We start from the raw sequence: 144179 nt of genomic DNA on the forward strand, positions 1-144179 counted from the left end.
GTTTTTCATAACGGTGATGATGCAACGATCTCCAATCTCGATACAGACACTGAGTACGTGTTTTCCATCAAAGTAAATACGATTCAAGGTCCGGGAAAATCAAGCAAACCTCTTATTTGTAGAACTTCAGAAAGTTGTAAGATATTTAAACTATATGTCTTTTGATTTATTTATTTTTTGCTTTAGCAATCACATTTATTTTTATAATGTATCATACATTATATATTTTTATTCTTTAATTTAACTTAAATTTTAAAAATCTATTAACTTTTTTTAAGATATTTTTACCTCATTTCTAATCAAAATAATTTTTTTTTTTCAACATATTTTTATCATTATAATTGTGAGTGTTTTAGTTTTGTACAACTTATATTTTTTAGTTTCATATTCTTAAAAAAAAAATATATTTTTGAGTATATCAATATATAAAAATCAAATTTCAGCCTAGCGGTTTATGAGTTATAATTATTTAAAGTTTTGATAAGCAAAATGGAATGTTACAAAAATACCTCGCAAAATGTACGATTACTACTATGGTACCAAATCTTTAATTACTTATAATTCATAGACTGCTCGTCTGAGTTTTAATTTCTATACATGGAAAATATATTCAGCTTAAAACTATGAAATTGAAAATATATGTTGTCATTTAAAAATGTAAAACTCTCAACAAATTATAATGATAAAGATGTAATTAAAAAAAAAAAAAAAATGATTGTTTTATTTTAATTGGAAATTATTTAAAATAAAATAATTTTAAAAAAGTAAATAAATTTTAAAAATGTTGAATATTATTCAAAAAAATAATTACTCCGTATAACAAATTGTATTAAGTTCTAGATCAAAATCTATCAAGTGTCGTAATTAAGTAATTTATGTTATCTTTTAAACAAAATTTGTCGTTAATTTATGACAAATAATTGTTAAGAGATATTTAATTTGAATAATTATTCACTTCTTTTTTATATCCAGACAATAAAATTTTTGGAATATTTATTAAATTTACAAATTCTTAGCTCCAAGTATTTCTAGATTTTATTTTGCAATATAAAAAAAAAAAAACAATAATTCGTTTTTTGAACACCATTTACCGAATGCACATGATATAAATAAAAAAAAAAAAATTAAATACAAGAATTTTGACCTTTTCTAAATGTATTTATATTTCATTATATAAATGAATAGTGTTTCTAAACAATTAATTATTTAAAATTATTTCGATTTTGTTGTTTAATTCTAGTACCAGAAGCACCAGCTGGCTTAAAATCTATGCTTTTATCACCAAACATGGCTCTTATATCTTGGATACCACCAAAACAACCAAATGGAAAGATTCAACATTACACACTTTACGAACGGGAGGTAATACTATGATTTTCTTTGTAATGATTATGGCTAGAATATTTATGATCTACTATTACTAATATCATTACTAATAAGTAATAAGTAATAACTCATGATTAAAAATAACATTAAAATATTACATTTTGATAATATCAATATTTTAGTATATATTTTAATATTCTATTAATTAGGTTTTTAAAACTATTTTTTTTTTTAAATCTTAAGTATAAATAACATGAAATACAATAGTGTAATATTCATAAAATCTTTTCTTTTATAACTAAAAATCTTAAAAAGAAAAAAATTAGCAAAATAAAATACCAAACTTTTTGTACCTTATTCTAAAAAACAAATGAATTTATGATTTGATCTATAACGTGTATAAAAAAATCTGTAAAATTCATTAAAATTATAACCCTTCTTATAAAACTGTTTAAGTTTTTAAATTTTTTATTAAAAAAATATTTGGATATTCTACTACCTATTGAAAATAAAGCGTGTAATTCAGGATGTCTAACCTAACGCGTTTTCAGTACAAAAATTTACATTCCTCGTCCAACAGTTATATTTAGATAATTAATTTGTATTTGAAAAATTAATGTTTTTTGCAATTCATATTGTACTTTTATTTAAAAAATTGTATTTTTATAATTTGTAACTAACTCTCATACATCATAAGTAAAGACCAGATTTAATTGCATTAAAAACACTCAAAAATTGCATAATAAAATTGTATAATTGCACCAAAAATCCCATAAAAATTGCAAAATAAATTGCACTATAAAATGCAAAATATATTTATATATTCATTAATTAATATTACATTAATTATATTTAATATTAATATTACATTTTTGAATTAAAATTGATGATTAGATACATTTCTAAATTATTTTCATTAAAATTAAATCTTTTATTACTTAAAATATGTTTGTACAACGAGAAACTACGTTCTACGTCAACACTTGTTATTGGTACATATTTAAACAATTTAATAAAGTAGGCGTTATATCTAAATTAACATTTGCTTTACCTGAAATGACTATATAGTAACACTTTAAAGTTTTATACCCTTCATTTTTTTCAATTACATACATACATTTTTCCTTAATTTTTTCCCCTTTTGGACCAGGAATATTTGTTAAAATATCTTTAATTTTTCTAAAAATATCCATACTTTTCAGTATATATTATAAAATTAGTTAAGAAATATTAATTTGTATATTTGATTACGAGAAATATACAAAATTTCAAAAAATTTCAAAAACATTAAAAATTGCAATAAATTGCAACATAAAATTAAACAGAAAGACAGTAACTAATACAAATCGTGCACATATTTGATCAGATTTGATTTATCTTAACTACAAAAAAAGTTGCAATATCAATTAAATCCGGTCTTTAATCATAAGTTATTTTATAATTTAAAATTGATTAAATAATCAGTAACCAATTCTACCTACTTAAAATTTTCTTTTTTTTTAAATAAAAAAATTTTAAGTTTTCTGTAAGCCATGATCTAGTCTTTTGTATCGTTATTTGTATCGTTATATTTTAACTTTGTTTTTCCACGTATGATATATTGTAGGTACGTCGTGTTAAGAGAACTAGAAATTTCTTTAATTTTAGATCGTTTAGTGCTTCAACTCTTTTTTATTACATTACATAATACATTGCTTTAATAGTAGGTATATATATATATATATTATATATAATATACATTCATTTTTTTTTCGTAAAACAACCTATTATATTAATAGTAAATAATAATTAAAATAATCTATCTGTGTTAGTTTTCTCAAACCTTTTATAACCTAACATAATATTTTTTTATTTTTAATATCTGTTATGCATTATACATTACAACATTTTTAATGTAGAGAAATATTATTTTTGCATCAGAAAATATTTTAATCACTATTGTATCATAACGGTTGAGCGTATTTTAACAGTTGGTGACGATGTATTTGACTGTAATTTTGGTATTGCATGTTAGGTATAATAAACATATTTATTATTTACTATGTAAAATTTCTATGAGACTAATGTGAGTAAATTAGGTTATATACTCAATAAGCAATAACTTCTTTTTTTATTTATTGCTATTTTAGCCATTAATTTCCTTAAAATAATTTTTGTAAAATCTTACTAACACTACATACTTTAATTCAGTATTTGTATAAATGTATATGTATAAAATGTATTAACTATATAAAAGATACTGTTTTATTGTTTTTTTTTTTTTTTTTTTGTTTATTGGTTTTTGATATGATATATTTATACTCATAACTCAATGCTCCGTGGTCTTTATGAAGCGTATAAAAATCTTTATTAGATTTATAAAATAAAATGATCCATCAATACTTCGAATATTATACATAATATATTAAAATTTACTGTCAATTTGAATCAAATATCGATGATAGTTTAAAATTTGCGTATTACAAAAAGAGTGGGAACAATTGTTTTATACGCACATGTACACTGGAAAAATGTCTAATAGGACTATTAGGGTATACCAATATGTTTACGTGTTATAAACCGAATTTAGAAAATAAACGGGATGCAAGGTGCCGTAAAGTCACAGTCATTTGAACCACACATCCGACAGATCCAATTGTCCATGTTCAGACACTCAAGCAACTATTTGTGGTGGATAACCGCAACCAACAGCGTAGGTGAGAGTGACAAGTCGCGGACGACTTCTCTGTCGACGGTGAAATCTGGCGGTAACTATATTTAATTAAACTACATTATTTTAAATTTTAATCACATTAGTGATGTCTTTTTTTTTTATTGAAGACTATGTGCATATACATGTCGAGTATTGCAACCAGAAGGTTTGGCGTACCGCAGTACATAGGTACTTGCAAAAGTCCATAAATAAAACCACACCATTTTGTCTCAATAATTATTTCGCGTTATTATATGGAGGCAATTTTATTACTATTACCTAAATATAAAAATTGTTTGGTACAAAACAATGAAGCGTGAAGTAAAGGCATTAACTTATTTATTATTATTAAACTATATACTAGAGAAATATTAATAACATAGTTAAATTTAAACTACAATAAAACTATAATTATAAGCAAACCGTAGTATTAGAAAAACAGCATTCGCTTACACACACTCAAATTAAGTTTTTATTTTTTTTTTTAATTAATAAATTCTTAAAATATCGTAATCATAAAAATGTACTTATTATTTTTTTCTTTAATTATTCTCACTATTAAATGTATGTGATAATTAATGGTATATTTCCTCATTACACTATGAAATTATTAATACCAACTCATGTTTACTGTTATTTAAAAATCAAGATTTTACATTTTATACCATTGTTGTGGTATTAAATAAATGATATAAAATAAAAGTTAAAATCCCGGAAATAGTGTGATGATTTAAATTATTAAATAATATTAAAAATAAACATAATGGTGTGAATTCTTCATAAATTATATAAAGACGTAGAATTTCCGGCGCTATCAACGACAATTGTAATCAAATTAATATAATGGCTAATTTTGAGATATTATTTTTCAATTCTTTAGTTTATACGTATAGAGGAAACTAAATTTAATATTTTTGAGTATTAAAGAATATTTAAAGCTAAATGTATAATTTTCAGGAATGCCCGCAGCCATTGGAAACTTCCACGGTAAGATACAAACAAAATGGCACACCAACATTGATCTACCTTGTATTACGTCTGGTATTCCAACTCCAAACGTAAAATGGACATTCAATAGTCAACCAATTGACTTATTACATTCTCAAAGATTAGTCTATGATAACTTCACTATGCATTTGGAATCTGTGACTAGTATGGATTCCGGAAACTATACGTGTACGGCGTGGAATGTGTATGGGTCAGAAAATGTTACCACTTCGCTACTAGTAGTCGGCAAGTTGAATATTGTTAAAATAAAAATTTTCATTAGACACTAAGTTTATAGATCCTCACAAAGCTCTTAAATATATTAATTATAATCAAATATAAAAACTGTCAACACCATATTCGTCACAATTAACTCGATGATTTAGTACAAAAATAAAATAACATTATGCGATTACTTACTTAGGATTTGTGTTATGATGAATTTACAGAGCCACCAAAACCACCAATTCTTGGAATAGTCAACGTATCTTGGACAAATGTCTCCGTAAATTGGACGAAAGCGCCGAACACTTATGCGGTGCAGCAGTATTTACTTTCGTACAAATACATTAATGTAAGTTTTTATATTTAAATAATATGTGAAAATAAATTAATTTATTTACAATTTAATATGTACATAAAAAAATTTAAATTGATCGTATTTAATTAAAAAAATTTCAGGAACCTGAAAACATGTACACGGAAATATCATTGCCTGCACATTCAAATGTATTCACATTATCAAATATTAAATGTGGAACAACGGTTGCATTCAGTATTTCAGCAAGTAACCGTGTGGGTCATGGAATGCAAAGCAGGCCATTCAACGTTAAGACATTACAAGGAAAAACGCCAATTGCACCCACTCAAAACGAAGTACTTGTAGAAATTTGATTTAATTAACTTAAAAATAACAATCAATGCTAAATTTATTTAGTTTTAGTATTGTTAATATTAAGTAATATTGCAGTTTAAAACTGTTTACAATGTTATATTTACTTATTTAAGGCTATCGAACAGATGGTATCTGGATTTTTAATTCATTTGCAAAAATGGAACGCCAAGTATTGTCCAATTACACATTTTTCCGTTTACAAAAGATTAACTACTGAAAAAGAATGGACAACAGGTAATAATAATTACTAAAATCAAGTTTCTGTATCTCATATAAAGCAAATGACTGTTTTTTTTTTTTAGTTAACGAAAACATTACACCTAATGGAATTTACTCGGTTGAAACGTTAAGTCCTTCGACTAACTATAATATTCTGATAAAATGCTATAACTCTGCTGGTATGACATCAACAATATACACTGCTTCGACTTTAACTAATTATGGAGGTTCGTAATAATTAAATACCTAAAGAATAAATTAAACGCATCATCTATAATCAATAAAATTGTTTGTTTTAAGTTTTAACTGAATAATTTAAAAAACTAATAATAATAATAATAATAAATAATAGTATCTATTTATTAACTTTTTTCCAGGAAATTATGATAAAGAAGCGCTATCGGTGAATGACAAGATAATGCTGACTATTTACAATATAGCTGTCATGTGGCCACTCGCAGTCGCTTTATTATTGCTCTTTGTCATCAGTGCATCTTTGATAATATGTTATAAATATAGTAAGGGAAAAATATAAAATATGATATATAATTAATAAGACAGTTTACAAATCTTAAGATTTGATATAATATTAATTCTATAAAAATAAATAAAAATATTAATACACAGAATACTAAAAGTATTCAAACATAAATACATACATAATATATTCTTAAATCGTAATTTTGTACGTTTGTTTACATGTTAAATTAAAAAAAAATCTCTAAAAAGAGAGTTTTTGAGAATTTTTTTGTTTATGTTTTGTCAAATACATGTAGTGTTAATCAAGAAAAAAATAGATTTTCCAAAATTTCCAAGTATATCCCAATAAAGATACGATGAAATATTTCTCAATAATTTTCATTGTAAGTTATGACACTGTAATCTCAAAAAATAAAATTAATTTATGGAAAGAGAATATGAAAAAAAAAAACGTGTTAATAACCAAACTATTATATGCTTTAGAAATTCAACATATTTTTAATTGTTAAATTAATAATAATAATAATAATAATAATAATAAAAGAACTAAATTCCAGACATATTTATTTATTAAATTGACGTGACTTAAATAATCTTGCTTTAGTATTATATTTTATGTACCAAATAAAGTAATTTAAAAACAAGATTAAATTAACTATAAATGCTTCGTTTTAAGGGCATATGTATAAAAAGAACCAACGTCATTTGGAAGCAAATAATATGATTTTAAAGAATAATAGTTGTTCAAAATCCGAAATGCATTCGGATGCATATGAAACGTGCACACCATTCAAGTCAAAGAGTACCATACTAACTAATGACGATTCAAGTAAAACTTTTCAACATTATTTTGAATAATAAATTTTACTTTTTAAATATTTAATACGTCCTTATTGTTTTAACTTTGAGAAGAAAAATTATATAAATTATTAACAAGCACACGATATGTGTTATTTTTTAGACTACAATGAAATATCACCATATGCAACATTTCAAATTTCTCCTTCTAAATCTCCAAAAAGGAATAAACAATACTTCTGTACTAACTGCGGTGAAAATTTGGAAATATGCAATTGTAATAGAATGGTAATTTATTAGATTATTTTTTAAACACAATAATATTATAAAATATTAAATAATCAATATAATTTTTTTTTAGTATTGTTCTCAAGCGGACTACACAAACTTTTTAAGACGTCCCATACCAAAACGAGTTCCATCTTATTCAGACAACAATAATGACGACATAAAAAGTCAAAGTAGTTCTATTCATGAGTTTTGTAAGTCAATAAATATAGTTAAATATAATTTAACAATTATACAAATTTAAATAGTGTTATCTACAATATATATATATACTTCTAACTATGTTAAAAAAACTAGTTCTAAAATTGGATATTGAATAAAAAAAAATAAACTGAATATTTATTTTCAATCTTAATTATATTGAGCCATAAATAAATTTACTACATTTTCATCTTATTTTTCTTTATCAACGCCATTCACATCTGGTTGTTAGGGGTTAAGTCACCATTGTCCTACTGCTCAATAGATCTGTATACTTCACCTCTTATTTAAATGCATCTTCTATATACTAGCATTCTGTGTTCTACCTTTCTATCCTTCTCTTTTGTTTTACTTTTAATTTCATAGTCACTCTCATTGCCACTTTCACTAAGTAAGTCAACCGTTCTTAGATTCCATATTTTTTTCACTGCACTGTTTGCTTCTTTATTTAAATAATCTATAAATTCAAACCTCTCATCTATCTTTTTTCTTTTCACCATTTTTTAAAATGAGTCTTTTACTTTTAATACAAATCTACGTATTAAAATATCCATATAACTGTATATAAAATATAACACTATTCGTCTATTTAATATAAAAAACGAATCTATTTATATATACATAGGAAATACGAGTAAATTATGATGATTATTAATTATAAGATACATTTCGAAAATTTAATTTTAAATTAATTTCCTTTAACTAAGTTTAAATGTATTTTAATTTACAGATGGTATTGAGAGAAATTCAAAAACATGTGAGCCAATGAAAAAACCTAAGCGGAGATTGTTACCTTTACCAGAGTAAGTCATGGTTTTATACATAACTAACTAATTATAAGATTCGTGATATTTATAATATAAATCTTACTATATATATAAAAAAAAAAAAAAAAACTTTAAACAAGGATATTCAAATAAATGTTCCAAAACCAAGTAATGAAAAAAAAATAAATAATTTGCAATACACTACTTTTTGCTTCTATTATTTTTTTTTTTTTTGTTTTTGTTTTTTTTATTTAATTAACTATTTGACATTTTTTTAGTTCTAGACGCGGATCAAATCAGAGTTCCAGAGAATGTAGAAGCACAAATTTACACGAAACCACATTTATGATGCCTATACAGCATCATGGAACATATCCCCACAACGATACAGATGAAGAAGATAATGGAACTATGAGCTCAGGCCGTGGTTCCAGACCAGTTCCATATAGAGTATGCTATTAAGTTAAATCATAAAACATAATAATATAAGTTTTGTTGTATTTTTTAATTACAATTATTACTATTAATTTATAATATTATTATTATTAAAATTATATAATTATTACCATTAATCATTATTATTATTATAATGTTTAACTAAATTATATTTAATCATCAAAAAAGAAATGATTTATATCTATGTTAGATTCAAGTTTTAATTGATGTCATATTAAAATAATTATCAGTGTTATCACAATAATATAATATTCCTTTTTATGTTTAAATTATTATGTTTTAATAATTATTATTATCCTTCAATCATATATTATCATAAATATCCTTTAAAAAAGTGCTCACTGTAAAATTAATTTTTATCACTACTCCCAAAAAGACATTTTTAAAAACTATTTTAAAAGTATTTTATTAAATAATATATTAATTTTCTTATCACAGTGTTTCCTGAAATAATTTTAATAAATTAATTTGAAAAGCGGGAAGACATAGAGAAGATATAAACATTATTTTATTCAGCGTCATTTTAAATAAAAGGAAAAAACCAATTATATTCTAAACTCTTCAAAAGTTTCTAAGTATATCATTTTAACACCAATTAATAATATAAACCAATCGTATAAGTATTCGTTATTATAGTAATTAATTATAACGCGAGTAAATAATAGATTATTTTGAATATTAATGCTTTTGTTGAAGTTGTAAGATGAAAAACTGGATAAATGGAGAGACAGATCATTTTGTATAAACAAAATGCACAGTAATACATTTTATAAACTTATCATTGGTCTAACTAAATTATACTGTAATCCAATATATCACATACTCGTAAATAATCAAAAGGTTATGGTTAAAAATACATTTGTTTTTAAAAACTTGAATGATGAATGTTGATTTATTGAAGTATTAACCAATTATCTGTATTTTATGTTTCAATCGACATTTACAAATGTAACTTCACGTGTTAATGTAATAAAAATTAAAATAAAACATTATTGAATTCACTAGGAAAGGTTTTGAAAGAATTTTCAAGTGACCATCAATAATAAAATAAATTTACCTTGAAGAAAACAATTGTTTTCATAAGTATTTTATTTTAAATATTGTACATATTTTAAGCTTAATGCATTTATAAGTTATAACTCCAGATTCATGGTACCTATTTATGTTATTTATTATTTTTTTTTTTTCATTAGTTTTTGTATTTTATTATTTTTTTTTTTTTTTTTGAAGCTTTTATTATTATTTTTAATAGTGATCCAATTATTTGAACATTTTGATCGTATACACATTAAATTTTTCACTAAAATATAATTGCATTTATTCCACAACTATAAGTTCTTATAATTTAACAACTTTCTAAGGCCACAACACAAATCGTAACGGTGGTCCTGATATTAACTCGTTAAACAACGCTAGTGCTTCAACGAAGCTATATTATTATACTCTAAAGACATTTTTCTTTTTCTTTTGAAATCACAAAAGGAACACCAGTAAAATATATAACGATTGCGGCAACAATAGCGAAGATGTCTTCGGCAGAACAGCAGTAAATGGAAACGCACACGAGAGCCGAATAATAATAAAGGCGGCGGCATCGGTATAGACATCGTTACCTCGAACAGCGGAATAGTGAGCGTGTCAGTGTTTCCACACTTGTGGTATGGTAGGTGAGCGTAAAGCGTGGTTGCCGATTGACGGTCGAAAATTTGTTGGAAATTCGACCTATAATAATTCTTTTGAGTAGTTTGATTGGGCAATGGAACGTTATTTCTGTAGTAAAAACATAAGGTAGTTTGGTAATAATTTGTTTGACAATGTCTTTTCAGCTCACGAAATAAATGAAAAATATGATCAACATGCATCATGGATCGAATTCTTTAGTATATTATTTTTTTTTTTTAATATGGAAACATAGGTACTTGATTTATTAAATTTTATTAATTATTTCTTTTCTTTTTTGAAAATAATACATGCATAAAAAAAATCAACAGATACATCTAAAAATAATATATTTTATTATACGAAAACAAGAACAACAGATAGATAAATAATAAAAAAAGAATAACCGCACAACGGGGAAAATAGAACTTAACGAATGGTATGACAGTCGATGTAAAGCCAAAATACTGTGACTATATTGCCATAAATCGTGACAATTAATTTACTGATCGATGCTATGCCGGAATGCTCAGACCGGAATTGCATTATTGATAAATATTAACACCGCTTGCTAAATTAACCAGGGAAAATCGCCTTTCTTAGTCGAGTAATTCAGCCGTGGGTCGGTTTTACTCCGGTGTCGGAAAGGCGATTACTGATATTATTTTGGCGTCGCGGTTCCCTTTTATATACTCGCGATCGGGTCAAAAGTATACCGTTGCTTGATGAACAGAGCAAAACCGAGTAGTTCGATGAACAAATTTTCAACAATACGAACATAGAATAAGATAAGATAGGTAATAATATTATATTAATATTAATGATATAACAATGAACGAATTATGTGCGAACGCAGAGGAGGGCAGAAGGATGGTAATTATTGTCATCACACACGCTCGCGGGTGCGATAATTCCAAGTGGCGACAACGCTCGTTATCCAAATTCCCACGTCTTTGCTCGCTGACAACACATGTCGTTATTGTTTTTGGGTTAGTTTTGTATGTATTGAATTCGGATTAGTGTGTGTAGCGTGATGTGTGAAGTTAATTTAAAATGTATAGTAATTATCCAAAATGACACGAATGGGTATATTTATATACCTATTATGGCTGTAGGGAATCATAATATAATGGTGTGTACCGTTTACTGTTATCACCGATACTGAAAACGATAGAAGATAAAAATGCAATAAAGAATTATCGTAAACTCGTTAACACACACGTATATAGCTTAGCTATACATATAGTTACAACTTACATCCATAGATATATCTAAATGTATACATTTTTTTTTATTTTTTAGGAATAACTTATGAAAATAAATTATTGTGTTAAATATTGTCAGTTATTATTATCTAACGATAAATTGTTATCGACCTTTAAAAAAAACAATTTCAAATTTCAAATGTCTATACATAGATTGCATAGCTTAAAGAGCGATAAAATATTTTAAAATTTTATCATTGTATGCAAAAATTAATTATAAATATATAATAAAATAAATTACTTAATAGCAATATCATGAAATAAACTTAGTGGTATTTATAGGATGACCAACCACTTTAGCTCAGAATTATTTTTATATGTAGGTACACTGATATTATGAGTATATCATTAAATTTAAAGTTTACCTGCTTACCTTACATTTACATTTGTATTTAATCATTGAAAATTATTAATTTAAAAATAAATTTATACGATAAAATACTATAAAAAAATAAAAATAAAATGTTTATCTATCGTATATCAAACATGATATTAGGTAAACATAGTCTTAATATCCAATGAATATTTGTGAAAATTGTTAACTTAATATTATTTGAAAAATATTTACTTATAAAATATTAGTTTCAAACATTAAGTAAATAAAGTCTTTTGGTTTATTTGATATTTACCTAATATTTGTTAAATATTAAAAAAAGTATCCTAAATCAATAAAAATGTTTAATAAATAAACTTATTTTTATTTTATGTTTGAAAATGTATATTCTTCAATATTAATTAACTTATAGCTTGTTAAAAATTGGGTAAAAAAAATGAATAGCGGGTGTATTTTATACATATAATTTAAAACATAGACAAAAAATATAATATTTAGAATAATATAAATTAGTTTTTTAAGGATATTTAAATTAAATGTATATGTTATATATATGTTCTAATTTTGATTATGAATTAAGGAAACAATTAATTTTATATTTTTGTTTAAATCAAAATAAAATCCTATTTTTATTTCTAAAAATTTTAATATCATATTTCATTATGCATATCTAATAATTTCTTCATACGCTTAATTATAATTTTTCTGAAAAATTGATGTGTGCTGGTATAATATTGTATTATTAGTGGACTATAAGATGTTCACACAACTATTCTTGCAATAAGCAATAATAGTAACACTCAGAAAATTCTCACGTTACTATTTGTATGTAATAATCATGAAACACTTAGTATCTTTACAAATTTATTATAGAAACATTTTTATTTTTATGTTTATAATTATTAAATATTATTTTTAACATACGAAATTAAGAGTTAAATTGCAGTCAATACCTAAGTATTGAATAGATTATAAGCACAGGTAAGTTGGTTGATTATAATTAATCTTAAAATGATGGTTAATATAATTTGAGTATCATAAAGTGTTGTAACCAGATTTTATAAAAGTAAATTTAGGATGGTAAATTTAAGAAATACGGAATTAGTTCCGGGGTAACTGTTTAAACTGGTTTTCATGCGTACATATATGAAGAAATATTACCAAGATTTTATAATATGACCATTAAATTCTTCATCAAACTTGTGGAAAAAATTATAATTTACTTTACAGTAAATTCATAAATTGGCGAATCGTTTTTTTTCTTTATATATATTAATTATTGTAACATGTATTTAATGTAAAACATATTTAATATATTATAGAAACACATTTTTAGTTAAGAAAATAAAAGCTAATTGGTGAATATTTTAAATAATGTAAGCTTATTACAACCAGGCCCGTATTTAAGGGAGGGCTCGGAGGGGCAGTTGTCTCTGGTGGTAATATTAAAATTAAGTTTAGGGGTGGCAAAATAATGAAATGGTCAAAAATATAAAATTTATTTTTAACTCATTTCACAGAAACAATTGTGTAAAATATTTATTTTTTTTTTTTTTTGAGGGGGACGGTAAATTTTATCTTGTCCCAGTTGGCAATTTTGGTAAGTATGGGCCTAATTACAACTATCGCCAAAAATGAGTATTAAACCAAAATCATTTAACCCAAATAAGGGCCAAAACAACTATTTCACTTGTATCTAAAAAAAGAACGTCATGCTATACACAAAAAAAACTGATAACACACATCGCCACGAATATTATGTAATATAGTATACGATAACAAAAGTAATCTAAAAAAGTAAAATTAATTTCACGTATATTAACTAAAGATAAATTCTACAACATCCCTATATTCGATTAGGTCTATAGACTGCGTAATAAATTACCCGATAACATTGATGATACGTAGTATAATAGATTGCCCACTGACCGGTGTATTATAGGTGTAGACGGTGTAGTATTTATAACCAATGCCACCATCAATCAAGATTAACAAACCGTCAATTGAAATTGGTAGACTTAAAACAACCAGATGATCGGTGGCGGAAGAATTTGCGCTAGTTGATATCATCCGACATTTCATACAATCGAGAAAAAAAGCGATTTTCTCACATGAAACCTTACCGAGACAAAAATAATATCAATATAATGCATTTTAAATAAACAATAATTAATTTAAATAGTTAATTACAATTAAAGATGTATTGTACGTCAGATGTTCAATAAATTAAAAAACTTTTAATCATCGTATGCGTGTTTTAACGACTACATGGAGCAATAACAGATATAACTTCTGTACATTTATAATATAAAATACACAATAACCTCATTAATTGTATCGCAGTATCGTTAATCAGTTTCAATTATTAGTCTAATGACCGTTTCCAAAATTAATGAACCCCTTGTACCATGTATGCAAATAATATACAACTTTATAAATAATAAGTGTGCCCAAATTGTACAGCTTAATAACCTTGGCAGTTGAGACAATTGTACCTTTTAAAATAATTATAATGATATTAATTTACCAAAATTCACTTTGCGTCGCCTAAATGATGCCTGCCTCGATATCAAGACGTACTACAATGTACACTGTTAAAGTAATGTACATAACATTAGCGCGCTCTATTGAATTTGTTTGGCAACGGCATTCTTTAACTAGAATATTATATGTTACAATACAATAGAGTAGATAGCGTGCAATATACCGCTTGTAAATGTTATTATTCATAATTCCTATGCAATTTGTATATACATTTAATAGATAATAACTAATAACTAATAATATTATAACTGTTATTTAAACTTTAAGAAAAAAAAAATTTATTTCGTACCAATGTATCAAATAGTATTATTTAAAATATTTATATGGATTTTTTTTTTTTCAATGTAGAGCGCATGATTTTTAATTTTTATACATTTAATATTATATTACATAAATTATTCATTTTAGTTAGTGTAAAATCAAAAAAGAAGACAAGTTTATACCATTCTACTGTTCATTATACGTTGAATGAGTCATTTTTATAGATATATTAATCTTTAATTTAATTTCATATCATAATATACGAATAATGTAAACAAACGAGATGAATAGTTCTTCCTGCGGATATATATATATATATATATATTCTTTTTTACTAATAGATTTGGAATATTTATTTTTTTAATTAAGGTTCCAAAATGTATAAAAATCTTTGTATTAAATTAACGAATTTAAAGTATTAACGGATATTTTTTTATGAATTTCCTACAACGTAATTTGTAATTTTCGAGATATTGATGAATTTTGTCATAATTCGAAATTTATATAGTTATAAAAAATATAAAATCTTAAAATGTTCAATATTTTTTGATTGAGAAATGAGCAACTTAAAATAAGCCTTTTATTACATGTTCAAGCAGTTTCATCATATACATTTTTTATTGCCATTTATAAAAAAAAAAGTTAAAACTTTAATTTTAATTTGCTATAAAACACTTTCAAATCTAAGTATTTTGAAGTGTTTATTGTATTATTTTTATAAATTATAAATGATATAAATACTTACTAATAATTTTCAATTTTTACGGTTATTTGATTTTAAGTTATAACAAAATAAATTAATAATTTCTTTTCAAAAACTGGTTTAATTTAAAAATTTCCGTTTTTCTACTTATTATTTTTTCTTGTTTTCCTGTTTATTAAAAAAAAAAAAAGTTTTGGAAATTCAATACTTAAGATATAAATACTTGAGAACTAACCTAAAATTTAAAAATAGAAGTATTTTTACAACATCAAAAAATGATGATACTATGACAGTCAGAAAAAAAACAAACCATTATAAAACTTTCCGCTCATAATCTAAAATTATATCATTACCAAATTTTATTGATTTTTTTTAAAGTAAATATTTCGTTCTTAAAAATATGGTGCTTTTTTTTTTTTTTTTGTACGGATTTAATTTTGACTTTTTAGAATTTAAATTATACAGTAATATTATTTTGAGAGAATTTATTAAATTCTTATTTGTGTTAAACTTTAAATCATAAAGAGTTACTTTATAACTCGTAACTAACTATGTGTAATTATAATTCTGATATTTAAATACAAAGTTACTTATATTTTATTTTCACTATTTATTCAATAAAAGTATAGTATCAATTTCAAAAATTATTTCTGGGTCTTTTTTTTTATAAAAAATACAATGTACTTTCAACATTAACGACACTAACACTTTTAGATTTTGAAATAACGGTAATTTTATTCTAAAAACTATATAAATGATGAACGATTAAAAAACTATACAAAAATAATTGCCATTATCATATTAATATTATAATATTTAGTAATAAAAAAACGTTATTTTTCTATTCAAACATTACTCTCATTTACAATTCACAATACTTGGAAATTAATAATACACAGTTACAAATATTATTTTAAATATTAAAAATAATTGTATATAACTATTTTATACGTTACAAAAATAGAGTAATAATTTTAGGATATAATTAATAGGAGGCCATATGCATGATACATATTATTATTAAGTAATTCAATATAGAAAATTGTCATTAAATTTTAAAAAACTATTAACATTTTATATATTAGTATTTTAAAAGTGTTTATTTCAGTATCAACAATGTCTGTTGAGCAATAACAAATTTATATAAAAATACAATTTAGTGCGATAACAAGCGATCACAATTTCGGAAACGGTACTCACAAGTCACAGTAGCTTTACAAATGATCCTAATATTTAGAGAAAAAATTTATCTGTTTTTTAGCGTTTTATTTGTTTAGTATCTTTACACACTGATTAGTTTATGTAATAAGTAAATGAAAAAAAAAAAACGGTTCAACTATTTTCCGTGAGTAAACAAACACGTATAAGAGAATTTTGGATGAAATAACATAAGAACTAAAATAAAGTACATTTACTATAAGTACGTGATACATACGTGATTTATGAAAAATTAAAAATATTGGAGATAAATATTAGTGGCTTAGTATGGAACATGAAAAAAACACTAATAATAATCGATTCATTATAAGAAAAGCTTTATTTTTTATTACGATGACATATAATTAATAATTATATAATTTTATTATACGCATAACAATCCTACACCAAAATGAGCAAGGCACTACAAAAGATTAGAAACCAGATTACTGTTTTAAATACGGTTATTTATATGAAATTATATATTTATTGTAATAAACATTAGACTAAATATGTTATACGAATCACTATTATGCTTCGTTATTCATCTAGTGAATAATAAAAAAAAAAAAAGAATTCCTAACATACGTTCTTGTAAATACTCACTAAATATTCCTGTTCGCATTTATAATATTATGATCGCTATAATTACAGCCCGGAATTCAATAACCTAAAAATATGTAAAAAATAAGAAAAAATGCATAAAATTACATAGAAATATGGTAACTTATAATTGTTATACATAACGTTCTCCTTTCGCTGATTGATACTTAGAGTAGATATCTCTTAATTTTATTGTTTGTTTTATTTTTTTTGTTTTTTTTTATTTTTTTTTTTATTGTTTGTTTTATTTTTTTCGTCAATAATATAATTTCATACTTAAGTTTTTGTGACCATCAATTATTTACTGAGGATCTGAGGTTATGATAATGTTTATTCTAGTGAAGACTTATCTTATGTAAGACCTTATCCATAAAAAATCAACAAACAATATATAGATAATACCCCAATAATAAACCGTACTTCACGTAAATTCAATAATTAAATAATATTGATATAATTAATTCAAAATTCTGTTACTCATTAAAAAATATTATAAACGCAAAATATACACCTGTTTTTAATAAATAATAATTTTTACTACCATGTTAATACTTAATTATGTCCAATTTATTTATATGTTTTTTTTATTTTTTAACTACTTAAAAAAGTAGTTTATTGTACTATTCTATTTCATGTACTGTGCATGAACCTTACATGGGTGACTAAACAAATAAACAAACAATAGTGTTTCTTTATAAAATGCATACTCTTATTCAATGAAAATAAAAATTAAGAAAATCGCTTTGATATACCTATTGTAGATTTTGATTTAACAAGGGTAATACTATATCAAGTGTTAAATTTAAATTCAATAATAAATCATAATAAATATGTAAAATAATTTTAAGCCAAGACTGTTTTGTATAGTCATTATTTGTATAGATATTTTAAATTTGTATTTATCATTATAAATAAGTTACTTAATTTTATATTTATCGTGGAATGTATTGAACCAAATTTTTCTAAAAATATCATAATATTATATTATATCATATATTATTTTCAGTAGTTTATAAATCAATACAACGTATCATAAAATGTTATGAATAGGTGGTATAAATAGCTTAAAATTATTTAAATATTTTGAAAAATGCATTGTGTAGCGAAAACAATAAAATGATAATTTAAATTTAATAATAGTGGAATATTTAATCGAGTTATAAAAAAAATGTAAGATAGCTTACATAATTTTGACGACCAATAAAAAAAAAAAATTACTTAAAACAATTATATAACTGTAAATTATTTTAGAAAAAAATTATGAAAATCCTTGTTTAAAAGCATTTACTCAAGAATAACAGCTTTATCATTTATTAACTGTAAAAAGAAATGACAAATGTTTAAAAATTGCTCTAAATCATCTTATATATTTTGAAAAGTATATAATTTTTATAATTGTTAATTAATAACTTCAATTCTACAGTTATTTACTTAGAATTACCTACAGTAAAAAATCAAAAAAGTCAAAAAATAATATAGTTTAAAATACCCCTTTTTTCATTTTCTCCAATATTTGACAGAGAACTAATATTTTTTAATTTTGATCCCTCTTTATACAAAACAAATTCAATTTTCTATCAAAAATAGCTCTCAAGATGAAAAATAAAATGTTTTTATTGTTCCAAAAATGATGACAGAAATAAAAAAAAAGAGATGATTAAAGTAAAACCCGCAATATTGTAGAACCAATGTATTCATTGCTCTACTCAGAATTTAAAATATAATTCTTAGGGTATTGATAATATTATGTACATTTAAACTCAGATAATGTAGCATGAAAAATTCTACACACGATGAATTTATTGTATTAAACTAAAATGTATTATGTGTCAGCAGGAGGGACGTTATAATAATATAAAAGAAGTTGACGAGGTTAATAGTTCTTCCTGCAGATATTTTTTTTTTCTTACGAGTAATTTACTGTAATTTTTCAAGGTGAAAAATCGATTAGTTATATAAAACGGTGGGCCGAATATTGTATTAGTTGCAGTCGGTTTGCAAAAGCGATGAGATAAATGGTGAATATTAATAATTATATTAGAAAAAAAACTAGAAAATTAAATTAAATTTTATAAATGATGAATAATTTAAATTTTCATACTCGATGTAAAAATTGAATATTTATACTATTATAACTACCTGTATTTTGTGATACACATAAACATAATTTATTCTTTGAAAGTTATTAAAGTAATCTCCTCTAGTCCCACAAATAATAATAAAAATAATAAAAAACTACTTGTTACTGAAATACTTTTTTTCCAAATAATTTAAGAATTGTGGTAAAAACACTCTGAACCTCTACCAGTGTATAGTATTATGCATTAATACTGTATAATATAAATAATATATTTAAATATATTTTAACTTGATAGTTATTTTGTGTAGAAATTGCTTTTTGCGAATAACAATCATATTCTTCCACTTGATGTAAAAATATTTGTTTGTATACCAACAATATCACTGTTGAGTCATTACGAAATGATAATAACAATGTGCTGTATAAATAAAAGAAACTGATAATCAATACGAGCAATAAATAAACACCATTTAAGATATTGAACACAAGAAAAAATAAAACGTCATGATTTTGTGTAAACATTATAGTTACTAAACAATTTGAAGGAATGTTGATCATGATTTTTCTATTTTACTTTTACATACAATCATAAATATAGTAGGTAGCTACATACAGATTTTAATCTAAAGATTCAATTCTCATGAAACATTGTATTATTTTTTAAGTTTGCAAGACATCATAAAATATATTTTTTAACAGAATGTAACACTCATCAAATTTTAAATAGATAAGTAGTAACATTTTATACTTTCATTCTAATTTTTAGCTTTTATTTGCTAGTGAAATGCATGATGTATCAAACAAATTTTAAAATTTTAATAATAATTCTATTAGAATTATGAAATCATATTTGTTCCTACTGTGACAAAAAAAAAAAAAAAATTGTAATTAAAATAAATATAAAATAAATATAATTAGAATAAGAATAATTTCCACGGCCATAGTTAGAATGACTGTTGAATAGTTTATTATTAATTTATTACTATTGTCTAATAATTTTGAGTTTCTATTTATTTATTAGTTATTTTTTTTTTTCATAACTCTTAAGTTTTAGGTACTCACTCACACGCAAATATACACTCTCATAGTTAATCAATATAGTCCCGGAAAATCCAACCACTGCTGTTCGATCTGAGCTATTACATCACTACATAGTACATATCCAGTTGTTCTTGTACAACTTTAATTCTTTGATCATAGTAGGGTGCACTAAGTGTTTAGTATCCGGGCGCGCGCGTATTATTGCTAAATGCTCCCGGCCCATACAGTTTTAAGGTAGAATAATGTCTTCAAAGAAATCTGATAAAATAAAATAAAAATATAATATGTATATATATATATATATATACCATCTAATACTCATGATTCGTGTCGAGATTTACAAAGAATATGCCTAAGAATAAAATGTTTTATTTCTTATGTTTTATTTTTTATTTTGTTTTCTAAAGAATTACTGTTAGGTACGTGTAATAATATATTATGTTTCCGATATAAGAAAAGTAAGATTGACTCCATGTATCTCTCAACTAAAGTTCTAAGAAAACTTAAAAGCAATATGTGAAAAAAAACATATAGGTAAAAATATAATTAAGCCTAAAAAGATCGGGATTAAATATGATTAAAATAATGCGATTTAAAGGATATCGTGCACAATATAATTGCACTGATAGACAGTTTTATTGATTACTGAAGAAAAAATATGGCTATAGTATACCTATACATGTTGCGGTAAAATTACATCGGTAAAGCCATGATTTTTACAACAGCTCTTAGACAAAGTTTTAATGACGAGCTTAAACTGATTGACTTTGGCAAATGCTAGGATATATACAAAATTGTACGGTCTGATACTGAATGATTATTATGGTTCGTGGTTTCATTATCTATACAGAAGTCATTAGGTACACTGCAAATAACAATGGTAAAGTATAAATATTATTGGATTTTCAGGATTTTTGTAACTCAACCTTCAAGTAATATAATATTATGGATTTATACAGTTCTTTCGTTCCATCACTGCTGAATTTATTTTATTTAAAACACATCAGATAAGAAATACATTCGTGTTTAATGCAATGATAAAAAACATTCAATATATTTTTTATTTTATTAAACTTCTATAATGTATTTAATATAAAAATTTAGAGTAACAACATAACTAGTTTTATGTTTTTTTTTTTCAACAAAACAGGACAAAGTCAATTGTGTAAAATATTTTGCATTGATGAATTTTTAGCAAAGTGAACAGTAAACTTTGATAAAATTGTATACATAATCAAGAATGACAGCCGTCTATATACTAATGGAAATAAACCTTAAAGTATTGTATCTAAATAACTAGTGGTGGAGTAAAACTTTTATTTCAATTAACAATAATATAACATATGAAATGAAAACTTTCGGAAACTTTAAATATAGAAACAATTATATTTATGTTAATTTTACGGTTAATTCAAGCACCTTTTATTAGTATTGTACAAAAAAAAAATACACATACTTAATATATTTAAAGTTATTTAATTTAAATTTAAAAATCTCAAATTGTATCTTCTTTCTTTATTTTATTGGTAAATACTTATGTGTTTATAATTTTTCAAATTGTGTATAGTTTTGTTTTCTCTCCATTCGTCTATGATAACTTTCCATAGGTAACGTGGTTGTTTTATTATTAATTATGGTTTTTGGTTAACTGCTTTTAGACTTGTAGACTTGATTATTTAATCAATGCATATGTATCAATCCTCTATTCAGTGTCAAGATGTACTACGATACTTTGAAATTGTATTAATTTTTAAACTATACATTATTAAGAAATAACTATCAAATGAGAAAACATTGTATTTTTTTTTCTTTTTGAGTTTTGTTGTTATTTTATAATTCCGTGAACATTTTTTTTGCAATTTCGCACAATTTCTTAATATTTTTAATTTAATTTAATTTAAATACAATAATTCCAAGTAATACAATTAATCAGTAAATGTTAAATAAATCGATAGTTATTTAATAGTGATATAAAAACATATTAAATTAGCATATTCATTAAAAATATATGCCATCTATTTGTTTTAAAAAAATGTTTTTTTTTTTTTTTTATGTTTAGTTGACATTTAATAATAATTTTAAGAATATCAATTTTTGGTACAATATTATATAATATTATATCGTGATAATAATCTACAATAATTTATATTAATTATAAATACTTTAAGAAGTATTAATCGTAAATACATTTCATATAAGATCAGAAACTTAGTATTATGATTCATTATTTATTAGATATAATAATAACTTAATTTTCATTTTTAATCATAACTATTAATACTATTCATTTGTTAGTATGTTTCAAAATATACAATCGAGTTTATTTACAAATTTAATGTTTGAAATAAATACATTTAAGTATGTACAAAGACAGTTATACAGAACACTGAGAATAAAGTATTGAAAACATATATCATCTTACGCATATCGAGGCAACAAAGTTTTAAATTATTTTTAATAAATTCGGAAATAATGATAAATCATTGTAGTTTAAAAATATTCTTAGAGGAACTTAGTTTTTATAGTATTCATGAAGTTTTCCAATTTTTAAGTGCTCGTAAAAAAATTTTAAAATAGGTTTTTTAAATTACCAACATACTCGTATAGTAATAGTACAATATCATTAACTGCAAATTAACATTTCAAGTATTCAAAACTAAAATTTTGCAAATTGAACTAAAAAAATGTTAAATTAAATACGTCATGATTCATGAATCCATTTATTCAAACTTTAAAGAGGTAATTATATAAATAAAAAAATTAATGTATAATTTTACTATAAGGAACTTCTTAAAACTTGGTAACGAATACTATCACAATAGTTTTCAAAAGCTAGTACATTTAATATACCTACCATAATAAATATTTGAAAATGAACTTCAAAATAAACTAGAATTTATTTTATTAAGCTTTTACAAATGAATACATATTAATAAAATAAAATAGTTTTTAAAATAAATTATTCAAGTTTAAATACTTTAAAAAAATAGTAATAGTATAATATTATTTTACTTAAGACTCGTAAAAATATATATCTCATGAATATAATATAATTATTGACTATAAATTATAAAATCAGATGTAATTTTAATTATTAAGTGTATTCGCTTAATTTTAATTTACGAATAAGTACAAATTTAAAAAAAAAAATCCAACACTCAACACTTTGTATCTTTTATTTTGTCAAAAATTTAAATATTATTAACTTGATACATATTTCATGTGTAGACTTTTAAATTCGGTGTATTACGTAACATTAAAAATAAAGTTGTAAAATAAAAAAAATATTTAATAATAATAATAGATATACAAAATATCACTATGTATGCATATTACCACTTTTATTTGTGTTTTTTTTCTCCGCAACTTTAGTCATGTCTCAAGTGATATTATTATTTACTATATACTCGTATACATTGAATGTAATATTTTTCAAGACGAATAAAAATAGCCTGATCTAACTCTTTTGATGTTTGTTAAATTCAAATAGAAATGAAAGTGGATGTAAAATATACATTTATTATTATTTAACCTGCTCGTAAAAGTTTAAAGATGTCACAACTATAGGTGATTTTTATGGTATTATTATTGAAGCACGGTCAGACGTACGAGTCTAGAGATTGTGACTTGTCTCATTCTAAATATCGTCTTGGTGAAGCCAGTTATATATTGTTAGTTTAAATTCAAACCAATATTTTCATAAATAAACGAGTATGAATGAAATTGGATTTATAGAAAATATATTCATATCGATTATATTAAACATAATATATAATAGGTTTCCTATGCATTTATACATGAGATGCGTTTTAAAAATATTTAGTGCTTGTAAAATACATTTAAAGTAAAGATTTTTGATGATAAACATTTGAATTTACTTAGTTCAGTAAATATTATCAAATGACTTCAAATATTAAATTTATTATTTTTCAATCTAAAACTACAAACTATTTTCAAATAAATCTAAAATAAAATATCATAACTTTCAACATTGCAAGTATTTACATTAAAGTGTAAAAACTGCGTTGAATATTAACTATAATGTGATATTAAATGTTAATTGAAATGGTTTCATATACTAAAACTTATACATCTAAAAATAGCTTAGATTCATTTTTTTTTGTCATTTTTTTACCAAAATCACCACGAATTAATCCAAGGATGAAATAAATATCAACACAATATATTTGACTCAATTTACATTATCTTTATTCTACATAAGAATTATTACTTAAATAATGAATAAACTTAAAATCAATTGTACAATTATATGATGTAGGTAGGTAGATGAATTTATTTAACAAAATAAACTCACACATATATATATTTATAATATGCATATACACAAGCATGTAAAGGACTTAATATAATAGGTACATCATAATAATATGTTTTACTTATTTTTAAGTGTTTAAATGAAAACAAAAACTTAACGAAACTCAATAGCAAGAAAATTCTAATAAAGAATACATACATATTGAAGTCTTAATGTAGTAAATTAATAAACAACAAAATATAATAGCTAATTTATTGTTGTATGAATAATTTAATGAAAAGCTATTTAGAATTAAAAAAAAAAAAACACGGTTCAGTCAACCAATATTTTCGGTGCGCTTATAATAGTTATATAGACTTAACAGACTAGTTAAAATAAAACAATTTTAAATCTTTTCGAGATCACAATAAGTAATAATTTATTGTAGAAGAGCATAAAATAAAAGTTGCAACCAACGCTTCAAGATTTACATAAATATTTTGACGTAATTCCTGCATGAGTCTATAATGAATAATCTCGTAATTTTTCGGTGGAACACACTACTATTTCAAGAAATCGATTTTTGGTATATATGGGAGTATACGCGTATTATATATGTATTTTTTTTTAAATCTTACATTTATATGTAAATAATTAACGCGCACGTTGTTTAAGTTTATAATAATATTTAATCTAATAATGTTTATTCGTGACTAGAGTATACATACCAATATATAATGTTATATACATATTAAATGAATCATATTATTTTATATGATTATATTATATAAATAATTATAATATTATTAATACAGATGATGAAGTTTTGACATTCAATCGAACAAAGCTCGACAGAGAATTATACTTACATAATATCGTATTATGAATGATGTCGGAAAATTGGGATGTTTTTTTATTATTACCAGTTAATTTTTAATTATAGATAATTTCTTACTACATACTTAATAATAGACCTTCTAATCATCTTAATTGCACATTTTCTATGCAGTTTGAGGTGATAATAATTGGATTCATAAATTATATAAGAATTATGCTATTTTTTTTCATATTTTATGTTTAAAATATTTGAATTTTCAACTTTTTAACAACTTTAACAACACGAATTATTTACATTCACAACTGACGATTAAACCTAACATTAAATGTTATTGGGCTCATAAATAGCATATTAATAAATTAATAAAACAATAGCCGAATGATGATTAATTGACAAAAACACAGAATTTAATTTGAAAGAAGTTTAAGTATGTGGAAAGCTAATAACTATAATAATATGTCGGTATACTGAGTACCACTATCTATTCCATCAAGGATCCACCCACAAACTAACTTTATCATAAAAAGTTTCAGGCGAATAGAATTATGTACATTTTTTAGGTAGCTCATTATTTTGTTATTAAATTAAAAAGAAGGTTGAGGTAAAAATGCATATTGCTATCTGTTCACCCCATCATAAACGACGTATGAATAATATGCAGCTCCAAGGTTTCTTTAGAACATGACGTAATAGGAAAATGACATGAATAGAGGAACCCGATTGGAATAATTGTGTTTCGTGGACTTGGTTTCTGATGAATTTCAGAATCGAACGAATCACACGCAATGCATATGACCGGAAATTCATAGTATATTAGTGGTGTGGCGAACGGGGTAGAGCAGAAACGATAGACTCAGACTAAGTGTCCTTCCGTTTCATCCGGTTTGTGTGCGAAAGTGGTGAGAACATTTTGCGACGAAAACACCGTGACATCGGGTGGCGGAGGCGGTGGGGGCGGTGGTGAGTAATAATTAAGTTTGCTGACCATTGGCGGTATCATCGAAGGTGGCGGTCGATTTTGCAAAATCGGTGGTAATGGCACGGCCCGAGCTGTCGGTATGCCCGGCGCGACATGGTGAGATTGCTGTAGTTGATGCTGCTGATGATGAAGATGATGATGATGCTTCTGCTGTTGATGCTGTTGTGGATGCTGTTGATGCGGTTGGTGATGGTGGAGGTGATGGAGGTGATGATGATGGTGTAGGTTGGAAGTCCGATTCTCTGCAACACACACGATGAGCCAATATTGTTTCGGTCAATTTTTTTGTTCGTTTGTTTTTTATTTCTTTTTTTCGCAGATTTGTGTCGTTAGCTGACACGTCGTGTGCTTATATTATCACAATAAATAGATTTTACGATGATAGGTTAATTGAAACGTGTCTTTATAACACGTGTACTAAACAATTATAACGATAATACAATATTGTTAATTTTATGTTATTATCATTATCATCATAATTGTTATTATTATTGCTGCGATGTGTTGTGTTATATGCGTAAACCGAAACCATATAATTAGTTCAAGCGTGTAGTATGTATATATTTATATTTTTTGATATATATATATATATTTTTTTTATATAATATATATATATATACATATTATTATAATAATGCAAAACTCCGTCCATGCGAAGACAATTTAAGGACTGTTTTGCAGGCCTTAAAATATATTATGTGGCGGTTAGCGGAAGGTTAAACATTTTCTCAAATTACCAATATTTCTTATGTCGTTTGTATTTTCGTGAATATTGTAATGTTGTATTGATTGGTCAGAGTTCATACTTAAACCACCGCTGTATTGAACGTGCTGCTGTAGGGGATGATCACAATCGTTGATGAAAGGATAATCAATCTGTTCGATTAAATACGATTGTTCGGCAGACTTTTGCTGTTGATCGTCCTGTAAACAATATTCTGTTTATTCAAACTTCCGTTACAGCCATAAAATCCATATTTAAATAATTGTAATTTTTATTTTTTATCCACCCTCTCCTACTACGTTATAAGTTTGTTATAAATATCAAATACATTCATCGTTTTTTTTTTTTTTTTTAATGTATTAATGTAGTATCATGCCCTCCTCATAAACTTGATATATTTAAAACAATGATTGTACTTACATTATAATCTGGAGAAACATTTGAATATGTTTCCGATTTGGCTGAAATTGAGCTTAAATTTTCTTCATATCCACCGTTATAGGTATTCGGTGCGTACATTTCTATCGTTGGCGTTTTACTACTTGAATCGTTGTTTTCTGTAAAGAAACGGAAATTTCTTAACATGAATACCATTAAATAAGTAATTTATAAATTAACAATTATCGCAGGATTCTAACCCGTTTAAAAATGTACAGTAAAAAAGACAAATTAAAACTGTTTATCACTACAGTTATTCATTAAAGCACACCATTTTCGAAATCCCTCCCAATAAATAATTTTGTAAATAATATAATACTAATTAAACATACCATTGTTTATTTGTTTGTTAACGTTACGACGCCTGTGTATGCAATACGATACAACGCATATGCTGATGAGTATTAAAATACCACCAAAAACTCCCAAGAAAGTGAACACGATTCGCATTCCTTGATCATCGGTCGGCTTCTCTTGATTCGAATCGGACTTTGATTTCACATTTTCTTCTGTAAAACATAATATCAACAGTTTTCAAATCAAAACGATTTCAATAATATGAACGACTATGCGTCTTATCGTAATATAATCCCGTTATAATATATATATATATATTAAATACTATCGATGTGAAATCCAACAAAATATTATAATAATATTATCGTATATATTTTATTTAGTGTACAAAAATCACAAAAACGTTATAGGATGTAACGTTTTGGAGAACAAATATTCATGGTTGGTCCACATGGATATCTTAATTTTATATTATAATATAAACATAAATAATTGCACCTAAGTTTCTAACTTAAATCTAAAATACATTTAATAATGTTATTTATCACTTTACTTACTTGTGGTTACTTTAAGGCTCTGGGCCATGTAAGAACTCTCCCCATACATGTTATGGGCCATGATGCTGAATAAATATGACGTTAATGGTTCGAGTCCGATGACCGTGTGATGGGTTTCGTTTCCGAGGTCCTCGAAGTGAAAAATTTTGCTGTCGAATGCCCGGTACCGAAGACGATATGTAACCGGTTCGCCTAAACAAACGAAAATTTAGCTCACGAAAATTATTATTTATTATTGTATTAGAGAAAACAAATAACTGGTATGTCAAATAACATGATGTTTCATGTTCTGATAAGGGTAAATTACTCGATTAATATTGTAATTGGTTACAAATTACGAGTTACACTATAATTGTGTATCTAGTTACGAGATATTAGATACATTAGAAATGTATAACTGGTTATGAATTACAGTTAAAGTTACAACTTATTATTTATTTATGTTTATTTTTTCAATACATTAACACTATTGTGATGAACAACGACACTGTTAATTAATATTTATTTTTTTTTTTTTTCGGAGGATTTCATAAGAAAAATATATTACTTATATTAGTTATGATTGAAATTTCTATAAGTATCAAATTAAAATATATTTTAAAATATTTTACGAAAATTCAATAATTGAAGTGTATTTAGAATATAACATCACAAGCAAAATTATACAAATATTAAACAATGAACTGTATACTCGTATATCAATACATTTACACGGAGTATGAATAAAATACTTACATACGGGCAGTTAACTTATTACTAGTCTTATATATTATTGAATACAATTAAACATTAGTGATTTATTATAATTATTATTTCATAGCATTATTATTTATTGTAAATATATGTAATACTTCTGATATAAGTGAAAAATGCAAATAAAAAAAGATAAGAAGATTCATCATATGAAATAACACGTGTAATCGAATTTTTGTAATGACATTTTTTTTTTTTTTTTTTATTATTAACTACTAATTCCAAATGGTTGTTAATTACGTATATTATATACATTATATATATTTCAATTATTGTCAATAATCTCCGCAAAATTGATATTTATATCGTCTAACTATTATCTTTTTAAATGTAACTTTAACTTGTGTTGTTATTCAAAATTACAATAAAATGTTTTATTAGTTCATTTTAAAGTTACTAGAATATTACATAATTAATTACAAGTTAAAAGTTAAGTTCTAAAAATTTAAATTAATTAAGTTATTTTTAATCATACAACTGATAACTAGTCAACCCTGACTCATAAATATTTTAATGCTATGCCTGCAAAAAATTTGATTCTCCGAGGAGAGTTTATTTTCTAGATAAAATTCATAAAAAAAGAAAAAAGTGCAAAATTATAGTGAAATCGACTTCATATGATATATTCATCTTATAGAATATTTTTAGTATAGGTATTTAAATACTTTAATTTGTTGGTAATGATTACTTCTTAAATACAATAACATTATATTAAAAACTTTTATTATTATATTTTTTTTCTTTTTAAATTTTTAAGTCCTAATATTTGTAACCCGTAATATTAATGAGTTAATAATTAATATAATACTACTTATTATGCCTACTATTATAAGTAAATAATATTATCACTCCGTATAAACTTAGTGACTGAATGAAATCTTGTTAGTATCGTGGGGGAGGGGTACTTATGATGAAAAAAAACTCTTTTTATACGGATGCATACTTTGAAACAATTAATATGTTTATAAAATTTAACGATAATTAAATAAAGTAATAAACGTTTAAAAAAAATAATAAAATAAGATTCATATGGTTTACGATAAAAATAAAATTTAAGAATTTTTGTAAATATTTTAAATGCTTCTTGTTCTGTGTGGTATTTGAATACTATTGGAAAACTTGTTTTTCACGGAATTTTTAATCAAACGCTTCGTAAAAGTATCTCTTACAGCGCTGTGTGTACTGTTATAATATTTTCGCTGTAATTTTAGCCTAAAACCCTCGTACACCAAGTGCACTTATTGGCTGTCGTCGCGTCGTGTAGGCACAATTACTATACGTGGCACGGGTTGCGGTAAACGAGTGTTCGCGAGAACGAAAACATAACAAGGAACCGCGTAAAATAAAAATAAAAATATAAAACGATAATTCGAAACTTTCGGTTTGTATAATATTAACACTTGTTACCTACTACGGATGTTTGGACGGAAAAAAATACCGAAACACCCAGTGCAACGCATTGATTAAAATACAGCGGACGTGCGTGTGCGCCGCCGTCGCGGTCGTACACGGTAATATTATTATTGTAAGTAAGTTATAAGAACAGCGGTCTTACCTCCGTCGAATCCAGGGGTCCACGTCAGCATGGCTTTGTTGTGCGTGACGTTCGCCAATCGGAAGTTATACGGCGGGTCGGGGTGCGAGAAGACGGTCAACCGGTTAACCGAAGTCGTCCGCCCGAGTTTGTTGGACGCGGTGCACACGTAATCGCCGTAATTGTACTGGTCCACTTGTAGTATCGTCAGAGTCGACTCGTAAAACGTTTCGTTCAGCTGAAACGCAGTACGATATATTATTAGTATTATTATTATTATTATTATTATTATTATTATTATTATTAGTGTATACAACTCGTGCGTTGTTTATAATACGACGTGACCGTCGACGATTATTTTAGAGTCGTGTTTTTTTTTTTTTTTTATTCTTCCTGCCTTGTAAATTGTACGGACGTGCTCGATATCACCCCCCCCCGAAGCGCCGTCGCAACGATGTCATAGATTAAACGAGTAGTCTACAGTAGTACGTATGATATCAATTATAATATTATATAATGGTAATGTACCCGTTGACTTGACACGGCGTACCAAAACATGAGTAATACCTATACCTACTACAACGTACGCCTATAAACGATGATGTAATTCGGTTTCGATTCGATTGGAGAATATCTAATGATCGCGCAGGCAAAATCAAAGACAGATACATTTTTAATTAATTTTCGTGTTATTTTTATTACTTTCATTATTATTCAAAGAACCAGTAGTGTTCCAAGAAAAATTGTTCGAGTAGGTATATTCATAGAAAACGTCATTATATAAAATAAAAGAATCACGTAGGTCAAAGATAAATTAAAAAACGACAGAAGTAACAATAAACACTGCTAATTCATTTTTAATATATAATTATAGTTTGAGGTTTAATTTTGAAAAAAATATTAAAATTTTTAACATATACCTCCAAGACATTTTTTATTTTACCATATAAAAATATTGACTTTTCGGTCTAATAATATGTACACAATTTTTTATATATAAATATATTTTCTAAAAAATAAAGCAATTATATTTACTTGTTTCTGTTCCACAATGTATTTATCAGGTATGTTTGTTATGTTCAACCCATCACGTTCCCAAGAAAATCTAATCATTGGAGCGCCTACCGCTCGGCAATGAAGTTTAGCTGACATACCAGCATTGCTAGCAGTTTTTGATTCATTTTCCATTGTTAGTATTTCAGGTTTATCTGTAGCACACACGATTTCAATCAATTGGTAAAAAAAAAAAAAAAATAAAATAATAATTTTAATCGTATTATATGGTTACACATTTTGTTTTCTTAGTTTATCATTATTGTTGAATTATTTTTATGACATTTGTAAAATAATAATATAATTTTACAGAGTTAAGTAGGTATTGATTTAGAAGTATTAAATAAGCATTACTTACGTTCCACAATCAACATTACAGAATGTGATGATTCGTTCCCTATACCGTTGTTAACGACGCAATAGAATATTCCAGTATCGAATTGTGTTGCATTTAAAATAGTTAAATATGAAGTAGTATTTTTAAGTAATATTGATGTGCGATCGTCAAAGAAAAAATTTGGACGCGTCCAGCTTATATGATCCGGACCTAACGGAAATCCTTCTATTCGACACCAAAGTTGTGCATCGTCACCCTCGCTTACGATGACGTTATTAGAAGTATTAGTAATAGTTGCTCGATCTAAAAAAACAAAAAAAAAAAAAATGAATATAAATCAAATTTTAAAAAAAATATTAAAACATATAAACAATTATTTGTGTCTAAACTCTAAATAATAAATAAAAAATAAAAAAAATTGTCTACAAAATCAATTATCTTTAATAAACTTGAAAAATGTATTTGAATTATGTTGTAACATAATATTATAATAATGATTATATATGATATTATTGTAAACATGATTATTTTAGCATAAAATAAAAATAATTTAAACCATATTTTATTAAAAGATTAAGAACTTAGATAGCTTTAAAATATGAACCGCATTGATCGGTATATGTATGGATATATTTTTTTTTTCAAATACTCAAAAACGGATTTAAAATGTTTATAATAATAATCACCACAGATGCTTACGTTTTACTGATATTATAAACCAAAAAGTTGAAAACCCTTCAGTATTGCTCGCTTCGCAACTATAATTTCCAGCGTCTTCACGTTTAACACCGGTAATATTTATACTGGAATCTTGTACACGCCGGTTGTATACTGAATAAAACGGTTTGTTATTTTTGAACCACTTATACGTGATTTGTGAAGGCTGTCCTTTTGCCTGCAGCGTGATGAATATGTTATCTCCTTCTGTATACGTAATTAAATCGGGATACGAATCAAAAGTTGGTTTGTCTGAAAAATAATTATTAAAATATTTTTATTGCCATTCCTTTGTAGAATATATTTATTTTTGTATAATTATTTAAACATTTATAAAATTTAATAATATTTCTATTGGTTAACATTAATATCATAAATGAGTATATCGAGTATGCTGATGGAAATAACCGAAGGAAATTTGCTATTAATATTATTATTTTTTCCATTTGTTTATTTTTTATTTTATTTTTTTTTTTTTTTTTGACCGATGTTAAATAGCAAATAAAATGTAATAAAATATTTAATCTATGTAGGTTATAAAAAATCTATCAAGAGTAATGTTGTTATTTTTTTTTAGTAAAAAATGGTATTCATCGTCCAATATTTATTTGGTAAAATTAGTATATTACTACATACAGTAGGCATATTATCATATGACATCAAAAGTATTTAAAAAATTCGATTTATATAAATGCTCAATGCAGATCTAATAAAAATATAGGTCAAACTTTTAACAGTAAAAAAAGGTTTCACACTCGTACATCGCCATAGTACGTAAATTAAAAATAATAAAAAGAGAAAATCAAGTAATTGAAGGTAGTAAGCTAACAATATTATTGAAGCCGGTAAATAAATTATGAAAATAAAGAGAGCAGAAAATCTAAGGGGTTTAAAAACAAATTACAGTAAATTGAATAATATACAAATATAAATTTCCGAAAATGCTTAGAGAGAAAAAAAATGTTTTAAATAAGTAGAGAGGAAAATATTTTTAAAAACTCGGAAGCCTAGTACGGATGTACTATATACGTATTATTGTTACGCGAATAATATAAATTTAACAATTGTGCATATAATATGACTATATAACATTTTCACCTTTGCCATTTTCTTGTGAGTTATATTAATAATAGAAACTACTTTTTCATTCGAAATAAATAATAGTAACCACAATTTAGATTTTGAATGAAAATGATACATTTCATCGTGATTGAGGTCGACGTGAGTCGTTCCTTAAATCCTGATACAAATAATAATAAAGTATATTATTGTAGATAAGTAAATTTGTCCACCACAGCGCATATATATAAAATCCTCCGTAAGTCACGTAGTAATCGGGTGGGTTGTTTTTTTTTTTTTTATTTTCGGTTACTAATAAAACCGTTTGGGCATCCGAATTGGCTCCCATAGACAGGGTACGATTCATGATTGATAAAAGTGACATGGAATTGGTCCCTCGAATAAGTGATGTAAGTAGCGCGCTTAGGATTCGTATACTAACATATTATGTATATATCTTTAAATCAATTTCTAAAGGAAGATTTAAGTTTAAAACCAATTTACTGTTATCTATCATATTGTATATATAAATATACATATATATTATTTATAAAAAGTAAATTATCAATAAATTTAAAACAATCGTTACTTAAATCAAATCGTTTGTTGAGATAAATGTAATTAAATATACCAATATAATATTATATTATTATGCAATCTATACGCTACAGTATGTTGATTTAATATAAAAATTTAAAAAACTAACATTAAGCTACTGATAATAGCAGAAAAAAAATAGAATAAAATAGAATAGGTACTAAATTTCTTTATCAGTGTATTCGGCAATTGTGCGACACACATTTTATCAGATCATATTAATAGTATTGTTACCATCATTCATGATTCGATCATGGATTATTTCGAATAAAACTAGAGTAGAAAGTAAATTTGGTGCAGTGGTCTGTAAACCTCAGTATCAAATATTGTGACATGCGATATTATGGCAACAAGAGAGTTTTTAGACTTTCGTTTGTAGGAAAAGATTAAAATAGTTAAGTTTGAGTATAACATTATATATAACTTCTGTTAAATTGTAAAATGTCAATAATATTATATAAACTGTTTATAAATTAAAATAAAATGAAAAAGAGCTCAATTTACTGTAAAATAGATTTCGAGAGCACTTCATTATTGAAAAGGATACCGTTAATTGTTATTTATGTGTTTGATTTAAATTAAATAACAAATTATTAAACAGGAAATACGACTCTGAGTGGAGATAGTGGTTCAGCGTATATGTTAAAATTAATTTTTTTTTAAATATTTCTTATTATATTATTGTTGTTATACACGTATAAGTCAATGCCAATGTAAAATATAGCAGTGGTAAATACTTAATGTATTTGTTGTATACATTATTTTTAATTATTGGTCTAAATATTTTGAAATTTTCATTGTGTATAGAAAATAATGATATATGTAATTGCAAAAAGTGAAAAAGCCCTAATAATTTCTAAAATACTTCAAATTACTAACGAAAATACGTTAGAGGATAGATTGCTATTTTTCTGTTAAATATCTAATCTCGATCAATTGCGTAATTCATTTTGAGCGCTAATTAAAAATGAATTAGTGAACACTAAACCTTTAATTTTTTTTTTTTTTTATCCTAGCAAGAATAACTTATGAAGAATCTTGTATTATATTTTCAGGTCTTGAGTATAAACATTTTATACTACACAATTGTTTGTACATTTTCATAACTTTAATGAATTTCTTAAAAATATGAACTTTAAAAATTTTAAACCACCCAAAAAGTTGAGGACTAAAGTATTTTTACTACTCCTAAAAAATTAATGTTAGAGACACAAAATAAATGTAAAACTTAAACAAACACATTCCACTCAAATTCTCAGAATATTAAAGATGGGTTGAACCTTGAAATCTACCCACTTACGATCAAAACTCAAAGGTTAGGTGATTATCAGAAATTGATGCTACTTTATCCAAGATGAAAGTAGTTTTTAGTATTTATTTTATTTTACGTCATTAAAGTGTATAACAACGAAATCAGACCCAGATAAAGTTAACTAATATCTCAAGTTTATTTCTTCAAGCTTATCTATATATACGAAATTCATGGTTAAACGATTCGTAAAATATTATAAATAATATTTAAAAGTAGTGTTTCTGATATCATGTATCTGCCAATCATAACTTAGTTAAGAATATATTTCAATTTTATCTATGTGTTATAAATTGAACATTTTCTTTAATATGTTATAATATAACACCATTGATTATAAACTATTTCACGTATTTTTATCATGCGGCATAGATGAATACTAAACTTATAGTTTTACCTATTTATTAAATTATATACATCAAAATTCAAAAAGTAAGATTTATGCTAAAGAAAACACTAATTCCTCTTTAGAAAAAAACAAACACAAAATATTTAAAAAAATCTTAAAAGGAAAATGTACAATACCTTCAACCAAATACAAGTTATCGAATATTATAATACCTGCAATATTATACTGAATCTATAATGAATATATTTTTAAAAAATAAAAACAATTTAGCGATGACGGAAAAAAAAACTGTAAGTTAATGGGGTACGTAAGTTTCGTGATTATTATAAATTTAAATATTTTTGAAAACCAATTATTTTTATTTTAAACATAAAAAAATCTACCGTACCCAACAAACATTATGTCTTGATCTGAATCTTGTCGTATAACATTATCTCTGGAGTCATATTTTACACTATATATGGTAGACTTGACAATAATAATTGAGAGTTCGTCGATTTAAATGTCATATCTACTTATTATAATAGAAGCGCAGTACTCTAGCTTTATCATGTCAACGTTCTAGTTATTGTCAATTTACACATTTTTATCGATATTAATGATAATTAACTACGAATGAGAGAGATTTTATAGATAACCAGAAAACGGATTCTTTAAACAACTTAAAAAATATGGTATGTAAATGATTATAGGCTAAAGACAAACATTTTCACATTCTGACGTATTTTTAATTTATAGCCTTTTGTTTTAATAATATACACATAGTATAATATTGTATTTGATTAAAAGTATTTAATATAATATATTTATATGTATACTGAACTTCAAATAGCAAAACGTAAAATAAGTTTAATTTCATTCCATTCAAATTTTAAGTACACAACTCACATATAACACTCGGTGCATGTGTCGCTGAGTAAAATACATGTAGATATCTACCTATTTATCAAATTTACTACAACGGAAAAAAATAACCTCCAACGGTGAATAAAATTATCATCTTTATAAATGTTGATACCACACAAAATTTAAATGGCATCACCATAATGTTATTACACTTATAACTACTTACGATATACGTTGAGAGTGACTTCTTTGTTTAAGCTCTTGGATATTAGCGTGTTGGAAGCTTCGCACATGTACACTCTGCCGTCCATTTCAGACGTCACATTAATGGTCAACTGTATGGTGGACAGCTTTCCACCGTGTAGCCCAGGCTTGGTGAAACTGTATACATCCTCGGTAACCTGCATATCCTGGTGCCACCATTTCATCTTCACCGCCGGATTGCTGGAGGTTGCTTCACACGTGAGTGTAGCCTGTACGCCCGGTTTCAGATGCATCGGTTCGTGCTTGATGTTCAAGTGATCGGGTAAAACTATGAAATAAATACACATGATCATACTATGTACGCACCATAATAATAATAATACGTAGATGTTATTTTTTTTTGGAAAACGTATTTTTTTAAGTGTTTTCAATAAAAAATAAAACTATTTTAGTCTAATTAAACGCCTAATCAAATGCAAATTAATAAATACAATCAAATAAATCCGTTCCACAGCTCATTATGCCTATTAAGATTAAAAATTTTAGTTAAAAAATGTTAGTAAAATAATAATTACATTTTAAGTCTACTATGAACTTACACTAAACAATTCAAACTACACGTAATGTTGATTTAATAAAATAAACAATTTAAAAAAAATCTAAATCTTAAAATATGTATAAAGATAATAATTCATATTAATTCATATAAAAAGTAAGGTGGTTAAGTTGCAAATATATCTTATGAAATGTTAAAAATGTTAAAATTTTTAAAACATTTTTAAAATGTTTTATTTTTAAAAAAACAAAAAATAAACAAATAAATATCTCTATATTATAAATTACGTGTTTATTATATTATTTTTGTAAAACAATTAATTTCCAAAAAATAATATTTGAATAGTTTTCAAATAAATGTATCTATGTAAGTTAAATCATTAGTATTTAAACACATTTTCTAAACACTTTCTTAAATTACGAGTACCTATAGGGTATTAAAACTGTTTTTTGAACAGTACTAATGATCAAAGTGTCAAAGAAATATATTTCTATTTTTTTTTTTTTACACTTTAAAAGTATTGACTTAACTACAATATTAATTTTTTGAAACGTAACGCTGAAATATAATCATACCGACTATAACCAATAACATTGTAAGTATATATATTTATATAATATTTAAGAGTTAATAACATAATAAATAATCACGTGTTGAGTTGACCTGTGGAACGAACCTTACAAACAAACCAACCCGTTAAATTGTAATTGGCATTAATATAAATCGTAATAATAATAATAATAATATATAAACGCAATACACGACCATCCCACCATTATAACGAAATGTCTGTTGGCCGCAACTGGAAGGTATATATCTACTACAATAATGCTATAGCTTAGGATGTTTACGTCAATGTAATGCAAGTGAATGTTATAGCTAATACTATAAGTAACAAAACGCCATTTAAATATTGAGTTTTTATTGGTTTTTAAACGTCTGGTCGCGTACGCATTATCCAAAACGTAAACTTCTCCGTCGCTATAATTTGTTATTTACGTGTAGCATTAACCGTCGCGTCGATAATAACCAACAATAATTATTATCAAACCATAACGGTGTATAATATTTTTTACAGCGGTTGTAATATTATAACCGTAGCAGTTCAAAATTTTTCGAAGACTGTATTACATTATTATTATTATTATTATTTTAATATCGACGACGAAGATTTCGACAAGTCGGCAAGGTGTGCGAGTGGGCGCCTCCGCGGATAGAGCAGTGGCTATAAACAGATATATACCCCCACGTGCTGATCTGCGCCGTACACATAAGTGGCCAAGAGTGGGCGCTTTCCGCTTTCGCGCGTTAATATTATTATACGATTTCAATAATCTATACGATATATTATTATTATTATTATGTCGTTTCGCGTGATCAGACGAGTGCAACTCCTCGAATATTATTCAATAATATATAGACCAAACAGTAGGCGCACTCGATCGGCGACGCGTATAATACGTGCGTGTTGGTGTGTGAACACGCCGTAAGTACACGCAAACAGCGGTGTGTTGTTCGTTCGAGAGCCGCACACCGGACGCGACTCATCGAAATTGGGTGTGCGCACACTTAGGTAATCGTCTGGATGACATATTGAAATAATTATGTAAAGACGCCGTCCGCCGCGAAACGGGATACGGTCCTATAACTGCCTACTAATGTACGAATAATAAAAAAAAAAAAACTGCAGCGGTTCACTATATACCTACTATTAGATTGAATCGGTTGGCGATTTGTTTTTCTCGCGTAGTATGGCGACGACTATACTACGATATTATTATTATTATTATATTATAACCCAACGTTTTTCTGCTTTTGTTATTTAAATTTGATTTCGTAAGTGGGTGGTACCGCGAACGTCGAGTTTTATACATTCAAAGCGGGGCGGAATAAGCTATATAGAGTGCCACTACCTACGCCGTAAACGAGTATTTTTCTCGGCAGACGTACGTTTAGGGACAATATTTTAAAAACGGTTTCTAAAATATTTGTTTTTCCTTAGTTCGATTTTTTGACAGCGAGGCGTACAGATTACCACTAACTCCGAAACGTTTAGTATCTTATGAACGAATTGACTTCAGTCTGAGTTAAAAATTAAAATCACAATCACTCTTCGAATCTTATTAGTAGAACATCACGATTAATTAGCGTACACAGAGTTATTGTATGCCGAGTATTCGGAAACTTTAAATTAATGCATGAAAAGCATTGAAGTATTTTTTCGCGTTATGATTTTATTAAATATTTTTCAATCAACTTACCAACGAACGATATATTTTTTTTTCAATCAGTATTAATATATAGTATAAAATCGAGTACATATTTTAGTTTTTTTTTTTTTTTTAATTATTATTGAGTTTTGTTTTCGTAATAATATGTTATAATATAGTTTATCTTACATAGAACTTTAAGTTTATGCGTTTTCATCAAAGGAACCGTTAAAGCTGGATGATTCACTTCACATTTATAAGTAGCATCATTATCCGTATAATTGACCACGAATGCCAATTCAGCTGAAATCGAATTTTCCCCATTTGTTTTAATTATTGAATCTACCTAAAGAATCAAAAACAATAAAATTTAATATTTTGTTAGTATATACCTCCTATAATATCCTAAATAAACAATATTACACATCTATAATATTATACCTGCATCTATATTATTACATACTCGTATTATCCATCATTTTTACGTTTTTGTGCCTCGTTAAATATTTTATACAACGTTATAAATTATAATTAATTAAATTCATTTTCAATTATTGTACATTATTGTATGATACATTTTCTGAATGTTATAAAATAATTAACAAGTATTTTCAATTTTTACTTATATATTTTATTATTTATATTAAGTTGAAAAGTGCTTGCTTATTCTATATTACTAGTTATCAACTGTAAATTTGCATACATTACAATGGTTTAAGTTATTTAACGTTTAAATAAAATACGTAAATGATAAAACATATGTAAAAATTACGATAGAATCAAGAATATTTTGTTATTTTTGTATGAATTTGATCTTAGAATTTTTTTTATCTTTTTTAGATTGTATCTAGTATTATTTCTTGATATAACATTTTGTGATTTCATAATATTATATAATATGTTTGGATGTTTCAATATAAAATACTTAGTAATTGATAGCATTCAGTTATAGTATTTGTTGTATGAGGTGGTTTTAAATAATTTATTCAATTAATTGATGAAATAGGTTTTCATTCGACTCGCAGTATTTATGTTATACCTTTTATCACATATTTTTTTTCTTTAGAATCATTTACAATAGTATTTGTTATTAATGGTATGAATACAATTTCACAGTTATAGGTATTTGATTCTCCGAATGTAATATTATAATATATACAGAGTACAGTCACACTCACACAAAATAATGTATGAATAATACTTGAATGATATATACTACAAATTACAATTCAAAAATTATTAACGGTTATGACGGTAACTAATTTAAATTAATTTAGTATCACACTGTACCTTTTTATCGTTTTTAAACCAAGTGATCGAACCCAGTGGATGGCCGCCAGTAGACACACAAGATATTCTGTGTACATTTCCCGAAGGAATTGGATTACCGGACGACTGGTCGATTATGATCGGTGCTCCAGGCGGGTCTAAACGTTAGAAAATATAACAGTTTATAATTATAATTTTTAAAATTTAATAAGACTTTCGTTAAAATTATTAACTCGTATTAATGAAAAATACTCTGCCGAATTTTTTTATTTGGTGTAAACTTATAAAAGTAACTTTTCTTTTTAATCATTGAAAAATTTAACAGTAATTTTATCTAATCAATCTTTTAATACAAAATATAATATATCACAGGATTTTTTTTCATAGTTATTTCGTTCAGATATCAAAAATGACTCACTACAAAATGTTTAAACGATATGGTTGTCATTAAGTCATTCAGAAATATGATACAATTCGTAAAAAGAAAATAAATAATATTTTATTAAATATTATTCTACCTAATATTTGTCTACTGTCAATAAGAAAATCGACACTTACATAAACTATGAATTCGTTGAAAAACTATGTGTTTGAGATTTTTTACTCGTCTTCAATATAGGTACTAATTACAGTATAGGTACTCCGTTAAGTTTAATTCACATCACCTGGATATACGATATTTGTACACAGATTTTTGACGGATGAAATTAATAGGTCAACGGATATTTAATATCTAGGAATACTGCTCTAGACCATTTGAGCGTGTAATTTAATATACGTGTGACTTCACAACACAATCTTTAGTTATATGACATATTTGTACATACATATCCGTTTGTTTTAACGTTTTCTTGACATCTGGCCGCGCTATTATACGTTAGATTACTCGTATTATTAACAAATGTGTTTTCGTTTCGTTTTCACTAACACATGCCATAAAATAATGATGATATTATAAAAGTGCAGTCAAACCACCAGTACACTAATAACTTCGGCAAAATAAGACACGTAAACGAATCGTATTTCTAAACACTGTACAATACACCATTGTGATAAAAAAAAAAAAACTGTACTCACGTAGTATGCTGATTTTATGGGTGTCGATAACTCTTTCGGACATGCTGTTACTGATGGACTGGCACGTGGCCACCACGGAACGCTGTCCGGTTGGTATGACAAACGATACGTTGGATTTTGTTATCCAGCTGGACTGCGGAGCTGGCACCTTTACGGAAGTACTGTTTTCTTCCACATCACCAGCCACCGTCCATTTTATCATTGACGCTGGATTGCTACGCCCGGTTTCGCAGTTTAACGTTATAAATTCTCCTTGTTTCGCTTCACTTGGTCCTTTAATACGAACATGAGTTGGACCAACTACACATACGTCATAAAAAAAAATTTAAGTTAATTTATTAGGTTGTGTTAAGATTTCAATATTGATTAAATTAATTGACTAATTACTATTATAATTATAACTTTTGATATAATTATGTTTACACACTATACACACAATGCCAGACATCAGTTATTCATTACTCGTAGAACGTAAATGTATTAACAATATCCTTATTATAATAATAATCTAATTTTTTATTAAAATATATATTATCAACAGCTGTTCACCCAAAACTATCTATATCATGTATATATTTTTTTAAATAAATTGTATTTAAAAAAAAATCTAAATTTGATTTTAAAACTGTTTAATGCTTGGTAATTCAAACTTGACTATACAGAGGTATATGTATATATATGTAGAGTTAAAATATCAATCTTACGTAAAAATAATAAAGAATTCAAATTTGTTTAATGTTTTTTTTTTTTTTTTTTATATCATAGTACAAGAGGTCAATGGTTTTTTATAATAGTACGTAACCTTTGTGAAAAATAACACCTGTTCATGCGCGTGGATCCAGTGAGTTGAAGACTTGTACCTACACAAGCGTGAGCTTTAAAACTTAAGTAATAGAACATCATTGATACAAAGGAACTATTAAAATCACAAAATCACTTCTTAACAATTTATCGAAATTCTTAAAAACTTAAAACTATAATCAATACTTTTAAAAATATTCGTTTTCTTAAAACTCGATACATTTAATTTAACAGTATGTACATAAAAATATATTATTATCATATTTTTTAAAAATTCATAATAATAATTAGGTAACCTAAATTATATCATATAAATAAATGGCTTCTAAATATCTAAATAATATTTGTTTAGTTATTTTTACTATTTATTGAAAATAAATATATTTCGCTTATATAAACAATCATATAATAATATAACATAATATTAGTTGTATAATTATAGACATTGAAAAAATTAGAATCCATTTAAACATTTTAACTAAAACTTTTTAGTCAAAAATACATTTTTATTTTATTTTTTTTACTTTATAAATTATTATAGAATCATTTGGACATTGTGTTTATTATAAATAGTAAAAATATTATAAAATACAATGCAGAAAAGTATTTAATTTTTATTCAAAACTATAGTTTATTATATTTGATAGAAGTGCCTAAAACAGAATAGAAAATTACAAAATTTGTGAGTTAAGTAATTATAGTGTATTTGGTAGTACATTGATTTTCGGCAAAAACAAAACAAAACAGCTTCGTGATCTTACACGTTATACTTCTACAAAAAAACCGTAGACAGCATACTAATATTAATACTTTAGATATATATTCTGAAACAAGAATACATACTTTTGCTAAGAATAATGTTAATAAACTAATAATAAATTAATTACTTCTATTGAGTTGGTAATCGAGTAAGATTTATGAATAACAATATCAAGAAAATGTAAAGTTAAAAACAAACATCTTAATAATTAATAATTTTACTATAGTATGATGCGTCTTTCAAAATAATACAAACCAAAAATAAAATTGTAAGTCTTAATCGCGTAAAATCAATACTTATTGAACTTGAGGAAACAAATTTATGAAAATAAATATAAATGAACGTATTTATGCTTCAATAACATATTTTTATTGGTACAATTTAAATGTATTTTATTACGTCAATAGAGATATTTTCATTAAAAATAACATTTTAATAGCTACAAAAAATATGTTAACTGATTTTGATAATTCTATACTAAGTAAATAAACAAATAATAATAAACGAATCTTAATTAACAAGAAAATAATACGCTGCGGCAGAATTGTTGCCGATACACATAGTACATATTATAATTACTACTGGAATTTTATGTCACGCTTAAAAACATTAAAATATGCGTTAAAAAAAAACTGATTTATTTTACAATATGTGTTAAAATAATCGTTTAAAGCATTATTATCTTTATAATCCATGTTTATTTAAAAAATAAGCTATATAAAATATATTGAGTTAACTAAATATTTTAATTATTTCTTTTAAAAATGCATGATTAACAAGAAAACATAAATCAAATTCATGATTCTTTACAACATTCTGTAGTGAAACGGTATAAAGTAAACGTTATACTTATATATTTAGTTATTATATTTAATCTGAACACTGGTCAATCATAAGTTTTTATTTGCATCCATATTAAATATCTATGGTATACGTCAAAGGTGTATTGTTGAATTTTGCTGGTCGATAAATAATATATGGATATAAATATTGGTTAGGTCTTACGTGGAAGTTTAAATTCTCGTAATTTCTACGGATAATATTTAAGAGTTATACACTAGAATTTACTAGTACACCAAACGACATTTATATACACAAACACAAAAGTAAACATTTATTTTTTCAGTGACAAATTTATCTATGTTTAGTAATTAAAAAGTAAAAAATAAATATATACAATGTATGAACATTTTTTAAGTATTTAGTAATGTAATAATTATTTTATTTTTTTTTAATCGGTATGTGACTATTTAGACTAAAATATCTTTATTTTGGTTTATTTATATAAATACTTAAAAATCTCTATGCGTATTTAATAGAGCCGAAAAAATTTGACAAATATAATACACTATTTGTTTGATTATTTTTCAGAAACGCTGATAACAGCAATAATATTAATAACTAGTAATACGTCCAAAGATAATAAGTTATTTTTTTAAAATATCACTACTAAAAAAAAATTGGGATTCATCGATTTTTCACAACCCACCCCCCTATCACCCTTTAATATTAATTCTATTTCGTGTTGCACAACAATGAATTTATTTACATAATTTGAGATAAAATGAACATGCATGTATAGAGTGTACCTTCACGCATTCATTTCAACCAAAACAAATGTTAATTACACTGGAAATGAAAAAAAATAACACTTACATGACACTGAGAGTACAACGTCAGCATATTGAGGAAGTGGGCTAATTGAGTTTTTTGCTTCACAGCGAAATCTTGCGTTGTTGTCCGAGACATTAGCTGTGAATGAGTACGTGCTCTCCGACCATTTTTCCGTTGTACTGAAATTTATGTTAGACGTGATTATTATTCAAGAAAACTACACACATAAAATAATATACACTGTTAATAGAAATACTTTTGTCAAAAATATAATATTATTTTTAAGACTGGACGATTGAAAATAAATTCATTTTATTTGAATATAAATAATAATAATATTATGACTAAAATATACCTACATGATAATTTATCTAAAATATGTAGGTAACTAAATATAATGAGAAAAGAACCATTGATAAAATTCGCTTTGTTTTGTTTTGCAGTGAATGTAATAAGAAACGCATTCAATTTCGTTCTATCGTTAGATTTTGGATGTAATCAATCAAACTAGGTACTAAATAAATATAATTTTAGATAGGTAATTGCGTAATTTAAATGTGTACCTGTAAAGGTTTTGAATTAATTGGTCGTTCTTGAACCACGCCAGTTTTGTTGGTGGATTTCCATTTTTTGATACACAACGTAGCATTACATATGTTCCTTTTTCCAAAATATCGCCTTCATTGTATCCTTCAATGTGAGGAATTCCCGGTGGATCTAAGTAAATTACATTACACATATTTTATGTTTTTATATTTTGCTGCTAAATTATATTAATATATTTTCGTGAATAAGTATAAAATACTTGACGCTTTACAACTAGTTATAGAGTTATATTCATTATTATAATATATTGTTTAATAATAATAAATAAGAAAATATGTTTAAATGATCAAACTATATTTATCAAGTTATTTATAAACTTTAGCCTTTTATTCAGTTCAACTGTTACTACAGTAACCCTTAAATTTTAAGAACGCTAAAAGTTCATTCAAGTAAACAATTTATAAGTTATAACAACGTTATCGTTATATACATCCCTCACGATATTTATTTAATGCAAATATATTATAGTTTGGACGGTCACAAGTCCTTTATTGACTGTTCTTGTTTTTTATTACTAAAATCGTTTAGTATTTGTGTATGTAAAGTTTGTTTGCGATGAATTTATGTTCAGTATAATGCAGTTTAATTATTATTATTAATGCTTAATATTTTACCTTTTAGTTATGTTACCTTTTCATAGAGTTTTAAATATTTATGCTTCATATTTTCTTTGGAAAATTAAAAATGATTATTTATAGATTAATAAATTGTATTCCGTATGTTTACACAATATTATATTAAACGTTATAACTTGTAACATTGATTTAGGTAAAATAGCATCCCTTGTTTGTAAATCCTATTGTTTTACGTTTTTATGTCATAATAAACGTGAATTTAAATTCATGATAATATATTAATACGTAAAATGTCTATTTTTCAAATTAAAAATAGTCTCACACGTTCATCATACATGTAATGCTTTTGTTAAAGCGCATTTTAATTACATACATATTTTTGGTGTTTATCCAAGAAATATATTTTACAACTTTTATTTAGATAAAACAATGAGTAAGGTCTAAAACTCAAAAAGTTAGAACTTATAATATTTGTAAGTTTTATTTTTTTATTTTATTAAAGTTATAAGACTTAATTATTTATAAATATGATTTATAATATATTAAAATACAGTTATTTTATTTTTGGGTATTACTTGATTTTAAGGAGTCTTAAACGTAATAATGTGCTGAAAAAAAGTATTTTTGTAATATATACACATTATACAAATTTCTCATAGTAAAATAAATGTAAACTATTAAACTGTTTATGTATATTTAATAATACAATTGTTACCAGATTTAAAAATATATACAAACACGATTATTTTTATAGATATTTTAATTTAAAATTTAGATAAAATTACATTTTTCCATTGGTGAAGTATAATGTTAATTATTTTGATATTATTCAAAAACATTATTCAAGGAGATTTAAAATATTTACGTACCCATATTATGAATTTTTATATATCTATTCGCCATGACATTTTAAAAATATTTTCGATTTATATTATGAATGCCTATTCATACTGTTTTACGGAAAGTTAGTATTAACTTAGAAATTAGTATAGTATAAATATCTATTATTATAATTATAAAATGCAATGTTTCTAAAACAATTAAATTAACCAATTATAACACCTATAGTAAAATAAATTAGATACTTAATAGCAATATTAATAAAAGAATATTATGAAATATATTTAGTGATGTAGGCTGACAGATTGTCTCCAGTCAAAATCGTTTTTCGTATGCAATGATATATAATTGAATTCAAATTTAATACACCCATTAGAATGACCCACACGACACCTACTAGAACAGAAGAGTGATACCTACTTGTCCACTTTTATTTTTACTTTCATTAATTAATCAAACTATGTTCATTGCATTGAACTAATTTGTTTGTCTTCAGATTCGATATAGTACGATAGGTATGAAATGAAAAAAATAAAACTGAAAAATGTACTTCAGTTGATGGGACCTAGTCTATGAATGGCGAAATTGAAAATAAAGTAAGAATAATAATTAGGAAAACAATAATTAAATGTACAATAATGGTATATTTTAGTGACATTTAAAAAAATAACTCGAAACTATTATGTACAGCACGACTATTCATTATAAAAACTGTGTTTGATTTCTTTTGTCAATTACTATTGGGAATAACGATTTTATACTGTATTATGTATTTATAGTCCAATGGTGATTTATATATAATGATAATTATTTTTCATCGTTAGAATCTTATCACGGAATCCTTCGTATTAACTTGAATAGGATAAATTAATATACTTCACATTTCATATTGCTATTAAGGGTATTATAATAATAATTTAATAAGGTTTAAATAAACATCGTCTTTGCAGATTTAGTCTAAATTCCAAACTGATCGTCTCGTAAAATTAAGCATTTTCACTGCTACATTTTAAAATCAAATTTATAAATATACAAATACGGCATGCAAATAATGGAATACACAATATAGAATGTAAATTATTTCATAGATACTGCTGGATAATATTTATATCATCGATAGGTAAGTATGGTACACATCGTTAAATATTACGAGGTATTGATAATATTTAAATATTATTGTGTGCAAACTTAATACTATAAAATATGATACTTTTTTGAAACATATTAAACCGACGATCACTGTTTATAAAATAATAAAGTTCTGGAAACTCACATAAAACCCTTATCTGAACAGTGGTTGAAAGTGGATCCGATAGAGCTTTGTGATGAGCTTCACATTTGTATTTCACACGGTCGTCGTTTGACTTAGCGGTTACTTTTATTCGGCTTCGGACGGTGTACAGTTTTAATTTTGTTTCGTTCGCGGTTTCTTCACTTATGTTGTCAGATCGTTGTTCTAGAAAATTATAATGAAAAAAATATGGTACCTTTAATGTATGATTGAGTAGACATTTTTAATGATTCATTGTCCTTATTATCGTTTTTTACAACATTTTTTTTGATTTGCATTAAGCAAATCATTGACATTGAATATGATTCACGTTTGTTAAAAATATACATAACTAATATTATAGGTACTCACCGGGATTGATTTCTTCATCGCTACGAAACCATACTATTCTCGAAGCTGGTTTAGAGTTTCGTGCTATACACTCAATAGTAACCTCTTGATTTTCTTGTACTTCTAATTTTGAGTCTTCGGATTTATTTATGATTTCAACAGACGAAGGCGGGGCTATTCAAAAAATTCAAATTGTATGTTAAACATTAATATCGAAGTAAAAACTAAGTTGTTTATTTCAGCCTTATGTTTATCAACAAATATTATTATAGAAAAAAAGAGCAGACAATTTATACTGATCAATCCTCCAATTAATTGTCTGGACAAATAATAACGATAAGCAATAATAATAAGCTTATTATACAATTGCTTAAATGTTTTTTGACAGTAAAAACATGTTTAACATATTTATTTATTACTGCAAGCGAGGTTCGTCATTTATGATTTATTATAATTCATATGTTAGCCCTAAACTTCCTTTTTTATGGTATAACAAACATCTGGCTTAATCCCCACTGGGATTTTAAACATAAAATGACATAATTAGACTAAAGGATAACAAACTAAAATACTTTTGCTCTCTAATATAATTATTATTATATTTGTTTAAAAAAATAATAATTATTATATTTAGTAAAAATGATAAATTTAAATATTACTATAATTTATTGTAAAACACGGTATTTATGTAGTGAATATTTAAGTGTAATTACTAAAAAATTATACTGCGCACCATAGCGTGAATAAATAAAAAACAAAATATTTAATTAACTGAGCATTATTTTTCTTAGGTTTCAATATATGAATTACAAGGTAAACGGTAGTATTATATTATTAATTTAAACACGTCATTTGATTATAAAAAAGTATGTAAACGTATACCGGAAATTAATACTTGGACGTTAACATTTTTGGGTCTTACGAAGGGTTTCGTTGTTTCAATTAAAACTTTTAAGGGTTTTGTAAATTATATATGCGTAGTTACTCATACTTATATGAGCAAAATTTTAAAAATAACTTGTCACAAACAAAATATCAATTTATATTAATAATTTTACTCATAGAAAAAATAACAGATACGTATAAACAATTAAAATTAAGATCGTGTATAAAAATGTGAATAATTGATAAAATACAAAAAATAAAACAATGGTTTCATAAAGTCGCTGTAAAGATACTTTAATAATGATGTGTAATTTAATAAGACTAAATTAACAAATATGCAATAAATATTTTAGAAAATGAATTACTATTTTTCGAATTAAAGTTAATATATTAATAAGAATATTTAAATAGAATTCCATAAATATCTATAGTTTCATAATAAACTTATTAACTATGAAAGCGTCTAAAAACAATTAATTGTTTTTTTTTCTTTTTACTATTAAATGTTTGACTAGGTTAACATGATAATGTTGTAATAAATAAAATTATTAACTTTGAAAATTATTCAATGAATTTAAAAATTAGAAACCAAATAATCTTATATTATAAAAAATATCACATTTTATACATAAACGTTTCATATTATGTGTACTGACCATTCATTTTAATACTTATGAAATCCCCGTAGTTTAAAATTTAAAATAAATATGTATCTATTTATTTAATAGCTAATATACAACGATAAAATAAAATTTAAGCAGAAATAAACAAATATAATTAAAAAAAATGATTACAGTTACTTTGTTAATTAATTGAAAATTTCATTAAACCTACGTGGGAAAATATGGAAAATATATTTATTTATCATAATATTATGATTAATTAATATTTGTATTAGTTTACTTTTTCATGAAGAAAAAAAAAATTTAGATATTGACTGTGTCTCATTTTACCTACTTAGGGTATTAATTAAACATATAATATGTATGTAATTTCCAGTTTACTTATATGTGTCATTATAGCCATACAAAAATATATCCTATGGTCTTTAAACTGATAAAATGTGTAGTGTAAATAATAAAACACGTTATAATGATGGAGTATAACTCCAAATCATCAACTATGACGTGTGGGTGTGAAATATTTTAAAAAGCGCATTATTTACTCAAATTCAAGTATCCAGAAAATAGCTTTGTTACGCCGGCGTGAGCGACTGGATAAAAATCGGGTTATTAGTAATGCCTGGTATAAAAAGAAGGTGTACTCAGTAAACCTTAGAAAAAAAAAAACAAATCGACTCGTTAAACAGCCCACATGATTGTATATACATACTGCATAAGCACCAAACAATTATGTATAGTAACGTATGCACCTAATATAATATTTTTTTTCTCGAAAATCTCGCAGAAGTTATTTAGTACGTTTTAATCGTACGCCTACCATCATCAGTAATCAGTCAATTGAAACGTTATTTAAGCGCGATGACTATCATTTATTATTATTATTATTATTATTATGGATATACTATATAAGCACTATTGGTCAGCAAAAATAAATTAGTTTTTCCCAAAAATGAAAAAAAAAAATTAAAATACGTTGTGAACTCTCTACAATAATTATTCACTTTTGACATACTTCTTGAATATAATTAAACAAAAGAAGTAGGTATATAAATATGTCATCAGACCGAAAACTTTTTCAACAAAAAGAAAGACGTCGTAAGTATCACAACATTATATTACGTTATATTGGAGCTAATAAGTGTATTTTCACCCGTCGGAATATATATTTTAATAAACAATCGTTGTGGCTTGTAGGAAAACAAACATAAATATGGTAGGGTAACGGTTATGTTAATTTAGAAGATTCTATACAACTCTATTAATGTAAATACTGGTTAAAAATATTGGGTCCTGATGAGTGCGTTTAAGCACTGGAAGAATAATATTATAATGATTACGATCGAAATCTGTGATTCTATTCAGTGATTTTTTGAAGCTACGGACTTAATTAATTTTATTCCGTCGCTACTGTAACCACATATTTAAATTTTATCGATTTTTGTTCGTACGAAACGACAAACACAATAATTATGTATACGGGGTTTGTGACGATAAGCTAAACTGATGTATGCATTTATAACATAAACTATATAAATATATATATATATATATAACCTAACCTTTATATATATTTATAAAACTGTGAATATATGTATTCACATCGTTTATGATTTGACAACGTATAGACAATAATGTGATTAAAAATTCAAATTCGACGGATTCAGTTTAGCAGTAGTCTCTAATAAATGTTACACACAATTTTCATTGGAAATGATACGAGAGTATATATTTTGAAACTTAAAACGGCCGTGATGCGATGATGATACTCACTCAGAACGGACAACGTGGCCGATGATCTAATTGGTTTGCTCCCCGCCGCCGGCCCAGGGCTCACTTGACACTGGTACAGTGCATCATCCGTTATTGTCACATTTCTGACAAGTAAATTGTACACCCCATTTCCGGCATCGATCACCATAGAGTGCCTCGGATGTCCCGGTATTTCGGCTGCATAACCTGTAATTGAGACATATTATTATTATAAGCGTTTTTATTACCGTGGCGATTTTTTCATACACATTTTCTCCTTCTATAACGATTTCTGGTTTACCCTACACTCACTGCCAAGCGATTCACCGCGATTAAAAAAGGTCAACAATCTGTCCGAAATAATAACATTTGCATAACGCGATTAACCTACCCAGAGCTAATCCATCTTTAGTCCACTGGACATCACCAGTAATGTCGTTGATTTCGCAAACCAACGTCACATTCGAACCTTCTCGAGCGTTAACATTTTTTGGAACCACCCTGAACTCTTGCTGTTTGAATGTTGTCACTATAAAATCGAAAAAAATAAACATGAAATTAATAACACGACATTATTGGATTCTTAATATTATCACTGTTATATAATTCGTTATGACTAGTTTATTGTGCGCAATACAATGCAATCGACAGTTCGACCAACAATAGATATAATATTTTAAAAATATATTATTTATAATCACACACAATGGATCGACTTATATTTCTAGTATACTAGTATAATAGTGTCCACTGTAGTCTTAACTATAACAAATTATTCATCATTTAAAAAAGCAAAACAAGCATATAAACAATTTTTGTTTACGTCCCACCGGCGTTGCTATAATATATTATTATACTTAGTAAGAAACAATGATAATTGTTAAAAAAAATATCCTTTTAACGGATGAAAGTGATAAATAATTCCGTTACGTTTATCAGATGAGTATGATTGCTTGTGTAAGTATATATGGAATTGTTCAATCCATATTCCAAACATTTTTTTTTATGTTTGATGAATAATAATATATACATGGGGTGACATTCGCTACGGTCACATGATAATATGAACGAACAATAATAATATATACTCATACCATACAAACACCCAAAAATATAATGTAATTATAAGTGTTTTTAAAAAACTTGTAAAAAGGTAATCTTAAAGCTGTTTATTGATATAATTCTAATTTAGGACATCTTATTAGACATCGCTTGTGATTTTGAACGTAATTTAAATTAATCATTTTATTTTTGAAATAATTATGTTATCTCTCGTTCATTTTGAAAATCAATAAAGCACATTTTACATGAAACCTATATAACACAATTAGCTTTATCTAACCTTTAATACTTTGATATACAAATTTCGTTTTAAATAATATTCAATTGAAATAAAACATACGGTTATAATGAAATATATGAAATCTTTAATATTACATCTGTTTTATACTAGCATAAATTTAATATTTATAGATAATACATTTATATTGTAGAATATAGACAAATACACTTTATGGCTAATTCTATATTATTTAAAAATAATTAAAGTGTTCAATATTAGGATAAAAATACGTACCAGAAATGTTTCATTGAATAATAATAGTAATAATTATATATTTTTTTAAATAAAAAATATAATTTAAACTTAATATTAAAACAAATAAATTATAATAATATAATATAAGATTGTTGGTAGGTGTATGACTTTTATTTCATTTATTTCCAATTCTATGATTAAAAATGATTTAGTTTGGATAAATTAAATTATTATTTTTTATTTCTGTTTTATCTTTTAATTACGGCTATTTTGAACACAAATGTTAATAACAAAAAAAAAATCCACATTCATTATATTTTCACACGCTTAAGATATAGCGCGTTATAGTTGCTACGTAAAAAACCTGCTTAACAACGAATACATAATTTCAAATATAGTGTATTATATAAAAACCTGATTATGAATATCAATATGATAATAATATAATATATCGATGAATGGCATTATAAAATCTATAGTTGATTGACAAATTTTTAAATTGTAAAATATAAAACCATAGGTACGTACAAATGTAGGTATCGTTGTGTCTTAAAATAACGTTCATACAATATGTTTATATTTTTATTACCACTGTTGAACATGTTTAATTAATAAAATATGGATAATATTTCTATTTCAATATTGTGGTTTTGTGTTGTAACCATGCTGCAGTTATGGTGTCTTATCGATGGTTTAAATCTAATGTGATGATAGCGCATGGTTCATCTGTTTTCTTTCGGTTTAGCCTACGCTTGTAAATGATCGATAAATAATTACTGTCTCGCGTGTGCAATTTTTTTTTTTCCCATTAAATAATTGAATCAAAAGAAAAATAACTGACAATATTTTATTTATAAATATAAAAACCGTAAGTGATGGTTTTCAATTTTTTTTCTCAAAAATAGTAATTTTTTATGAAGTGTAAAGATTAAACAATTAAAAACTGCATAATTTATGCAATATCCGGTGGCGTAGCCGGGATTATTGGGACTGTAATATTTATACTAAGAATGGGTGTATGTATTCTACTCCTGTAGAATTAAAAGTAAAACTATTATTTTCAAAACAAATCGTGAGAAACTTGATAATTGTGTATTATTTAGAAGGCAAAAACAATAATTGTATCCGGTTTTAATGGAAAATCTAGATTTAAAAATTAAGAGTATGATTTAAAATTAAAATAAAAAAAATTATATATAAATGATGCTTATGTTGTGTGCGGATGTAGCATACGAATTATATTTAAATAGCCTTAGGTATTTATTCAGTAGTGTAAAGATGATAACGATTTGCCGTCTTTGTAATTAATAAATTTAAATACAAGTCTCGATCAAAATTACATAGTAAACAGGTAATCGTTAAAATACTTGCCTTGCTCACTTTTTTTGAACATAACTGCTAGATACTAAATATTCGTAGTTATTATATTATATTAAATGCAAATGTCTAATAAAATAAAAATGTAATCAATATAATTTCAAAGAAACTTAAAATAGCAAGATTTATTTTAAAGTTAGATACTAATTTTGTTAGTTTTTTTCATTAATTACGTAGTTGAAAAATTTTTTTATTTAATTTGAAATATTTAAAAGTTTACTTATATTGAATATACTATATATATATTTTTTTAAATGTAATTTTTATATTTTTAATCAATTATTAAAATTAAAAAAAAAAAATGACGTGGCAAGTGAAATTCATTAATTTTCCGCGACCACTGCTCAGCTCATCAGAATTTAAGGTGTTTATAAATAAGAAATTGTTGAATCAATATTCAATATTTAGTTTTTAGAATACACAAAAAAATATATTTGAACTACTTAATATATTTTCAACATTTAAATCAAATTAATTGATGAAAAAATAAATACTTGGCAATTTTAATTTCCAGAACCATATAATCTTAGTACCATATCATGGTGTAATTATTTAATGCAAACATTTAGAAAATATTAAAACTGATGAATAACATAGATATTTAAAATATCTAACATATATCTATGCATATTATTGCTGTATATTTTTGCATATTAAATCTAAAACTAATATGGTATTTTAACATTTTCAATTAAAAAATATTATTTTTTTTCAATAATAAAAAATGGTAATTGTCTATTATAATATATCATATTATTTTGTGATATTATGTATCATATGTCGAAAATGGTGCTTAGCAGTAAAAATAACACATTTCAAAAAAAAAAAAAAAAATATATGTATATCATTTTATAAATAAAATGTTTGTTTTAAAATAAAATTTCACAAAAATGAAATAAAACTAAAAATTATAAAATTTTTAAATTTTATTTGCATCAGGAAGTAATTAGGTATATTATTAATTTAAAAATTATTTGTAATGATTTATACAAAATAAGTTAATACCGTATCATATTTAATGCTTTATTATTCATTTATAAAATAACACCATAATATAACCAAGTTAAATTTATGAATTAATATTATTATTTTTCAAACAAATTAATTATTAATTTTTATTTTGAAATCAATAAAGGATGAATTGACTATAAAATGTATGTTGTACTTTAACAAAATAATTTTCTATTATACTTCTTATACTTAATTGTATTAATCAAAATGTAAATTATTTGTAGGTATAATGCATACGTATATTTGATTATATCATATTTAATCTGTAGAATCTTGTAAATAACGATGCGAAAAAAAATTCATGTAATTATTATGTTTAATATACCATAATAAATTTTAAGCTCGCTATTTTTGTCTATGTTTTACACAGTTTAAACATTAATAGAAGAAACAGTTCTATATGAATGAAAATATTCATATAAATGGAAAATATATTTTCGTACGTTAATAATACACATTTTAAGAAAATTAAAAGTATTTTAGTACGATAATATTAATTATTTTTTCACATTTTAAAATGTATCGACTCTCGCCATGCTAAGTGAAAATATAAACTGATCTCATACGTATACAAAATGTATATTTTTAAATATTAAAATAAAGACCGGTCTATTAATTACTTAAGCAGCTCAAAAAAAACCATCATAAATGTACATATGGTAAGCAGCTGGAACCGTCTCTAACCGAGAGTGTACCTCGTCAAGATGTGTGCGATACGAAACCACACGGTATTATTATCATCAAGTATCTACGTGGGAGAGGGGTGTTTAAAAAAAACAACACAATATTTTGTTGACGTTTAACAGAGGTATTATGCGAAAATCGTATGGCCCAAATGTACTATTTGTATGTACACATCGTATAATATATGGCTAATAATACATTGGACCAATTTGGAGTGCGTTTTAAGTAGGGGTCGTGTTTTTTTTTTCATTCTCAGTCTAAGATTGAATGTCAAAAGGGCGTTATATTAATATAAAGTACAGTGTGTGTGTTGAAAGAGTGTGAAACCACACGCATCGATGAGTGAAATGAAAACACCAATATATATTTTCGCAATGTAAATTGCGTCTACACACGGATTGGGCTAAGATGATATTGTTATTAAATTATTATTTCCAAAGACGATTTCCGGTGATTAAAATGCACAAGAATAAACAGGAAAAAATGGTGCATTAAATTTTTTATAATAATATTTTTGATTAGTTAAACAAGAAGTTTGGACCAAATCACCCTCAAAAGAACACCTGACGAAGTGACTCTTACACCCGTTCCAGGTGTTTTTCTCTATTACTAATGTTCAGACAGTAGGTACATTGTGCAAGGTGTTTTTTGACCATCTGTTATTACTTTTTAAAATATTAAAATAATATAGTAGTACTATATATTACAATATAATGTTTAACAACTAAAATTTATATGTATTCTATACATGGTTAATTTTATTACATACTATTTTTATACTTTGATCATTATACGATCAGCGTACATCCCAGTATAAAAATATAATGTCTGTAATTAGAGAAAAATTCCACTCTTATAAATTATTTTGCAATTCAGTTAAATGGTTCCCGTAATATATTGTTCAAAGCTTCAGTTCAACACATTCCGATTGTTACGAATTACTTTTTGGCTGCTTTAATGAAACACAGCTAATGTGAAGGAAATAACAAAACCATTAATATGTTTTAAATATAAATATTAAGAATATTAACACCAAATTAAATACTTACAAATATACTATTTAATTATATAACTATAAATTAATACCTATTTATCTAAAATAATTTATATAGTATGATTTGTTAATAACGATTCATAAAATAGATTTTTTTATGTATAATCTAAATGATTATTTGTAAAAAGTTAACGTTACTTAAACTAACTTTTTTTTATCACTTATAATATATAACACATTATTCATAAAGTGTCACTTGGAATTTAATAATCCTATTTTAGAATAGAGTAAGTACAACAAATATAATGTGTATATTATTATGTGTATGAACACGACCTTTTTATATGCATTGCTATTTTTAATTAATTATTTTTCCTAAATCCTAACACCTCTCATTCAGCATTGTTAACACTAAAGTTTCATGGATTACTTTTATATCTACGTTGCCATAAAATTAAAAATAGAAAGATATATAATAATGGTATGGATTAAAAAACAATTTAGAACGCGTAAAAGAAAAAAGAAAAAAATCTAAATATTTGTGTTTAGATTATATTATTTTCACATGCATATTACAAAACGATATTGTAATTCTTGCAACAAACATAATGTGTAAATATTAAAAATAAAAAATACGTTTGTTCATGGTAAAACATACGACTGCACATTATCATCTATTTTCATAATAGTAACCTCTTTTTTCAGTAATATTGTAGAAAATAAACGCATTTAAAAAGTTTTTTGTTAATAACTAATAATAATAATTTAAGCATTGGTTAAAAGTTTTTAAAAGTATTGTACGGTCTTGAGATTCAACAATTATTTTACGATTGTGTCTATTGTTATAAAGCACACGTGTACCAGAAACTGATTACGTGTTTTTTATTGTTATTTCTTGAACATTAAAACTCGGCGGCTCTATTGAAGTTTTGTATTTACGCTAAGTATCGATTTTACTATACACTTGGATTTTTATATATACATATAATATGTTGTTTAGGGAAATAATAGCGACATAATGCTAAACAACTCAATCAATAATTTAATAATTATTTTTTTTTCTGACTTGGTTTAAAATAAATGTAATTGTCATCTAGAAATTATTAAATTTATATAAAAAAAAAAAAAAAAAAAATGTCATTACTTAATTAAATTGTCGGTATAAGTGCCACGCGTGGGGTTTTCTTCGCGCGGAAATTTGTGGCGTGTCCACAGCATTTAAAATACGATAATTGATAACCTATTTACAGTTATTATGAGAGTTTATGACAGTAGACATGGACAACGTGTAATATAATATATTGTATTTAGATAACCAAGACAGATGAACGCCCTTCTGCGTAATATCCATGTGGCGGCGGGTGTTGTGCGTTAAAATATTATATCGCCCGGCGTGGGTTGTTATCGTTTGGAGGGAAGTAAAAACAAAAATATGATTCATTTTTCGTACATTTCAAACACATTATTGTTGTTACATTACGTTTGTATTTTTTTCCCACTTATGAGAATAATGTTTTGATGCGTGTATTTCATTTATATAAGTTGTTTGACCTCTATCAGGCGTGGGCACCACATCTTGCGCACCTCTCTCATTCACATCGCGCGCGCGGTTTCGTTACAATATTATATAGCAGGTCCAAGGAACACATAACATGTAAGATTATTCTGGAAAAGTAAAGGTCCTCGTGTAGAGGCGTATACAAACGCGCGCGCGAGCGCGCACACACACACACATGAACGCTCGCGCAGTTACGCACACGCATACACACATACACACACGCACACAGCAAACAAGTCTTATGGCAAGACGCCAGGTTGACTCTATTGACGAGACCTAATAGTAGTCGTCCGAATTACGACCATACGACCATCAATCGGTTAATAACAACGACGACGATCGCTCCGAAAGCAGCGGGATAGGCGCGGAAGGCGATGATGACGATGAAGGGGGCAGACGAAGAAAAAGAAGAAGAAGTAGTAGTAGTACTAGTAGTACTAGTAGTAGTAGTAATAGTAGTAGTAGTAGTAGTAGAGTAGGAGGGGGAGGAGGAGGAAAAAACCGGAAGTTGGGCCGCAGGTTGCAGGTGCCGAGGCGACAGGTGCCCCGCCGCCACCGCGCGCCGGACCCACTCGAGGATACAGAGCGTTGGGCAATTATTATTACTATACAACCACTACCACGCCGGCGACTATTATATGGCTACTATATACACTACTACAACGGCGACCACTATTCTAGACGTAAAATATATTTAATGATGGCGTGCAACAGTCCAGTTTTTTTCGTTCCTTCTATTCTTTCGGATCACACGGACACGGCACATCCCTTTTACAACGGAGTGTGTATTATATTATATCCACTACGCACCACCCGTTTCGTAAGTCATAACATTCACGATGGTTTGATATATATTCTTTCTCTCTCTCCTTTTTTTCCTTTTTTTTTTTTTTTTTTTTTTTTTTTTTTTAATTCAACAGCCCAAAGACCCCTTTTCACCTATTATAGGTGTATCGTCGTATATAGTGTATTAGATTCATGATACGAAAAGAAAAACTTTAAACGAACGCCGCGAACGGTTGCTATCCCGTAACACATTTGTGTGTGTGTGTGTGTGTGTTCTCCCTTAGAAACTTTTATAATATAATCACAAATGCATTATTTATATAAAAACATATATTTATGGTATGTATATAATAATATAAGCAAACCGCTATCTCAATGGTATATCGTTAAACGTTCGAATTAATTTATTAAACACGTTTTTATTTTATATATATATATTATATATATATACACCAATGGCGCAGTTGCTAAAATATAATACATCGATGATACTATTTGTGTTTATTTTACCGTGTTTAAGTGTTTGAAACTTAATACTATTTAATGAAACTAATTTCTTTCAGACGTTTAATTTTTTTTAGAATCATCACAGTTAGTAATATTGATGGTCTATTAATATAAATAATATAAAATAATTATTATTATTATTGTAAACATAATATAACATCATATTTTTTCATCACGGAGAAGTAATAAAACTTAATTTCACACAAAGATTAAAAAAGAAAAACGTTATAATAAACTAGTTATAAGCAGGTAAGCTCTTACAGTCTTACAGCTCCATAAGTTTGATTTAATGACCACAATATTTTTTTATCGTGTTAAATATTTATAAATTTCAAACTGTATTTTATAGAAATAAAAATAAGTGTAACATTATAATATAATATTTGTTTTTGTGACTTGATACAATTACAATTTTAGTCGATTGGGTAAATGGAGGTAATTCATGAAGTCGAAATCAGTTAACAAAAAAAAAAAAAAAAAAGAGAAAAAATGATTATGGGGCAGGTTAGGAACAACACAATCGATGTTCTGGTCTGTTGGAGATGGTCGTGTTTATATTCCAACTGTTGCATTGGAAAAAATATCTTTCAGACTTTCTTCGACTATATTATAATAAACTATTATACGTTTAACATTTTAGAGTTTAAAATTATTAGGTGAGACGGAATTGTATTTTTACGCTTCAAATCGAACCGTGGTCATTTGTGTAGTAGATGAGCAATCCCCGAATTACGTGTAATTATGGATTTTATAGATATGTGTTTGTATCTTGATAATAATATACAAACGATTTAATCATCTATACACGTTATTTTTCTTACAAATTAATATACATTATCAGTGTGAAATATTTTTAAGATACGTATATTTTAATTAGGCATTATTTGTTTAAAATATGTTGGTTGACATTAGCCAAAATTTCAATAATAAAATGGTAAATAATTAAACTATTTTATAAGTTTAAATTCAATAGCATATTAAATAATTTTCTTTTACGAGTATGTATTATTGTATAGATCAGTCAATGACTAAGTTGACAATGCAGTATTAATATAAAATGAAGAATTAATTTTCCACTAAAACAAAAATTATTTTGATTTGCGAATAATAATATTTTATTCAAAACTAAATGAATTAATATAATTTAAACATACAATTATGATATTGCAGTTAGTATGTTTTCATTAATTGCATTTACCTAAACATTAATTAATTTCAAGAATTCTATTTGAATATTATAATGTATTTTAATGTTAACATTATGGTTCTAAATAGTTTTTCTTGGTTATAATGTTTCAATTAAAATTATATAAATGTGTCTAACTGCAAGTGTATTAATGCGTAAACATATATACAGACAAACCGCCGTCGTCCACCGACGTTAATTTGTATTAATATATTTATATATTAATATATTATATGTTTTTTCTTATGAATGGTCTGATAAGTTTTATGTATTTTATTAGTACTGGTTGGAAAAAAAACCATGTTCCCACGGATGCCAGTTTGGACTATACAGAGTGACCGTAAACAAGATCATTAAGCGTTCGGCAGTATTATATTTTTATTTTATTTTTTATGTTTTATTATATTTTTTTTCGTCAACAAATTTTAACTACCATTAGCAAAAATCAATTAACAAAAATTCATTAACTATGTTTAATTATATTCTGTGACAAAAGTGTACAATCCGCTGTCTTGGCACTGTGTCAACACAGTTTTTTGTTTTGGTTATTTCATTGCCAAAAAATCTATAGAAAAAATACAATGAAATTAACAAGAAATATTTATAATACATTATAAAATCATATTACTGAAATGGCCACTTGATTTAATTAAATTAAATCGTATGACAATTCGGAAAATGTTAAATAACTGTTTGAGGCTAATACTAATTCAAAAAACATGTTATGTATTGTGTGTAATACATGTTATAAAGTTAAAATTTTCTATATATATATATATAAAAGAAAAAAAATGTAATAAATAATCGAAAATTTATGCGATAATGTTATGTATAATATGAAAATAGTACGTATAGATACTAGATAGTATCGGTTACATCTACTGGTGTGATTCTAAATTGCCAGTTGTAATATGGTTCTAACAAGAATTTCAAGACAATTAAGATCGTAATAGGTTCACATAAACGGGTCGTGGAATTTGACATTTCATGCTGCGGTGTCCAGTGTCTATATAATAATCACGAAATTGTGGTAAATTTACCTTTGTCTAGAAAAAAAAAGTTAGTTTCACTCGATTTATCCATCAGCTACTATAATAGTAATAATCGTAGACAATATAATATACGATCGCAAACGGCGGCGACGATGACGATGGCGTCCTGTTTCTGGCAGTGGGTTTTATTTAAAACGGTCATAATACAGGTACCTTCCAGCATAGTGTACCTGATCCCAATCAAATTTTATTATTAATTTTGTATTGTCACGGCTGGAGGCTTCGAGCGTACATCCTCCGTGGGTAATCGTTGGTCACGTCCGTGATTAAAGAAGACGAAGAAAAAAATCTTACGTGGAAAAAAATCACTGCGATGACCACCCATTATCAACACATTCGGCTGCTAAATCAACATTTTTGCAAATAACGCGTAGAATTATTTCAAAGAGCGTACATCTTTGTCGTCGTTGACATTACCCGTGACGAAAAACATCGATTTGAGCCCTGAGACTGAACACTTCACTTTCTACAAACAATATTAGTAGTAGCTTATATTATGTACTCTATATATTCGACTACAGCTCTTATTTTATATTATTGTTGCTATAAATATCGAAAAACAGTGAACGAGGGGATTAACTTTCGTAATGAGACCATGGAACAATTAGCTTTACGTAGGTGACCTTATATTGTTTGTTTTACAAAACGAAGGCGCAGATGGAATCTATAAAACACATTGGTGTTTCATACTAAGAGAAAATATTTTCACACGCTTGTAAGAAGCATCGAACGGTTCGAACGATAAACGTTTAGTAATTAATATTGTATACCTAATTATATAATAATAATTATTAAGTTGATTTTCAAGACTCTGATATTATTTCGCTATTACCGAAACAATCGATTGCAGTTAAGGTGATGTGCAAAATTATTCGTAACTCAATGACCAACCATGGCGTCAAAGAAATTTAATAAAATTAATTGTATTTAAATAACAACTATAGCATTAAAAAATAAAGTACTAAAACTAATAAATATTACAAATGTTCAAATGTTTGTATACGATGTCTATTAACGGATTATGTAAATTTATGTGCACAGTTAAATAAGAATTACAGTTGACGAATAAAACTGTTAGGAACTTTCAAACATATTTTAACAACTTACGCTTATGTATACAATATACATATTAACGTGTTTATAACTCTATATCTACAAACTGGCGAATTTAAAAATTATTTATAGTAGAAAAATTCTAGTTTTAGTGATTGAAATCGTATTGACTTTTAAACTTTTTCATATAATTGTTATATAATAATTTTCTTAGCATTTTTTTTTTTTTTTTTTTTTTTTTTTTTTAAATATCAAAAAAGCGTATATTAAAGTCACTCAATATACTAATTTTATCATAAATAAACTATGAATTATTACTTATTACGATATAAATATTAGGTCAACTATCGTGGTTAAATATGCAAGTTACAATTTTTCAATGCGTTATAAACTTCACCGCATTAACAATTCGTTAAATAAACCAAAAGATTGGAAAGTTACAACAGATTTAGCTGATATTTTTAGTAAAAATACCTATGCGTAATGCATGTAGAAAAAAAAATAGACAACAGTAAGTTGTGTGGTTGCATTTAAAATAGTAAACAAAGTACATATTATAAAGCTTATTGTTAAACTTACATTATATATTTTACATTATTCTAATGACCTAAGTGGACAAAATCACTAATAAGATATCAATAAATAAGAATAATTATTTGAAATATTTTTTAATATTATGTTTAAATTAAATCAAAATCATTTTGTCATAATATCAATATACAATTTTTAAATAATCTTATTTAATTGATATTATGATAAAATATTGTAAGACAAATTAATAACAACTTGAATAGTTATAAATATTTTATGTAAGCTAATTTTATTTTTTCTTATAATTTCGTTATTTTTTTTATAAAAATGTGTCATAATTTTATAACATTTTAGTAAAAAGTCACATTATTATCAGAATAGTAATACAAATTCAACATTCTACATTTTCAGATGCAACAGATCTAATTATTTATAATAAATGAATTATTCAAATATTTGTGTCCACGGTTTCACTCCTCTCAGTCATGTAGATCGTGTAATCTGTACCTACTTAGCGGACATTCATAATACAAATTCATTGTGGTTTATGTTAATTGTGACAGTATAAACTCTCAAGTGCATTAAATTTCATTGTTTAATGGATTCTGATTCACTAAAAATGGATTGATAATCGATGGAAAAAGTTGAGTGTCGATTAAAAATATTTACGAGATTATTAAACTCAAGAGGGTAAAAATTAAATTGAAAAATAACGTTTTTCAAAGTGTACAGCGAAATATGTTAAATTTAGTGTTAGCACAAGTTGAGATTCATCAAAGACTGCATAAATTACAACCGTTTTAGTGCTATTGTTTCGTGTTTTTTTTTTCACTTGGTTTTTAATGTCTTTGGTAACGTTTGTACAGCGGTTCCCTAAGTTTTGTAACCGTCAATGATAGTTTTAGGTACACAGTTATATATTATATGAGCAGTACACGTATGTATATAATATACAAAACATAGTGATGGTGGGGTAGGGGTTTTGTCTTATTGGCCACCGAGTTTCGTTGATGTATTAGCCAACATCTATGTGTTAGGTATTATTACAGAGGCCCAGACAGGATACACAGAATGGTGCGAAACCGGAAAAGCCGCGTCTTTGTGGAATAAAGGACTATTTAAGCGTGTGGGAAACTCAATGCACCGTAACACAGAAGGCCAGGTCTCATCTACAATCTACAATTATTATTATTATTATTGTTATTACTATTCCCTTTGGCTCCACAGTCCAATTAATGTGGTATAATTATTTTGAAAATAAGACTACAATATATCTAATAAAAATATAATAAATTAGACTGACAACACTGTTTAGAATTTTGAATTGAATTTTTTTTTTTTCTGGATCTATATAGTGACTGTTGATATTGATACATTTAACTATATACAAACATATTTTATAAAATTTATTCATTAAAAATAGTAATAGAATAATTGATTTAAATAAATAGTTCTATTAACATTTTATAATAGAACAAAATAATATTAACATGGTTGATGTAAAAATAAAACCATATAAAATAACTTACAATAGGCATAAATATAGTAAAATAAATAAATAAAAATAACCAAAATAAAACAAGACATAAAAATTTTATACTAAAAAGGTAAATACATTAAAACCAATTGAAAATATTGAATATTCGCGGCAGGGAATCTATTTTTAACTACCTAGATAATGCTTAGATCACAATACTTAGGTGTTAATGTATACATTATTATTGTATGAAAATAGAATATTTTGTTTTAGTCCTATCAGTAAGTATTTTTTAAATGGTTTATAAACGACTTTGTACATTTATAAGTACCTATATTATGAATTATAAAAAAGAGTTGAACTAAATTATTATTTTCAAAATCTAAATAATATACATTTTTTTTAAACTAAGATAAATTAATTTAAAAAAAAATAATTTGATGTATTAATCGTAAATACTTTTTAATCCGAAACTATATTAAAAATATTTTCAATTATTTAAAGGCATTTTGCCAATTTTATCAAATCGTATTCAATTATGTCATTTTTATTTTTTTTTTTTTAACAATAATCAAGCTTTAGATGTAAAAAAAAAAAAAAAAAAAATAAGCAATATTTAAAATTAATTATATTTTTCAATTTATTCAGTTATTTCTATTTTTTGTTATTATTATTTATATAATAAACTAGTTTTATAAAATATAAGTTCAAAGAAATGATACATACAACAGATATTAAAAAGAAAAAGCATAATGAGTTTAAACCATCCACTCCCGCCAGACAAAGACATTATATATTTTTTTATTAAATAAAGCTTACCACCTACATTATATTTTTCTTTTTTGGAAGTATTAGGAAATATATTAACATATGAGATCAATTATTAAAATAGGATTATTTACTAAGCATGTTGAACATTTACTATTAAAGAATATATCTTATTATTTTTGAAAATAAATAAATAAAATTGTTTCATGAAATTAAAATTAAATGTTAAAACTTATTTTACTAAACCTTTTAATATAATATTGTATTATAATATTCAATGATAAAAATCATTTGTTCATTTATTATCATACTTTTTAATCAAATATTTAATTCCAAAATAAGTTAAACAATTTAAGTTAATTTAATATAGACCTTTACTGATTAAAAAAAAAACCCAATATAAGAAATAAAATGCCCATACTATTTTACGCGTTAATTGTATTTATTGATGTAAAACCATGACAAATATTTGTTCAAATGTTTTATATAAATATGCAAGTTAAAAAATATTCATATAATATAGAAGTTAATATTTACCAATCAACCATTGGAACTCAAAAATGTCAGTGTAACTAAATAAATGTCTCAAATTCACGCAAACAATACTTATTTAGATTAAACTTATTTTAACTTGGCTAGATTTTTACATAGAGTTGGTAAAACTACTAACATTTACGGGAAATATATAATTAGTGGTCAACAAAGCGTTGTCATTTAAGAAAAAAAAATATATTGCGTATTCTAAATTCTAAAACATAATTCAGAGAGCATGAGCATTTTTATTACTAAGTCGAATAATAAACTGAACATTATATATATATAGGTAAATGAAATTAAAATTCATATTTTACAAGAAATATATTGAGTGTCTTTAATTAGAATATTTTCATCATGTCAAATTGTATTATTTTAATTAAGCGGTGCCTTTTATTATATTTTTCGTTAACATATTTTATTAACATAATAATTACAAAACAACCGTTACAGAAAAAATGTCCAATTACAATACTGGTGTCAATAATGAATCAGGTAATAGAAAGGGTGACAAGAACAGATTCCAACATTTCGAACAGTATTTCTCAAAATAGTGGTCACAACCACATTTTGGGTTACGAGTGATTTTGAAGGAATAGCTGATAGAAATAATTAAAGTGTTTTGTTTTAACATTAAATCGCATATCGTTTCTAGGCAAATAACAGCACAAAGCACATATTATTATGATTATCAAAATACCTACTGTACGCACCGTTACACTATGCCTTAGTGATTCATTAAAACTATTATAGAAATCGACAATGTAAGGCAGTATTTGTATAGTACAATTATTACATTTTGTTTGTATAACATTTTTGCGCTTACTGAATTACCAAAATATCAATACTACTTAAAATATTAAAAAATTCAAATTAATAAAAGTAGATTTATGTTAAACATCTAAAACATAGGAGAAACTTTTCATTTATCAATTTCATTATTTTATTATTCACTAAAATAAATTATAACTATATATTATAGATACTTAACTTCAAAAACATATTGTTCTTAATTCTTAGCGTTTCTTATATAGTATTAAATTTTATAAACAATTTAAAGAAATGTTATTTTAGAACTGCAGAGAAACTATTGTTCCAATCGGAGACAATATTTCTTTTACAATGATACTATTTTTCCTGTAAACACTTTTTAGTACTATAGAATAGGTATTGTGAAAGTTTCATTTAAGTTTTCTATCGAAATTTTGATACATATTATATAGTGTTTATAGTGTTTCACTATTGTAAATTTTTCAACATCTACATATCGTATTTTTCACATAAACTTATGAGTTATGAATTAAAAAAAAAAACTAAAATTGCTGATAAATGTCTATATTTAAATTTATGAACTTTTAATAAATACAAAATTGAAAAATCAGTTTTCTAATATAATTGTTGTTACATTAAAATGCTTGCAATAATATTTTATTTATTATAATTTAAAATTTCAAAACCACAGTTTATACTAAAAAATATCAGATATTTTATACAACATCAGTTTTTAAATCCATTATTAAATAATCTATATATCTTAATTTGCTCTATTTTTATTTTTTATACATCACTAAAATTAAGATTTAAAAAAAAAACATATTTATATTTTTAATACAAAAGTAATTCATCAAATTATTATAAATTAGATAAAATATAACTTTAGAAGTAGGTAGTAACTTAATTAAATTCAAAAAATATCATTTATTCTCGATTTTTATTCAATAAATCTATTATCGATCAGAATATTTTAGTATTATGTTTTCAATAATTAAAAAACGAACACCTTCAATAGATATTATTATATTATCTTTAAATCTTGTATAAGTGAATCATTGGACTATGCGAACTAATGAGGAAAATTCGTATAAATGATTTAAATGATATTGATAAGATGAATCGATGAATACAAACGGTAAAATTCTTTAAAATTATTTAGGTATGACAAAACATCGTTTTATCATAAACATTGTAGAAAAATGAATTTACTATGTGTTGGCATCAATCTACGTTAATAATTATTCATCATACTATTACGTAGAATTATTTTATAATAATATAATAAATTTAAATGACATAATATTTAATAAATATAGACTATTTTAGAACATGTTACGAATAATGTATCTTAGTATTAGGTATACATTGATTAGCTTAATACTGTCATAGTAATATATTGTAATGTTATACTTTATTATTTATTCTTTATTCATCATTAATAATCATGATTGTTTTGTAAATTAGTTGAAATTATTTTAAATCTTACAAAAAAAAGTCGCTAATTTTTTGATACTATTGCATAATTTTAGATTAGTTTAGGAAAATGACTTGATTAAAACGAGTCTGTAAAAACCTTAATGTGTCGCTTGTTTATATGCTATTATAAGAATTGACATGATTTACTACAACCGTTGGGCATAATATTTATTTCGTTTATAATATCAATGTTATATCAGGATTTGTTTGTAATTGCAATTACCAATTTGTATGAAATATAGCGTTATTTCTTTTTTCATTCCTACGTGGTTTGGCTGATGCTTTTCTCATACAGATGATCTCGTTGGTAGCTAATTTTTTTTTATCTCCTCCGTGCGAACGCTGTTCAAAAAAGACTAATATGAATAAATTACGATGTATGTTATAATTAGTATTATCAAAACCGGTTGTAGTAGTAGCCCAAGTGATCTGATTTTGTTTGAAACCCATTCTCCTCCTTTCAGTTCACTTTTTTTATTTTATACAACAAATATGATCCTATCGGTGTGTACGTCCTAACTTTGAATTTAGAATGAGTGTTGGTTACTAACACGTTATTAAGTTAACAAAACATTAAAGATTTCAACTTCCAGCAACAGACTAGAATAAAAACAAAAAAATATATATTGTACATAATATATTTGAGTATTTTTAATGTTTGTTTAAACAAGTTTACTAGTAGTAAATATAGTTTTGTTTTTGTTTAATTTACATAAGACTGAGTTCTGGTATCGAATCAAACAAATTTAAATATTTCTTATTGTTTTTTAAGCTGTTTATAGTGTAAAAAAATAAAGTTTTTTTAATTAATAAATACGTTTAAGTATTTATCGTTTTTTATTTGAATTGAATACAGCTTATAAATACGTATATCTATAAACATATAACAACTGTGTATCATATTGAAAGCATATTATAACGAAATTTCAAACCAAAATAATTAAGTAGGTATTATAATATTCAATAGTATTTTATTTATACCGGCAATTATACAATTAAAGACACATTTTATAACAATATGATCTTTCGAGTTCAGTAAATTTGTATACTTAATGTTAAAACTTTTTTCGCTTGAATTTCTAATACCTAACTTGCTACAAATTATAATACTTTTATTTCAGTTTGAAAATAGAATCAAATTAAATTTATTTATATAAATATAAATTATACTATTTACTTTTTTAAAATATTGTTAAGCCCAGTATAAAAATGTCAAAATGAATAAAAGTACCTACTAAAATTTAAAATTATTAAACTGAAAGTTATTATTTTTACTAAGACTTAATACGACTTTTGGATACGACATCCAGACCAAAATATAATCTTCTCGGACTCGACCCAACCTGTTATTTATATACATATAATCAGGAATAATATTGTTATTAAATCATTAAGAATACATAATAGACATAAATTAGAATACATTAATTTTCAAATAAATTAATGTGTGTTCAATATTATAAAATTTACCCTAAGTTAATGCAATAATATGTTTATTAAAGTATATTTATACAACACTTTTTCATTAGTTTCAAATTCAAAATAGTAATAAAAATATTTGTTTGATAAAAAAATAAAAATTCTTTTCAAACTTTTTAAACTTTTTAAACATGATGTTATGTCATTATACACGAATAATTGTGTCATGTTAATGTTTCTTTGACTATAAAATAAAACATGCACCTCGAGTTTTTAGATGTTTTTAAAATATAATATGTACTTATAAAGACTGCATTTTAATAATAAATTTAACTTGTATAACATATTTTGATGAGGATTTGACATGTCGTCGATAATTCTATACAGGTTTATAACGTCATTGTTACCATCGTTCGTTTATTTTTGTCGTCGTGCTTTACTATATTATATTATTATTATTCACTTTGTCGATTCACGTTGCCGGTAAACATTACCAATACACATACTATGTATTTAGGCGTACAGTATATTATATTCACTTACCTCGCCGTATAGTTGCTACACATTATATAATAATAGTATATCTAAACATTAATTAACGTCTTCGTTCGGCTAGTCTTAATATATATCAATCTCTACATACATGCATTTTAACATCTACCAATTATTCGTGTGATATTTCTGCGGTGCTTACCTCTCAAACACGAGAACAGCAACAACAGTAATCCGATTTGTAGCAACGATCGGAGTGGATTTCGTCGATTCCTCCTGCTGCCGCAGGTACGATGGCTGCAACGGTGCATGGCAGCCTGTAGGTGTCGATCAGTGGTGGTCTGATGTCTTCGCCGGGTCGTACGACATGGAAATGTGTTCGGGACAGTGGGGAGAGGGTGGATTAAAAAAAAAAAAAAAAAAAATGATGGGGAGAAGGCGAAAAAATCCGAATTTAAGGATTGAAAATCCTACGAGATCGGCGAGTGGTAGATCTAGGACTACGTTATAAAATAATACTAAAGCACTGCCGTCGACAGAAGCGTGTGGGTAAGTCGTTACGACGACGACGACGATGGGATAAGACGCGCGCGCGAAGAACCGACCGTGACCGAACGACTGACGATACTGAATGGCAGCGCGCGAAGACGAGACGCCTCGTGTGTGTTGCGTGCGTACCACCGCGGCCGGTCGGTCGCCTCGTCGTTTGGTCTGCGACGGCTGCTGCTGCTGCGGTGGTACCAAGAAACAAGAAACACGCGTGACAGCAGCAGAACAACGCGTACATGTTAATACTTACACTAGCGCACAAGTTAACACATATGCTTATTTTATATATAATGTATTGACGTGTTCATATATACATATATTTTACACCGATACAATTACAGAATCGTGTGTCTGTGTGTAAACCAAATCAGCAGGGTGGTTATAGTAAGTATTAGTAGTAATAGGAGTAGGAGTAGTAGTAGTAATTGTAGTAATAGTAGTATTAGTAGAAGTAATGGTAGTGAGAGCAGCCGCCACCGCTAGGACCGGTGCCCCCCGGAGTTTATGTACACCACATCTGCTCCTTTGGGACTAGTCCGGAGACGGATGAAAAAAAAAAAATTTAAAAAAAGAAACGATTATCACCATATTATAACCCGCTGCGTGCTAATCGCTGTTTCGGAGCAGTGTATCGTTATAATATCGATATGAAAAAATAATTAAAAATTAATAAATAATAACAACAACAATATTATTATATAGGCGTTATACATGTAATAACGACTGCATAATATGAAATTATAGACACACACACACACACACACACACACACACACATCATTTCAAACGTGTCGTATGAGAATGAAGAGGGCATTTCTTTTTTTTTTTTTGATGTTCGTGATTTTACCACAAGTACGAGATGGAAAAAATATTACAATATAGGTACAATATTAAACTGCACATGTAGATACGGTGAATAATATGCGAAGCAAAACAATTGACAAAAGAAACTGCAGGGCATTATTCTCGGTGATAGATAATTCGCTTCTGCGTCGAAAACGCCCAATTGGTGTTGTACATAATATTTTCCATTACCATTATTATTATTATTAATACAACGTTTTTTCTCTTCTTTTCTTATGAACTTCAAAGGGCGATTTAAGTCAACTACACGCGATTCGTTTTGTAAACTGCAACGAGATCACGTGTTGTTCCATGGTCACCAATTTAAAAATAATATTATTATTAATTATACATTTGCGATGAGATTTGGTATTCGAGTTTTTCAATACATTAAACGTGGCTATCCTATACATATACGCAATAATAAAATGAGCAAATTATGTCCTACACACCCACAAGCACACGCGCACGCGAGTTATCGTATATTTTAAATCCATATTATATACGCGTTAAACGGAAAAGTATTTACATTTTATATGTTCAACCAATGGAAAATCCCTATAAAGTTCATCTGTCTACTTTTTTTCATATACTTTTTAATGTATCTAAAACGGTTTGGCATAAATAAATATAAATTAAAAAGTAACGTTAATAATAAACAAAGATTAGTTTTTTTTCTCAAGAACTTACTGTTCAACTCTTTTAATTAGGTATATGTATTATATAAAGGATCGAGAAGTATAAAATTATACTCAATTATTCAAATCAGTTTAAATACCATTTATGTTGTAATATATCTATAGTAGCAAGTGCTAACAAAAATAAGTAAACCAATTTTTTATGTGATAAAACTATTATTGATATGCATGTATTTAGATTTAAAATTAATCGTTTTGTAATAAATTATAAATACATATTATATACTTATTATTTGAGTCTAAACGGAAGTGAGGAAGTTATTTGTTTTATAATATTATTAAATGTGATGTCTCATTAAATACTACCTTGTTGGTAATATGTTAAAATTTAAAAAAAAAATGAATAAATTAGCCTCAGTAAGTAATAATTTAACTTAAATAATGTGAAATTATTATTTATCGTACTAATAAAACTATAAAACAAAGTTTATATTTTTAGACTTTAAATTAAAGTTGACAATTTACATATTTTATAACATTTTCATTGAATAAGTAAGTTGTTACAAAAAAAAAATTAAAATTTAGAAATTGTTTAATTTCTTATTGTATTATTTATTATCAAAAAAAAAAAAATTATAAAGTATTTTTTTTAAGAAATAAACACCTACTGTAAACAATGATCTACAATAATAGTCGTGTTTAACTTTTTTTTCTTATTATCGATCAATTTTAAAATGCTTATTTTGTAAGTTTAGTTTAAATTTATTTTATATTTTCACCTTTGAAAGATTGAATTTTATACGACCAATATTATAAAGCAATTAAAATTATAATTATTATGTTTTTGATTTAACTTTATTAACATGAAACAGCTACATAGTAGACTTTATAACAATGCTGATGTATAATTTTGGTTAAAATGAATCTACTTGTTTTAAAATATACGTATATTTTCCATTTAAGACGTTTACTGTTGAAATTTATTTTTTGTAAAATTGTAATATTTCTTTGTTAAATTTAATTTTTATTAATATTTATATTTATTGGCCCGTGGACTTATTTTTATCGTTAAACTAACATGATTTTTGTTTAGCTACCTACATGTTTTCTTTATAAAAACACGTAATTTTGTATGATATTATTATAAAGTATATATTTATACATATTATATTGTTTGAATATGTAATACGTACAAATGTAAAATGTATTTATCTTGCAAACACACATAATTTGACACACAATAATTTTAACTGAGAATATTTTTTGTCTGAGAATACTATTTCGGGTAATAAAAATGTCTTGAAAGTTGAGATCAGACGTTACAAAAATAACTATACAGTAAAATAAACATATCGATTAAATTTAAACTTTTTAAACTTATTCAAACTGAATTATTTTAAATTTATTTTATGATATTATATATTTACATTATTATTCTTATTAAAACAATGAGTTTATAAAACGTGAATAGTATTTTTATTTTATATTGCCCCAATAGAATATATTAGTTTTATACTGTATTTGCTTTAAAAAATCAGGAAAAAGGTTCTTTAAGAAAATTAAATTGTTAAAATTATTTTAAAACCTTTGAAATTTCTAAATACTCTTTCAAAAAAATAATACTTTGCGCATAACCTAAATATTTCCATTATAATAGTTTGACAAGTTTTATTATTCAACATTAAATATCATACTTTTATGAGAATTAATTAATACTGCATTTATTTTTTATAAATACTCTTTTACCTTAATGTTAATTTCATACTGAGATTATTTATTTTATTTATTTATTTAAAATTTAATTGTTAAAAAAATAATATATTGATAGCTTTCAGTATAGGCTTTCAAAATATCATGTTACAAAAATTATGGGGGATGATAATTATATTAAGTTTTTATATGATTCCAATAATTATTATAATATGAACATTGTTTAAACATTTTGGTGTAACCAGTGGATGATTATGGATAAGGTAAAAGCCCCCCTCTAAGAACATAATTGCTAGTTGCGCTACTCGATGACCTCTTATTATTCGCGTAAACAATCTGGATGACTACACATACGTAATGCTCGAAGTTAAAAATCTAATTTAAATCTAAAACACTAAGTATAATATTTATTCAACTGCCAACTGTAAAATGTAATTTATAAAATATATAAAGATGTGACATATATTAAATATTGTTTTACTCAAATATGTGTTTATTTGACATGTCCCTTGAATTCTAGAAAATAATAATACGTTTAAATAAATTGTGTATATATTAGCCGATACAGTATTTTAATAATATTATTGAAATTATATTTAGTTACCTATACCAATATTTATAACTCATGATAATATGAATCTTTCACGATATAAAATATACATATAATTGCATTATGATTCGATACGTTTATTTTGAAATACCTTTTAATTTGAATATGATATTTACAATTTCTTTCCATCTACTTTAGTTTTATTATTAACATTCAACACATTCTATTAATCTAGTACAGCTTTGAATTCAGTATTAAATATAATTAAAAAAACACAATAAATCAAAATAAATAGGAGAACCCTATATTGAAATACCCTCCAGGCAAAGTATTAAGATGACGTCCAGCAAAGACCAGATTGTTATGATAATGATTTCTATACGGTCGATAAACCGAATCCATTTAATTTTGAGATTTTGCTTTTAGTTTCGAATCGATGAACACGGACGAATACTTGAGTTCTTTGTTTTCTGATATTTTCCGCATGATTTCTTATACCTAGAATCAACCACGGATAATAAAATGCAAAAATTTGGTTGTATTTCTAAATAATATTTTAATAGATCATTATTAGAGTTAAACGTTAAATTAATTACCGTTTTCATTTAAACACTGAGTAATTTAACTATTTTAAACAATGATTAAAACATAAAATATATTTGAACACTAATTGTATCTTAGAAATAACAAATTATAAATTTAAACATAATGCCATGGAGTTCGAATTATGTAGTTGATTTAATTTTAATTATATTTTTTTTTTTATTTACATTTTTTTCAGTAATCAGAAGTGAAATAAATTTAACTATTTTGAATCTAATAAATACAAATATATCTTATTAATTTATAATGTTTTCGGTTTTTTTTTTTCATTCAGTATGATTTACCTATGCGAATAACACAACTTGGTTATATCATAAGTAATATTGAGATCTATGAATTTATTGCATATAAATGCATAAACATCATTAAAAATATAGCATAGGTATTTTATTTTATTTAGGCATTAAAAATATGATTATAGAATATATTATTGGTAGATTCGTGTATAAACCAACGATTACATAAATGGACCGCGTTCATCGTAAATTATAATTTTCTCGTAGGAACATGGTAGTGTAGGCGACCGTAATGAAGTTTTAAAATAACCTTCAGGTGAAAATCCTGCTTAAGTGGAAACAATCAATTCAATAGAGTACACAATACAGTAGTTTAACTAAAATCCAAAATTAAGAATAATAAATTATGAACAAACCTGTCGTAAAGTAATAAAGTAAAATGTTTGAAAATAGTAAAAGTACCTAGCCCTAAATAAAGTGTAAAATGTATTAATCATTGCTGGTAATGAAAATAAAATACTAAAGTATTATCATTAACAATAGATATTGTATAAACATATTGAGTTAATGTAGTATATTTATATTATATGATTAAAGTTATATAGTTATTTTTATATTTTTATTTATTGTTCGTACTTCCTTTTAAATTTAAACCAGATTTTTATATGTGAAATAATCATGGTAAACAATTCGTTTTATAATGAGATTGTTGAAAATTGCAAACATTATATGTGGTTAAAACAAATACACAAATACATGTATTTTTTTTTTTTTTTAAATTGAAATAATTTTAAACAATGTTTGCAACCACATTGTTTATTTAGTTAATAATTGTTAATACTCTACAAGTATTATTAAATAATTCAAAATAAATCTATGTAATGGATTTTATAATGAAAAAAACTATTTTAATAAATAATAATTATTATAATGTTTTAATAAAGATAAATTATAAACATGTATCGTGCGTGTAGTACCATATTATTTTTTAATACTGGCAGTGAGGGTACAATGCATTTGGAAGTGACGTCTTGACATTTACAACTAAGATAATATAATAAGGGTGCGTAACATTCAATAAAAGTCTTGATATTGGAAAGAAATTTAATATTTTCAATTAAATCTGTGCTAGAACTTGTATAAAAATCACATAATCAACAAAATTTGTATTTTAAACTTCAAAGTATAACATTTAACGATACATTTTCCAAACCTCAAAATAAACCCACTCAGGAACATGCTATGTAATACTATGTAGGTACTCACATTATAATATAGTTTAAAATATGAAAACTACTCGCTCACATTAAATAAAAATAATAATACATATTCAACAGTGTATGAGTTTTGGAGTTATATTTTTGATAAAATACATTTTTCTTGTTTTTATTTATAACAAGTCACAATAAAATACATAAAAACTTAATTGTAAAATATAATATAAAATGCGTAATATAATTGTACAAAGCGATAATAAGAAAACAATACTAATTTGAAAATAATGTATTATTAAAATATTAAGGAAATAATAATTAAAGTGTTCTAAAACTTATGCATATAGCATAATATAATTCTGTTGGGAGCTAGAATATTATTACACAATATTATAACATAATTAATTTTTAAATCTGATTCTATAATATTTTTAATTGTAGCCGTTATTGTATGGAGTGTACTATGTTCACACAAACAATATAATTTAAGAAAATCTACCCAGTCAGTTCATATCACTCGTATTTCCTAAATCACGAAGCGTGGTAGTGAAAAACTACTACTATTGCTATATTTTAAGCTTGGACTATTATTACGCTCTAACGATAATTTTTGATGAGTATACCAATAATCAGATAGTTGTAACTATTTTGTCGTACAAATAATTCTTCTATTCTATTCTGCTTTGAATGATTTTCTAGTAAAATTCTTGTGCATTAAAAAATTAGCTTTCAAAAATATTCTATTACAAATCTTTGATCTTTTTAAGATTATGTACTATATGACACTTTTTATGCCATTCTTAAATATCTCTAAAAATGTTTTAAATATTTTTAAAATGTCACAATAATGTTCTGAAATAAACTGAAAAAACATTCAGAATAATCTTTCTGATTTGATAATTATAATCATATTAATATACAAACAACTTTTATACATTCACCTCTTTCCATATAGCCAACTCAAAATAGTGTTCTGCATTGTATGATAAAAAATAAAAAGTCGTTTTACATATTTTTTACTAATAGAATTAGGTATCTTAATTTGCGTATACAAATTAATAATTAAAAGCAATTACTACAAATATACTTTTAGTTATGTATAGTGTAATATTATAGTAAGTATAGAAACTCAGTGGTTGAGTTCGCTGAATAAACATATGAATGGAAATAAATTATTAATTTGTATATGGAATTGAAATATAAACTGAAATATGTTTTCGTTGTATGAATTTCATAATTTTAAATGATATCTATATTCTCGTGAGTCATACAATCAAATTATTTTGTAAACATTTCCATTGAGGCCGTGTTAAGGGAGTGAAATTAGTTTGGAGACTCGATGTTAGCCGGAACAGGAAATGAACGTATTTTTACAAGTATTGTCACAATAAAGTAGTTATTACTATGTATATTGTACACTTCATACTATAACTACATATAACACTAAGCGGCAATTGACTTAGTAGATAATAATAGACAACAAACATCACTTTTTACTTTTTTAATAGTATTTATCATAAAATATATTTATAATAGTTTAACTAATTTATTATTATTGTTAATTCACAAACATCAGCCAGAAAAATAAATTGAAAATGTATTATCTATAGTCAAATTTTAATTACTGTGAATAACAACTTAGTTCTTAGCGTATTATGTAATATCTGAAACTTAAAAATTATTTAACTCCACTTGAATGATCTAAATTGTAAAATTAATACTGTTAAGTAACAATAAATTACTAATAACAAAACTTTAAAGTTTGCTTATTGTGAAATGAATTTTACAACATTAGATAAGTAAAATTAATAAAACAAAATTTTAAAATGTAGTTTAGAATTTTTAGCACCTGAAATATTATAATAAATCAAAATACCAAACTTATTGCACAATTTTTTTTTAACTTTTAATTGGGCCTCTTGCACACACATGGTTGACCGGTAACAAGTAGTATTCCTAAGTATACAAGAAACTTTTGCACAGTAGTATAAACGGCTGTAGTTATGAGATTTTTGAAGTAATACTATTTAATCCAATTATCACATAGTGTCTGGAAATAAAAAAATAAAAGTAATTTCACTTGAAATCTTCACAACGTTCAATGTAATTAATTTCATGCTTTCTCAAAGTTTAATGGTTGGAAAATTAAATAAGTCGAGCTTATATTTAATGTCTTCTCTGTAATTAAACATTATAAGTGGCATTGGACATTGTACAAGGTTTTTAAAAAAAACTTATTATTCAAATAATAATAGTAAATGCTACGTATTTTTAAATGTAGTTGGTATAACTGGTCAGAAAATACATTTTCTTCTCAGGTCCTTTTTCACACGGAAATTAGCTGTAAAGTTGTACTGATATAATCAAAATCATTGTAATGTCAAAATATAAAATATTTATATATGTAATGAATACGTATATATAATATAATATATATATATATATATAATATTGTACTAGACCGTTAAAAATAAATCATTGTAACTAGATGATGTTATATAGTTATTTCATGGTTTATTAATTTTATATTTCAAGAAAATAAATCTTACTTTACAATGAAACGTATGTTAACATAGTATTGTTTTTTATAAAATAAATTACCTTTTAATACATAAAATGTCAGTGTTTTATTCAATTATGTACATTAAAAGCTTAATTATATTAGTATTGATAGATACATTATATCCTCACACATTTTTATAAAAGACCCTATGACGCATTATTATAAATACAATGACTAATATTGTGATATTTTTCAAAGCGAAAACCCTAAATATTAAACTTCCATATTATGTATTTTATTTTAAAGAAGGGAAAACTTATTTTTGAAACTTGTGGGTTTTCGTGATATGTCTATAATTTCTTCATGTAATATGATATCGTATACCAGGGTAGTTTCTTAAGCCTATTCATTTCTTAGTATCCCTTTATGTATTGTTTGTCTATTTGTTTTTTTTCTGAGATTTGTATAAAAATTATTATATATGATAATAAAAATATGGTTATATGATATTATCTTTTCAGATAAGTAATTTTAATGTACCTACTCAATTTTATTTTCTATTTAAAAAAATTAAATTTGTATCAACTATTACATACTCGTAATATGATATACAAAAAAAATTATGTTATTTGAAACTTTATAACTTGACATTATCGGTAAGTAATCAGTAATCACTAATAAAAGATTTTTTTGCAAATTTTATTAAACACACAGTTTAAAAAAAAAAAAAAAATGATTTGTTTATTTTCGAGGAATTATTTTATAATTCAAATTGAAAACATAATTATTTACATATGAAATTATCTAAACTATAATAATATAATAGGTAATTGTCATTAAAATACATTTAAATAAATTTTGAATTAAAAATTTATTATACTCCAATATACTATCAGTAAAATAACAAACTAAAAATAGAGTAAAATTTTTTATAAAATTCATATTGGATCGACCAATAAATGTTTCTGTAAATAACTACTTCAATTTTTGGTATTGTATTTTCTAACTAAAATAAAATACAATTATTACAAACTGAATAAATTCCTATACTAACATAGTGTAGATACCTCAACAAATTGTATAACACATTTAAATTTATTTTGAAAAATATTGATATAGAATAAAACTCAATTCTAAAATATAGTATTTTGTACGTCTTCGATATCTTATAATATATTACACTTTGTATATTTAATTCATGAATACGAGCGTAAAACTTCGTTTTCATACATTCTACCAAATTATTGAGTTACTTTAATGCTGTAATAATGCTCTTTTACGACCTAAAGCACAATTTCTCTTGTTAATATTATATAATAACAATATATGTGAAGTGTTTTACAATTATAATTTATCTAATATATTATTATGTTGTTTAAAACATAAAATTAAAAAGTTATTATATTTTCTTGATTTAATTAAATTTTCATAAAATATAATTGTCACCTATGAAAATTAATTATATTATATTCTAATATACCTAGGTTCGAATTAATTTATTATATACTTCGCATTAATTTAGGTAATACATTTTTAAACAAGTATTAAACAATTTTAAATAATAAATGTAAATAATTTTTGAACAATTATTTTTTTCTGAAAAACTGTATGATTTACAACAAAATCATACTTTTTAAATATTATTTTATATGTAGTAAACAAAAACTAATACCAACTATTGATGTTTTTGTTAATGATCATTTTTTTTCGTTTTATATTTTCATTATTAAAGTATTAATATTCAGATTATCAAATAATACATAAACAATATAACATTAATTTTTTATTATTTGGTACAGACAATTTCTAATAAGAAAATCTAATTAATTTCTAACATTGCGAAATAAATAAAAAATAAAACAATAACAGGGAATCGGTATAATAATGTGTAGTAGCTAATAGATTCCTTGAGTAGGTCATTAAAATAGACGTTAATTTTCTATGAAAAAAAAATAATTCAGCGCGATGAAAATGGGTGTATCATCACATATTTCTAAGAATAGTTTATATTTAATACTATATGTTTATTTCTATTTCAATTTATTTTTGTTAAGTTGAACTAATTGTTGTTAAAAATACCACATACTTAACATATTATACAAGAGGTCAGCAATAGGTGGCCTGTAGAGGGAAAATAACTGGACCGCAAAAAGTTTTTTCTTTGATTGCTGCTTTGCCGCAATATTTGATCTATTTTATGATGTATTTATAGATTTCAATAGTGTTAATCGCTTATCACTATTTACAATAATAGTTACTATAACACGATAAGTATTTACTAATATTTAAGTTTTTACTAACCCTGGAAATTTTTTTTCAAATTTTCTGGATCACCATAGAATTTTATTGCCAACCCTTGTATATACATTAATATTAACGTATCATAAAATGGTATAAAATTGTTTATGGCATTAATATCATGAAACGAATTAGCACATTTTGAGAATATTTTTGTGAATACAAAGTTACAATATAAGTAATAAACTAATAAGTAACAAGTTTCTATAATAAACTTTTTGTTTAACTTTTAACTAGAACAAAATAACTTTAATCTTTTGACAAAAAATATAATTTTTATTCTTTGTTTAAAAATGTCATGAAAATTATTACTCTTAAAAAAATAAACTATTTTTTTTTTTAGTATTGTATTGATATTATACTTGTTTATAATTTTTAAAATAATAATTTCCAAGTAATTTTGTATTTGATTATCAATATTTTTGATCGAAAAAAAATTGTAAACATTTTAATTTTAGGTCTTACTTTGAACTATACATTCCAAAACAAATTGTTTTAAAATAATTTATATTATAATAATTGATATATTTTTAATTTAATTATAGAATTTTAAATATCCATCTTATATTATAAATTTGTTTTGAACATCTATAATATAAACATATTATATTTGTATATAATATATATTTATATAAACCGGGGACTCAAAAAAAAAACTTTTTTTAATAGTTGGCTAGGAGGAAATACATTTTTGAAACGTTTGCTTTTAACGATGAAATTCATAAAAATGAGTTATGACATTTCTAACATGAATAATGCGAAATCAGAGCTAACTGGTTAATGAATCGAAATTATAAGTCATACAAAACTCTTAATTTATTACTAAATTTACATTCAGTACATACTTACATATTTGAGCCATAAGTAGCATCTTTAAATACTAATAACTCGGATAATTTACATCCTAAAATTAAACAAATCAGCATCAAATATTATGTAAATAATTCCAAACAGCTTGACAACCACTTAAATCCTTTATTAAATATCCTCTCCTTGAAACAAACCGACCTTGAAAGAAACTCATGCGAGAACTTATATCTCTTAAAATAGGAACTCATTTTAGGGATACCACAAATGTGTGCCTTTAATTCTCCTTTATAATTATTATTGTCAATATTGAAACTTTTTACATTGTTTAAAAAAAAATGTCAAAAAAAGTTATACTTGTATAATATAGCAGTGAGTTTTTGCTTATAAATGTTCTAATATTAATGAATTAATTATGATTCTTTTAAAATTAATTAAATTATCGTGCTTAATATGTGTAATTTTATAAGTGAAAATTTAAACACATACTATGGACAAACATTGATGTATTTAAAATAATAGTTAAAATGTGAGATGGGATTTCACTGGTGGTCTTAAAAATGAAAATGTATATTTTATTATTGCTTCAGTATTATTATTAAATTTCGTGTATAAGCACCATCGAAGCAGATGATGGTAAAATTTAGCCTATCATAAAAATCATTGTGTTCTATCAATCATATTTCACTACTAACTACTCACATAAATAAAATAATTCGTACGATAAAATTGGACCTGATAATAATAATTCCGGCTATAACTATAGGCAATTCTAACCGCTAGTGTTTGTTTGTTAGTATCCTAATAGGTCAGATACGAGATTAATCGTTTTCATATTATTTCGTTAATATATTTATCTTCATTTTTATAATTACTTATTGATTTTTTCTCCAATTAAAACAAAAATAAAAAAAAATAAAAAAAATATTTAAAATGTGGGTTTTAATTTTCCCGTGATGTGGTTATATTATCCACATAACTACTATACGACATACCTACATCAATGAAATTCGAATAAACTAATACATTATTCGTCACGTATTTTTATGCAGTAAGAATTATAATACGGAGCGCGGTTAATCCTATGTCATACATGAGATATTATGAGTATGGATAAACATACTCGCAATGACTATTATTCTGTTTAAATTGATGTTTGTTGTATTTTACTTGTAATCTAAAATATCGAATTTAATCCCTTATTTGACATATGATCGATGTATTTATCACTATATAATAAATACCATATGCATACATACAATCTACACAGATAAAACATTATAATATAACTTATAACTTGTTTGGTTTGGTTTGAAGAATACAAGTATAGTGTTTTTCAATGGATTAAATTACTTGTAGTTTTTATATTATTCGTTTAACCTAAAAATTACCTAAACACAATTAGAAGAGTACGCTAAATTTATTATTTCAAAACAATATTTACTTAATAGTTGCACAAGGTAGATAAGTACATTGGAAAAGACTCATGTTATCATGTTCGGCAAACATTTATCTAATATAAAAGTCTATATATGCATTATAAATTATCTGAGTGTTAATGTAAATATAAGGGAACCCCTTTTTTTATCATTATAAATTATTATGAATTCAACGTGTAATTATAGTATGAAAATGTGGATATTAGTTTTTCAATAATTTGTGCTCATTGTTCTAACATATTTATGAGTTCATAAAAATTACGTTAATTATTTTTAAATATATATGCATATATAAAAGTGTATACTATGTATCTCTATAGTTACACGATAATTTATTTTTGAGATTATAATAATTTGCTCAAACTGAACACCTACATTACTAATATATGCCGATTAAATTGCATTGTTAATAAATATTAGTTATTTACAATAACTTTTTTTTATGACACTTGATGTATGCATAATATTCTTCAAATAATCTAAGCAAGTACAAAATACGTAACTATTATTGGAGATTAAATTTTGTATTAAATGCGCTTCAGAGAGTCAACCATAAGTTTACTTTATTTAACAGCTCAATATATATATTCTTAAAAAATCATAAGCACTTACAAATTATTGTAAATTAATAAAATTTTTATTATATTAATATAAAATGTAAGTCATAACAATTGTATTAAATAGGTTTAAAAAAAAAAAAAAAACATAGGAGAAATACATTTAAGTTTTTATTATTTAATTATAATGTAATTAAATTTTAAATTGATATTCTTATACTTCATTGCAGTATGATTAAATACTATGTAATCATATTATAAATATTTCACACAGTCAAAACAAATAATCATCAATCAAATAATTTGATTTAATACAATAATTTGTGTTGAAAGTAGCTATAGTATTATAAATACATTTGAATAAAATAATAAATACATTTAAATATTATTATTTTTGGTCAATATCCCAATAAAAAATAATTAAAATCTACATTTATATCGTACGTAGTATTAAATAACAAAAAACACAATTCTAGGCTACTGAATTTCATAACATATTGCGGATTATTTCTTCTTTTTGTAGCCAAATCCATTTGTCACTAAAATAGATAAAAAGACCACTTAAGTTGTTAAGATTAAATAATTAATTATTTTTATTACGTCATACCTTTATAGTTTTCTTCGTAATAACACAGTAAATTCCATAATTCTATGCCTTGGTCGGTTTCTATCTCCATGAGACCACCGTATTTAGTTGGTAAGCATTTGGCATCCAGATGTGCTAATAATGATGTATGATCATAACCATGAAAAAGCATCTGAAACATTTTACAACAATTATGGAATACAATTTTCCGAAACTTGTATTTAAAACCATGGTTTAAAAAATCATTTATTGTTATTCATATATTATGCCAGGAATTAAATATTTCCTACAATTTAAAGACAATGTATGCTCTACCTAGAATCCTGCGGATAATGTAAATTTAATTAAATAGTTATAAAAAAACGAATAAACATATTATATTGAACATTGGAAAGCACGATAAAAATAATAATACTGTTAGAATTATAAAATTTAGGTGAATTTCTATCTGTGTAAAACTTTGTGTAAGCGTAAGTCACATAAGTGTATAGTTACAAAATTTCTAAATGACTTTAAACATATTAATAGTAGTTTGTGTAAAAAAAAATCTTAAAAAATGTCTTAGTGTTTCATTCGATTCAAGTTTACAGGTTATTTTCATCGCTTAATTTATTAGTGATAATAGCTGTATACAAAATGCAGTACCTATTAGGTTTTCTTAAAATAATATGTTAATTTTTTTTTATACAATTTATATTATATATTGAGATTAAATACGAATCTGTTTTATGAAATTTTATTTATTTATCTAATTTATCAGCTTTGCCACATTTTAGTGTTATTGAATACAATGTAAACTTTTATTCAATTTCGTTACTAATATCAGACATTTTTTACGATACCTGATTTATAATTTTACTCATAACATATATAAAATTTAATGATATTTTATATATAATACAGTTAAATAACTAAATATCTGAATAAAATAAGTACAAAAAGTATACATATACAGTAAACATTATTATGTTCTAAATAAGGTACATTTGGTCCTTCTTAAATTTAATATCATAAATACATTTTTTTTTTTTTTTTATCAAATTCGAGATACCTTAAGAGGAAATTAATATGGTACACTTTGAATATTAATTAAGCTTAAAAAAATTATAATAATAAGGTTAAAATACGTAAATTAGTTAAACAAAAACGTTTCCAGTATATTTGAATATAGCCATATGAAAATGCAGGTTTATCAATGAAAAAGTCTATGTAATGATATTATGCTAATTTTAATTAAACCTCGTTAATCGGTTCTGAGTTTCTAACGAAATCGATGAACTATTTTTATTATTTATCATACAAGACCAACTAAGTAAAAAAGTTCTACTTTTCTGATAAGAGTTTATAAATATTAAAATATTAGGTAGTAAATATTCCATTCATTTTGGTTTAAATTTATTGTTGATAAAACAATCACTTTGTATAGATTCATAACTTTTTATGGACATATTTTTTTTTTTTATATATATATACCAAATATTTATTAAAAAATAAATTTAAATAGTGGTAATAAAGGAGAGACAATAATAATATTGTTTGTATTTATTTAACTACTTAATTAAAATTAAATAATAATGGTTAATAGATTTTCGTCATTTATAAACTCGTTTGTATATTTCAAAAAGATGCAATTTTTATAAATTAATCTAAAGATGTTTTACCTGAAATAGAAATTATGAATAAAAAAAAGGGGGGAAATACATTTATGATCGTGGTAATGTACAATAGGTGTAAATTATTATAAATTTAATCTTATTTTTTTTTTTTTAATTCCATTAATATTACTTTTAATTTTATTTTCAAGTTTTTCAAGAAAAATTTTTTATCAGAATTTATAATATATATATATATATATATAAATATTTCAAAAAAAAAAAGTCAAAAAACTATAAAAGTATTATTTATATTATTATTATTATTATTATTATTTTGAAAAATAATAGTTTTTTTTTTTTTTTTTTTTTTGATTTTGATCTTTCAAAAGTACCAAGTAATTTTACTTCACACCAGGTATTGAAGTTAAAAATAAAAGATTTTTTTCTATTATAAAGTGTATGCACATACAAAAATAAAAATATAAATGCTCTGTATTATATTTAAAATAAATTAAACCAATTAAAGTGAATAATATTATAAAGTTCCATATAAAAATATTATAAGAAAAATAATAGGTAGGTTTATGGTTTGGATAAAATATACTTTTATGTGTAAACATAGAATAGAAATAAATATTTTATTTTTTCAAAGTCTTTTATTCGTTTATTCAATAGAAATATTACACAATTAAATTTGACTTTTGTGTTGATATATTGTACTCAAAATACATACTTACTATACTTACGCAAGTAGTTCATTAAGCTGATAACTGTAGTGAGAGAAGCTGAAACTCCATTAGGTATTTTATAACAACACAAGGAGGCTCCCAGGACCTTACTAGTACTTAAATATTATTTCAAAAATATATGTATCGTTTGTTATTTATTAATTGTGTAATATTTATTAACCTTTAAAATACTTACTGACATATTACATATCATCTAATTATAAGTGGTTTATTATTTTTTTCAAAACTAGAGTATTTAATTTTATATTTTGCGCATTTTTTGTATCTGTATTTTTATTTTACATAAAAGACTATTCACTTACAAAACGCAACGGTTCTTTCTAAAATACTATAACAAATAACTTCTTTGTATATAACATTCTCTGGCTACTTTGCACAACGCTTATAGCATTTGTGTGCAGTGAGATGAAGACAAAGCTAGTATTTTTTGTATCACCTTATTGATACTTTCCAACTATAAAACACCATTCTTATTTCGAATAAAAAGTAACTTAGTTGAACTCAAAAAAATATACTTCTTTCTAGCTCAAGTCCAATATACATTATACAATATCAAAATTCCAATAGAAAAAGTTTCTAGTGTACTTCTTAATAACTCCAAAAATATTCCACCAACTCCCAAAAAATATTGAATTATATTTTTAATATGCACATTAATTGTATTACAACTCAATAAATTCAATACTTGGATTATCTTATTATTCTATACTAGATATAAAAATTTAATACCGTCAATCGCTTTCTTTTACCAAAACAATGCATTAGTCTATTTATCACCATATGAGCATATTAGTCTAATTTCAATCTTGTCATTAATGTTTGAAAAAATCCTAATATAAAGGTACTAAGTATCGTAACAAAAAAAAAAAAAAAAATAAAGTCTTTACGGATTTAAAATATAGTTTTCAAATTAAAAATTCTACACGATCTATCAAATTCAACATACAGTTAACAAAATATCTTTTGAAGAACAATAATACTGTATTAACATCTTCTTAGATGTTTCCCAAATGTTTAACCGTATTTTATACGCTAGCCTCTTGTTTAAATTGAAACTCATTCTACCACTTATCAATAAATCTTATCCTTAAATCTTATTTGGAAGATCGTTCTTATAAGTTTATTATGACTCATTCACTTCTTTACCGAAAACAATTAATACAGTTACCCCTCCTTTTTTGTTTAATGTCTTCAATATAACCTACTCGCTCTACCTATTACTTTTATTTGTAAATGATTAAGCTATAACAGATAATTATAATTATGATATTTGCATTGCTTCCTTGCACATTCATTAATATCTTATCTTATTTGAAAAATATTAAACGGAGTTAGATTCAGTTTGAACACAGACTTCAAAATACCATCTATCAAAAACAACATCAAGAACTTACGAGTAAGCTTCTACAGTTATTTACACTAAGCAAGCGGTAGAACACTTCGGGTTGATCGTCCGTCCTAACAAACACAGACTCTAAAGTTAACTTCCCAACCATATTTTAAATCAGCTCATTTAACTTAATCTATAATTTTAAATATAATTTAAATTTTATTGAATTATAAAATATGTAACATAACTGTATTATTATTGTAGGTACTCTGTTAAATTTAAAACCTAGTAATCGTAGGTAGATACTATATAATATAACCAATGTAATCTGATGTTGTGAAATGTTAAAAAATCGCAAATATCTATTCTTAAGTTTAGAATCTTTAGGTAATTTAATATTAGGAATACTGTAAAGAAATATAAAAAAAACATAAACATAAAAAATTAAATGGTGATATTTAAATATTAAAAAGTTGTTTTACTAATTTTGAAATTCCTCTAATAGGTGGATTTTTCATTTAGTAAATCATTTCATTTATTTTTCATAAACATTATGTCATCATCACATTTGTTTGTTGTTCAATAATTAATTATAAACAGATTGAGAAATAAAAATTAAACAAAAAAAAAAAAAAAAAATTAATAGGCATAAACACGCATAGCCTTAATAAAGAAGTATAAATGTTTTTTTTATTATTACGGGTTGGTTTTTAAACTTTTTATCCAGTTTTTTTTTAATTTATAGACAATGTCATGGAGCAAGTTAAGTTATAGACTTTCTTTTTAATATTTTTATAAATAATAAAGATAAAATTAATTAATTATAAATCGACCACATTTCCTAGCAAAATCTAGAAATTGAATTAACAAACTCGGTAGCTGTTTGTGTAATATTTGCACCAAACAAATAAATTATCATATTTATTCATGGAAGTTATATTTTTATTTTTAAAAAAAATATTACTAGTCGTGTATTTTTTTTATACTTATTATTGGTTTATTTTTATCATATAATTATTTTTTCATTGTTATATTTTTTTATTACATGAACTTATTTAAAAAAAATCTGCTAAAAATATTTGTTTATTAGCTTTTTTATCATGATAAATTAATTAATGACTTTTATTAGACTATGAATTAAAATAAATATAAGAGAGACACATCAATGTAGCACAATATTTTATATTTATTCATTTTTTCCCTTGTGAAGTTAAAGTATATAGCTAGTATTATTATTATGTGTGTATATAATTTAAATACCTATATTATTATGCCTTTTTAATTTATAGAACGATTAGTCGATAATTATTGTTGATCATTTATTGTAATGTTATATTTTATTACAGTTTTGACTTAATTTGTGTTATTGATGTGTTTATTGAGAATTTTTAATTTGATTATTTTTTTAAGTGCTTTATAAACAAACATTTTAAAATGCATCAAACTACAGGTCTCTACATGTGTTTATAAACTATTAATAACCGTTGTTTATAACTATATATAAGTACCTACTGTTTAATTTTATATTCAATAACTGGAAAGAAATTTTTATAGAAAATGGCATTTAGATAAGCGTACCTAGCAATTTTAATGCATTTCGAGTGCATCTTCATTAAAGTCGAGTTTAACAAAAAATTATACTACTGGTGTTCATTTTATACAATAGTAATCCGATTATTTTTTTAACGCTATACATGTTAAAAAATTCAAATTAATAAATTTAACTCGTTATATTATATTATAAATTATTAAAATTTAGTAGTTACGTCTTGCATGGCTACATATTATGATTAAAATTATGTAGAAATATGGTATAAGTAATTTTTTTTTTTTTTTTTAATATAATATTTTTTGGACAAATTAATTATTTAGATAAATGTACGAGTACTTTGTTCATTAAATGTACAAATATAAATTATATACCGAAATGTTTTAATTTTTTAATAATTTGGATAAGTTATTTATACATTTTATTTTTACCGACAAATTATTTAAAATTGTTTATACATACTCGATTTCTCAATTTCTCTTGTATAAATGGTTTGAATACAGCAAACACCATGTTGAATATATACGGTTGATTTACAATGTGAACTTCTTTCAGTCTTGCTGGCATTGCATACTGAAACACAATATTTTAATAAATTAGTTAATTATATAATATAAAAATATATAAAGTGAAAATAAATATTATTTGTATCACTTAAATTAGATAATAATTATTAGTATATGCTTACTAATAATATTAATGAAATTTCTATTAACTCTCTTAAAACCTGTACATTAAATATTGTAAAGAAAAAAATTTTACAAAGCGTTGATTATAACATATTATATATATATATGTTTTACCAATTAAACACCTTAAAGTTAATTTTTAATTTTATGTTATTTGTTTTTTTTTTCTCAGATTATTTATTATTATTATTTTTTTTTTTTTTTTGTAAATACCTACAAATTAAAAAAATTTAATTTTTTTTTTGATCTTTGAAACCAATTTGTTAGTATAATATAAGAAATAAAAAAATCACTTTAAAAATTGTTAAATAAAAATTATTGATATTGACCTTTATATTAATTTATTTTAGTATGGGTCAATAATTGAATGATAAAAATATAGGATTGATACAAACAACTAATTATTATATTATATTTTTTTTTTTTACTTTTCTTAGTATTTTTAAAAATAAATGTAATAATTAACAATTTAGTTTATATTAGTTTTTAAATTATTATTATTATTATTATTTTACTAAGTAATGTGTGTCGCTTATATATGTATGAATAGAAATTATTTATATAATATATAATGTTATAATGTGTTAATATGGATATAACTATGAAATTTTTTTTTTTTTGAATAATTTGAGATATTATTTACAACTTTGTAGAATACTATATAATATTTAAACTATATTTTTAGATAAATTAAAATAATTTTTTTCAAATTTAATTATGTTTATGTTATTTATTTATTTTTGTTTTATACTACCTTCGAATGAATGCATAAAATATTTGAATTAAGAAAAACAAATTATATTGTTATTTTTTTTTAAGACTTTAATCGAGAAATTATAAAATATATTATTACGAATAACAATAATCTAGAATAAAATGTTATTGCTTGAATATTATAATCTTGTCTAGGATTCTTGTAGATAATATAATACAGTTTATCATTCTAACAAAATAATGATTTTAAAAATGTATTATTATTTATTTAACTGAAGCCGTATAACTACTTATAATTCAAAGTAATTGTACCGTTATATGTGTTTATTTTTATATTTAGTTTTAGCATATTAACAATATTATATTATATTATACGAATTATTTTCTTCAGAATGACTTAAGAATGAATAAATAATGTTATAGTAGTGAGAAAACTTGTCCAAATTATTTTCATGCATTGTTTGTATAATGAAATGGGACCATTAAATTTTATAGTCTTATTAGATTCAATTACAAAATAAAAGAACCAAAACAAACTAAACAGTTTTATTCTTAATTGCTTAATTATTTAACCTAAAAGAATCGGATATTTTTATGCTTCTGGTTATGATGATAAGTATAAATGTATCGTGTTGGAAATTTAACATATTTTACAAATACTATTATTTTTGATCATTGCATTGTGTTATGTAAAAACCACTTTAGTATTGCAAACATTTTAATTGAACGATTTTTGTAGTAATTAATTAATCAAATTCTTCAATATGAATAACACAGTTTACATAGGTATTTACCTCTTATAGTATTATGTAGTTTTAGCACTAAGTTATAATGAATGGCATGTTAAGATAAGTTTTTGAGACTTTATCTTAATAAGTTTTCGGAAAAGTGGACAAAAAAATAAATATCATTGACTTACCACGGTAAAATATTCCTTAAAATAAAAATGTGTTTTTATTATTAATGTGTATTTAAAAAAAATAACAGGCACCAATAAATATTTGTTAAAACATTAAAGTTAGTTATAAGTTGATAATCCATATGATTATTGCATATGCTATTTAAATAAAAAGGTTTTTGTATATAAAAACTCATAAAATTTTTTATATTATGTTTAACATCAAATTGAACGTGTTTATTTTTTACACATTTATAAAAAAAACAAAACTAAAATATATGAGAAATGTATGGTTTTAAACTAAAAAAATTTCAGTACCAAAACTAATATTTTGTGAATTATAATCAACATATCGCTATAAAACGGATCAAATTATTTTTAAATTAATTGGTTACGTATAATTACAATCACAAGCGCTCAATTGTGCAATGCAATGAGAATAAAACACTCGTTCTCACCTGTATCCAGTCCAAAACCATTTTAGCGAAATTTGGTGTGAATTGCCACACGTGGTTAATAGTTAGACCAGCAAAATCTACCAACAGCACAGTGCCTGACACTTGAGTTCTAGGCTCGAGGATAGCCGCTTCCATCACCAGCTCAATGCCCCGAAAGATCTCTGTCAGTGAGCAATTTTTAATTTTCCATCTCTCTATAGAAATGCATACAATCAATCCAAAATAAATAAATTTCAGAACACAAGACTCTGTGTTAAATTAAATTACATAACATAATATGGGTAAAAAATAGAATAAGTATAAATTTAGTAAATCGTAATTTATTCATTGCTATGAAAAAGACAAAAATAAAATAAAATTTACACTAAGCAGCGCTAACCTTATTTTTTTGTACTTTATATTTTATACGAGTTTCCTGTATAAATGAATACCAAAATTTGTTATGTCAACACAATTTTAACAAAAAAAGAAACATTGATTACTACACAAGCTTTATAAACGTTCCAATAGCAAATCAGTGTGTAATGTTATGTTAATATGTAATATATTATTATTCATGTTCGCATCAACGTACACAAATTATATTTAAGTATCTACTTCTAATTAACTTTCGTATTAATAGTTAAAAAATTATAAGGTTGGATTTAACTAATTATTGTTTACAGATACATCCAATAAGTTAATTTGATACTCCAAAATGTATTTTAACTATTTTTTTTATATTAAATTAAAAATATGAATACGACTTATTCGTAAAATAAAATTGGCGCGAGTAACTGGACCAATAAAAACTAGTACATAAACTGAAACCCCAATTTAGACATGCATTTATTGTTTTTAATTTTTGGTTTAAAATACTGAAATATCCAGCTTTGTGAACTATCTATTCTGAATCATGGCCTCTAGGGATATATTACTATGTCACTTTACAATACGTATTTATTTGTATTTATACGTTTTAATTGATGTTTGTTGGTCATTGTTGAATAACTTTACTTCCCAATGAGATTAATAATATGTTTTTAAAACAAATATAATAATTATTTAGACGTACGTCCACATTCTGTGATTAATATTCGTCTTCCATGTTGATCACGTGATGGTAAGACTGTAAGAATATTTTGCTCAAAGACGTTTTTTTCTAAGCTTGGAAGCAAGTCATTGCAATACTTTGGATTTTTCTGTCGTAATTTGTACAAAAATTTCACCTAAAAAATAATTTACGGTTTAAATTTTAGTAAAATTATAAATTTACAAATAAAAATATTATAAAATAATGTAATGAAATTATGCTAATAATTTACTTGAGTGTATTATATATGAGTACCTATATAAAGTAATTTTAACCTTAATTTAAAAAAAATTAATATTACTATAACTAAAAGCGATAGTAAATAAATATAAAGTTAAATGAATCATATAATAATTTGTTAAATGTCCTTCAAATTCAACAAATCCAAATTTAAAAAATTCAAAATTGTGAATTCATCTTTGTTGTACATAATTGAAGAGCTCGGAATTATTCAACTTTTTAAAATAGCTCATGGCTGATAAAACACGATTTATTTTTAGGATTAATCAGTACTAAAATTATTAAGAATATCATTTTTAATTATCAAAATCATGATAAATAATAATGTGAACTTAAAATGCAGTTAACTTTTTTTTTATCTTTAGATATAATTAATTCAAAGTTATAGACCTTATAGATATATCTGGTTTTTACACCCAATATATTGTTTTTCAAAGATATACTAATATAAATCAAATTAAATTTACCAACAATTATAAATTTTGATTTAAATACTTACAAATTGTAACAAAACAATATCTCAAGTTTTAAAATGAGTTATCATAAATTCATAGTTGTCAGGTTATCATGACAAGAATAAAAATAAGATAAATTAAATTCTATAATAAAATATATTTATATTTATCGGATTTAACTGATTATTGCCTAAATATTTGTTTACCCAAATTTATGTAGTTTTATACTAATTCATAAAAAGTGAATTTTCGAAAAAACTAGATTCATCTGGTTGTTTTTCCAAGTTCTTCAATTCCAAGATAAACTCACTCAGTTAGTTTTTAAAACCATGTCTTATAATTTTAAAAATATGCTTAATAAAACTCATTTTAGGAAACACAAATTAATAAATTCAAACAAAAAAATTTAAATCTATTAGTTAATTATGTTTGGTCCTGTATATACTAATATAATGCATAGTAATATTTGTGTATACAATGTTGGTAGGTACATAGAAATCAAATATACTAACTCTTTTAAATGCACTCTCTGGATAGAATTTACAAACTCTCAAGAAAGCCAACAAATACAGTTCTGTAGATTCGTCAGTAGGGAGGTAAAGTTTTTTCTCTTCTGAAACATAAAAACAAAAACAAAAAAATGATTACAGACGTATTACCTAGTATCAGAAATGTATCAAAAATGTCTGAACTAAAATTACTTATAGGTTGTAGAACAGATGTTAAAGCTCTGAAGATTTAAAGCTGAAATAAATGTATAACATCCATCATAACATTATATTATATGGTGTATGATTTCATTAATAACTGCAATAACTATTAAGTACGTTACATAATATTATGTACATGTAAAACAATCCAATATCAACGACAATATTATTATATAATATAATTATATATACTCATAAGGCTGTCTAGATATTTTATTACGACCTATGCAATACACACGGCACAAACATTTGCCATGCGATCGTAACACGATTTATTTGTTTACATTTGTAATTCATTGTATTTATTTACTCATTCATTGTACTGTAACGAATCAGCTCTCTGTATTAGTGTGTAAGATTCCTCTATTCATAACCGGGAAAAAAGTAAAGCTTACAAGTTACAATACACACACGTATTGCGGTGATTTCCCATATTTTATGTGAGCATTTTTATGAAGAGAGCACATTATACGACCAAAAGAATTGTAAAATATATTGTTGTTAAAAATATACGTGCCCTATAGTGGTGTATTGTATTCAATTGTGAACTTAATTTATTTTTAATAATAATAATTTAATACGTATTATACATTGGTACACGTTTTTAAAAATGGTTATAAGAAATAAAATTTTAGGTATTTCAGACAAAAAAAAAAAAAAATCATTTTATATGAGCATAAAAAGCCATGAAAAAATAGCGGTAGAAAAATGTTTACTTAAAAATATTTATGTACATAGGTACAAATATTTACTAAAAATGGACCAGTTAAATGTAATTTAAAATTAAATAAATACTTTAGAAAATTAATAATAGGAGTATACTATAAACTATCAAATATTTTAAAATATATTTTAGTTGCTCGTTTTACCAGCATAATGCAATTAAAAAAAAAGTTATTTGTTTCACTATTTAAAACGTTCGTTTATGCGCTGATGTTTTTTGTATTGAAATCATAAAAAAAGTATGCCAATTAATAAGCTAGTATATTTCATTTAGTAAAACATTACGAATCATAATGACCTAAATTACAAGTTTTTGATTAAATTTGTTTCAATAGTATTTTCCTGTGTTCAATCATTAAAGTTACAGATAATTACCATAAATAAATGGACAATGGTCAAATAATTTTACAAACTTCAATTATTTAAATTTTCGAATATATATATATATTTTTTTTTTAGAACAATAAATCATTTCTATTTATTTCTATCTTATGTTAATTGAAAACTTATAGCTATAAAGTTTCATCCCAAATCGTATTACATAAAATAACATAGAAAAATAAAAAAATAAAATACTTATTTATTATAAACAATTTTTTGTAGATAACATTATTTACTAATTACTATTAATATTAGTAATTCAATACATTACTGATTTCAATTATTGTAATACAGTGTTTATTTGCTACATTATTACGTAACATTTTAAAATGTTGTATTAAAGTATTTTTCAACCAAAATGTACACACCACAAGCTCTTTAAGTCATTAATGAATGTTTATTTTATTGCAATGTCATAAATATCGATAAAATAATATCAACCGTAAAATTGTATTTAAATTCTTGGGTATAACAAGCAATTTATTAATTTATACGTAAATCTACAAAAATAACTGATTTATGTTAAATAAAATGCACGAAAATATTTAATAAATATTAAATATAAATTCAATAAATACACCGACCAAAAATAGGAACTACTTATTCATGTTATCAGAAAACTGAATTTGTTACTACAAATATCTGTATTTTATTTTTATTTTTTTTTTTAATAATATCATTCCCATTCAATTGTGACGACGATAGATTTCCCATTTTATAAACATCTAAAATATAGACTTGCGCGTTCTTTAAAATAACCTCCTCGAAGTCGTTTAATAGGCTATAAAGGAAATATATTTTTCAGATGTATGGCGTACCGAACTGGTAATAAAATCAGCTGTGCAATTTTAGTGCAACATTATGTCAGAACTCACGAATGTTCATTAAAAGTTAACGACATGTTGTTAAACGACCGAACCATCAAAAAATAGTTTTGGCACCATCGAAAACTATTTCATGGAATATGTACGTGTAAAAATCTGATGATAAATTCAATTTACGAGTTAATAATCAGTATAACAGTGTCTCGAAAGAAGATACTTTTAAAACATACTCGCTTTATGTGTATGAAAATAGAGATATTTGGAACAATATAAAATTTAACATTTCCTATGTATGCAACTTATGTACGGTGTTGCGTGTTTATCATATTAAATTTGTATATAATTTATTTATAATATATATAGAAATATTAGCATAAATAAATAGATATTTTATTGATTTTTAAATTGTAACACATGGTCTATTAAGTAAAATCGATAAAAATAACTGCTTTAATATAGAATAAATTACAACAAGTTAAAACAAGAATTTAGTCTCAAAGTCTATAAAATGTATTTATAAATTGTACACTGATTGCAAAGACGAGTTAAGATAATATAATTTAGTTAATTAAAATCATTTTTTTTTTTTTAAATAATAATAATAATTATTATTATTATTAATGAATATTGTAATACGTAATCAATTCACTTTTCTATTGTTGAAACTTATAATTTTAGCAAAAGCTATTTTTAAACATGAATTTTAGTGAAGTTAACTACTGATTAAAATATATATTATTTAAATATTTAGATATTAAACATTTCTAAAATAATAAGAGTATTTAAAGTACTTCCTGAAAGTATAAAAAAACATTATTGTAAAACACCAATACCTATCAATATTCAATATATACCTAATATATTTTATAATCATAAATGAAATAACTTGTGTTTCTTCTTAAGGTAAATTATATTGGTTAAAATTAATTTGGAAAGATTATATTGATGTCATTAAGCAAAAAACTTCTTATTTTATACTGGCAACATTGACAATTTCTGATTTTCTCACCCATGAATAACTCAAATTTATAGTTTATAAGTCATGAACCAACATATTCATGGAATTATACTTTAGGCGTATTACTTCCGAGACAGATTCTTCTGCAGCGCTCCCCTTCCGTGTTGTATTTTTCTTCTATAGTTTTGGTCTGAATAAAGACGTGGGGATACCGATACACTTGTTGTCAAACACACGTAGTAACAATACTTATTATAGAGCGTAGAATTTTAATATTTCATATTTTATTTTTTACAGTGTGACAAGGGATTAAATACTTTTGACATATTTGACGGCATTCATCGCCAGACCACGACTTCGTGTTCCAAAACCATAAAGTAATTTCTCTATATGTACTTTTATATATTTCATACATACATGCAATGTATATTATTATGTTTACACATAATAGTTTATTATATGATACTAAAATTAAAACGGTTACTAAAAAAAAATAAACTTTTTCTGCCAATATACAACTACTGTTAGATTACGTTTTGTAACTGCGGCACAAGTGGGTCGACCGATAACCTGCAGATTGCTTCGGTAACGACACCGTAACCTAATTAACGTTTGCTAGAGAGAAATATACTTTTGTTGATATAATACGTACATTATCAGTAAACCGGTCAATAAACTCCATAGTCGTCATTATATTATATTTGTTTGATCTTCGAATTTGGATTGATTGGCAAACTTGTTTTTCTTATTTTATTTTATTGTAATTGGTAGTAATTTAATTGAAAAATAGATATCATTAGCGTTATACACATCGTTTGACTTTTACAAATTGTAAATCTCAACTTCTGTACAAAGAGATTTAAGTATAGGGTTTCAATGGATTTAAAGCAGGCAACCAAACCGATTCCTAAATACATTTGCTAACGTTTACTATTATATTGTTTATTCCTAATACTACTAGATTTTTTAATGATACTCCCCCATACTAGTTATGCTAAGTCCACAGTGAATGTTCTGTAATATATTCCAAGTTAAAATAGATTTATAGTGTTTAACTTTTATTTTCATTTTTTTGATTTACTAAACTAAAATTGAATTGTATTCACAAATAAAGAAGATTAATCTCTCAAGCGATTTGGGTTTAAATTGTTGTGTGCTTTAAAATTGACTGAGGATGGATACGTTATCCTTGTTTTATATTATGAATAGATGTTTGTGTTTTTATTAGGAAAAATATAATATTGACTATACAGTATGTTTGTATAGTAACATTAATAATTATAAATTTACAAAAATAGCAATAACTATTTTTAGAAAACCTTATTATTTGCATTATACAATTTTTATATATCTTTTTATGATAGTAGATAATACAAAGATATAGTTTTTCTGATATGACATATCCATCAACAAAATTGGGCATCAGTAAATCACTATACGATCTATATTCAAATCAAAATATACAAATTCGAAACGACTATTCAAATATATTATATTTGAAAAGTAAAACAGTATTTTATAGTATAGCGATATAAATAATAAATGTAATAAAAAAAAAAAAATAAAAAAATTATTAAGAAAGTTATTTGGATTTTATTTGAGTGTTTAAGTAAACATATTTTTATTTAATCTGAAAAAATAGATATTAAATACTTACTTAATATTTTAAAAAAAAAATCTTAATACAGTTTTATACGAAAATAACATTGGCGTAATTATATAGGGTAGACACTTAGTTCCTTAAGAAACTTTTCAAACCTTTTTTTAAAAAAAATGAACTAAATAACGTAATTATACAAGTTATATAAATTCTAAAATACACTTGCCACAGTTTAACCTTCCCGTAAAAGGTTTTTGACTTATTTAATGTTACTTGATTTAATAGAACTCGAAGGGCGTATCTTGTCGTGACACACTTCTTCTAAAACAATTACTGAAGCTTAAATACTCATTATGTTTTATATCACATTTTACACCAGAAAATAACATTATACCACTATGAAATGTTAAATATATTAATATTACATTAAATAATACGGAAGAACAATGAAATCACGTATTATTTATTGATAAATATAATAATATACTTAAAATATCGTGACAAAAACATTTTTACTCCGTGTTATAAATAGATATTCATATAAAAAGAAGGATTGCTGCAATTATTAAAATTACTATAATATTAATTTTATCACTTTAAGTTTTACAATTTATGACATATTTCACTATACTTTTAAGTAAGTTATAATTTTAAAATTTAGGGAATAAAAATATTAACGAATCGATATAGGTACGTAATTAACTTTAGATAGGTACATTAATTAAAACATACATAAACACACATATAAATATATATATATATATATATATCAATATGTGCATACATTAATCATAAAAATATTAATTTATATTATTATATAAACAAGTATAATTTTGTTTTAAGAATATAGATTATGATGCGTTAATAGTGATATTAGTGTATTTTAAACTTTATACATAGGTAAAGAATAAATAGAGTATACAATTAAGTCATGATATTAGGAACATAATAATTAGAAATAAAAGACAATTTTCCGATAATGTGCTTAATGTAAACGAAAATAAGTATTTACGATCAAAGATAACATTTTATACGGAAAATATTTAATTACACGAAGTCTGATTAAATGTGCAAATGGCTATAGTGACATAGGTATTGAATTAGTGAACTTATAGGTGTTATTTTGAGGTAAAAATAATATCTATTAATATAAATAACAATGTAATACACTTAATAAAATATTTTATTATATTTCGCATAATTTGTTTTAAATAAAATAAAAGAATGATATGATACTAAGAAAGTAAAATAAGTCTGGTAAATATTCTGGTAAATATTTAAAATGTCTTATTGTTTACAAGTGAGGGATCAATATGCCAAAGTTTAATTATTTAAAGTTTCAAAGCTAATTATATCCACGTAGAAAATGCCATTGAATTTGATTCAAGATTTAATATTAAATAACTTTCTTTTAACGTGATTAAAATTAATTTGCAATGTGTATAGAGGGCACTATTGGTACTAAAATAATGTCGTATTAAACTCGAAATATTATAATCGTTTGTATTTTTGTTGATAATTATTTTTAATACACATAGTATGCGCAAAATTAAACACATTTTTTTTTTTTTATTGAAAACATTAAATGATTAACTAAGTACTAAGTAGTATAAAGAACAAACCGTACAATACTATTTTGTATTTGTGTTCATTAGCTGTCACAAAAAATATCAAGTATCTAATATACAACATTGCACATTAACCTCACATTAATGATTGGCATTACCTATTTGTATTTGAATATTTAACTATTTATTAGTTTATAATTTTAAAGAATTTCAATTGCAAAAAAATAAATTCGGTAAATAAATTCTTCTGATAAACTTTTAAACCACACTTTATGGACTGACGTTATGAAATATACTTGGCAATTATCCATATTATTCTATTCTCTATAAAAAAAAAAAAAAAAAACAAAACAAAACAATACTTATATCTATATCAGCGATTTTTACTGGAACTATAACCATAATAAACTTTATGTCAAGATATAAAAAAATATTCAGTGTAAATGCTCTATATACACACTTTCTAAACTTTTAATAGTATTTAATTTAGTTACTCACATAATTCAACTTTACATTTAATTGAAGATATCATTTAGTTCAGAGTCTACTTATTTTAATGCCAAAATAAATTATAAATTTACAATTATAACACATTTTCTGAGGAATTTATTTAAAAAATATCAAAAATACAACTTTTGTTTTCAAGCAAAATTTTAAAATTAACATTTCACATTATAATTTTAATGTTTACTATATATTGTAATGTAGATATAAAAATGATGATACAATATTTACATTTAAAATGAAATTTAATTTTAGGTACATGAAATATCAACTAAACATGTACGTAAAACAACTAATTAAAGAATTTCATTTAAGATTGTAAATAATTTAAATTTAAGTACCTATAATAAACAATTATGATTTAATGAATATTTTTTTTAGTATAATTAAATTTTCAACGTCTTATTTATAATTATTGGTTATCGTGGCTTAATGATATAAACATGTTTGATTATAGGTATTTCAAGTTATGAAGATACTTCATTGGAATATTAAATAGTTACTTGGCATTGATCTTAACCTTACATCATTCTCACAAAGTATTTTAGATACCATAAACTTTGTAAATCATGTTCCAACCTGATATTAAACAGAGCATTGAACTTATGGCCACTAGTCTGATATAAATTAAAATATAAATTTCTCATTTATTGCCTATTATGATATAGATTTCAAACAATTTTTAATAAATCAGAAAAACCTATGTTTTGTTTTTAATATTTATAAAATTACTTAACAGTTTATAAAATATACTTAAGCGTCAGGCATGGTTTACCTAATTTTATATACTCGTATATATATATATATATATATATATATATATATATATTATACTATCGAGATGGGATGGTTCAGTAGTGATATAGTATACAATAAAAACTTACGTAACTCCGTGAAGTTAGTGCATTGCTCATTAATTTCATAAGATAAATAATCACAAATCGAGTATTATTAATCTACTAATGTTGTGACTAGTCTAGTGCACGTGAAAACTGAGAAGTGTGAGTGCTTCTAAATAATTATTTATATAATTTCGATAAAATATAAATGGACATAATAATCTCGTAATAAGAACTTTTAAAAAGTATAAGAATTCACTCTACTCTATAGGTATTCAATATTTTTCGATTCTTTATCCTTATCATCTCATAAAAATAATAAGTAATGTGTTTAAATTAAATTTTCCTCATTTCATTTTTATAGATGTTTGGGTAAAACTATTTTTATAATTTTACACCATAAAAAATGTGATCAAAATATTTATTGAAACACTAGATCAGATCAATTTTTATATAGTTATAGTTTTGTCATTTATTTAAGAAAAGCGTAAAATATTTTTAATTATTATGGAGTAAAATGCTTTCATTTGGTCAGAAAATAAAAATATTGAAGTGTGTTTGTATATAAACAATATATACATATCCAAATAGGTACAAGCAACACATACATTTTACAAATATTATATTATTTCTCAATATTTAAAAAAATCCAGAAAATATATTGCTATATTTCATAGTACAATTCTTAAGAAATTCAAGTTTAATTTGAACGTAGGTACTAGTACTTTATTTTTTTCAATTTCGCTACACAATAATAAATAATAATCATTTAAGATGCCAATTCAATATAATAATGTACGAATTATGTGAACTGTGAATTATTTTTAATCATTACGTATTCGTATACATATATACATATATTTTTTAAATTTTAATAAGACCGTTGATGAATCAAAATTATATTCATACTCACATACTCACTAAACAATATATATATTTAATATAAAACTATCCATTAAAATAATTTACACTTATTTTTTTATTATAGCTATATTATTTTTATGGTATTAAGATTATATTCTTCAGCTATAACTAAAATATCTATAATATTTAAATGTATTAAAAATAAAATATTGCTATTCTATAAAGTATTGTTTTAAAATTTTACAATATTTATTATCTAATTAATCATCATGTATTACAATGTTTATAACATAATATATTATATTTATTATATTATGTGTAGTGTCTGCCTGTGTATGTATTATGGACTTTGCTTAAATACGTTTTGTTTTAATTAAAAAATATTCTCTTATTTATTATAACATGGTTTACTAACCTGTGCAGGTATAGTAATATTATAAATTATTATAGTCTATTTTTTTCATCAAGTCGGCATATCGGCATACACATTACTCATACATTATATAATAGGCGTATGTTGTAATTATTTACTATGTAATAATATATTATATTATATTTATTATGGACAAAGTTTTGCTAAGGCAAGCAAAAAATGTATCTGTCTTCAAACCACGATGATATGGAATTATATATTTTATCTTCAGGGGATGTAATAAATAACAAGTTTTTATCGTATTTTTGTTTAACTTAACTTCCAAAAAGTTTTATATTCTTTAAATATTTCATAAAAAATAATGATTATGGAATAATTTCAATGAAGACCTAAACTATGTTGCCCAAATCTCATTAATATTAACAGCAATATTGTACTAAACTTGTATAACAAATTTAAGTCTATGAATCACCAAACTCAATTTCGGGGTACAATTCAATTGACTAAAAACAACGGTTTAAAAAAAAAAAAAATATGTTAAAATATTTAAATGAAACTATATAATTTTGTCTATTGAAAATGTTGACCGAACATTTATATTTTTCACTGTTCACATGAAGTTACATGAACATAATATATATCCTACCCTTATAATTATTTATCAATTATTAATAGTTTCTTAGACCCTATTTGTATTTATTATGCAATTCGTTTGAAACTAATAGTTCTATAGGCTTACGAAAATGTATTTTGTCATCTTTGATATTATATAATTTGCTGTACTAAAATTTAAATTATATTCTACATAATTTTATTAAGCAAGTGAGGTTTATGCATCATATCGTGTGATTTATTTAAATTGTGTAGACTATGACATGATGAAATATAAAATATTCAATTTCAAAAACACATAAATAAAAAGTTGCTTGGACAATTTATTTGTTAAAACAAATATTTATTATTAATAAATATTATACCATACATTTATACTATATTTAACGAACCATTATTATTTATTACGTAAGACCTTGCCACGAGTATTTATAGATGAACAAATACGTTCAATTTCAGCTACACTATTTACCTACGATTATTTAAGTTAAACAGTGTGCAATTAACAGACCAGAAACCTTTTTAGAGAATAATATGCATAATATAAAACGTTACGACGTTTTCGATTTAGAACGTCGCGATGGTTAATATTTTAATTAAAATCTAATTGTTGTGTACTAATTAATAATAATCGACACGATTCGTCACCGAGCAAGTGCTTTAAATAACGCTCCCTTGTATGTACAATGTGTATGGTAATTATCACTCAATAAACACTTCTGAGGTGTTCTTCATCTATAAAAAACAACTTTTCTCGTTACGCATTATTATAGTTTATAATATTCATGCAATACTTTACAATACACCATGTGAAAACGAGTACTTACGTATATATACAACACAACTTTTACGTCTATGACGTGGGTGCCGGAAACTCGTCCTTTGTCGAAAGGATACGATACGGAAAATTGACTCAGATGGTATATACCGGGTGTACCATCAATTACGATTACCCTCATTTTTTTTATTTACAAATAAATGTAATTAAGTTCTGATTTTTGAAATAAAGATTTAATACTACTAAGGACAAAAGTCTCTAATAATCGTTTTTTCAAAAACATAAAACAGATGTGATAATTACTTAATCTAGTATTCATAATATTCTTAAAATTTATAAAATTCATTAAAAAATTTTATAGAATAACATAAATAAAATAACTACAATTTATATTTTATTCATTATACCTCTTATATTTTCTAATCTTGTTATTACTATAGATTAAATTATCCTTAGCTGATATATACAAAAATATAATAACACATAAACTTTTCGTTTGAATTTATACTTAAATAGGTATGTATTCACATCAAAGTGCTCAAAATAATCATTTGGATGACAATTTACATATAAAAAGATGTTCCTCTAAAAAAATGAAAATAATAAATTTGTAATTTCATTTCAGCGCATATCTTAAATATTTAAAAAAAATCTATGGATTTAAAATATGGCATGCCTATAAACATTACACATTTTAAAAATCATAATTTAAATAAAATATGTATTTTTAAAAGAAAAATTTAATCGAGCATGTTATTTGGAAAATCACTCTGTATACGTTTGTTTATACGTATAGTGTTATAGATTTATTGAACTATGTAGGTATATGATAACATCGTATCTCTGACGACCATTCCAAGAATTCTACGCTATTTTAGTTTTTTGTAGATGGAGAAATAATGGAAGTATCTGATAATAATTGCACTCGTGTGAATCTGAGATGTGTCATCATATCACGTACGTGTTTGTTAACAAGAAAAACGTCAAAATAAAGGGATATGCGTTATTTTCTTCTGTACGTACGTCAATAGGCGTTTGATCGTAATATCGAATACACATAACTCGTTAGGTAATCACTGCAATTTTATTTAATTAAAAAATAAAATTTATCCACAATGTTGTAAACTTGAGTTTTGAACAGATAGTGATAAACGAATTCAGTTTTCCGTGCGATGTGATTTCAAAATGTGGCAGATGTCGATACGTCAATACGGATACCGTCAGGCGCAAATAAAAAAAAAAAGGATATATTATCAATAATTTTTTATAGGATTTCAGTGAATTGTTTGTTTTTTTCTCTGGCCCACATTACAACATAAATAAAATACATCCACGAAAAATATTTTATTTTTTTATTTTTAAGTAATATTTAATATTTTTGATAGTTTAGCATATCCGATTTATCTAAATATTGTCTTAAAACAATTTTTATTTTTTATTTTCAACGTTAAATATAAAGTCATATAATAATGACGTATACAATCTATATTATGATAAACCTTTAAATATAATAACCTTTGTAATTTTTCCAATATGTGTTTTTATACTGTAAGAAAACTCGAAAATTGCAAAAAACGATTTTACTTGTATGTGTTTTATGTACCTATGATGTACGTGTGTTCGATAGAGGAAACAAATATTGTGTTGACGTCTTCTTGAAAGCAAGTACGCAGTCTACGTTCGGTTTCAACGAGTGAGTGTAATATACACTTACGTCAAATATAGGTGTGGTTAGAAATGATAGTATTATTATAAATTAGGCCATCTCGGAGAAGCGATGATCGCATTTTTCGTTTTATTTTAAAACACACTTCCACCCCGGGACCCCTGCTACCCCGTACGAGAACCACGTAACGACGCAGTTATGTAGAAATTTCGTTTATGATAGTATTTTTCTATCGTAACATGAAAATATGCAGTCTACTATGATAGAATGAAACATAATACTCAGTCATTAAAAATATCCGAGCAATTTAAAAACTTAAGTAATACCTTGTCATATAGAACTGAAATTCAATTAAAAAATGAAAAACATGATAGTGGTGGCGGAGCGTCCGATAAAATTTATATTATTCCTATTTTAAAAATTTAACTCTCTTAACAAAATATATTACAAACTCCCTTAAATATGCCAACGATAAGCAGCTTGTAAATTGAACATATCTCTATGTTAATTGGTTAAAATGAAAAAAAAAGAAATCAAAAACCCATTACTGGGCAACAATATGATATGTATAAATTATGTTATTTCCTCTTATTTAAAAAAAACTAAGGGTGGAAAAGTTAATGATAATTTTTAACTTAGTCAAATTATAAGAACATATTAAAATATTTAAGTTAATATAGTTGACACATTTTGTTTTTAACTCGTTAAAAAAGAGTTACTATTAGAATTTATTTAGAATTAGTATTATTATTTTTATAAGAGAATATTAACAATTAAGAAGACAGATCTTATTTAAACCTCAAATTGGACAAGTATAGACAACAAAGATATTTGAAGAGATGTAGTCGAGACTCCTAATCGTTAACTTGCTTATATGATAATATTATGAAACACATAAATTTATATGAATCACACAGTGATAGGAATATATTATTTACTTACACACACACATATATTATATATATATATATATGTAAGTGCATGGACGAATTTAATTTGTTTTTCTTCTAAAATGCATAACCCATATTATGATGTATTGCTTTTTATTTTTGAACCTTTGGCTTTATCGTTCAGTCTGCGGACTATTAAAAAACGCTCTCTGGTCCCTGCAGTGATTAAAATAAGCTGCGTTTACCGCAACACTTCAATACTAAGTACGTAGGTATTACAGTGTATACAACAATCCGTACTCGTCCAGACGACATCGCATAACACACTCGGGACACGATCAAACTGGTCTGGGCCGGCGGCGCGGCAAGGCCCGAGGTACGCGTTACGAACGATAATTTAAGACGCGCGAACGTTGCATAACGCGCGAATATGTCGTCGACACACATTGCCCTAACCCAGCACACACGATCGCCTTGACCCAATACACTGTTACGATCGCACGCCATGGGTGTGCGCTGGTGACTTTTATTTTCTTCCCCGAAATGTGAAATGCACTAAACACAGGTGCAGACGGACATAGGCGCACGTGAAGTGTGCCTACAATAATAATGCGTCGTACGTAGACAAATTATAATATGATATTACACGCAGGTACCTCACAGATATATTTTATAACAACATTATACGGTGCGCGTGTACGGCGCGATGGCCTCAATACCGAAATTGTTAATTTATCATGGTAAATGAAGTACAATACGCCATTATATATTACGGCGTGCGATGTGCGTATACGTATATTATATTATATTACGCGGCTTTTGTATTTTCAGAACGAAAAAAAAATAAATAAATAAAAAAATTATGTTCTCACCCGGTTGCACGACTTACGTACAGCGTTTTCCAATCTAATTAGATCCACAGATGATATGTCTATGACCGTATCGACGTGTGTAGAATATTATTGATATTTATTTTATAGATATTTAAGTCGGTTTGTCATTTGTGCTAAAATGTGTGACACAGTTGCATACTACGGAGTACTTGCTACTTCACATTGATATTATACCGCTGCGCCGTCTTAGCAATAAATGTTGTTTGAAAATAAAAACAACTATTGCTTTAATATTTGGTGTTTAATTTCTCGACTTTTCATTAAAATATTTCGCTTCAGAATACGAAATTAAAAGATACGGTGGTGCGTTGTATTTTAAACGAATTAAAAAGCTGTATACAAAACTATATATTTTCGCAAAAATGTATTCGAGAGTAATGTTGGGTAAAATTACTTCAAATTGTATTTATACAAACATTTTTTTTTTTTTCTTTATTATAATTATTATTATTAAAACACAAAATTTACTGGGAAAATATATGTTCCGTTTTAGAAGAATCAACTTGACGTATATTATATACTATATATGAGTAGTGTGTACATTTTGTAGCAGATCCTCGACGAGACGAGGTGGAACGTCGACTCTACATGCAAGTACATTTTTCTCTCTCACTTTTTTTTTTTTTATCATGATGACCTATTAATGTCATACATGCTACCGTTTCAATCATTTCTTGCATATGTAGTTACTAGTTACTTTAAATGTTTATTATCTTTACGAAAATTCTATATATTTAATCAACTTGATTTCAACAATATCGAAATTTTTATATTTTAATGATTTTTTGTTACAAAACAAAAACATGATTGTATGTAGATATCCAAATTAATTGGAATTAAATAATATTTCCAATATCGCATATAGAACATATTATTGTAAAATTATTTGGTTACTCTTTTTCAAAATTATCTCAAAGATTTTGATCCTAGTTTAGAATTTTTACTTTTACAACGATTTTTATAAGTATTTATATCCCGAATAAAATATAATAATCTTATAATTAACATTCATATTAAATTATAATTTCTTTAAGCATTTCAAAGCAACAATAATAATTAGACCTATATTTTCTGGACCATTTTACAATAGTAAATAATAATTTAATATAATAACTTTATACCTAATATATATTTTTATAGTCATTTTACAGTTTTCATCTTAAGCTTTTTATTTTAAAATTATTTTTATAACAAAAATATTATTGTAAAATTAAAAGAATTTTTTTTTTTATTTAACATATACAATTTAATTTTATATTGACATGATAAAAATTCTACAAATATGAAATAAAAAAATAAGTTAACTTCAACGACATAATATGTATGTATTAAGTTTTCTGAAGTTACTACAACATTATAAATAGTTTTAATTCTTACGAAATTTGTTTTTACTTTATTACATAGATATATGTATTATTATACTTATTATTCTGAATTATTATCTTATAAAAATTTAATTGTGTCATTGTGTAATTATTTAAATTATATATTATTGTATTATGTTAAACTGTTGTATAGGGCCCAGCCCGTTAACAAATAAATAAATAAATAAATAAAAATAAATATAAATGTAACTTTAGAAAAAATAAATCTATACAATTTTATTGTTTTTATCAGATTTATTCCACTAAATGACTTGAATTAAAAAGTTTTATTTATATATTGGGTTGATGCATATAAATCACGAAAATCAATCAATTAATATGGTACCTATTTATTATAATGTGATGTACCTACATTATGGTAGCTCGAAGTAAATATTACTACCTTTCAGAAAATATTATACGAGTATAATACTTAACTTGAGTGGGTAGAAACTATTTTTATTTTTATATGAAATCAGATATAATTTATCGACTAAAACTATAGTTATTTTCTTCTAATAATAAAATACCAATTCTCTATAAAAAAAGATGAAAAAAGACCTTGATCATTTCCTCTATTTTCCATTTTCCACCAATAAAGAACAAATAATATAATAAATATATTTTTAAACCGTGTTGCATTAAAAAATATTTATATATATTACCTATGAATTATTTACAGTTATATTTTTATAATAATAGGAAATTTTAATTACAAATAAATACTTGCTTAAAGAAAAGGTATACTGTACAAATAAATAATTATTTTACTTTTTTTACATTCACAGTATAAAATTAACAACTAATAAAACGCACAACCTTATTCTCTCTTTAAAATACAGTGCAAAACACTAAAATACTGATGTCAGCTAAAATATTTTAATATTTGGAGAAAAGTTGAAATTCATTTTTTAATATGGAGGAATATTGATGGTAAAGGAAAATAGCATTTCATTTTTGTAGGAAAAAGGAATCACCCAATTTATCAATACACTCACATTTGGTTAATTAAAAAAAATTAGAATATTTTAGTGTAGGTCTTTCATTCAATGGAAAGATCATATGGAATTATGGAAATCGAAACTCAAATTATGTGAATTGTTTTATATTTATTATCATTCAAATGTTGATTATTAAAGCAATTACATATATTTTTTTAAACATGCTAATATTTTTTAAATTATATTTTCAATCCATAATTTATCAAAATGGAATTGATATTTTTTTTTATTAGGCCTACCATGATAGTACCTACGCTTCCATTTAATAAGTTATGTTTAACATAGTCAGAAATAACTTAACACATTGGTACATTTATAGTGGTATACATTTTCATCCATTCATTATTAGAATATTATTATCTATAGACTCGAAGTAATAATTGTTCAATGTATTTTGCACACATTCCTAACTTGAACAAACTGTCATGATCAGATTACGTTTGGAAGATTGTTTTAAATGGTATCAGCTGCATTTTGAATTTTCCGAGTATAAACATTGTGTATATTTTAACTCTACGATCCAACCTCGTTTTCGAAGTTTAATACCGTTAGTTTTTAGATATTCGTAATGTGATCACATTGTGTAAATGTTTATATAAATAGATAAAGAAACAAACGCAATAGTTAAAATATTATATAAATTCTTAATCAAAATGAATAAGCAAAATAATGTGTACCTACCAATTTAATTATTTTATTTTATTTTATTTTTAATGGACTTTTACGTTCTACATAAATATTATAATATTAAATTGTAAACTTGATGATATTTAAAATAAAAAAATAATAATTCATTATACATATTATTCCTATTATACGTACTATATTTTTCACTTATTATTTATTACCCGAGTTGAATTTTTTTAATTAATGAAACATAAAAATATTGCAAACACGTTTTTTACCAAAGATATAATTTAATAAATGAACTACTCAAATATTTAATAATAGTTTATTGAAATTTATATTATTAGTTAGGTACGTATTGTTCGAGCGCCGTGATATTTGAGCACGTTAGGTAAATAAAAACCTGCACAAAAATGTTGGTAAATATATTTCTATTTATAAATAGCTATTAGTTTTTATGAAAATTAAATTAAAATAGTTCAACAAAATTTTGAATAGGTATCTTTAAATAAATAATAATATAGCTATACATAAAAATACAACTATACTTATTTACGATTCTCTATTCAGAAAGTAATAAAATATTTTTTTTATAGTTAATTTTGTACAATCAACATTTATTCAGAAACATAATTATTATAATAATTTTATCATTGTTTTATAAAATGTACTTAAATTAAGTGTCTTTACCTATAATTATTCTATAATAAAAAAATATCTAATCCCCCAACATTTAGATTGAAAAAGTTGAAAAATTTAGTCCTTCTATGCATATTGCAACAGTATGCAGAGTGTTTGAGTAAAAGACAAATGAAATGAATATTTAAATAACTAAACTAGACGTTTTTTGTTAAAAAGTTTATTGTTATTACCTACTGATTTTTATATATTGAAATAAATAAATTAATAATTTAACTATATTGAATTAATATATAATATATAAATAAATATCAGTAGACATTCTCAATTAAAAGTTATCGATTTATGACTACAGAGGACTTAAGTCCATACAACGTAGAGTTATATTTCATGTCCATGATTTATTGGGCATAAATTACGTACTATTTTATAACTATAACAATACGTTGTTATTTACACGTTATAATATGATTTCTTTCAATCGGAAACAATTGATTTTCATCACCATTTATTATATTTCTTCGGCTCTTTATTATTATCGATAATATTATTGTAGCTGGTTTTGTTTATCTAAAACGTATACTGAATAGCCAAGAATATTATACTAATATTTACTATATTTTATTTATTACACTTTTCTACCCCTTAAAACACATCTGGTGAATTATAGGTACATCAGTATTTTTTTTCAATTAAAACTCTTCGTGTTGTTTTGTGCACACCGATAAAACAATAATTTATTAGGTTGTAGGTACCTTTCTACATTTGATGATCAAAATAATAATATATACTATATTCTATAATGCATGGCTTAGCCATTAAACTTTGCCATTTCTGAATGAGGTCGACGACACATTATATTATAAATTATTTAGATTATTATTCATCTATTTTGCATTATCGGCACATAATTATCGTATCATAGATCACCTATATGTTATATTCTGTGTCGATAAAATATTTATTAGCCAATCTGACCGCTTGTACTCGGCTTATTAATAATTGGATTATTTATTAACCTCTGCATTGTGTTAGTAATTGTATCCATAATTTTACGTATTTCATTTTCAATACGAAAACGATAACACAATAATATATGTTTCATAATAATTATATATTATGTTTTTCAAATTACAGTAAGAAATAAGAATAATCATTATACATTTTTGTTATAATACATCTAGGCTTTAAATTGGTATCTAGATGATTATAATTTATAATGATGTACATTAAATCAAAACGTAATTATACAAAATAATAATGTTCAATATGCGATTTAAATATCATATTAATGTTAAGATTTTTCTATGATTTCAACGTTTAGTAGGTTCGACAAAGAAGTGAGGAGCTTTTGCACGATGGTGTTAGTGAACATAGCGGTTTTCACAGAGATTCTAGCTCGAGAAACATAATTACTTCGCCACAATTATACATGTACCTACTGAGCATCGTGGGACAGTACGCAGATATGCATTTATATCATATTAATTTTGTATTAAGTATTAGTAAATGTACCTTCCGCCGATTAGGTTTAACCTATAACTTCCTATATAATATGACACGATGAGTACCTATCTAAATATATAATTCATGGAAAAACGATTGTTACCGGTTATAGCGTCGATGACGATTAAATTAATAATCACCTTTTAATCTGAGAGTTATGTCAAAACAATATTTATTCTGATTTAAATTAAAATTTTAATTTGTTTTTAAGCAAACAAATAATGGCTCGAAAATAGCTCAAGCACTGAAATTGAAGGGTAAAACTGAATACGATGACAAAAGTTATGCTACATACTACATGGGAATGACATTTGTAGTTTTGAATACTAAGTTCACTCCATCGTATGTAAGTCACGTTTAAACGATGTAGGTAGGTAGTTTTGTTCTTAGGATAATGGTAAAATGTAAATTCACTCGACAAAGAGCATAATTATTATTGCTTTTAATTCTATTATTCAATACACCGCTTTTAAAATATAATCAAAAACTCTCAAGTATAAATTCAAAAGGAAAACAATGTTGTAACCGTTTTACATATATAATGGAAAAGGTGTTAATATATCTATAACTGCTAAAAGTACGCACGCTAAATTATTTATGACATCCCTCTTTTTGTATTGAATAATTTACACAATCATTCACGGTGGTGGCATTATTATTACTCGAAAATGTTTCTCTAGAATATACATTTCATGACATTTATAACATAGATACAAATCGATAAATTATTATTCGAAAATATTTCGTCGAAACTATGAATGAATAATTAATATAATAATACTAATTTAATTTGGGTTCAAAAAACTAGTCTGTATGTTAATTATTAAAAATTATGAAGTCTTACTTTCAATTGCAGCAGTTCATTTACCTATCTATTCTCGCCCTTTTATATTCAAAAATTAAATACCTACATAATTAATTTACGTTAAGCGGACGAGGAAGAAGAAAATTATTTATTTTATTTATTCCGATTTATTGATATATACTTATAAGTTATTAATATTCATTGTTAAATACTTATATCAATACAAATGCAATTTATTTAAAAAAATTTATAATGAGTAAAAAAAGTCAAAAATATATTTAAACACATATTTTAATATACAATGTACTATAACGTATTTAAGTTGTATAAAGTCAGTATTAAAGTGTTAAAAAAGTGTTTTACATATCCTATGGAAAATATCCAAAGGTCCATATAATTTAAATCGTATTATGCCTTATTATAGGTATTAATTTACTAATTTACTAACTTTTTAACTCTATTAAGGTTTATTGAATAGATATGTATATTAAGTCGAATCGCGTAAAACTTTTTACGGTAGCATAAGGTTGCTCTTCGCGAGAACGCCAATTTATTTTAATAGGATTAGAGGAAAAAAGCTCTTTATAAAGGAATCAATTATTATTATTAGTATTATTTTAATCCTGTCGTTCAAAGGGTGTCCTGCGATATAAATAATGAAAACGGATCACAAAACCGTTTATACCTTTTACAATACTATCGTACTGCAATGCGTTATATTTTACAGAAATATATTATATGATCTACAAAAATTACCATCATAATATAATATCATGTCAATCTTTCGCGTAGTGTAAAGATAAAAAATAAATAAATAAAATAACGAGATTTATGAACGCATTACCTCTGATCAGTCTCCGCAGTTCCTCCAGACCTTCGGCCCGGCGCTCCGGCGTCTCACCTAGGTCGTTTTTGGCGCACTCTTGGTACGACTCTTCGAAATCGCTGTCGTCCTCGAACCGCAATTCGTACCCGGAGCCCATTTTCACGACCGGTCCATACTTGTCCACTTCCATGATCGACAAAGTTTGTTTGTTTCTGTTTTATTATTATTATTATTATTATTATTATTTTTATTTTATTCTCTTAATATGGGCGATGAACGGGGTCCGTTTTACCTATAGCGTAGGTATGACCACGACAAAAAAAAAAAAAAATTCAAAAACGCGACGATACGTGTATAATATATCGATGTTTCGCGTTGCGATCCAAGAACGATCTATATATCGATCGTTGCGTAATTAACGAATTAACGGGCAGACTGACGACGGAATACAACAGATTTTTTTTTTTTTTTTACGTAAAAATCGCCAAAGATATTATACAGCGATCGTTCGACCTGCGAATCTGTACGTTTGTAGAGACCAACCGGTACGGCGCGTGGTGAGCGTGTACGAATGTGTGCAGCGTTCGGACGTTTAAATGTAAATGGAACAACCGCCGTGGCTATTATCATGGGTGATAGGCCTCGGTAAATAATATTATTACCTGTAAACTAATAGTACGTCTGATTGTGTATTTATGTGTGTTCGCAAGACGGTACTCCCGCCGCCGACCGCAATCGGACTGGTTTCGTAGGCCACTAGCGCCGGCGGACAGGTGGTTTAACGGTCAACTATTACGACAAATCTCGATTTTTAAACTATATTGTTTTTTATCCGTACACACTCGAATATTGCCGCTCGAAAATGTGTACAATATATTATTCGTCGTGTCGTGTAATATTATTATCTCGCGCGAGGAGGACTTAAGTTTATTACCGATGTCGGACATAAACGAATTTATCAGTTAAAAATTAAATACATTTTGACTTAACTTTTCTTCGTTTATTTTTTAACTCAATTACCACGAAACATAAATCATTTTGATATCAATTTTCACTTAATAAATAACGAATTGCTGTCGAATCCAAGCTACGTATATTTATAAATAACTGAATAATAATCATATTATAATTATTATTGTGAATGATACGCCCAAGGAAATTAAAAATGTAATTTTTAAATTTTTTTCTCGTTGTTATTAGTCAGGATTGTTCAATTGAAATAACTTAATATTGATAACATATGGACATTTATTTTAAACTAATGTATTCCCAGTTAAAATATTGAAAGAAAAAAAAATTAACTTTATTTAAAGCATCTAGACTTATGGCTAATCCCTATTAAAGTCATTTGAAAGTTTGGCCTATCATAAGCTAGACTAACTTCATATGAAAATAAGAATACCGATTATCGAGTTAATAGTAAATATATAACTAATTTTTCAATACAAAGTTTAGCATTAACATAAAAATTACTTTTGCGCGGTTTAAAATATTAACAATAAAATTTAATATTTAGACTTGATCAAAATGTATATATATATATATATTTGTATTTTAAAAATTACAATCTGTTATGCATGTTATGCAATATGTATTAAAAACTTGTGACGAGTGTATAATGGAAAGCTTGTAGTGAATTTAGTATCCATTAGTATCCAGTGAAACTTTTTCAACATAGTTTATCATTATTTTAAAAAAATTCAACATATTATTATTTTTAATAGTTTATAGATTTTTTATGAATTCATAAAAAAAAAAAATACTAGAACAAGTATATAACTATTAGTTTACATCTTCAACATAATATTATACTTGCACAAATACATGTTTTTAATTTGTTGTAATAAATAATATATACATATATTTAATATATTTATATACTAAATATAATATGTCACCTATATAAATGAAATGCACTTCTGTGAAGTTTCTGGTATGTAAGTAGTATAATTTCAATATATAGTATCACGAAAAAAATATGTAGGTAAGGTATATAATATAATTATATCAAATGTGACCACGTACATAAATGTATTTATTTTTTAATATTTGAGTAAACCAGCTATTTTACTTCGCAGTAGTCACACCGTTTACATCAGTCCTCATTTTTCAAACTGTGAGTGTTAGGTTACCTAGTTATAGGTTAACATTACTCAATCTAAAATTAAGTATATAGGTATTTGATTTTAATAGATTAGATAGGTACCAACAATATTTCATACGTTTCAATTGTTTTAAGCATTTGCCGACCATATCTAATTTATGTTATTATGTATACAATTATCTCAATTTTTTTTTAAATAATTAATCAAAATTATGAGGAAAATAGTAAATTTTAGTTAATTATTAAATAAAGTTTTATTTATTTTAATATTTGTTTTTTACGTTAATTATCATTATCATTTTACATTTCAAAAAATAAATGTCATAATAATATACACCTGTGTAATATTTTATAAATGATGTTTTTTCGATTATATTTCAACTATTTATATTATGAGTATTTATTATTCACGTGTTCATCTACATTAGTAGTGTTTTTTTTTATTTCTGTATTGAACCGGTAACGTTCTGTTATTACAAAATATGTTAATAGGTTAGTATTTTTTTTTTTTTTTATCAGAAGGTTAAAAGTCTAAAATCTTACCAGGTATATATATTACCTTATTAATATTCGTGATTCTGTTTTTAGTTATATAAATTATATTTGATAGTAAATATTATATTAAATATTTTATATTTGCTGTTAATAGTTATTAAATTCGATACCAACTTATAATTAATTTTAATATGTAGCAATTAGAAAATACTAAAAAGTGAATAGTAATTAATAAATTGGTATTAAAATTATTTGAAAATCTTGAAATAAATATTTTATTTTAAATCTATATTTATTTCAACCATTTTTAAGCCAGAATAAGTACCCTTGGTACTACATAGTTAAAAGTAAATTAATTGTAACTAGATTTATCTTTCTTATTCCTAATTTTTGAAAATGCCTTTTTTTCTCTGATATTTTTTCACAATGATATAAAAAACTAATAACAGTAGATACCAGATTTAATAATTTTAATTGAACACTATATATTATTATTTTTTTTTTTATTTTTTTTTTTTTAATGATTTATTATTGCTTTCTGATTTAATGTTAGACTAAAACTGTAACCTACACTGATTACATAGCAAAGAGAAGCAAGATGAATGTTAAAATTTAGTTAGTTATAGTATTCATATAAAATATTTGCATAAACTTATATTCGTTTAAATTTTAGACTGTACAACGTACATTTCATTAAATAACTATTAAACATGTTAATTAACTAGATAATGGACTACAGTACTAATATTACTTTTATTGTGCCATATTTTATTTATAAATATAATATATATATATATTTAATTCTTTAATATTATCGATTGTTATGTCGTCAGTTAAATCATCATAAAAATCTTGAGATATGATGTTCAAATTTTTAAGGTAAACCAAATATGCCTCCTAATTGATATTAAACAATATAGAAGAAGCTCTCAATGAGGACAAAATCACAATTTTCTACCAAAATTAATATTGTAAATAACTTTTAAATGTTATTTTAACATGTATTATGTATATCTTAAATTTATGTATTTATATATTTAAATATAATCAGCTGACTCACCAAACGTTGTTTTTAAAGTAGTTTAGAGTACTAAATTTCAGCAATTACACACATACAATTATAGTCACGAGTTCATAGATAAATTCCATTTTCAATATTTTTCAAAGTTTTCAATTTTTTTTTTTTTTTTTTTGTAAAAATGTTGTTAGAATAATTCTGAGCATTAATAAAAAATGAATCCATCCGTTTTTAATTAATGCACTTTCCAAACGAACAGCATTTCTTTTATATATATATATAAATAATATAAACCTGTAAGATTATCAATAATAAAAAAAAAAATAAAAACTTATATACAATTTATATGTTTCTATCTTTTGAAAATAATGAATCTTCTCACTTATAAAATATATCCTACATATATATACTATAAGTCCTTGTGTCCTACATACATTGTGCAATGATTCACTCACTGTTTATTTTCTTTGTATTGGTATATTTTCAAAAGTATAATAAATAGCTATCATCATAATAATAAGCTCTTGTTCAGATTAAATCGTCAGTTGAGTAAAACGTGTATTTTTAATTGTTATATAAATATATAATAATTAACATTTTATTTTCACATCGCACAAAAATATGTTTGCTACACAGCTGATAGGAAATTTATATTTATGTTTACATTTCTAAAACTGTTCACTTGAAGCCTTGAACAAATCAAACAAAACACAATAATAATTGTCATGTGATACATATAAAATATAAATATAAATTTTAGAACATAAAACTCATTACTCAAGTTATTGGTAAAATTTTATAAATATTTCATAATAACCTAAGCGGGACATTATTAAATAAGACTAATAGTATACGCATTGTAAACGAATCATATATTTATTTTAAACTCAAAGTACAAAATATCTGCACTTATTTTTGTTACTTTAATATATGATTATAGAAGTTTGAAATTTTATGTATATTGTAAAATTTGTAACTATGGTATAGTTATCACTTAACAACAAATTATTGTGTTTAAACATTACTCAAATCCAATACAAAATTTAAATATTCGTTATTAAACATTGTCTTTATAACAATAATACATAATCATCTAATAAAAAAAATTATCTATGCAATAGTATACCTCTGTTTAAAGAAACTATAAAATGAATGTTATGTAAATTATCTTAAAATATGAAAATATGAAAATATGAAAATGCCAATTTACCTATTACCTACGTATATAATATCAATGTAAAATACATTTTTTAATTCAAGTTAGTGTTGATTAATTTACAGTTAGTTTAATCATTCAAAATTACAAATATACACAGTTATTAATATTAAACTATTAAATTTTCGGTTTTTAATTGAAAATTATAGAATGAAATATTTGATAAAGCAGATAAGGTTTTAATGGAAATAAAAATCTAGAAAAAATCATCCTCGCTGTTTAGTTTAATATGTTAAAAAAATATGAGCTTATGAATGTTATATCTTCCGTAAATATTAAAATAATAATTCTATTTTGGTCATTGAGATTTATTATTTATAGGACTTAGGTCTCAAGCTTATGTCAATGGAATGACGTTTGAGGTATTAGTTATTTTTAAAATCATTAGATTTATTTATTTATTCAGTTATACTTTAGTATCAAGAAAATAACATCTAGTTTGGATAGTAATTCATTTTTAGTTTACATATTATGTCCAGAAACCTTGATTAAGTTGGATAGGTGACTATTTTTTTAATAATTTATTTATATTACTTTAGTTACTTTACCTAATACTGTATAGACGTATAGTAATACAATTAATAAATATTTTTTTTCACAATTTTATTATTTTAGAAAACAAATTAACTAAAAACTAATAGCTTTTTTTTTTTCGTTAATACATCATATATTCAGGAAGCTACAACAATCTGTTTCATTTATTAATATCTGAAGAATATCTCACTTCAATCACTCCAAAAAACCTTCTAACCAGTGAAAATCACAAACACACGAATACAACTGTAGAGATAACAATTTATATTAAATATAAACACCATTTCCTTCCAAGCAGAGTTTGTTGCGAAATAAGAATAAAATCTATCAATTTCGCTGATTAACACAATAAATAAAAATAAAATACTTTTTTAGAATTTAGCTACAATATATTATAAATTATTAATCGATGACAAAAATCATAATTTTGGCTTATTCACTCATATTTCAAATCATTCTATAAAAAAAAATGTTCCTTCAGTTAACTCACCAACATTAAACCAGCTTAATATATGGCTATAACGAATATCAAATTAATTACCTACTACAAACAAATATAGCTCACGTTCCACTAAGAGAACTTCCAATAAAATCAGATACTGCCTACACTCCGAGCAAACACGGAATCCCCAAAAAATTCTTCAACTTTAACAGCCAACAGCAATATTCAAAATACATAAATTCTCGAATTTCCGTGTAAATCATATATCTAAACGGCTAAATCTAAATGCATACTCAAATAACGATTATAAACATCAAATATTGTTATCTTCTTAGAATGATAAAAATATAACCTAATAATTTATCAACTAAATTATTTTTAGCTTATGGTAAAAAGCATGACATTTTAATTTACTTAAAACATATTTTCAAATTACTTATTACAAAATAAATTTATAAAATTAAAAAATTAAAAATTGTGTATACATTTAGTGTACTGATTATTAGGTACTAATAATAATAAAAATATATATTTTATGTATATATGGCCAGTTACTTCTTTGACAATATGTAGTTTTTGAGAAAGGTTGTTATCGAGTTTGAAATCCTTATCCGATATTTTTGATGAAGTAATTCAATAATAGTATTTATATAATAAGAGTTAAAGATTATAGCAGTTGTTTATCTATTGTTGGATCTATTTATCCATAATACTTAGTAGTTATCATTCTATATGATATGTTAATTATGTAAGCGTAACTACCAAATGACAGTGCTCGCAAGATGTACATAAAAATATGTTCATTTGACCAAAGACCTAAGGAATAAGGATAGATAATAGTTGTTAATTCGTTAATTGTGGCATTAATAATTATATTATGGTGAATAATAAACTGCACGAAATACTATATTTAGGTACTACCTAATAGCTTAAATGCAATAATATTTATTATTCTAATGTGTATTACAATTGATAATAGTCAAAGTCTTAAATCATGTTACAAAAGTCTAAAAATAAAAGCTAACTTTCAAAATTTACAAACTATAATTTTTTAAACAACTTTCAAGTTATTTTGTTTCAAATTATTTCTATTAAATTAAAAAAAGAAATACAATTTCTATAATTAAATATAGGTACTTATTTATTTTTAAACATAATTTTATTATTACTTTTTTTGGATATATCTAACAGTTATAACATTAATATAAATATTAATAATAAACGTGGTAAATTAAACATAATTTATCTTAGTGATACAAGGTTTAAAACTTATTTGGTTTTTTTTTTAAACATGAGTTTTAGTAATACTACATTGCACACAAAATAAAATTGCTTTTGTAAAAAATATAATTTATTTGATACTATCTTCGTCTGGGTTAAGTTACTTGGTCAATTTAGTTTTATTAATATGATATAATTTTTAAATATATCGTAAATTCTTAAATAAATTAAAGTTTTTGAATGAGAAATTAAACTTAAATAAACATATTAATATATATATATATATATATATATATATATATATATGTATACATATTTCAATATTTGTTATTTAAGTAACGTTTCTAATAACAACAAATAAGCAATCTATTAGTTTCAATGCGATTCACTGTATGATTTATCATCTTATGGTGATGTAAAGTATCTGCATGACCACACTTAAAATTTAATGGTATAAATGGTATCTATTACCAGTAAATCATACTGAAAATCATGTTTACATTTAAATCAATGGAAAAAAAACATTAAGAAATTAATAAAGCTATTGATGTCTTTCTAAATCAAATACAATAAATTTTACTTCATTAGTAAAATAAAAATGTTGTTTCTTTTTTCTAAATCAAATAATAAAACAAAAATATTATTTTTATTAGACATATCTTGTCTTAAGTTATTTATAACTTAGTATACATTTAAAGAAGGGTTAATATCTAGTGGAATCCATAAATTATTCATAAGAAATATTATATTTTATTTTTGTAATACGTCACAAAAAAAAAAAATAATAATAATAATATACATTTTTGCTAAGTATCTATTTACCAAGCATATAAGTATATTTTGATGATAAAATAGGCATTTTATTAAAATTTATGATATTTGATCGTCAATAATAAAACTCACTGCATTTTATGACACTATTACATTTTCACACAAAAAGTTTTAATTTAACAAAAAAAAAAGAAAAAATTTATTTAACGAGTTGGATCAAATTATTGTTTTATAGAAAATTTAATAATGTTATATTAGAAAAATGAATATCATAAAGTACATACAAATATACACATTTATTTTTTAATTTTAATTATTTTATCATTAATATACATATTATGTATTATTATGTACATCATTTATTTTATTCAGCAAAAGTTAGTTTTTAATAATCGACAAGTTTGTTAACCTTTAAAAGCTCTACTATAAAATAATAAATACATATATGATATTAAACTGTTAATAATACAAAAATATATTATAGCATGATAAAGGTATTTGCCAGTATTTTTCATTAACTAATATGATATTAAACAAATTCCTTGAATACAATTTTCGAGTTAAAGCAATATTCATGGTTAGTCAAAGTATCTAGTCGTTGCCCTATGATATTCATAGCCTATCATAAAACTGTTTTCCATAGTAAATATATTAATATTCATTACAGAGGTCAAGGCCGAATTCATCAAGACACTTCAATTATAATGTAGTAAGCAAAAATTACCTACTTTTTGAGGCATATTTCAATATTTTTCGCAGACTTCGTTTATACTGTTTACAAAAATGACTAGTACGATGATACCGATGATACCGATGATACCGATGATACGTAGTCGAGACTACATGGCCTCAGTTAACCGTTCAGTTTTAAATTGAATTTGGGTGTCGACAATTTGAAAGTATAATATAATATTTTGTATACATAATGACTGTCTGATTCTCGAGGCGTACGTCTCACATCAAGATAAATATGAATAGATCTATAATAAAAGTGTTTAATGATAGTAAACATTTATCATATTTTAGATGCTTACAATAACATCATATAGTTATGCATTATGTACAGCACTTATATATTGTGAAAGTTGAAACATTTGAACTTTATATACAGCATTGTTTATCAGATGGGTATACTTATATTTGCCGTACTTACCGAATACTCATTATGTTTGCAGTAGCGTTTGACTCTTTAGTCTAGTGAAAAGATAGATGTTAAATTTACATTTGTTAGTGTCATGTACCATATCTGGAAAATATTTCCAATCAAATAACTATTGCTTAATTTTTATAATTTGACAAAAAATTTCGTTTTTATATGTGATAGAAATTATTGAAATGGTAAATTAACATGATAAGATTGATACTTTTATTATTATTATTATTATTACTATTATTATTATTATAGTACGGTAATAATATGAAAAGTCTACACTCTACACTGTTGAAAATTTTCTCTAAGAACGATAGGTAAGTAGTTATACAAATCAATTAAGACATTTTCATTAATTAGAAATATTGCGTAACAAAGTTTGTCTTTTGATTAGAAACTGACTGAATAGATGTACTTCAAACTGCAAAAGGTACAATTTTGATAAAATATATTATATAATACTGTTAACTTCACTCTCGTACCTGTTAGATCATATCAATATTCGTTTATTTTACACCATAAACAAATCAACTTGACTTGATATTATGTTAAAGTTATAAGCAACTTATATAATATATTTTATGTATATTTTTATTTGATATTTATGCGGGGCCATCATTTATTGTATACAATTTTAACACCTATTGTATTTTATCATAGTAGATACTTCAAGAATATTTCTATTACAAATCTTGCACGAAGTAAAAGTAACTTTTAAAAACCAATTCAACTAAAATTTCAAATAAAAAATTAGAATTGAACATATTTGGTTCATCACTGCCATAGGATTCTAGATTCGATTACATTAAACAAAAAAATCACAATTCAAACTTATGTTTTCTATTAATTAAAAAAATCAAATTGTACATACATTTTCCGCAGGAAACAGATATTATTGTGCTTGCGTGTACGTTTATATATATGTATATATATGTATTGTCAAGTATTGCACATCAAACATCATCAAATAAATGTTGACGAACAATAAAATAAAAATCCATTATTAATTGTCCTCGATACATTAGTTTTGAAACATTCTGTAATTATTACTAGCTTCGAGGCACGATACACACTGTGTTCAATTGTATGATGTTCATCAAGTTAGGTATGTGCATGAAAAAAAAAAATAAAATAAACTATAATACACGGGTACGCGAATTACATCTTCAACAATGCAACAACCGCTCTCTGCGTGCAGTCTGTTGTCGAAAAAGGTACTCGTAATACCTAACAAAATTACAAAACTTTATTTCGAAATGTTCATAGACAGAGTGCTAATGTACCTACGTTGAAATCCAAAAAAGCTTTTTCATTCATGAACTAGGTGCCTATATTGAAACGCTCAATGACATATTTCTGATAATTACTCATTACAGTTACAGCGAAGCACATATTATTATGTGTAACGCGTTATTATCAAATTCAAAATTACCGGTGTGCCAGAATTATAAGTCGATTATTATTTTCTAAAAACCATTTGTTAAGTGTTTAAAAAATTATGCCGGTGGTAAAATACATTTTTTTTATAATACCATATAAATTTAGCTAAACTAAATTAATTTTATTAAATTACAGTATTATTATACACAACATTAACGATTAACCTGCAGTGTTTGAAACAACGAGATTACTTCGTTGAGTATATCTCCGTAACTATTTGTGGATAAATCGTTAACCACGAATATTACTCACTTTTATCAATTACGAAAAGAATTTGAACAAGAATCATATATTTTTAGTAAATTTAAAACTCATTAATGCGTTTATCATTGAACATTTTTCATATTGAACATTGATATTTTATTTTCGTGCGTAGGTGATAGATATAATATTAATATAACGTTGTTATTGTTTTGATTTGCATTTTTGTCACAGTAGTACCCGTCCAAACTGTATATTATTCATTCCTAAATAGCAACATCCTATCGTCGTAACACATGAGAGTATGCGCGGTATGACGCTGTGACAACGACGTACAGCATCACCACGACGATAATAATATATATAATAATAATACGAGACTAACGATGATTTTATAATTTTTAATAACAGTAATGAATATAATAGATATACCTGCGCAGTTTATATTATGACGCGTGCACGCACGTTATGTAAACTGACGATTAAAAAGTTTAATAACCCAAAGTGTTTGGTTAATGCGACAATATAATAATTGTATTATTTGTGACGTTAGTACCTACGGCCGTATGGAATTTTAAACGGTTCCGACGCATAATGGATGCCCGTGTATGTGTATACTTGACTGTATTATAATACAAAGGTTGGGTCTATTGTGTTTCGCATGATAATGTCATTAACTGTATAGCAGCCGTTATATTACTGTAATTATTGAATCATTATTGTATTAAACGTTGTTATTTTTTTTCCTAATACATTCATCATCAATACAGCTCAATCAGTCCATTGCACTTTAAACACACTGGGGATTGATATATTTTTTTTTCTGAACGTTACAATTGTAATGGCAATCAAACATTAATAAATAAATAAAACGATAGAACGCGATTAACCATATTTTTTGACACACCTATTACAATCTTGTTTTGTGCTATATCAATTATTTTTAAGTAAGAATAGCTAATACCAAAACCGTATAAATGTTATGACCCATTATTTATTTATTTTTGCTGCAAAGCGAAGAAAATATCAATTACATTTATGTTTATGATATTACATTATTCCATTATTTATTATGTTTATTGATTGTTATTCATTTATTTGTCGCTGTATATAAATCAAAACAAAAAATTTTCATTCGTATAATATCCTGTTTTAAATTACCATATCACTTTTATCACCTTTCGAGTGTATAATATCTATAAGTATAATATTAACAACTATAAATTATTAGATCGTTTACCTAAAACGATAAACTAGGTATATCATAATGTTTTATGACACTTTATGACACGTATGTACATAAAAAAAAAAAAACATCGAGGGTCCTTGAAATGTTTATACTTATTTCTAAACTTACAGTGACAACTTCTTGTTAACAGTTATAATAAAATCTTCGGTGATTAAAATCGAGTGTATTATGATTTACGATAAGAATTTATTAGTCATATCACATTACAATAGTATATTTGATTAGTGCAATCGAATAAGAAAGTGTTTTATGTAATGTACAACATAACTACGTATTAGACAACTATATGGTTTATATATTATTGAGAAATAAATTATAAAAAATCGTAATATGTTTACATTGAACCGATAATTTGTGTACAATAACAGTTAATTTATTAAATTTTTATGCGTATAAAAACTTTGTGTGGGCGATTTGTGAAATTTTAGACGTTCAAATTCTAAATAATAATGTGATGGGTTGTAATATATTTATAATTATGTTTGTGCATACAGGCCCGGTAATTGATGACACTATTTATAGAATATTAGCCATTAAAAGACCGCAGCAAGGCCATTCAATTTGCTTATACCCTTCGTTTAAAAAAAAAAAAAAAAATAGAATAAAGTACTGTACGTATTGTGACATGAATATAAATGAAGTACATACTCAGAAAGTGCCACTGACACTCGTATTGTCAACATTTTTATTATTATACTATACATACATCTCTATGTGCGCAGTATAAACATATAAGCAATGATAATATTTTTGAGGTAATGGTAATATTTTTCGTCCAGCCAAAACATTTTTATTATTATTAATACGTTACAACTTATACTGTAGATGTGGCAAGGACAAAGAATAAAATCATTTAATTGACGTACAGATTTGTTAAGTACTTTATGATTTAACAATAGAAATATATTATTTTATTGTTATCTACAGACACCAAATATCACCTAAACAAAATATATTTTTGTTACCTATATAGGTAGTTTGTTATTGTTTATGTATTACGTTATCATCATTCGGGCGTTGTTTTGTAAGCGAATTGAAAACATTATATAATATAATAACATATTATTTTCCAAGGCCGAAATCATTTAATAATAATTATAATTATTATTAGATATCACGAACAACAAATTATTCATGTAAACTAACATAATAATTATAATCATTATAATGCAAATACTTGTCAGTTATCAGTTATCACAGATGAATTTAGAGTTATCGGTGCATTAATGATTATAATATAATATAACATATGCTTCATCACAATACTCGATTTGTATGATCCTCAATTTAATTATTGTTATGATATGTTTATTTAATTAAAATTAAAAAATTACAAATATATATTTAAACCATATAGGTAATATAATAGACAGATAATTATTCAAAGTACTTTTTTACATAGGCAAGTAACGAGTTAGGTACATACTATAACAATATCTATAAAAAATGTAATTTATATCAATATGAATAGCCAGTAGGTCTCTGAGTCATATAATATTTAAGGTAGCTATTTCACACGAAGAATTAATTTAATTGATTTCAGGTAATTTATTTTGATTAGGTATCAAAAAATGCTCAATTTTAATAAATATAATAATACGATTCCTAATGCTGATGGTGCACGAAATGTCGTAACTTGTGGTTTGTGTAGAAACACTAATTTATTTATGAAAAGAATAAACAAATTTAATAATGTGAATAAAATAGTGAACAAAATACAGCACTAGTTTTGTAAATTCTTTAGCCAACGTTTCGTTTATTTACCTAGTAATCTAACAATAGTGTACAATATAAGAAAATTAGTTTCCTAATAATTGGATTCATATTTCTATAAGCATTATATTATATACGAGATGTGTACGCGTAGGTATAGATGTTATAAACGGGTATTTTTGTTATTTTGTTTTTTTTTTCAAACTTTAAGAATACAGAAAAGTAATTTTCTTTTGTTTATAAAAGGTGTGAATATAATTTTTAAAATTTTTTGTATGCAGATGATTGTATACATGCAGATAGGTATTATAGTATTCCTTGCTATCGGCGTATGCACGAAATGACGTTTACAGTTTAATTTTACATACTTTAATATAAATAATACGATACCGTGTAATATTCCATACGAAACTTTTACACAATCAAGATATACAAGTCAAAAGGTATTAGTATTTCTTGTTACTGATATTTATGTATTTTGTTTTAAGTTCAAAGGAAACTTTGATTAATTTAAACAAGTTGGTATGGGACACTTATTATTCACTAAGAGAGATGATGCGTTATGTGTTATGTTTAATATCATAATTATTGTCTTATGCTTATAAGTTATGATCTAAATAATTATGTATTATATTAGAACAAATTGATATATTTAAGTCTTGAAGTCCCGATTATTACTTAAAAGTCCATTATAAAATTTGAAAATATTTTATATTAAAAGTGCTCAGAAGTAATGGTTTTCTCTGCTTACATATAATTATAAACAATGTGTATTTTTACAATATTATTTCTGATTTAAATTTATTCGAAACCATTATAATTCTTAAACTACGTGTAAAATTGTTCGTGTGTATATCCCATAAGCAATAATATATATCCAAACTATAAAAAAATGTGCATAACTTAAAATTTAATTAATCATCTATAGTTTAATCGATAATTTATTGGTGTAAAAATGATACGAAATAGGTTTTTTGGCTTGACACGATTAAACACCATATTACTAAACGTTAAAAAATAAATACTGTGTGTCAAACCACATAAAAAAACTGGCAATGGCCCTCGAGGAATATTATAATCGTTTATAATTTCTATGGACATGATAAAAAAATAGCATTAAAATCGTTAACATATTGCAATATCGAATATTCGCAAACCCGATTTTCGTTCAACCACCGGTTTTTTTTTTTTTTTTGTTATTACCGTCATGATGAGTGTCGGTGTCACACTAGTTATATGCTTTTATCATGTTTGTGGCTTGTACCATGTTATATAACTTTTTTCTAACAAATTTGTTTTTAAAAACTGATTTATTTAGTAAGATATTGCTGTTTAGCATCACACCATTTATATATTTGTGTTCTTATTTTTTTAAATCGTTTTCTAGTATTTTATTTTAGTCTTAGGTTTTGTTGCAACTAATTAGTACGAAAAATTAGCGAAGACAGTCTATTAGTCTATAATATTACTAAGCACATTTTATGATATATTTATATTGCTATTGCAACATTTAATTAATTGTATTATTAATATTTACTATTAAGGTAGGTTGAATTAATTTTTGCTGAAAACCAATGTTTTATAGTACTATTAATGATAAAATATTTTTAAATTGCGACAAAATGATTGTTGTTTACTTTTTATATATATAATTTTGACCTAGTTTTAACTTAAAATATCTATAAAAAAAATTGCACTTATATATTTTTAGATTTTATGGTTTCATTATAAATTATTTATGAAGAACCAAATATTACACTTTCAAATCTGAACTATACAAATTATACATTTTATAGATTATTCACAACAAAATTGTTTGCATATTTTCGTGATTTTGACTAATAACGTCTAGTCATAAACAAATTCGTAACTATGAAATTAAAATATTTTTAAATTGGAAAGAAAATATAACTTGTAAGGTATCGTGTTTAAAATTTTAAAAATTTTTGACGGTGCCAAATTATTTTTATCAAAAAAACTAAAAAATAAGAAAATATTTAAAATCTTCATTAAGTATAGACAATTATAATTATTTTAATTGCAGAGAAATGTTAAAAGTGCTATCAATAAAAAAATTTTGAATTAAAAAAAAAAAATCTAAACATTTTTATACACGCATTAATATTCATTTTTGTGAAAAATAAAACTCTAAATAGTTATAAAAAATATGTGTTTCATAGAACATTGTACTCAATTTTTAATCATTAGGTATGAATATTAACACATTTCATGAATTTATGCTACAAAATAATTTGTAAATGTTTGTGATTTTATTTTTTAATAATTTATTTGTAAAAAATTACATTTTTATTTAGTTAAAATTTTCAACTAAAATAACATATCACACATGAAACAAATAAAAAAATTAGAAAAAATTTATAAACACCTATAAATACTAAGTTACCTATACTAAAAGAGTCAAAATATTAAGAAAGTTTTTTTCATGTTAAGTAAATGCTAACTTGAATATTTGATGAAATTTTAAATCTTTACAGTTATTTATATTTGAGTTACAACAAGAAAACAAAATCGATTTTGTCAAAAAGTAATTTTATATAAAAATGATTGTTTTTTTTTAAGTTTTTATTGTTGTTTTTTCCAGTTGTTTTTGAAAGTATTGGAAATTGATTATTTCTTTCATCAATAATATACAAACTAGATTCAATTTGTTTATAAAAACCAACATTAAAATTTGAAGCATTTTTCCTGTTCCAAAAGTTGACGATAAAAATAAAAAAAATAGATGAATAAACTAAAAATAGATGAAAAACAAAAATCACGCAAAGGCAATATTGTAAAATCAATTTATTAATTAATTCGCAACTTCACTAAAAACTTAAATAATCAAAAACTTTTAATGTTTTACAAAAATTAGTTACATATAATTATCTTATAACTATTTACTCATATCTATAAACCTATATTAAATTTATTTTATCTTCTGCAGAAAAGTTGTGTATATTATATAGACACTCATTCTTTAAAAATTACCCTTTTAATCTTATAGTAACACAATACTTTAAACATTTAAATCAATCTAATAAATTTGTTAGTATAAGTTGTTTGAAACTGTTAAATAACTTTCAAAGTCAATTAGACTTTATTTTCGACCTTAGAAAACATAAAGGTAAAATCGCAATAATTAAAAATTATTTTACGATAATAGAAAGTCAAAAAGACTTTGAAAATTGTATAATAATCTCTAAAAACTTACCAACAAGCTTGTTATATTGATTTAAACGTTGTCTAATAATTTTGCGCAGCTGAACTTCAAAGGGCTTAAGAATCGTGTCTGTAATCTGTAGAACTTATTATAGAAATTTTTATTGAAAACTAAGTTAATTTTTATAAATTCAAAATGGTGATTTTATTTGAAAGATATAACAATATTATTAAAATACATGCTCAAGTTCAATTAAAGTTATAAGTATTAAAATACAAAACTCACGGTATTATTACTGATAAACATTGTACTAGTATAAACTAAAAATATTTACAACTTTTAATGATAATATAGCAAATTAATAATGAAAATCTTACAAAAACATTTATACCTATTTGTATTATATAGATTTTTTTTATATTTTAATACACACACACACATATATATATAATAATTCAAGAAAAACTTTCCATATTTTTATACAAACAGTTGTTTACAATTTTTTTCGCTTGTTTCGACGATATGCATATGCATTTTTTCATTGCTATCTAATGAAATGAAAAAAGTGGGACCTTGATATTCCAGAAACCTTTGACCAAAAGATAATTGTATTATTACTGATTATACAAAAATATTTTAATTAATTCAAATATTTGTGGAGATACTAATACATAAAATAAAAATTAATATTCATGGTTACTGTATTGATGACGAACTCGATGAATATGCTAAACTTGTATTTTTATTTTCATCGTGTTTACAATCCAATTTAGTAAATACACAATATTATGAAATAATAAAAAATAATATATCTAACTTAAATTATACATAATTAATGAATTGACCAACTCTACGTATTTTAAAATTGTGAGATGGTTTTTGGTCATTCTTTATTCTAGAGTCAATATTAGAAATTTAAATACAGTTTTTGGTATCAATTTTTACCTACACATAATACTAACATCTGTATAATATAAAATCATGAAATGTAAAAATAAATTAAGTTTGTCTTTTAACTACATCGTAGAATAAAATTAATATAAATTTAAAAATAAGAAAGTGTTAACCAATAAATTCCATTGGGACAGTTCTGAAAATTCATATGGTTATGAGTTCCGACTTTTTTTTTTTTTTTTGATACTACAAGATAGTTAATATAATATCAAATTAAAATGTCAAGTCAAATTCATTCAAATTTAAATTAAAAATTTTAATTATTGATGATTTCATAATTCTTGGAATTTATATTGATAATTTCTTAATAATTATGTATACTCAAGAAAAAGAAAATACATAACTCCTGGAATCGAGTTATCTACAGAACCTCAATTCTATCATTCTCTACTACCATCAAATAAATTCGTTGTTGATATTATATCATATAATATATGTATTTGTAAACTGTGTACAATAATACCATAATGTAATTGATAATACCGACTTATGTGGATTGATCTCAGTGACTGTATTAATAGCTATACAAAATGATTCCGATTAAATTATGTATTTGGTATAAAAATCATTTGAACCTCTAAAACACTTTTTATCGCCTTCAAAATATTAGATGTTTGATGTAAGATTATCGCATGAATATGATGTTGTGCATAATTTTCAACTGAAAAGTATTTTGTCTAATAAACATAATAATTGTTATTTGTAATAATACAAAAGACAACTTTATACCATCATATTTTCTCACCATTATATAATTATAATCGACGCACTTAATTTATTAAAACGCTCATGTCTAAGTGTATCAGTATCATTAAATATGTTGATGTTAAGTCAACTCAATTATAATATTATCGTGAGTAACAGTGGTTTTAAGTTTATTAATTGGGTTATGGTTCAGATGTTTGTAGTTACAAAAACAAATCAGATAATTTTATATTTGTGTTCAATAACATATTTTTGGTACGTTTAAAAAATTAATATATTTCACGTACTTTATCAATCAACGCCTAATTAATTTACAAACTCACATTTCGGATTATCAATAGTCGGTATTTATTTTTGTTTAGTAAAATATGTTCATTTAAACAATAATGCGACATACATTATAATTTATGATACGGTGATATTCAATTTTACTTTTAGTGTTTTATATAGTACTATTTTTCATAATAAATTGTAATCTTTGGTATAAAATATATATATTTTAAACGAAAATTGAAAAAAATATATTTATTATTTTTTTATTGTACAAATTTATATATTTATTAATTATAACTTTTTTATTGCACAATTTAAATAACGTTTGCATATTACTACAAGTGATTGGTATCAGTATGATTAAATATTTAAATACATTTTGAGAATTAACCAAATAAACTTATAAAATAACAAGTTATAAATAATATCAGACTATGTAGTCTAAAAAACCAATATTTATTAACTTTTACTGCTCCAATTTAATTTTCGAAAAAATGTTTAAAAACACTTTTTTCCTTTTTTTTTTATTTACTTAAAACATATTCCCATTATTATATTGTAAACTATCAATTACAATTTGAATGTATATAAACATTTAAAATAAATACATGAAAAATACACGATATACATTATACAATATCCATATTATATATATTACTCGTATATTTAAATGTACGTCAGTTGTAAGTTCTTTAAACTGCATTTATAAGATAATATAATTAAATTAAATTCAAACAATACATTTGTTTGCGAAGGTAGAATTTTATTAGTTTAATTTTTATTAATAATCACATATTATGTGTTACTTAAATTATTAATAACTATATTTTCGAGGCAAAAACGTATTGGTATTTTCACTTCTTGGAAAACTTAAAAACAGCAAACACCATAAGCATGTATAGTCTTATTTTAAAGCACAATAAAGGTACATTTTCTTCATTTTTATCTGTAGACAGCATATCTATAAAAGCATAAAATATATAACACTATAATATATTATGCTTATATAAAGTTACAAATACATTATCACACAGGTGGAATTTTTCAAAATTGTTTCTCGAGGCTGTAAATAGTATTACGTAAGACGATCTAAGTAAATAATAATTATAATATTATCACATACTTTATAAATACAGTCGTCTCTTGGTAACTCGAAGTTCGTGGAAAAAAAATTTGACTTACTAAAAATTCAGAATTTAAAAAAAAAAATATATTTAAAAAAAAAAGTTTACATTAATTTGTTAGTTTATATTAGAAAAATGAAAAAAATATAAACATTTACTGACTCACATGAGTATTACATATTATTTTTAAAGAATAGATCTTATTCATTTAATTTTGTTTATTTTTATTTAAAACATATTTATCTATTATATTTCCTAAATAATCGAGTAGTTTAAATAAATCTTCCATACCTTCATGGATTTCAATATATTTACGTAATTTTTCTAAAGCAAGAGTCGCTTCTTTACTTTTAATGAGTAAGGTTTTATTTGTGAGTCGTCAACTCCTTCTTCGTTATCACTGTCCAATATATCAGAGACGATATCGTTTTCAATCCATTATCTACAAATATCCAAATTTTCATCGATATTAATGTATGATTTAAGTTTTATTAAGATGTATTGTCTCTGTTAATTGATAACATTAATCGTAGTTATAATTAGAAGGTCCATGAGGATTATTTGCAGTCGAAGTCTAAAATCAAAATTTGTAAAACAGTTAACGATAATTTCTTTTTCTACACATCGTCATGCTTTATCACATAGCCGTTTAGAATCCAATATGTTTATTACACTGAAATTGCTATCATTTATAGCCACTAGCCAGTATAATATTTTTTGCCATATATTTTCGGAAAAATATTTTAAAGTTATTAATTATGCCTTAATCGAATGGCTGTAATACATACGTAATGTTGGAAGGTAAGAATCGCACTTGAATAGCATTAATATCAAAGTTCCATTGTGTGCTGTTCAATAATCGATAAAAAGTAAGATTTTTATTTTATCGGCAACCATTTCCAATCTAATTCGAATAAACGGAAAAAAGTAAAACTGAAATCTATTGTATGGAGCTATCAAGGTTCAAGTTACCGATAATCGACTGTAATTATTAAGTTTTACGAATTAAGTCATAAGCAAAAAATAACTGTGGTGATAAACTTCATATATTTAGTACTTAATTTGAATAAAAAAATTCGAGATGATATCCAAATCTCGTTCAATTAATTTTCAAGTTAACAAGATTATTTTAACATTAAGTATTATATTGTTATTTAAAGAAGGATTTTATTTAATCGAGATATCGAGAATTTTAAGTTATCCAGGTTCGAGTTACTGAAAGTCGACTGTATACCTATATAATTTAAATATGAAGTTAGTACCAAAATGTAAATGATATAAATTGAGACGGTAGATGGATGTGTATAGGAGGTAAGTCTAATTAGTTTTCACGGGAAAAGGGCCAGAGAGAAATATATACAGGATATATAAATAATATGCTTATGCCCACTGAGGTAGAGATGGGATCACTTTCAACAAGATAATAGGAGAAAAGGAACGATATTCGGAGATTGCATCTGTGACATTGTTAATATATGTCGGTTCACCACGCATCTCACGGTTGGATGGTGTTGCCTTTGAATGTCGCCTATAGTATCGAGGTGTCCTAACTTAACATGAACAATAACTGTGGCCATCAAATCGGATCTCGGTACCTACGGTTTATACTTATATATTATATAGGTAAGTAGACTAGTGATTCACAATGCGTAAATTCACTGGCGTACGTTGTTTGTCAACTCAACCATGCTTAGAATGAAAATTTTTGTCGAACAAATAGAAAAACTCACCAAATAATAGTTACTTTTAAATTACATAATTACATTAAAGAAAAAGTCATTAAGCATAATTATATATTAAAATAAGTACCAATTTATTTATCCAACTTTTACAGTAATTATTGCCTATACGAATAATAATAATTCTGCAATAATAACTTTATATTTTAGTTACTTATTTTTATACACATTTTTGTATAGTAAGTTCTAAAAGAATATTGTTTTCTTAACTAAAATTGAACTGAGATTAAATTTAAACAAGTTTGCAGTAAAAATATAAATATAAAAAATTTTAAAAAATATGAACTTTAATCCGTTTTTAATTTTTCGGTTAATAGTATTTAATGAATACTATAATAAATTTAAATTTAAAAACATTTATATAATTTTTTTTAATTAAAAATTTAAATCTTATGATAGAAACTAGAAAATAATTGGATAGAAATACAAACAGATACAATTAGACAGAGACCGATTCTTAGTGAAAATTAGTCATTATTACTTACCCAAAACAATTTTTCATAGTAAATCTGAAAATATAAAATCTATATACTAACCTACTTATCTGAAATGCATTTTTGTTTACCGCAGTACTTAAAATGAGTTTCTAATTTTTAAAAATTTAAAAAAATGTTCGTTATCTATTTCATAACATTAATAGCTAATAGTAGAATAAAAAATTTTAAATTTAAACCAATAATTTATACAGTTATTTTGAAATTTTAATATTCAAGTATTCAGTAATTAGTATTAGTTCTAATAAAACGCTCAACAATTTTTGTGTTTAAAAAAGCATTAAATTATAAATACAGAGAAAATTAATTATATGCTTTTATTTTCAAGATATTATTAATGAGTAATTGCCTCGTACACTTATACGTATCATGCAATTTAAATAACATGAATAAATATGATATTATCAATTATTGTATTCACTAAACTATAAACACATTTACATATTGTAAAAATAATATTATCATATGATATTTATATGTTACTTTTATTCAATTTTTCTACTTAAAAACTTTATAGCACGGTTGTCGCATAATATGATGACAGTTGTTCTATACATTTTCTGCAGAACGTATTTTCACATTTTCTTAACGTTTGAAACCATTAGAAATTCAAAATTACATTATAGTAGGATTACTGTTATAGCACTTATTATATACATGTTTTTACTGTACATATTTTAATAATTGATGGTAACATAGTTTTAACTTTGATGTACATCATTTTACCGTAACAATAGGATTCTTTTTAAACCTACACCTTCTTATACCTACTTCAGGAGAGAGGCTTTCCTCTTTTGCCTTTGAATGGAACGTTAAAAATGTTCTCAGTAATTCTTGTTTGACATCAAACTATATTTCTACCATGCAACAAAATTGGTATTGTAAAATCTCATATAAGTTTTGTTGTCGATTTTTTAACGTCAAGATTTAATTTCTTTATAGTTTTATCATAACGCAAGTAATAAAAATCCACGTAAATTCACAATAACTTATATTATTGAAATTTTACAACATTTCAAGTTGCAACTAGAATATTGTGGTCAAAAAATTTTATATTTTAATACATAATAAAATTATTTATTATGTTACGGTATTTTTTCTAGTTGTTGAAAATACAATGTTTATACATACTTTATTAATCGATTAAAAAATTACTTGAATAAATATTCTAAAGTACACTATAATATTACCAAAGTGGAATGCAGAAAGAATTTTCATGGGAACTTTGGCTATTCATATAATTCCAAATAGCTTTCCAATAAATTTATCAAATATTATCATACTTGTATAGCTTGTAATTAATATCGGAACGAGTTATTTTTATTTAAAAATTATTTTATTGTATACCATACTAGATATTTTATTTGAACATAACTAAACGGCCCTTTTTTCTTATAGGTGTGTTTATACTATATTTTCTACATTTTTTCATTGGATTTTTAATAAAATTAGAAAAGTAGACGCTAAACGCATTTTCATTTAAACTCTTTAGATATTTCTCTACTTCTAATAGATTATTTTTTATATAATTATTAGATTCTAAGCTAAAAATATTAAATCATTTTTTTTTTTTTATGGATAGCTAAAATATATTAAGAATATTTACCTTTAAATATATTTTAAATGTATAAAAACATTATAACATTTTAACTTTCACTTTATCTTCTAACCTTAGGCCAACCAAAAATTATATAGTTACAGAGTTTTAATATCTAATAAGTATAAGCCTATAATTTCAAAGTTTACAGTTATTTTATTTAAAACTAAATGTATTTAAATGTATTTTGATAAAATAAAAATAAATTAGGAAACCTTTTTTACTATGACACTATGTAATAGATTTTTAGTGTACTTTGTCATAACTCACTGTTGTAATTATGAATATGATAAATTTAATTTTATTGATAAATAATTGTATACCAAAAACGATTTCTAAAAGTATTTAATATTCCTGTGTAATTTTGTATAAATATTTTATATTTTCTGCCTTTTTCCAACATTTTTGTTAATTTTCCTAAATTATACTGCCTACCTACTATCTAGATTTATAGCCCTAAAAAAAACCAATCTCAAAGATGAAAGCATCTTATCATCAAAATAAACGTCAAATAAAAAAGAAATAATGAAAAAATTGTTCAAAAAAAAAAAAAACACATTTTACCAATAACTAATGCATTTCTTTAAAATCAAATTAAATTAAATAAATAAACAAAAAAAGTATCTATAAAAAAGGTACCATTACACATGATAAAGTAAAATGTTTTAATTTACTTTATAGTTAACACATTTAATAACAATATGATAAAAGTATAAATCAAAGACATGGATTTATAACTTAGACTGAGGCGATGTATAGGCTTTGAAGTTTTAACCTATTTCCGCGAAAACCACGGCATTAACTAACAAACGACTTTATTGAAATATCAAATTTTTATTTTATATTACGGTATTAGCAAACTTAGTATAATATATAAACATTTTAAAATAACGTTTAATCAAATAATATTTCTACCAGATACAAATCAACAATATTTTAATAATAATAACGTTAAACTTTAAATAATAAAATACCTATATGAGATCTAACATTTAAAAGATACAATTTAAAATAGCTGTCAATAGTCTTAGGGTAGTATTATTACCAATTACTGATACTATTTTTTTTTTATGTCTGTTGATTATTGTCCATGATTTTAAAAAATATTCAGAAAGTATTTTATTATTAAAAGTTTTTATAATATTTAGAATTATTTCAGTATTGATTAACTTAATTCTAATCTTAAATGTTTAAAAGAATATATATATTATTTATAATTATACAATAATAATAATATTACTAAAAAAACATATATCATTATAAAACCAATGCATACATTGCCTCACTCATTATAAAAATTATTTACCTATTATAACATTCAGAATATTATTTATACATTTTTTTGACTATTGAGAGTTAGGTGCCCTAGGGTTCCGAAGCCAATGCATTCATAGTACAATAATTTGACTCATAGGAACAATTCCCATACTTCGTGAAATCTTAATTTTTAATTTTTTTTTTTTTAAACTTGATGCAGACCACATTGAACTCCGATTTAAAAAATTCAATTTGCAAAATGCTTATTAATTTTCTACATATATATTGTATTTATATCTTATTTGTAAGTGTTTTTAAATGTATTTTGCTGGCATAATCAAAAATTGAAATCCATGGAACCCGAATAAAGTTCTTTTTAAGAAAAAAAAAAGGATTAAAAACTAACTATTCTGAGAACTGTGATCATTTTTCCTGTTAAGTCATTTTAGATTATTAAAATTACTTAATATCATTTGATTTTTCCGTACGCTTTATTGTATGGCCGCCGCACCACACATCAAAATTATCCTAAGTTATTTTATCTTAATAAACAACCGGGTCCAAAGTAAGTTTTTTTTTAATATTAATTAACGGCTACTTCATGATTACAAACCATTTATAGTAAGAAAAAATGTAAATTATGATTTCGATAGTTGGTTACAATTGTTACAAAATTAAACACAGCGAAAACTTTGCTATGTATAACCTAAGTAAAATTTAATTTATTTTAATATTTATTTATTTTAATCCGTCCAAGTTTCAGAAACTGGACCATTGACTGATTATTACATTATGCCTGGTATAAAAACAAGTATTTGAAATTTTGATGATCATGTAAAATAAATAATAATACTCAGTAGATTGTAATAAAAAAAATATTTAGCTCTATTGATACTCGTAATTGTACTAAAGTAATATACTTCTTTTCGAGAAACCATTGTTTTATTTTCCAAATTCGATTACTGCATCGAATTGTGTACAAAATTTCGATGTTCACCAGTACGTATAGTTGGTACCTACATTATCTCCCTTGAGCACCCTCTATGTAAATTATATTTAATGACGTATATTATGTGAAATGCACAATATATATACAGTGTAAACAACAGATCGTTTTGAAATTCATTATCGAAAACATGGGTGATTAGATAAAAACTAAATAATAATACCCGTTTAAAACAAACAAAACATGTCAATAAATAATAATGTTTCTAAACTGTACACTTAGTTCATTTTTTTTTTTTTTTTTTTTTTGTTTACAACAAATATCATTTCAAGTACACGGTTTATTACTATCAAAAAAATGATAATTTTGTGTTTATTAAATAGGTAATAGTAGGTTATAATGTATAAATAAAAATTAACTTAGAGTTTATCGTGTACTTGAAAAAATGTAACATTGACCATTAATAGGATAAAAAAATCTTCATAATAATTAAGGATTAACAAATAATGATTATTTAATACATAAAAGTGTTCAATTTCAAAATCTCTCGGTCATAAAATAATTATCTTGTTTTTGAATTTATGTAATAACAAATACATTTAAAAAAAAAAAAAATTATTTCCTAGATTAAATTTTATTTGATACGTATCTATCAGATTAACCAAAAATAATAAATTTATGTTATATAAATAATTAAACATAAAATAACAAAGTAGTAACTAATACTAAATTAGATTTATATATTTAAGTAGATGATTTCGATTGTGTGAAATATACTAACTATAGCTTATTGTGATAACTATATCAGAAATTATACAAAATAATTTTATTATCAGTTGTAATTAAAAGATGCTATTTTATTAAGTAGAATAATATATATTAAATTATTAAAAATATTTTTAAGTTGTGTAAGTAAAAAATGTTCATATCTCTTGATTGACTATAGACGATTTCAGTAATTAATTAAATTTTAAAAATTTGAGTTAACATTATAATATCTATATGAATACATTTATTGTACTTGGCTCTTAGATATTTTTGATTAACAAATTATTTATAAAAATAAAAGTTGTTTAAAATTGTTGCGATACTTTTA

At 24.5% G+C, this 144179-nt stretch overlaps 3 protein-coding genes across 6 annotated transcripts in view; 1 reads left to right on the forward strand and 2 right to left on the reverse strand.

The window, feature by feature from the left end:
- The window catches only part of LOC112595589 (Down syndrome cell adhesion molecule-like protein Dscam2), a 290281-nt gene extending 281104 nt beyond the window's left edge, over window positions 1-9177 (forward strand). For 2 of the 3 annotated variants that reach the window (XM_025340851.1, XM_025340852.1), the window contains exons 19-32: window positions 1-136; window positions 1241-1362; window positions 3896-4073; window positions 4976-5251; window positions 5455-5579; window positions 5687-5881; window positions 6014-6134; window positions 6203-6346; window positions 6497-6637; window positions 7276-7428; window positions 7561-7685; window positions 7759-7879; window positions 8617-8689; window positions 8932-9177. The exon at window positions 1-136 is cut by the window's left edge and continues 20 nt beyond it. In XM_025340851.1, coding sequence (XP_025196636.1) covers window positions 1-136; window positions 1241-1362; window positions 3896-4073; window positions 4976-5251; window positions 5455-5579; window positions 5687-5881; window positions 6014-6134; window positions 6203-6346; window positions 6497-6637; window positions 7276-7428; window positions 7561-7685; window positions 7759-7879; window positions 8617-8689; window positions 8932-9115 — 2094 coding nt within the window. In that variant the 3' untranslated portion in view covers window positions 9116-9177. The remainder of the gene's footprint in view (window positions 137-1240; window positions 1363-3895; window positions 4074-4975; window positions 5252-5454; window positions 5580-5686; window positions 5882-6013; window positions 6135-6202; window positions 6347-6496; window positions 6638-7275; window positions 7429-7560; window positions 7686-7758; window positions 7880-8616; window positions 8690-8931) is intronic. The other variant, XM_025340850.1, reaches the window with a different exon arrangement.
- Window positions 9178-25847: 16670 nt separating this feature from the next.
- LOC112595608 (nephrin-like) lies at window positions 25848-72750 on the reverse strand. The gene is made up of 20 exons (XM_025340874.1): window positions 72247-72750; window positions 53220-53357; window positions 52850-53035; window positions 49593-49745; window positions 49224-49406; window positions 46493-46646; window positions 45972-46108; window positions 42755-43054; window positions 41699-41835; window positions 40598-40754; window positions 37665-37970; window positions 33261-33530; window positions 32583-32864; window positions 32207-32379; window positions 31193-31409; window positions 28885-29076; window positions 28363-28539; window positions 28013-28149; window positions 27606-27792; window positions 25848-27110 (listed from the first exon to the last, which is right to left on the reverse strand). The coding sequence occupies exons 1-20, from the start codon at window positions 72353-72355 to the stop codon at window positions 26743-26745; spliced, it is 3963 nt and encodes a 1320-aa protein (XP_025196659.1). The 5' UTR covers window positions 72356-72750; the 3' UTR covers window positions 25848-26742.
- Window positions 72751-86387: 13637 nt separating this feature from the next.
- LOC112595666 (alpha-tocopherol transfer protein-like) lies at window positions 86388-118028 on the reverse strand. 2 transcript variants are annotated; one of them, XM_025340949.1, is made up of 8 exons: window positions 117940-118028; window positions 117296-117489; window positions 96839-96939; window positions 95614-95767; window positions 94560-94753; window positions 92263-92373; window positions 86599-86749; window positions 86388-86530 (listed from the first exon to the last, which is right to left on the reverse strand). In XM_025340949.1, exons 2-8 carry the CDS (start codon window positions 117465-117467, stop codon window positions 86496-86498), a joined length of 918 nt encoding a protein of 305 aa, XP_025196734.1. In that variant the 5' UTR covers window positions 117468-117489; window positions 117940-118028; the 3' UTR covers window positions 86388-86495. The 2 variants fall into 2 exon arrangements, with proteins under 2 accessions (XP_025196734.1, XP_025196735.1); XM_025340950.1 differs by lacking the exon at window positions 117940-118028 and adding an exon at window positions 117570-117931.
- Between the last annotated feature and the right edge of the window lie 26151 nt (window positions 118029-144179).

This window comes from Melanaphis sacchari, unplaced genomic scaffold, assembly GCF_002803265.2.
Source record: "Melanaphis sacchari strain LSU unplaced genomic scaffold, SCAv2.0 Contig28_pilon_pilon, whole genome shotgun sequence".
Taxonomy (NCBI): domain Eukaryota; kingdom Metazoa; phylum Arthropoda; class Insecta; order Hemiptera; family Aphididae; genus Melanaphis; species Melanaphis sacchari.

What these genes read in the sequence shown, in the direction of transcription:
- LOC112595666 (XM_025340949.1), bottom strand. Translation starts at nt 117,467, where the DNA reads ATGGAAGTGGACAAGTATGGACCGGTCGTGAAAATGGGCTCCGGGTAC. An exon ending in CAGAGAGTGCATTTAAAAGA is followed by an intron (nt 95,768 to 96,838) that starts GTTAGTATATTT and finishes ATTATTTTTTAG; the next exon opens with GTGAAATTTTTGTACAAATT. An exon ending in ATTAATCACAGAATGTGGAC is followed by an intron (nt 94,754 to 95,613) that starts GTACGTCTAAAT and finishes GCATTTCTATAG; the next exon opens with AGAGATGGAAAATTAAAAAT.
- LOC112595608 (XM_025340874.1), bottom strand. Translation starts at nt 72,355, where the DNA reads ATGCACCGTTGCAGCCATCGTACCTGCGGCAGCAGGAGGAATCGACGA. An exon ending in AGTCACTCTCAACGTATATC is followed by an intron (nt 33,531 to 37,664) that starts GTAAGTAGTTAT and finishes ATTATTTTTCAG; the next exon opens with ACAAACCAACTTTTGATTCG. An exon ending in GTTTATAATATCAGTAAAAC is followed by an intron (nt 32,865 to 33,260) that starts GTAAGCATCTGT and finishes TTGTTTTTTTAG; the next exon opens with ATCGAGCAACTATTACTAAT.